Source organism: Sinohyriopsis cumingii, chromosome 1, assembly GCF_028554795.1.
Source record: "Sinohyriopsis cumingii isolate HCF-2022 chromosome 1, ASM2855479v2, whole genome shotgun sequence".
Taxonomy (NCBI): Eukaryota; Metazoa; Mollusca; class Bivalvia; order Unionida; family Unionidae; genus Sinohyriopsis; species Sinohyriopsis cumingii.
The window spans coordinates 33,506,415-33,650,593 of record NC_142961.1 but is presented as its reverse complement, the minus strand read 5'-3'; the positions used below and the strand labels follow the sequence as shown (position 1 = coordinate 33,650,593).

Sequence of the window (144,179 nt, the reverse complement as noted above, 5' to 3'; positions counted from 1 at the left end):
CCCTACAAGGTGGATATCGTTATTTCAGGTTCGAATCATGATCGCGTTAAAAAAAATCCATAATAATTCAGGACACGGGCCAGCTTATGTTGATTGTACACCATATAAAAGTCAGACTTGACGTTGATCGTCAGTGTTAATTACCTATGAGGCACGCAAAATTCTTTGCGGAAATAGTTAGGTCTGAAATAATCTCTAAGCCTTCTAGATGTCGTTGGCACCATAAGGTTTCGGTGGGGTTGTAAATTCATACGCATGCAATTAACACTTACTGAACACACATCAGTTGCCAGCAAGAAAATATGTGCAATAGTTTCTAACAGCAGCGTGCCTCATTTCAGAAAAATACTGTCTGCAGCACAACCTGAGCGAGACTGGTTCCTTATATGTCAAAATATCAAAGTGTTGAATATTAAGTCATTGTAAAGATAGATAAAACATATAGAACATGAACATGGACAGTATCGAGTAGATTATTCATGAAATAGACGATATTTACATCATTGGATATAAACTTCAATCCAAGCTGGATCCGGATCTCATCCAAGAAGAGTTCGAAGATATGCAACAGAGACATAACAGTGACCTTTATAAACTGTCGTCCGAATATAGATTTGTTCAACAGCTGGAGGAACACATGACCGAATGCAACGTAAAGTGCTGCTGCTACTCGCACGCGCGGTCGAAAGTGTCCGAGTCTTATTATACGCGAGTGCAAACACCGGAATAACATGCATCAGCGAACCTGGTAGTTAAAAAAAATTCGCTGGTGGCAAAATTGTTGAAACTGTGCTCGATATGCAATGCGATCATGAAAAACGTGCCACTGACTATTTGGCCAGATAACTTACTTATCTCACCGACCTAAAACGGGGTGCGAATGTGATGACAACATCAACGACGTGACTAAAGAATAATGTTGAACTGATATGCGTTACACACACACGTGTCACAGACGTGCTTTTATTGCTGTATGTCGGTGACGTGTCCTTTACTGCGATGACATATCAGTTATTTAATATGGTTCTTGAATTAGGCATTTTGCGTTTTATAAAAGATACCTCACTGCATAAAGGGGACAAGGCCTATATATCTACTGTGCAATGCATCGGTCTGTCTGCACAGCAGATGTGGATTTACTCTTTGGCTTATTATATATAATTATATACATGTAATTTGTACCGTGAGATTGACCATTGTCTATAACTGAAGGTCGGAGTTTCTCCTACTTCACCGTTTTGTTTTGTAAACAAGAGATTACATAGCTAATATTTTTCTATGATTTTATATTATATTTTAAGATCAATATTGCTTAAAGGTAAAGCTATTTACTTGGATCCGAGGTCAGGATGTTGGAATTCCCCTAGGAAAAACCTTGTTTGCCATGTTCTTTTCTAACGTTTTAGTAATAAGCCTGATATTGCTGAAAACGTAGAATGTTATAGAAATGAACTTTTGACCCCAATCTTTGTCATCATATTGTGACTTAGGATTTTATATAAGGGAGTAGTAAACCTAAATTCTTTATTTCTGTCTTTACCTTTAGTTCTGTCCAGATTTAACTTGCGAGAATTTATTTAAATTATTCATTAGAGTTATAAAGTGCTCATTAAAGCTTTTCGGACTAAATCACTTTTTAGGTTTGAATTCATTCAAGGACATTTTGGATTATATCATTGTGAAACATCAAGAGTGTTATCACACCATCAATAGTCCAGCATACTGACAGATCAGCACATTCAAGATTGGAAGTCATTCGGAAAATCACTGGAATTTGTTCTAATACTCGTTCCTTTTAAACTTGTCATAGAATTTGTAAGACCATCATGGATTTAATACACAATACCGTAAGTTCTTTTGAAATTTTGATGTTGTACTCAGTTTTAAGTTCTTTTCTGTTACCCAGTTCAAGACCATAGAGTCGCAACAGATGTCAATTTGCGAACCAGCTTAATATGAGAACTCATTGTCAAACATTCTGACCAAAATATTGCTGGCAACCTTAATTCTAATTTCTCGGCCTAGATACCGTGGAGTGCATATACCATAAAGCTGAACCCTTGGTGTCCAAAGATTCAGCAGGGGTCGCAAACACATTTACATGTATCTACGCACGGGGACTGCTAAAATCTTCATGGACCTCTTCATAGTAATCGACGGTGCGGACCAACCAGCACTATGGGGATTCACCCGCACTTGATGGTGGTTACTGCCAACGACTACACATAACTACGAGAGACTGCCATCCCTGCCGCATGCGGGAAGATCGTGCACTTACCTGGATGCAGCTATACCAGAAAGTTTTAAAAATCTCTCTCTCTCTCTCTGAGAGTTGATAATTCAAAAGAAAATCAGTAAATTTTCATACTTCATTCATATAATTGTTTTCGCATCATCGTCATGGGAGCTCTTGGGGTAATTACACTATGATTTTCAAAGTTATACTTATCTATATATGCATCTGCGTTTCTGCCTCTCTCTATATATATAAATACAAGACAGTGGGGCATAATTGTCTGGATTTTAAGAAGTTTTTACATCTTTAGAGAGAGCACATGTCGATGGTTTTGACATTTATTTAGCGCAAAATAAACCCAGGCGTTAAAGATCATGAGAACAAACGTTTTGTAACTAATTATTAAAGTAATACATACGTGTCATCATTATCGAAAAGGCCCCCGAACGGTCTTTGATCCCAATCTATTAGTAAATTCAAGAGAGCGTTTTAAATATGCCTGAAATGTAACTTATATATTTGTCTTAAATTAACATTACGGCAATTTAAAACACAAAGACGACGCAATTAATACAAACCATTTACGCATTACACCTGACACAAAGGAAAATTGTCATTCATTTCACAGTTCTTCAAACAACAATGCTTTTGCAGTTCAAGAGGATTTACGTTTTATCGTATTTAGCAGAATATATCGTGCTGCACCAAAATAGTGTTTTATTTCAACGGAATTAAATTAACAGATTTGAAATATTTTTATAAACCCGGGCTACCCGCAAGAAAATTAACATTCTCTTGAAGTTGTTGTTATCCAGATATTTAACGCCATTTTTCAGCGCATGATATGCTGCTATACATGGTGTAGAAAGAACCCAGGTGAACCCAGGTAATAACCACCTGCCAACGAGAAGCTGCTGGCAAGCTTACTTGCATTGGCCGAGCTCATAGTCTCGAACTCGGACAGATGTCAGTCACTGGTAAAGGCGAGCGCTTTGTATCACCAGCCACCCAAGGCCCAAAGTATTATTGTAAGGGATGCGATGAATTTAGGTCTGTCGTTCCTTATTCACCGTTATTCTATTTTCTAAGTAAATGTATGTTCGCATATCCGTCATTTCGTTCGTATGAATAATTTAAGGTCCATAAAATGGAGATTAAGAGTGTGGGGACATAGTCAAAATTTCTCCTGCTTTACTTTTTTGTGGGGAGGGCACCAGACAGATGCCACCCCACCCCCCACCCCATTTTCAAAAAGAATAAAAGTGCTTTTATGTTTATGTGTATCTCCCTCATATGTGTTGTTTTTTCTATTAAAAGAAGAATTTTTATCCAATGTTTTTTCTTCAGTTTAATTTTTTATGGGGTATTTATTTTCTCCCTAGTGTTATCTACAGGGTTGTTCGTCCGAGCCATCTTCACAGCTCTGGTTTTAACTTTCTTGCTAGCTAATGGTTGTGTAAGTTTTATGACAGTTGACTGAAGGTTTGTGGGACCTACAGCGGATGGCCGGCTGTGTGTTTCTTCAGTAATCAGAGGGCCGAGTCGGCTAATCGCTTCAAAGGGATTAAGGTTATGGTGTGACTTTTTCAGCTATTATTGTTTACTAATTAAAGATATGGATATAATTATGAACTATGTGTTTCGGGCTTGTGTTGTTCTTGAAATTGATCTCAGGCATGTACACCTTCTATAGTGACTCTGCAGTATGTTGAAAGTGAAATACCAACAGTCGGCTAGGAAGAGCTAGCCTCCCATAGCAGTAAACACATGGGTTTGGGGCAAGTAGAATATCTCAAACAACGGCTTGGGTGAAAACTATTTTCAATTGCATCAGCCTGTTTAGTACACACTATTGTGCAGAATTGCCATCTAGGAAAAGGCCTTGTGTTTGCACTGTGAGCATCACATGGTGTCAAAAATGACCTTCGGACATGAAAATTGCAGGTATAAATTTGGGGTTTGGGTGCATAAACGTTTCTGGCTATGAACTGCCATTGACTTCTCTGGTCAATTGGATAAGTCTTTTGCTTTGTTTTAATATTGGTATCCAAAAATATGGACCTTTTTGATCTCACTTGTATATTTTTTTAAAAAATGATTTGTTATACTAAGTCGCTGATTGCGGCATTATATTTGTACAGAGAAACTGGCCCTTGTCCCCTTAAACTCTCTGTGTCGCTACGAAGGCCAGATTTCTGCGCTCACTGGTACTGTGAAAGGTTTGTGGCAAGTACCGCGAACATCAAACTAGTCGTTCCTGCCAATCAGAATTAGAGAAAGTTAAAAACCTACAAGTAGGATTATCTAATAGCCAGACAAGGGGACAATGAAACATCTAGCCAGTACCTGGGTGAAATTATTTAGTGGTTTCTGACCTTTTAGCGAAATGGAGGATACAAGAATTATCAAAAAGAATTCTAGGGGAAAAGACCACTTCGAGCGAGAGACTAGTAAAAAAGGGAAAAACGACACACAATGATCAGTCATCTAAAACAATAAGTTTCTTTTTAAAACTATATATTACACCGGTTTCCCGACACAATTCAAACTTTCTTTGTAATTTAAATCAAACTTTTTCAAATCCAAGCAAACATAAATAATATGGAAAAATTTCCAAATAACTAAAGCTATAACTATATGATAAGACAACTTGGGAATAATTTGAAAATGTTTGCCGACTCAACATAGAAATATATATCACACACACAATATAGCAGACACATATATCATACACGAGACTAAGGAGATCTCTGGTAAAGATCACCAAACAAACAAGGGAAGGAATTCCGACACTGGAGATTAAAATCCAGAGTCGGATGAACAACCCTATAGATCACACTAGGCGATATAAATACCCCATCAAAAATTCTAAATTTGAAACTTTTTGATCGAAATTCTATAATAAAATATACAAACATGCATACCTTTTGGGGGATACACAAACATATAACAACAGTTTTAATTATTTTTTTGGTGAAAATTGCGGGGGGGGGGGTAGATCTGTCTGGCCCCCCCCCAAAAAAAAAAGTAAAAAAGGGAAAGATGAATTAAACTGGGAAAGAAATAGAAAGATTCTACAAGTAGAAAATATCTCAGCCACATATTTGTGTTGATTTGTGTAAATAGTTATTTCTTAGATTGTGTCTTATAACTTTTAACAATTTTATTAGGAGATGGAATATATCATATAGTAGAATTATTAGAGAATATTACATAATAGTATATAGTTGAATCTATTAGAATTTCAATTGGGATGGTATTTGCATTTATCAGTATGTAGCATAATTATTGTGTGAAATACACATAATGATTTTTTATGCATATGTATTTACGTTTATCTATGAATCATTCTACTATTAGTAGGACACAGGCAATGTGGACGATTACCGTAACAACGGTAGACTGCTGTGTCGCAATGTAACATTTAGACAAGTGTATGTGCGTGTGTTAAAAACTTCGCTAAGTAATATTATTTGTATGTAGAGCAAGGTGTGTGTGGAATGAGAGACGTTAGAGAGTGAGAGGACAGTCGGTACTAACGATACGGAAAAATGGGGACCAGTCTGGAAATGGGTGAAAGAGTATATATGGGGGTAGTCTCACCAGGATTGGTTAATAATGTAAGTTATGTTTTAGGAAAAAGAATCTTTTGAGAGCTTATCCTAGTTGTAAGTTAAAAAAATTGAGACATTGTTTCATTGATGGGATTTCAGTCCTTTAACAGTCTTAAGTTTGGAACACTCATTACTAAACTTAGCACCCGACTCTTTGGTGCGGAATTTAAAGCATATGTTTACAAGACATACAGGTCCAGAAAATGAAATGCCGCGGCTCATATCCTTCTCTCTAAACAGAGGCTGACATCCAGGTTTCAGCTTTGCTGATAAATAAAGGTTTGATCATGATCACTCAATTTTTTTTAAGTTATTGAATTTTTAATATCATGGTGTTTGGATGAGTCCCGAGAAGGCCTGGTAAAGTGCCGCCATTTGTCTCATGAGAAGTCCGTGAGAGAGTGGTAGATTACGAAACGAGTATAGGAAACCGCATGTACGTCTCTTATATTTTCTACAGGAAGTTTCTAGAGTGCACTCTGAGACGGCACTGAACTCTCAATGAGGGAAGGAGGAAGTACAAGAATAGTACAAGGAGTAGCATATGAAGGGTGCAGAAGAAGAATAGTATAAGGAGCGGCATGTGTTCCGAATCTATCCCAATAAACACAACAAATCAATATATTTACTTTTACCTTTCTTCCACTTTAACATTTTCCCTGTGCATCTGCTTGCTCGCTGTTTCCCACGTGTCCGTCTGTTTATATTCCCGCATTCAGTCCAAAAGCCACAGCTTCGTCCAATTCTATTCGCACATTTACCTACACTACCACACCTCTTTTGCAGTGCAAGTTAGTGAATACGTGCACTTGAGGTGAATACATATAACGACCACATCCCCACAACACACGGACACTACTAACTGCCAACGACTGTTCCCCATCCTTGTTAAACACAGTTTATGGAGCAAAATCCACGTATTGAATAAAATACCATAACTGATTATCGTGCGACAATGCTTCAATGCATATTCTTAAGGATACCATGATATCCATCGTTATAAATGTAGATTTTCTTCCATACATTTTTACATACAATTTCCTACACAGAACATACTCATGCGAAAATTCACTCTCCATTCCAATGTCATTACAAAAGATGAAAATTCAAAATTAATCAGTCAAGCCATTGACTTCTTCCTTCTAATTTTCCGTAGTTTTTGTTCCCCGTGTTCGTTCTTTACCCATGTCAATTTCAGAAAGACCCTCGTATAGCACTGTCAGTTAAAGTGATGCATGTTCAGGCAGTCTTTCAAAAATACTAAAACGAACTTAAGATGGGAATGAAGACATTACTTAAGAAATCCTCTTTATAAACATCCCCACTTGACCTATATATAGGAATGAAGACATTACTTACGAAATCCTTTTTATAAACATCCCCACTTGACCTATATATAGGAATCAAGACTTGACTTACGAAATCCTTTTTATAAACATCCCCACTTGACCTATATATAGGAATCAAGATTTTACTTACGAAATCCTCTTTATAGACATCCCCACTTGACCTATATATAGGAATGAAGACTTTACTTACGAAATCCTCTTTATAGACATCCCCACTTGACCTATGTCGCAATATCATTTCTATAAAACAAAAACATTGAAAATTCCTAAATACTGTAGACATGTTCTCTTACAGAACATAACAAACTCGTAAACAAGGTTAGATCCTGAGCACAAGTTTTAGTAAATATCTTTAAAAAACACAACAAATCTCAGGTAACCAAAACCCTATCCTCAACCACGGAGAAAGCTCAAACAAATATACATAACACCTCCACTTATAAAGAAAAAGAAAGATCTATAAAAAGATTTCTTTTACATATTGTCAAATGCATATATAATACTATAATAATTACAATTACACATGAAGATGTCTTATGAATGAAACAAAACATAAAAATTAAAGCAATTTCAATACGCGTTAAAGTGCATCTGCAATCAAAATTTCTTTTCCCGTGATGTGCATAAAGTCAATGTTGTACTTATGCAGTATCAAACTCTATCCCAAAAATCTCTGACTTTTGTTTTTCATTTTGTTAATGATAGTAAAGCGGTTGTGATCTGAGAATACAATAGTCAGAGAAGGACCTGAACTAACACACTTCAATGTTAATATCAAAGCCAAACATTCTTTGTCAATTGTAAAAAAATGTCTCTGGTGCTTTTTAAATATAAAATTAGCACACTAGATGATCCACACCATTTTTATTTTCTTGAATCAGTACTCCACCAACCGCTACATCACTTACATGAGCCTACATTTTAAACGAATTATTGAAATTTGGAGCTTAAAGAACTAGTGCACTCTTAAGTTTGGCCTTTAACAAATGGAGGAATTTAAACAAAATTTCCGATAATATCCAGCCATACCCCACAATTGCAACAGGGAATTCAGAGATTGCATTTACTTTAAATTCTTCAGGTTTAACATGGGGGCCCTGAGTGGCCGAGTGGTCTAAAGCGCTCTCCGTCACGGATCACTGCCATCTCACCTCTGTCTGTGTGGGTTCGAGTCTCGGGCTCGGCAAATGTGGATATGTGAGAAAGCTTGCCGGTAGCTTCTCGTGGGTCGGTGGTTCTATCCGGGGTTTTCCCGGGTTCTTCCTCCACCATTAATACTGGCCGCCATGTATAGCCTATCTTGTGCTGAAAAATGGCGTTAAACCCTATAACAACAACAACAACAACATCAGGTTTAACTTGACATTTTCAATTATGTCCTAAAAAGTAACATGTACGGCAAAACTCACTTTTTTCTAAATTGTCAGACTTCCATCACGGAATCGATCAAAGAATTTCCAAATGCTTCCAAATGGTCTTTCCAGGTGTCGCTGTAGATGACGACATCATCGATGTATGCATCATAATTATCTAGACCGGTCGTTATAATGTACCAAACGGCATCCCTTGATATTAATCAAATCCATCTGGAGTTGCAAATACCGAAAAATCTTTTATATCCTCACTGTGTGGGAGAGGTAAATTTAAATTGACCGAGTGATTAACTGGGTTATCTTTTCCAAAATACGTCTTTCACATATTCTATGGAAACGTTCTTTCTGTTTCCTCCCTCCATGAGTGTCAAGCCATTTACTTTCTATTCAGTTGTACAAGGACAATATAATTTAGCCTAAAGAATATTTTGAGGCATGGGCAAAAGGGCCAACAATATATTAAAGCTCCTTTCATTCGTATTCTTGTCATACCTTAATTTTATTTTTGACCGAGTAGAATGAAGACAAGTTCTTGCTATTTTGCAAGTATCTGACAACTTATGCTTGAAATCCGAAACGTATTCAGGAAAATGAATCTTGGAATTTTAATTTGATAACTTTCTTTCTTAATAACTTCAACGATCCACGCACAATCATGTCAAAAAACTAGATCCAACGGACTAAAATCCAATGTTTCTTGAACTGATTCACTAACAACAGTAAATGAACACTCTCGAACCAATCTTTTATACATCAAAGCAATATTACCGAATTATATTCGTCACATTTGGATGAAATCTTTTCAAAATTCCCAATTCATACACAACTTGCTGGAAAATTCCAGAAACAACATTTTAGCCTTAATCAGACTGGACACATTTAAGACAGCGATTAAGTGTAATAAAAATATCAAATCATTTACTATTTTAGTTTTGATGTTTCTCAAAGTAATCGCCTCTAGAAATCTTGTGTACGCACACATTATGGTCAACAAGTACTGGTTCCCTGAATTGGTCTTTGGAAAAGGATAGGCATAGTCTACCATAATTCTACTAAATAGATAGTCTTCTGATTGGGTTTTCCTATAATTTGACAAGTGCGATCATATTTATATTACTTAGAAACATCGCTTTTAATTTCCGACCAGTACAAATGATTCAAGATCTTGTGATAAGCCTTACTGACTCCTAAATGACCAGCAAATGGAGTTTCATGGGCTCAATAAGAATTTCCAATCGATATGACATCGGAACAATTTTACACCTCACTGACCACTCGTCTCTAGCGCGTATCGCAAGTTATCTCCATTTTCTTGCAAGAACCAAATTTTTCAAAAATTAATCAAATAGGTCTTGAGTGGCTTCAGTTTCGATAATAACCCTCAGAAACCAACATGACATCCCAGTGTCTTCTTTCTACACGACAATGATTGTCTTTGTCACACTGATTAGAATAGAGAGAATGAGTATCAATTATGAGGACCAAAAGTAACCTCATCAAAAAAAAAAAAAAAAAAAAAAAAAAAACGTTTCAGCGAAAGGAATAATGATTATCAAGTAGGATACAAATCTGGGATTTCAATCTTAATAGGATCAACATTATAATTGAAACAAGGCTGGTCACTTAGAAGTGATTAACCACGACCTTATCTCCAGCTAGACTTATAAAAATGGTATCAAAAGCTGCCTCGCTTGGCGATCAGCATTAAGAGGTTAGTGTTAGGGCTTGTCGGCCTGGTTTCAAGATAACGTGACTGGGTGGGACATCATGATCATGCTACATGTCTGCGGCATGATGTCCCAGTGCTAGACATTACTATAAACTGTCACACTGCAGACATCGTAGCGATATGACTGTAAAATGTTAAAGCTACCTTAAAAATCCAAATCACACACACATATCTCCAGCTAGAGCATTGATTTTTAATAAAGGAATGCCCTCAATAGGTAAAGAATTTACTGCTCCAGCAGTCACAGGTAATGAAACTGGTTGATGACAGATTCACACACTGGAAAGGAACATTAACAAAACAGCACTATACTCCTGGATAAGAACACATTGATTTCTCAAAGGCCAAGAACCTGATAACAAAATGACTATGAGAAGCTCACGTGTCCCTTAATATTTTAATAGAGGTAGGCTTGGCAGAATCACAAGTAAGTGATAAAGAATCTTTCGACATGAAAAGTTCAAAATCATCCATAATAAAATCAAACTTGGGTCTGTTTGACCCAACCAATGTATTCCTTTCAATAAAAGACCATGACATTAAATTCTCTGAAGAACATTTGGAATAGCTCTATTCAATTGCTTATTTTTGAACCTGTAGCAATTAGAAACGACGTGCCTATTTTTAAGTGCATGTTGTAAGAGATAAGGTCTTCTGACCAGCCTTATCAGAAGTCTGATTTCTAAAAGTTGTGCCAGACTGAGATATAGAAGAACACATATGAGCCTGAGATGGTTATTTTACCAAAACAACGTTTGAGAAGAAGACGTTCTGACAATGAAACTTTAGGAATCATGGAATAATCTTCAGCTGTGCGAGCAGCATTTTCCAAACTTTCCACTTTTTGTTCATCAATATAGGTTTTGACATAGTTATGGATGCAGTTCTCCAACACTTCAATAAATGAGTTGTCCGATATTGTCATAATCTTTATTAACCTTTTTTGATGAGCAGCATATATGAAATAGTTGTTCTTTTTCTCTTGAAAATTCGATATGCATTTATCCAGTTTTTATACAGTACCTAAAGCCAAAGGTAAATTTCAAAACAATACCTTAACAAAGTCATAATTAACACTTTGTTGTACCAACAGTTAAGTTTAGACTTCACGTACATCTTGTAATAATAAAATCCCATGCTCTTTTGGCCATTGCAAGCCTTCTGCAATTTTCTCAAAGTGAGTGAAGTATTTATCTACTTCTTGTTGGAAGAGGGGTACAAACATAATATTTCTGGTAACATCAAAACCTGACACTGTGTGTAAAAGGGGGGGGGGACCTTCCTGTCAGTTCTATATCTTTTAGACTATATTAAACCTGAAATTGTGTGTAAAGGGGGGTGTCTGCACGGCAGTGTAATATCTTTGAAACTATATTACATTTCTCTTTGGGGCCCCGAGTGGCCGGGTGGTCTAAAGCGCTCTCCGTTACGGATCACTTCCATCTCACCTCTGTCTGCGTGGGTTCGAGTCTTGGATTCGGCTAACGTGGGTATGTGAGAAAGTTCGCCAGTAGCTTCTCGTGGGTCGGTGGTTCTTCCCGGGGTTTTCCCGGGTTCTTCCTCCACAATTAGTACTGGCCGTCATGCATAGCCTATCGTGTGCTGAAATATGGCATTAAACCCCACAACAATATTTCTCTTTCTTCTCTGTATCTGCATTTGTATTTTTTTCTCTTTTTTTTCTCTCTCTGCCCCACACTTTCCTGTCAAGGCATTTGTTTTCTTCTTTAATTCCATCACTTCTTTCTGTGGTTGAAGTTCTGTTAATTCCAATTCCATCTGGGATTCTTTTTACCTGTACATACTTTAATTTCTTGTCAAAACCAGAGAAATCTTACCAACAAAACCCAAGGCATTATTGTCAAAAACATTTCTTTTCCACCAAATACTAAACCATATTATTCTTTATTTCCTTCTTTGTTAAAGAGGGTTTTATTGCCAAAATATCAATGTCTGGCAAGCTCAATCAAAAAATCTTTATTCAAAGTTTTTTATATCTTTAATTTGCATTGTTTGTTAGTTTTTTTTAAAATATTCATTATATGCTATGGATAAGTTTATTTTATTTAGATTTGACCTTGTCCAAAATCAAATTAATTTTCTACCTGACCCGAATAATTTATTATGGTTTTGTAAACATGTTAATCTCAACTGAGTCCAGAATATTGGAAATTCCCCATGAAATGTCGGTTCTACCCGTTGTTTAACACATTGTGTATTATAATTTTAGCAACAGACCTTCTAATTACACCTTAGATTTTATCTTGTAAACATTTGGAGCCTTCCAGAATGAAATTTTTAATTGGGTAATATCTTCTTTATTTTAACGAAAATGTTAATTGTGACCTGACATCAAACAGAAGGCTACATAATCTTGTTTTTCTAGAAATTATTCACTTGTGCTGCAAGATCTCAGCAGAATCAGTTGTATTATTGTTGTATTTCTTTGGCCGGGAATTTATTTTTTCAAATTATTTAATTCCTGTTATTCTTCTCAAAGTGGTCAAACATAACATTCTTGGTAATAGAGACTTGGATTTATAGTGAAAATTCGAATGAAATATCCTTGGATTGTATTACTGTGATTCAACAAAAGACTGTTGGCAAATCACTATAACGCAGGCCACCACATGCACATCAACATTTCCAGCATTGGATATATTTTGGAATAAAACTAAAGTTTATTCAGAACTTCAAAAAATTGGAATTTGTGTTAGAAATTCTAGGATTATTTGGCGTTTAATTCACAAAACTGAAATTTCTTTTACATTTTTCACTTTGTATCCTATGGAAATAAATTATTTCTTTAATTTTAAGAAACCTGTTGTTTCTCATATTTTTTTATTACTTATTTTAAGATAATAGACTCTAACCCATTCTGATTAGGATCTGAAGCAAAAGTCACTAATTGTTGTTGTTGTTGTAGGGTTTAACGCCATTTTTCAGCACACGATAGGCTATACATGGCGGCCAGTATTAATGGTGGTGGAAGAACCCGGATAATCCCCGGAAAGAACCACCAACCCTCGAGAAGCTACTGGCAAGCTTTCTCACATACCCACATTGGCCGAATCAGAGACTCGAACCTAAGCAGACGGAGGTTGTTGGTTTCACTAAAGATTTCCTGCCTGTGAGAGATTATAATCTTTACCAGGGACAATGAAAATTCCTAAAATTCCTGAACAAAGTAAATTTAAATTTTAAAGACAATTTTTAATATCTCTGAAATGTTTTAAAGATATTCAGATTAAGGAAGAGCCACTAATTTCTGTTCCAACTCTATGGTCTTAAACTATGCAACAACAAAAAAGAGTAAAATTAACAAGGACAGAATGTCCCAAATGAATTCCAATAGTAATGAATGTGCTGATGTAGCAGTAGTTTTTAATGTGCTGATGTACCAATATTCTAGACTGTGTTGATGTAATAAGTCTTGAATATCACGCTATAACATAATGATACAATCCAGAATATCTTTGAATGAGTTCTCAATAATCCCAAAATAAAGTGTTTTAGTCCCAAAAGTCTATCAGCACTTTCTATTTCCAATGAATAATTTGAATAATTCCTCTCAAATTATATCAAGAGTACAAAGTTGATAATTCCACAGACTGAAATTAAGATAAGAATTAAGACTTTCTTTAAAAAAGCTTCTTTATATACATTGTAACTTGACCTATGCCACAATATCATTTTCTCAAAAACTAATAAAAAATTTTCGACAAAATTGACAAGTTCATTTTCATAACATGCAACTCATAAACAAGACTAGGACCATCTTTACCAGCCAAAGTTCCAATGTGTTAACCCTATCAACACCTTGGCAGATCCATTAGATATTTTAATGCTTTGTCCTAGTGACATCTATTGGATTTTATGAGTTGTCTCCCTTAGTAATGCCAACTAACCAGTAGTGTATAACAGTGGGGCATTGTATATTGGTCAAAAATGGTGGAGTCAACTGACTTCAAATGGATGCTTTGTAAGTTTAACATCAAAAGTATGGCCACGAAATTCACATACCTGAAGCACACAAACATCTGCTTGATCCACCATGGTGTAGATAGGATAAACATATCGAAACCTTGGCTTGTGAATATGGGTTAAGGATTGAACTCAATTTTTAGTAAATATCTTAAAAAAACATGACAGAAGTCAGATAGATCAAAATTCAGCACAATATATATACACATTTCAAATACAAATTGAAACCCTCAAGTCAATACGACCTTCCATTCAGCATGAATATCAGCATATTGGATGTCAGATTGGCATAAATTTTATTCAAAACCAACTAGAGATCATTAGAAGTGTTTTAGTGGTATGACTATTAGTTAAATAGTTGTAATAAGATTTTCAAAATGGCTACCACAGCAGCAATTTTGAATGTTGCAGTGGCACCATTTTTAAGACAAAGTAGAATTTGGGATAAATATGCTTATGTTTAGTGCCAGTCCTCCCAGTAGTTTAGGAGGAGCACTGATAAGAAACTTGTTCCAATGGATGCTAGATGTCAGACAAAAGGCCATTGTGTGACGTTTCTACCTGGTGATGATTAGATTATTTACTAAGTTTCAAGGCAAATCCATTAAAAGCTGTGAGACTGTTTGTACCAACAAGTGCTAGATGGAAGAATTGAAGGATTACTGTATACTGCCATGTCTAAAGAGGATAGTGTTTAAAAAAAGACAGTAATACGAGATAATGCAGCAATCTATTACAAAAAAGTTAAAAAGGAAAATATCATTGTAAAAAAATTCAACAGTGCTTGACTAAAGACCAATATGCTCATCTTCATGTGATGGCTGTTAAAAGTTAAATATGGAACAATGAATTCACTACAGAAAATTGCATTATGGATCATGAAAAATTAAACATGAGTGATCTTAGGGTAATTAACTAAAATGACTAACACTACAGCATATAGCCCTATAATTCTTACTGAACCATTGATAACTCACAAAAATAAAATAACTGAATGATGTACAATGTCTTCAATTACAAATGATGCTGTGCAGCACATCAAGTGAATTTTCTAACCTTTCTTTCTTAGTCACAATGAGAAATTAAGTACATGTACATCAAATACCTATTATTCCACAAGGGCCGAGTGGTCTAAAGTACTCACCTTTACCAAACACTGCCATCGCAACTCTATCTCCATGGATTCGAGCCTTGGGCTCGGCCAAGGTGGATATGTGAGAAAGTTTGCCAGTAGCTTCCTGTGAGTCCTTGATTCTTACTGGAGTTTTCCTCGGTTCTTCTTCTACCAATTACATTAGCCACCATCCATAGCACATATTTTTAGCCATACAATGCCGGATTACCAAATAGGCATAGTAGACACTGGCCTAGGGGCCCCACGAATACAAATCAAAATAATATTGATAAAATGTATTAGGAGATAATTTGCGAGGGGGTCCCCAAGATTTTGACTGCCTAAAGGATTAAGGGCCTCCACAGGGTTTAATCCAGCACTGGACCTATATGCAAAAATTTGATTGTTGTAAAATTAGAACAAAATTGACAATGTGAAATAATTGCTTGTCCCTGCTACTTTCCAATCAAATCCAGTTTGATCAATCACTCCATATAGTTCTAACAAAACAAAATCCAAAGAAAAGGAAATCAAATGGTGCAGATAAACTAGATGCAGACAATTCAAACTATGACAGTCCAAGCCCCCTCAAATCCAAACTTCAAAAATTGAAAAACAACTATAATGGCAGGAAAATAAAATCAAGTCATCCATTTATGCATTAAAACTTGCATATCCAAGCATTTCTCAAGTCCACATGATTTTTACTACATTTTGTGTTGACAAAATGTTTGTTGGGAAAGTAAAAAGTTTTAAAATTTATTTTGGGGAGACATTGACCTGAAAATCAATTCAGTTTATGTACAGATGAATACAAATATGTCCATTAAATTTGATTTGTTTGCTTCAAATGGTTGATTAATTGTGCTCACAAGTCTAAAAAATGTTAAAATGTGTGAAAACTAGCAAATTCTTGTTGTGACCAAAAAATCTAGTCAAGTTATCTACTCATAACCATGATAAAGTTTGTAAAATTAAACAGCTGCAAGTCCAACAGTATTTTGATGTTACTCTAAAATGGATTCAAGATGGACCTAAAGATGTACAGTATGGGTGTATGGACTGTCAGTAGCAAAGTAAATTATCATGAGGAGGGCTTTTTTCCACTGTTATAGACTCATTTTGAGCTATTATTTCCATTAAAATAACCATTCCACCCATACAATACAAGAGTAACTAATGCTTGGTTTACTGTGTAATGGTATCAAACACCTAGTGAGCATAGCCTTAGTCAAGGGAGATGAGGCCATCAGTAATTTTGGGATTGGTCCTTCTAGATTAATCTTTTTACTAAATATAAGTGATTCATTGGGAATCAATTGTACCAGGAAAAATCATTTTTACTTGACACACATTATAGTCCACAGAATTCAAGGCAAATATACCCTGTACATATAGAAATTTGTCTCCGTATTTGACCCCAAATATCAAAATAGTCAAAAACTTGGACTAGTTCCATTCACACTTTTAAAAACAAACATTCATTATTGTGTTAACTGGACAAAGGGAATAACACTCACAAAAATCACTGTTGTCATCATCATTATGGTTGTTATGCCTTCCAAAAATCTAAATAAACAGTCAAAATCTGCATGATTAGTTGCACCAAAAGGTTAAACCACAGTCCATTATTACTGTCAAAGCATGCAAAATAACTCTCATAAATATCAACAGAGCCTTAACTGTGGAATTAACTGATCATGTTCATAACAGTGGCTACTACGCCAATAAAATATCAAAATAATCCATCCAACTCAGATACACACTATGAGACCAGCTGCACTTTACAAGAACTATTTGTTGTTTCCTCACCATTGCAGCAGAGGACTAAATAATCTGATGAAATATATCATATCTTGTGATTCTGTTACCATGTGATTTTAGAAAAAAATAAATCAATACCTCAAATCACATTATAATGAAAGACAGCTAAGATTAAAGGCAATAATGTCATGTCTCCAACACTTTTCTGCCTCATTTTCAAATGAAGAATATCATTCCTCATGTAGGCAATTACATGATTGATATAATGTACATCTTAATCAACATAACTGACATGAACAATGAATATTTTTTCTTTTTCAACTTTCAAAGATTCTCAACACCCCACCAATCAGTCCATCCCACCCCCTTCAAATCTGAAAGTGTATCGGAAGAAATAAATAGAGAAAAGACAAACTTTCTAAGAAAATCTCAAACAGATATAGCCATTATTTGTTGGCAATAAAAAGTCATAATAAGTCCTCTGCAATGAGTATCACCTACTCCAAGTAAATGGTGATTCCCAATTGACTCTTTATATCTATTACATATAATATTTTATATAAATTTTGGTTAAAGTGTTGTGAATACATGTACCTTTAATAAGCATTGAACAATAAAGATGCAAAAAAGTGCATAGAACATGTACATTCCTAATACCACCAATGTTATCATGGTATTTGAAACTATAATAAGACGTATATAACCAAGGTTGCCAATACCTAGTAATAATTAAATTGCATCACAGGCTCAAATGATAATGGACACTATGACATCATTCTTTATATATATATATATATATATATATATATATATATATATATATATATATATATATATATATATATATATATATATATTTATATATATATTAGAGATCCTAAAATAGCCATATTTGCCAAACATAATGCATGGATGAGGAATGCGGACACTGGACTTATGTGCCCATAATTATCCCACACACCTGTGTTTAGTTCTGATTCAGTTTAAATACTCTATAGCTACAAAGCACACGACCAAAGAGGCATTAAAGCTTATCTCCTGGACTTGTAATAACCTTATAAATGAAGGACTGCCTCATGTTCTATACTGCATTATAGACATTACAATATTCAGTTCTTCACGCCATAAGCTTTTAACAATGTCAGCACAGGTCATATCTTTAGTCTGGAACAACAAATATATAGCCTAGATCCTAATTATGACAAAACAATTATACTGTCAACAAAAACTAACCTTCATTATCATCAAACATATTGTAGGAACTGATCAAATAAAAGCTTTCTAGTCAAACTTGACTGGAAATGCCTGTCAATTAGGTGTTTTGGTGCAAGTCTCTTTCTTTGCAAAAAATAATTTTCAAAACAGCAGAGAGGTATAAAATACTGTTGTTGGGTCAGCTTCTATAGAATAGTTTTCTGAAAGAAAACATCATTTGTATGGGTTGTTTTCACAGAAGTCATGATTGTGCACACAAATATGCACAATACAACATGTGCACAACTTGCACCATCATTTTGATTCCCTAACAAATCTTTATCAACAGTAGTCATCATGCATACTCAAGATAAAAATCTGATTTAGTTGTCTATTAGGATGTTTAATTCATCAAAATGAAACTTGAAATAAAGAGCCCCTATAGCAAGAAAGACAAAATAAAGCTGGAAGTTCACAGGCTTTTATTGAAAGATGCAATAGCAAAGTTGAACTGCAATCATGTATACTGCTTTCAAATAGAAATGGGGGCCCTGAGTGGCCGAGTGGTCTAAAGCACTCACTGTTACGGATCACTGCCATCTCAACTCTGTCTGCGTGAGTTCGAGTCTCAGGCTCGGCTAACATGGGTATGTGAGAAAGCCTGCCAGTAGCTTCTCGTGGGTCAGTGGTTCTTCCTGGGGTTTTCCAGGGTTCTTCCTCCACCAATTATACGGGCCACTATGTATAGCCTATCTTGTGCTGAAAAATGGTGTTAAACCCTACAACAACAACAAATAGAAATGCAGTTAATTTTGACAATGAGACAACATTGTGATTTTAAAAAAAAGATATTTTGTATGATGTCCCTAAGCTTGTCATCTTGAAAAAAAATATTTCCAGACAATGACCTTTTGAATGTAACATCAGTTACAGAATTAAAATTTCATAACAAGTGTATTATGCTGGAACTTATGTACAAATACTTTTTCACTAAAACAAGGGGCCCCAAGTGGCTGAGTGGTCTAAAGTGCTCACCATTATGGATCACTGCCATCACACCTGTCTGTGTCCGTTTGAGTCTTCGGCTTGGCCAATGTGGGTATGTGAGAAAGCTTGCCAGTAACTTCTTGTGGGTTGGTGGTTCATTCCGGGCCTTTCCCGGGTTCTTCCGCCACCATTTATTCTGGCTGCCATGTATAGCCTATCTTGTGCTGAAAAATGGCATTAAACATTACAACAACAACAAATCATTACAACAAATTCTTGTACCAAAGACAGCTGACAAACCAATTTTAATTAGTGCAGTCAAATATTATATTTGTGGTGGAGGATGATACTGAATGAAAGCGAGAACCATTCAAAGAAGTTTCATCTTCTGTGTCTCAAAATCAACCTTGTGCCTAACGCAAAATGACTGTGTCAAATGTCAAAACTGAGTATTCTTGAACTGCCTTTAGAAATATGAATTATATATTAATGATTGGCTTTTTAACTTGAATGATAGCCTAATGATTGATTCCAGCCCATAAAAATTGAAAATCATTATGTTTCTACTTGTTTGGGTAGCCATTTGTTTATGTGTCTGTTTACTGTTGAATCTGTTTGTGAAAGAATAATACAGCTGGTTGAAATTTCAATGTTTTATTTAAAAAGAAAAGGTGAAAAATAAAAATTTAGTTTCATGCTGTTGGTATAAATGACAGACTGTGATATATTATTATATCCTTATGCATAAAATGAGATGTGCCTTTGTAAATATGTGAGAAGAAAAATGTTGTTAAGTGCCAGTTTGAGTGGCTAGGGAATCAAAAGGCAGATGTGAAAATGCACATGTTTTGTGATGTCACGTGAAAACAACTTTGGAAGGATGATACTAACACTGATGTGACATCTAATCCAGAACTGAAAATGACACAATTTCTGGTAATTAAGTACAATGATGTTTTCCTTTTCGTTAAAACTTTTTTTATATCTCATTGAATGTTTTTATATTCACATATATCTGTCTGCCACATTCATTTTTGGGAAAGAATTTCACATAGGGTAAAACATGAGTTATCTGGACCTATCAGGGTACATAGATTTCATCAACACCATCAGGTATCAAGATGACGAGGCTCTGATAAATAGTAGAAATGTCAATGGCAGTATTTGAATTAAATTGGTACAATAATCATATTGTTCCACTGTATACCAGTATGTACAATTAAGTAAGAAAATATTAATGTTTTGTATACATATTACATGTTTAAGAGCAGAAAAAGTAGAAACAATAAGATTATTAAGGACAAACATTTTGTGTTTTCTTGCGAATACAAGTATTTCAGGGTTCTGATCAAGATAATCTTTACAGATATGGATTATATTTCCACCAGTTCCAGTATGTTATTAACCTTATCACCCATTAAGTCACCATTTATTGCTGATCATCAGCTAATTATGTAGGCTAGGGATACAGACTGTCTTTGATTGGGTGGTTATGAGCCATTTATTGCTGATCATCAGCTAATTATGTAGGCTAGGGATACAGACTGTCTTTGATTGGGTGGTTATGAGCCATTTATTGCTGATCATCAGCTAATTATGTAGGCTAGGGATACAGACTGTCTTTGATTGGGTGGTTATAAGCCATTTATTGCTGATCATCAGCTAATTATGTAGGCTAGGGATACAGACTGTCTTTGATTGGGTGGTTATAAGCCATTTATTGCTGATCATCAGCTAATTATGTAGGCTAGGGATACAGACTGTCTTTGATTGGGTGGTTATGAGCCATTTATTGCTGATCATCAGCTAATTATGTAGGCTAGGGATACAGACTGTCTTTGATTGGGTGGTTATAAGCCATTTATTGCTGATCATCAGCTAATTATGTAGGCTAGGGATACAGACTGTCTTTGATTGGGTGGTTATGAGCCATTTATTGCTGATCATCAGCTAATTATGTAGGCTAGGGATACAGACTGTCTTTGATTGGGTGGTTATGAGCCATTTATTGCTGATCATCAGCTAATTATGTAGGCTAGGGATACAGACTGTCTTTGATTGGGTGGTTATGAGCCATTTATTGCTGATCATCAGCTAATTATGTAGGCTAGGGATACAGACTGTCTTTGATTGGGTGGTTATAAGCCATTTATTGCTGATCATCAGCTAATTATGTAGGCTAGGGATACAGACTGTCTTTGATTGGGTGGTTATGAGCCATTTATTGCTGATCATCAGCTAATTATGTAGGCTAGGGATACAGACTGTCTTTGATTGGGTGGTTATAAGCCATTTATTGCTGATCATCAGCTAATTATGTAGGCTAGGGATACAGACTGTCTTTGATTGGGTGGTTATGAGCCATTTATTGCTGATCATCAGCTAATTATGTAGGCTAGGGATACAGACTGTCTTTGATTGGGTGGTTATGAGCCATTTATTGCTGATCATCAGCTAATTATGTAGGCTAGGGATACAGACTGTCTTTGATTGGGTGGTTATAAGCCATTTATTGCTGATCATCAGCTAATTATGTAGGCTAGGGATACAGACTGTCTTTGATTGGGTGGTTATAAGCCATTTATTGCTGATCATCAGCTAATTATGTAGGCTAGGGATACAGACTGTCTTTGATTGGGTGGTTATGAGCCATTTATTGCTGATCATCAGCTAATTATGTAGGCTAGGGATACAGACTGTCTTTGATTGGGTGGTTATAAGCCATTTATTGCTGATCATCAGCTAATTATGTAGGCTAGGGATACAGACTGTCTTTGATTGGGTGGTTATGAGCCATTTATTGCTGATCATCAGCTAATTATGTAGGCTAGGGATACAGACTGTCTTTGATTGGGTGGTTATAAGCCATTTATTGCTGATCATCAGCTAATTATGTAGGCTAGGGATACAGACTGTCTTTGATTGGGTGGTTATGAGCCATTTATTGCTGATCATCAGCTAATTATGTAGGCTAGGGATACAGACTGTCTTTGATTGGGTGGTTATAAGCCATTTATTGCTGATCATCAGCTAATTATGTAGGCTAGGGATACAGACTGTCTTTGATTGGGTGGTTATAAGCCATTTATTGCTGATCATCAGCTAATTATGTAGGCTAGGGATACAGACTGTCTTTGATTGGGTGGTTATGAGCCATTTATTGCTGATCATCAGCTAATTATGTAGGCTAGGGATACAGACTGTCTTTGATTGGGTGGTTATAAGCCATTTATTGCTGATCATCAGCTAATTATGTAGGCTAGGGATACAGACTGTCTTTGATTGGGTGGTTATGAGCCATTTATTGCTGATCATCAGCTAATTATGTAGGCTAGGGATACAGACTGTCTTTGATTGGGTGGTTATAAGCCATTTATTGCTGATCATCAGCTAATTATGTTGGCTAGGGATACAGACTGTCTTTGACTGGGTGGTTATAAGCCATTTATTGCTGATCATCAGCTAATTATGTAGGCTAGGGATACAGACTGTCTTTGACTGGGTGGTTATAAGCCATTTATTGCTGATCATCAGCTAATTATGTAGGCTAGGGATACAGACTGTCTTTGATTGGGTGGTTATAAGCCATTTATTGCTGATCATCAGCTAATTATGTAGGCTAGGGATACAGACTGTCTTTGATTGGGTGGTTATGAGCCATTTATTGCTGATCATCAGCTAATTATGTAGGCTAGGGATACAGACTGTCTTTGATTGGGTGGTTATGAGCCATTTATTGCTGATCATCAGCTAATTATGTAGGCTAGGGATACAGACTGTCTTTGATTGGGTGGTTATGAGCCATTTATTGCTGATCATCAGCTAATTATGTAGGCTAGGGATACAGACTGTCTTTGATTGGGTGGTTATAAGCCATTTATTGCTGATCATCAGCTAATTATGTAGGCTAGGGATACAGACTGTCTTTGATTGGGTGGTTATGAGTCTTTTATTGCTGATCATCAGCTAATTATGTAGGCTAGGGATACAGACTGTCTTTGATTGGGTGGTTATAAGCCATTTATTGCTGATCATCAGCTAATTATGTAGGCTAGGGATACAGACTGTCTTTGATTGGGTGGTTATAAGCCATTTATTGCTGATCATCAGCTAATTATGTAGGCTAGGGATACAGACTGTCTTTGATTGGGTGGTTATAAGCCATTTATTGCTGATCATCAGCTAATTATGTAGGCTAGGGATACAGACTGTCTTTGATTGGGTGGTTATAAGCCATTTATTGCTGATCATCAGCTAATTATGTAGGCTAGGGATACAGACTGTCTTTGATTGGGTGGTTATAAGCCATTTATTGCTGATCATCAGCTAATTATGTAGGCTAGGGATACAGACTGTCTTTGATTGGGTGGTTATAAGCCATTTATTGCTGATCATCAGCTAATTATGTAGGCTAGGGATACAGACTGTCTTTGATTGGGTGGTTATGAGCCATTTATTGCTGATCATCAGCTAATTATGTAGGCTAGGGATACAGACTGTCTTTGATTGGGTGGTTATAAGCCATTTATTGCTGATCATCAGCTAATTATGTAGGCTAGGGATACAGACTGTCTTTGATTGGGTGGTTATAAGCCATTTATTGCTGATCATCAGCTAATTATGTAGGCTAGGGATACAGACTGTCTTTGATTGGGTGGTTATGAGTCTTTAATTGTGCCTGATTAGCTTAGGAGTTTTGTACATCCATTATTAATGATGCAAGATGAATGTACTTAAGTCTGTTGCTGTGCCATCATCTGCAGACTTTTTTTCAAACCAAGTTTTACTCAAACGTAAATGACTGCTGAGCAAAGACAGTCAAAATTCAAGTCCTATTCATTGTGCGTTTAGCCCAATTTCTGGCTTAGAAGATAGTATATACCATTGTTTTTTTAAAGTAAAAGTACATATAACATTGATTATGGCTTATTGGATAAACACTAGTTTAAAAAAACACTACTAATTAAAAGATCAACAAATTTTACAAATTTAATTTTAATTATGTTTCTACTGTTTCTGTATTACAATGGTTGATGGCCCTAAGAATATTCAGAAATATAAAAAGATGTCAATATAAACCAACACAATTATGAATTATAAAATTTTAGTTTCATAAGAAATTTAATAAATATCTGATAAGCAACAAAGCATCTACATCCACACAATACTAACAAAAAAAAGAGTTACACAGCAACTGTGCATTGTTAACAGCTGATTCAGTGAATGTATGGATTTCAGACATCCAACTATTTTTTTATCCAGATGACCTCACTTTTCTCTCTTATAAAAATAAATTATTCTGTTCAATATATACAGCTCTCCCTCTTATAACACAGTAGTTTTGTTCCAAAGATTGCATAAATGAGAGCTTGTGAGGGAGGAATAAACAAAATGACAGTCAAGCATATAGCAATAACACAAGATTTGGGATTCATGTGTGTTGGGGGGTGGGGGTGTAAAAAACAAACAAAATGCAAGTGAAATGTAATGTAATTATTTTAGTCTATTTAAACTTGAGACATTTGCTTCACTTTTACGGTATAAGTGCATTTCATTTTGTAAAGGAATATTTAAACAAAATAAAATAATAATACTATGCTTCATGTTGTTTTCTTTCAACCGATAATATCCTGTATCTGTTAGACTCATTCAAGTAAAATGGAAGTTTAATCTTTGCTCATGGGGCCAATAGCAGTATCAACTTATTTCAAGAACTGTGTGATAAAGAAGGGCATTATAATTTGGGACAGCTGTAATTATAAATAATTAATTTGCAAAACTGCTTTAAGTACTTTGTATTATTTGAAAATAATATATGAAATTATTTTCAGACAGTAATTTCTATTCCTTGAGGTGCAAACAGTTACCAAAAAATAAATTTAAACCTAGAAAAAATATTTTTGTAACAGTTCTATAGCCAGTAAGATCATTTAAGTGACAAAATGAATAACAAAAAAGGTCATAATAACTACAGAAATGTGCCCATCTGCATCTGGTTTTCCATAAAACAGAAAAACGAAAAAAACCAAAATAAAACCAAATGTAAAATCAATGCAGAGGAAAATTCAGATAGGAAATATTCTAAAATAACACATGCAACTGATAAGACAGTTGAATGATTTTGATTGTAAATACAATTTCTTGTGTTCAACAGTAATACAATGCACAGCTTTCATCATAGCAATTTCAGCTCAGCAAAATTACTTATTGTGCTGGAATGGCAATAGTTTTTGGTAATGTTAAGTAGTAAAAAATTATGAGGTTTTGTTTTGCTAAGTATGTTTTTATTTTTACTGAGCTGTTATGGATACTGACCTTTGAGTCGAACATAATCAAGTTTTACAGCTCAATAAAGCAATGTGCTAAACTCAACAAAGCTCCATAATTATATAAATGGCATTTGCAGCTAAAGTTGTAACCCACACATGGCTTTATTTCTGTAACAAATTTCATAAAAACTTATATCCTACATGGTCATTCATGCATCACACAGGAGCCTACAGTGGCCTAATTCCATTAAGATATTTCTCTGGCCAGAAATCAGATAGGTTCTCAAGAGCGTATCCACATGTCTCCCTTCTGCAGATAGAGCAATTTTTTACATCTCTTGTGCAGATACATAAAATTTTCACATGTCTCTCTTGTGCAGATATGGCAAAATTCATATGTTTGAACTAATTTTCATGCAAATAATGTACAAAATTCATATAAATAAGTGAAATCTTTAGAATTGATGTTATATAGTGGATTCTTTTGCACTTTACATGTTTTTTAACAATGATGTAAATATATGTACAATTCATACAGCTTTAAGGTCTGTTTCATTCTAAGAACATATGATTATAAGCCTATAACCCTACATTTACATTACTATCAAGATCCAAACTCTGTAGTGTCTGAAGTAATCTTTTTGAACTCATAGTTTCCTCGTCCATCTAACATCAGGTAGAACTGAAATGATAAATTAATATTTCTTGTTTAATTTCATTTCAAATAAAGATTTTGCTATGTCTGCCTTGACAAGAACAATGTCACAGTTAGCAAGAGTAAAAACATGTCAGTCATTGTAATGAATCTGATACTTGATTATCATGCAAAAAGGGCATGTGACCATGGAAATTTCTCATCCTTGATTATCATGCAAAAAGGCCATGTAACCATGGAAATTTCTCATCCTTGATTATCATGCAAAAAGGGCATGTAACCATGGAAATTTCTCATCCTTGATTATCATGCAAAAAAGGGCATGTGACCATGGAAATTTCTCATCCTTGATTATCATGCAAAAAGGGCACATGACTATGGAAACTTCTCATCCTTGATTATGATGCAAAAGGGCACATGACTGGAAATTTCTCATCGCTGATTATCAAGTAAAAAGGGCATGTGACCATGGAAATTTCTCATCCTTGATTGTCATGCAAAAAGGGCACATGACCATGGAAATGTCTCATCAGCTTCTGAAATCTCCTCTCATTTATCAATCTGATCCTTGATTATCATGCAAAAAGGGCATGTAACCATGGAAATTTCTCAACAGTTTCTGAAATCCATTCTCATCTATCTATCTCATCCTTGATTATCATGCAAAAAGGGCACATGACCATGGAAATTTCTCATCAGCTTGAGAAGTATCAGTTCTGAAATCCATTCTCATCTATCGATCATTCTTTTGCATTCATTCTGTATTGAATTTGCAGTTTTTTGTTTCACTGGTAAAATTAATCATTTTGGACTCTGTCTATCTGTCAATATTGTCCATATGTATGTATGTATGTGTGTGTGATTTGGATTTTAATGTAGCTTTAACAATTGTTTAGTCATATCGCTACGATGTCTGCAGTGTGGCAGTTTATTGTGATGTCTAGCACTGGGGCATCATGCCGCAGACATATAGCATGATGTCCCACCCAGTCAGATTGTATGTATGTATGTATGTATGGATGTATGTATGTATGGATGCATGCATACATACACTTTGGTATATTGCAAATCTTTGATAACAGGATTCTGGCAAAAAATCAACAAGAGCATAATCAGGGCTGCATGGAGTATGTAACAAAGTCAAGTTACTGTGCTCCTTGAGGAAGTGTCAAGATGGTGGATGTATAAACTGATGCATTTTCATGGAATACATGGTTGCCTTGGGTATCCGTGTGCTGACAGGTGGTTCAGTAGAATTTCACAACTCAAATATATCTAGTGACAATATGCATCAGGAAGAGATACATGGATGAATAGGCTTTTTGCACACAAAAAGTTCTCTTGACAGTCCAATTACATTTGGTGATTTGTGGTCTCTGCTTATTTTCTCTGATTCAAACTTCATTATTTTCTCTTAAGTTGGAATCCATGTCTCAACTCCTGTGACAATCTGATTCAAAACATTTCTCATCACTCTTTTCATATTTTCTAACTAGATGTTTGGCGGTTTCAACTTGAGTCTGTTTTTGACCAGCCGTCAGAAAATGCGGGACCTATCTTCCACAAACAGCTAATGAATTAATGCACAGGATAATATAAGTATCTTCAGCATATTTGTCGTCTGCCTCCTTCACAGCAGCCACTTCCAGCTCGCTAATCGCAGACAATGGTCTTCCAGAGCATGGGCCATCCTCCGTAACTGTTTGAGAGTACCCATAATGCACCTGGATTTTACAGTAAACTTTATGTAGTGGAAGAACTTTTGACCGTAATTGTTTGAGAGTACCCACAATGCACCTGGATTTTACAGTAAACTTTATGTAGTGGAAGAACTTTTGTCCATAACTGTTTGAGAGTACCCACAATGCACCTGGATTTTACAGTAAACTTTATGTAGTGGAAGCTTTTGACCATAACAGTTTGAGAGTACCCACAATGCACCTGGATTTTACAGTAAACTTTATGTAGTGGAAGAACGTTTGCCCATGACAGTTTTAAGTAACTGTCATTTGATGATGTTACATTACATGCATATATCTGGAAGTGTCCAATGTGTATGTGCAGCTGCAAATTATCTTACAGATTGTTATTTTGTCTATCAATCGACATTAAACTTAATGACAGGTTCAAAAAAATAAAAATGTTATAACACAATACTCAGCACTTTTCAAATACCCCTTGTATGTATCTGACTGAGGTAAAACTGAAAAAATTGTGCATGAAAAATATCTCTATTTGCTACACAGTTTATATTTCATTTAAACAGGTTGAATGATTTTAAGCAAAAGCAAAAATTCAGTTTTTCTGAAACTGAGGAAAGACTTATTACCATTCACCTAAGAGTTATACACCATTCCTTTGTTTTAAGTATGCTCGGATAACATGAGAACCTATTTATAACCCAGGGGTAGATGTGGGTCCCATTTGTTTTTTTCAGAAAATACCAAATTAATAATGCCATATTTCCAGAACTTGAATATAATTGTGAACAAAATTGCTAAATAAAACTATTATATATTACTCAGTTTAAAACAGAAAATGGTGTATAGTGAATCTGAAATCAACATCATGAAATCAACATCATGAAATTGACTACTTTTAATGAGAAGTCATAAAATATGTTTAATTTTCTTTATGAAAAAATTCTAGCTTACTGTAAATAACAATATACATAAAAATAATGATCAAAGGAAATGCTCTTACAGGTGCCAACACTTTAATAAATAAATATAAATTAAATAAGTCTGGTCATGCAAAATTTGTATTTTAGTTTTAGCTATTAATTTGTTTTTAGTGTATTCATCATAAATGTGATAGTCTCTCTTGTAATCTGATGTGAAAAGTGTTTATCAACCATCAAAGCAATGCCTGTGAGTGTTTCCATCAGAACCTAATTAGTTCCAATATATTCTGACCTGTGATTTACGAAAGTGTTTTCTGCATTGTTACAATCTATTACAAGTTGACTGGTTTTGTATCATCATGTAAATTATGTCTTTCATATTATATCAAGTCATGGGAATGAATAAAAACCATCAGAAGATATGCAACCCTATATGTGTATTTAAGAGCTAACAGTCAGGGTTGTGTTACAATGTCAACTCATTTACTATCTGTGTGAGAGCTAAGTTAGGGCTGTGTTACAATGTCAACTCATTTCAATCAACCAATCAAACACTGTTTTAAATATTACAGTAAAACTTATAAGAAACCACCCTTTCTGCCAACAAAAAATGGTCTCTCAAGACAGATGGTCTCTCATAACAATGTCAACTCATTTCAATCAACCAATCAAATACTGTTTTAAATATTAAGTAACACTTGTTATGAGAAACCACCCTTTCTGCCAAGAAAAAATGGTCCCTCAAGACAGATGGTCTCTCACAACAGGTTTGTATAAAAAGAACAGTTTCCATGGTCCAGTTTCAGAACATTTTAAAGAAAGATAACCACAATCACTGCACACATATTCTATTTTTTATTAATGGTTATTGCTAAAACATTGTATGCAGTCATCTGAAAACAAAATTATATAGCAATAAAGATATATTTCTATCATTAAACATGAAATCACCTTTACATCTGAAGATCATATGTACATGTATTAGCATATGAAATCATTTCTGATTAACTTCTTTTCCTTTTTAACACCCTAACTTTGTTTTACCAACGTTTAAACTGCTATTTTGCAAGTGGTCTGCTCTTTTTCACTTCTTTCAGTTACAATAACTATTTTCTCCAGCATTAACATTTGTCTCGTTTTAGTTGGAGGTTTTTCCATTGTCATTAAGGTATTAGGTGTCAACATTATGAGTGCTCAGTTGTAATATCTACTGTAAAGACTGTTTTGAGATGGCTATGGGAAAATAATATAAATCTATACATATGCATTGCATATCTAACAATTAATAAAAAAAAACAAAAACAGTTAACTCATCCAGAAACAGAATCATTTACTTAGGGACATAAACTGCTTAATTCAATGAAGTCATACAGGGATTAACTCTATAAACAAAGTGTCCAATGCGGTCACACCAACTTGAAAAGACGACAGCAAGGTGACTGTGATGTAATCCCTGTAGCATCAGGGGGAAAAAAATCCAAAACAACAAACATCACAATCGAATCCCTCAAAAGATTCTCACTTGCTGGTTTAATAGACAAAGACCTTATTCACTCCCAGGCAATACGGATTAATTCTAAAGACAAACAATATACATGACTACTACATTAATTTCGGCACTACGATGACAAATTTGCGACATGTACATTAGCCTGGTTTACGTACTGTACCATCTGTCACTATGAACAAACCAGTTGCCAGAATCCTTTTTTTCTTCTTTTCCTTTATCGTGCATATTTTTTATCAAAACAATCTTTACTATTCAAGCGATCGTTGTACAAATGATTACATAATGGCCAGTGGTGTCTGTCTCTGTTCTTGCGATACGGTTGTTCATACAGCTGGACACTGGGTCCAACTCGAAGCCCACATATCAGTGGTAGCTACGATGGTCCCGCTATGATAAGGCTGGGAACCAGGTTAAGTGCTTGAATACTCTACACGTACTTAAGTCTGGTTTACAGCAGAAAATACTTAACACTATAAGCATACCTAAAAATTTCATATACTGGTAGCCAGCCTCTTTTTCTTTTTCCTTTTTTAGAACATATAAGCGGTCATTGGATTACATAAGGTTGGATGAGTTTATCCCTGTTTTGGCAATGCAGTCGTTCACAGCAGTGTTGAAATGCATATTTTGCCAAGACATCATGGTCAATGGTTGCATTCAGCAGGTGTTCACTCACAACATAGCGTTTACATAGCATTTATGTGCAATGAAATCATAGCAAAAATATTTACAAACAGAACAATAGAAAACCTAGTTTTAATGTTGCTATTAAAGCAACTGATCATTTGCTTTGAAAACAAAAGGAACCTTGTTTTGCTCTGAATCAAAAATAACATTAGAATGTATCCACCACATTCACATGCAAAATGTAGTGATGTAATACACAATGTTTTCTGGTACACATTTGATGTGTCTTAAAACCTGCTGCAGTAATGATTTTAATAATTTTTCAAAGATTTGTTACATCAAAAATTAAGGTAATTTATAAAGAAATGCAAACCTATTCAGTAAAAAAGGCTATTAAGTATTTATTGAGAATTATTCTCAACAATACTATTAAACAACCATTCAACCATTTAACCTGCCTCCACTTTATCTTTTCAATGTAGGTGACCATCTCTTTCAGTAATTCACACCGTTGCTTAAACTGTGATTTATATCAGAGGTTCCCAACTTTTTAAGTATGAGAACCCCTTCCTAATTGAAAATTTTTTTCAGGGACCGTCCCCCTTTACTTTTAGACTTCCTTGGAATAACCCTGTGGCTTCCTGGGGGTGCACGTCCAACAGATTGGGAACCACTTGTCTACATTAGTGGACCCTGTTGAGTGTGAGTTTTATAGGTAAAGGTGTATTTGTATTTTGCATAAAAAAGAAAATCCAAATATTTACCTCATGGTGTTTCCATAGTGATTTCCTATGTGAAACTGTGAAAAGTGTGATCCCAACCTGCAATGAAATGATAAAGAACAATTACTAATTTAGAGAAACCCGTCAATAAAGACCACTCAAGTTATAAAACAATTCTTCTTTTATGGAACTGAAAATGATCATGAAAATGAGAAAGCAGCCCCAAAATAGTGCTGTTTATTAGCAGCTTTCCTTGCAATGAAGGCATTTAGCTACGAAACTGCCTTAAGTGAACCTATGGTGACCCATCATGGAAGTACATACAGGGATCTATCATAACTATGCATGAACCTTCAAAGCTGCTATCATAAATTTCCAGACATTCAACTTGAATAAAAAATGCCATACTGTACTTGTTTTATTCTATCACATTTGATTTTTTTATAGTTTTCCTCTTTTAAAAGTATTTTATAAATGACAAAACAATCAAACTCACACAGTTTTGAGTGAATCTATCAATAAAACTTCATCAAGAGTATTTCAGTAAAAGGTGGAGATTTTGTTCAGAAGTGATTAAAAACTGCATGTTTCTACCACACCCATGATAATTTTCAGGGTAAGCAATTTTAATTTAAATGAAAGTAAAAAAACAAAAACAGATGAAAAGAATCCTCGATTAAGGGACAGTGAACAGATGGACATTAGAAAAAAAACACATTTTGTCACTAATAACTCATTACCCTCTGGTGATTTTTGTCATTTTCACTTGAAATGTGAGTAGGAAACATATTTTGTGTCCAACTTTTGAATACATCCAAATAAATCTGCTTCCAAGAGATTTTTCTTTCGCCTGATGCCTAGTTGTTGCTAGAAACTTCATTTTTGAATGACAATTTTGCTTGTGCATGTGCAGAGGCAAAAAGTTGGAGCTTTTGGGTTCTCTTTTTTTTGCTTATTGGACTAAGCATTTTTTGTTGTGTCCTGATCACTTTTTATTCCAAATCCCCAAGTTATCCTACCTTTTGCAAAGGTTCGCCTGTCTGTCTGCAGTTCAGACTGGTCTGCCTTAGATCTTAGGCCAAAATGCCTAGAATCCAGTCACAAAATCCAATTCAGACAATGGGTCTACCATAATACCCAAAGTCACCAAAGATGGAATGATGTTAGAGACTCAGACTATGCCCTTAGAAACCTTACATAATGCTTGATAATGTTTTATCAAGACAGATTTTAGCAATAAAGCCAATAAAAACTGATCAAAATGAGAAATCATATGACAGTATATTTTATTACCTGTCTGCAATGTTGGTACATAAATCCTTCAACATCAACACTGACAGCACTGGTGCACTCATCTAAGATGGCAAACTGAGGTTTGTGATAAAACAACCGGGCCATCTAAAGGCAAAAGTATACAAAATTATACCAATATCAACAGTATGCAAACAAAGCCTGAAATCTGAAACTGAAATAATATTTTTTATTCTAACATTCAAAAAAAGTTAAAAAGTGATAGACTGGTTTAGCCATGTAAAAACATCAAAAAGCATGAGTCCCGTGAAGGGACTGAAACTCTACTGACTGAAAAGAATTTCCAGAAATCCAGATAAAGTCTTTTCTTCTTTTAAGTCCTGGGTTTTTAAACGATCTCTGATATTTTTGAGTGATAAGATTTTCAAGATGGCCACAAGGTTAACAGCTGGGATGTCAGACTGAAACCATTTTCATTTAGAACCAACTAGACATCATAAGATGTCTTCTGGTGAAAAGCCTTTGTTGCTATGACCATCCATTTAGAAGAACAACAAAAAGATTTTCAAGATGGCTGACATGGTGGCTAAAGTAGATGTCCAAGTAGCAATGTTTTCATTTAGGACCAACTAGCCCTGGAATAAATGTCTGTGAAAAATTTCATGGCAATCCTCTTAATAGTTTAGGAGATGATCAACAGACCAGACCATAAACTCTTCTGGTCAAGTATGAAAACTTATGTTTAAGATAATTTATATCAGATGTCACCAGGGATAAAAAGATGCATGTATTATATGCATGCATGCATGCATGTTTAATATTAAAACTGAAATATCCATAAGTTTAAATGGATCCCAAGACAATTTAAAAAAAAAAATTATGTTCAAAATTGTATATCTCTTATTAACAATTAAAATAATTTAAATCTGTCCATGTCAACAAAAATCTTTTCAGTAAATATACTTACAGCAATTCTCTGTTTCTCTCCACCACTTAAAACATCCATCCAGTCCTTTAAAAAAAATAATTAAGCAAACAATTACTATTAATTATTAAATTTCAATTATCATTTATAACACCTAAAAATGTGTCTGAAACTAAAGTGTCAAAGTATTATAGAAGAACACTATATTGTTCATATATCTGATGGATGAATACATCAACAAATTCCTTTACTAGCTACATTTTATAAAACAACTGTAAGTTATATAGTTCAAAAGTCGTGCTAAAACAAAAAGCAAAAAAAAAGTACAAAAAAGTGGGATTTTGAACAGATGTCAAATTTGAAAATTTTATAAATAAACATTGACAAAATATTAGCTAGTTATATTTCATGATTTGGGATCACAACAAATTATAATATTTTCGGTGATAAATATGAATGAGATTTTTTTAAAGGTTGCTATCTCATTTGGAAACTGATAAATTTGAACAAGATTTTGATTTGAGATCTTTTGAGACTGCAAAATCTGATTGAGGTTTACTTTGATTCATGATCTCATTCTGAGACTGATAAGTGCTAAAATTTTCTTCACTGCTAAAAATTCCTATACAGTGTTGTCTAGTTCAACAAAAGACTGGTCTAGTCTTCCAACCAAACATAAATTATTAACACGCATATAAAAATCTTTTTGTTTTTGTTGCTACTTTCAACAATGGTATTCATACATAGAATATGCCTGCAGAAATGTGCTATAGTTTACAAGCAAAACTGATATTGTATGAACAAAGTCTGTAACCTTTTGTCTGCCATATTATTGCAGTTTATATAAGTAAATATAGTAGCTCCCCCCTCGATGTCCACCATCTTAAACCCTGGGAAACCCCAAGTAAAACATCAGTTGGAACAATGAAAGCACATAACCAAGCCAATGTTGATTAAACAGCTAACCAATGACCAAGCAGAAATATATTCTTGATCAGAACACCACCACAACATTGCCTTGATCATGAAAAAAGCCAGTAACTTTAAACAGGCTTCCACAAAATTGTTCCAATATACTTTCATTTCAAATTATCCATAGCAGTGGCAGCTTTTGACAGTTAAATGATTTGAGTATAGTGTTACAGTTAAATGATTTGAGTAGTGTTGCAGTTAAATGATTTGAGTATTACAGTTAAATGATTTGAGTAGTATTACAGTTAAATGATTTCATTAGTGTTACAGTTAAATGATTTGATTAGTGTTACAGTTAAATGATTTGAGTAGTATTACAGTTAAATGATTTGATTAGTGTTACAGTTAAATGATTTGAGTAGTATTACAGTTAAATGATTTGATTAGTGTTACAGTTAAATGATTTGATTAGTGTTACAGTTAAATGATTTGATTAGTGTTACAGTTAAATGATTTGAGTAGTGTTACAGTTAAATGATTTGAGTATAATGTTACAGTTAAATGATTTGATTAGTGTTACAGTTAAATAATTTGAGTAGTGTTACAGTTAAATGATATGAGTAGTATTACAGTTAAATGATTTGAGTATAGTGTTACAGTTAAATGATTTGAGTAGTGTTACAGTTAAATGATTTGAGTATTACAGTTAAATGATTTGAGTAGTGTTGCAGTTAAATGATTTGTATAGTATTACAGTTAAATGATTTGAGTATAATGTTACAGTTAAATGATTTGATTAGTGTTACAGTTAAATGATTTAAGTAGTGTTACAGTTAAATGATTTGAGTATTACAGTTAAATGATTTGATTAGTGTTACAGTTAAATGATTTAAGTAGTGTTACAGTTAAATGATTTGAGTATAATGTTACAGTTAAATTATTTGATTAGTGTTACAGTTAAATGATTTGAGTAGTGTTACAGTTAAATGATTTGAGTATTACAGTTAAATGATTTGATTAGTGTTACAGTTAAATGATTTGAGTAGTGTTACAGTTAAATGATTTGAGTATAATGTTACAGTTAAATGATTTGATTAGTGTTACAGTTAAATGATTTGAGTAGTGCTACAGTTAAATGATTTGAGTATAGTGTTACAGTTAAATAATTTGAGTATAGTGTTACAGTTAAATGATTTGAGTATTACAGTTAAATGATTTGAGTATAATGTTACAGTTAAATGATTTGATTAGTGTTACAGTTAAATGATTTGAGTAGTGCTACAGTTAAATGATTTGAGTATAGTGTTACAGTTAAATAATTTGAGTATAGTGTTACAGTTAAATGATTTGAGTATAATGTTACAGTTAAATGATTTGAGTAGTGTTACAGTTAAATGATTTGAGTATTACAGTTAAATGATTTGAGTAGTGTTACAGTTAAATGATTTGAGTAGTGTTACAGTTAAATGATTTGAGTATAATGTTACAGTTAAATGATTTGTTTAGTGTTACAGTTAAATGATTTGAGTAGTGTTACAGTTAAATGATTTGAGTATTACAGTTAAATGATTTGATTAGTGTTACAGTTAAATGATTTGATTAGTGTTACAGTTAAATGATTTGATTAGTGTTACAGTTAAATGATTTGAGTAGTGTTACAGTTAAATGATCTGAGTATAATGTTACAGTTAAATGATTTGATTAGTGTTACAGTTAAATAATTTGAGTAGTGTTACAGTTAAATGATTTGAGTAGTATTACAGTTAAATGATTTGAGTAGTGTTACAGTTAAATGATTTGAGTAGTGTTACAGTTAAATGATTTGAGTATTACAGTTAAATGATTTGAGTAGTGTTACAGTTAAATGATTTGAGTATTACAGTTAAATGATTTGAGCAGTGTTGCAGTTAAATGATTTGAGTAGTATTACAGTTAAATGATTTGAGTAGTATTACAGTTAAATGATTTGAGTATAGTGTTACAGTTAAATAATTTGAGTATAGTGTTACAGTTAAATGATTTGAGTATAATGTTACAGTTAAATGATTTGAGTAGTGTTACAGTTAAATGATTTGAGTAGTGTTACAATTAAATGATTTGAGTATAGTGTTACAGTTAAATGATTTGAGTATAGTGTTACAGTTAAATGATTTGTTGTTGTAGGGTTTAATGCCAGTTTTCAGAACACGATAGGCTATACATGGCGGCCAGTATTAATGGTGGAGGAAGAACCCGGGAAAACCCCGGAAAGAACCACTGACCCACGAGAAGCTACTGCCAAGCTTTCTCACATCCCACATTAGCCGAATCTGAGACTCAAACCCACGCAGACAAAGGTGAGATGGCAGTGATCCGTAACAGAGAGCGCTTTAGACCACTCGGCCACTCAGGGCCCCTTAAATGATTTGAGTATAGTGTTACAGTTAAATGATTTGAGTAGTGTTACCGTTAAATGATTTGAGTAGTGTTACAGTTAAATGATTTGAGTATAGTGTTACAGTTAAATGATTTGAGTAGTGTTACAGTTTCCGGGCGGTTCTCAATGCCCATAATTGGTCACCAGAGATATAAGCATGTGTAAAAAACAGCTTACATGTTTACATGCACCATTATTCATGTATTGGTTGAAACAATTCTTTCATATTCATTACAGTGTATGTAAAATTCTATGTAAAAGAAATTATTATCATTTTGGAGTGTTGATAATGTAAAATAAATGGACTGGACAAGGTCTACGAGACACATGATACTTGAATCCATTTTAAATAAATGTACAATTTTCATCTCATTTTTCTCTCAACTCATGAATCTAATTACAAAAGACTTCTGTTGTTATTAGTGTGTATGTGTGTCTTTGTGTGTCTGTTTGTGTGTGTGAGAGAGAGATAGATGTATTTCAGAGTACAATTCTGTGTAGCTGTTAATGAGTGTTGTGTTGGAAACATTATTAAGATGGTTCAAGTCACAGGGGCCAGTAATTTTGCTTAAATTGTAAGCAACCATATGAACCCTATCATTATCAAATTACAATTAAAAAAAAATAATGAACTTGAAAAGATTAGAGCTATAAAAATATTGGACAGTGCAATGCACTGGCAAATCTATATCTAGTTTGGGTCTCTTTTATATTCTAAGAAATTATCCCTTGGGCTGGTCAAAATAAAGTGTTATCTAATTTGACTGCAAGAAACCTTGAGCATGCTAACAAAATGTTTTCATTTCAACTTTTTTTAAAGACTTGTAAATTATGAATATTGAGTGCCCTGTTGGGGCTGCATGTCTAGCACGACTTGCCTTACGATGAATGTCTGTTTAAGGTTTTAATTGTACATAAAACTACAAGCTTTATATAAATAAGTGATGCATGTGACTGCTGAATGAGGAATAATACTACATGTATTTCTGTTCTCTGTATTTCACTGGTTACCTGTAATCTGTGCTTACCTGCCCTGCATAAATAATAATGATATATCCCTTGCTCATGCTGACTTGGTAATGCATTTCTAGTTAAGTAGATTCAGCAGTTGTACCTATTTAATAGTTTGACAAGTTAAACAAAGTACTGGCAGCTTATAAAAGCCTCCAATAAAATGTATTTTTGCATGTCTGTGTGTGTGTGTGTGTGATTATGATTTTTAACATAGCTTTAACAAATTTTCAGTCATTTCGCTAGGATGTCAGCAGTGTGACAGTTTATAGTGATGTCTAGCACTAGGGCATTATGCCACAGACATGTAGCATGATATCCCACCTAGTCACATTATGCTGACACCAAGCCAACCAGTCCTAACACTAACCTCTTAATGCTGAGCTCCGCTGTTAGTACCATTTTTGTAAGTCTTTGGTATGACTCAGCCAGGGATTGAACCCACGACCTCCCACATCCAAGACGGATGCTCTAACTACTAGGCCACTGGAACGGTCTGTATTTTTGCCTAAATATTTTTGCATCATTCAGAAAATGAAACTACTAATGGTTTACATTTGGACTTTGAAAAAAATAACTTGTTTTAAATGCATTAGCTGTATACTGTGGAGCTTGTGACAGTGAATCCTTAGTAAAGATTGCTTGTCAATCAAACTTGATAATCAACCTGTTTAAGGACTGAAACCAAGACTGAAACTGAGTCAACAACTTTCATGTTTATGATAATAAATGAAATCTTTTTTATATCATACTTTTTTGTATTACTTTAATGAAATGACAAAACTAAATGACCAATGGTATATGGTCTTTGGCATGTAATGAGATTTAATTTGTGTGTGGGATTAAAGAGATGACAATAAACATGTCAAATAACCTTTCATTGTATTTATGTTTTTTAATGCACAGAAAAAGCTTAATCCATACAAAGATGAGTGTAAGAGATGTAATTAGGTGGAAAAACAAAAGCATAACGATATCACCAAACAGTAATGATTGACATGTATATGTTACAGGTCAGATGAACTCAAGCTGTCTAGATAATCCTGACAATGTCTGACACAACAAAGTACATGGTACCATTGGATATTGCTTGCAAAATCCATTAGTGCAAGGGAAATTTAGTAATATCCTCAGGCCAGCTGAAAAACATTCACAACAATGACTACACATTCACAGCAATGACTACACATTCACAGCAATGACTACGAATGATCGATTCCTTATCTTGGAGATTCGATTGAGATGGCACAGCTTAGTGTAGGGTCATATTCTCATACGTAAATTTTAGAATCACACTTGGTAACCATGAGAAATATCTAATTGATCCAATCTCATATGTGTCCATGGGAAGTCCAACAACTATCCAGGTATTAACTGCCCTCAGCCAAAAACGCAAACAAGGTTGTAGCACTGAAATCACCGAATGGCTGCAATCAAATATAAGGCTAATTTTGGTAAATGTGCACTGATGCCAATGCAATCTCAAATGTGTGGGATTCCCAGCTGTGATTAGCATTAAAAAAAGACCACATGAAATTCTGGTTTTGTGAATGAGACATTATGCTGTGTTTTCCGACTGCAACAACATGCTGCATTGCATCATTTATTTCACATAAACTCATCATTGGTGTTATATACAACATCGATATATTCAATAAGTACATGCATCAACGCATGAAACATCACCAGGCCATGATGTTATTGGTAAGCTACCACTGACAAATCAATGCAGCCCCATCAGCGACTTCTGGTGTGCTGGTGCCAACACGAACCAATCATTGTTTCCAACTGATCCACAAGGTCACGGTGATTTTACAGTCCACCATGGCCTTCACCTTCCTTTTTATTTCACTTCTTCTCTTAGAAATCTCATAAACTGTGATGAAAATGGCTGCATATGTATCTTTCTTCTTTTTATCATAAGGTGGGTGTGGATCGATGGGTTCAGGGTGCTATATATCTTTGCTACTGTTTTAATGGTATGGATGGGTGTGTAACTGCAGGTCTTTGTTGGACGTGGGGTGTAACTGCATCTCTTGCCACTGTGGGTATAGAAAAAGGCATGGCACATGTCTGTGTTGCTGTATATATGCAAATGATTGTTCTGCAAACTGCGTGTTTATTTGTTCTTGTACTCTTAGAAATATGGGAAAATTCTTTGCATGTGCATGCAGGTCATTGGGCTCAGGAAAGTTTTGACCATGGATGCATAGATAAATCTTCACATGGGGATACAGATGTTTCTCTTCTGCCAGCTTCTCCACAGGCTGGAGAGGACCACATGATGGAACAGGTTAGGGTTTGTGTGGAGGTCATTTCATAAGTCTTGCCTTGTCTAGTGCTGCATACAAACATTGTAGTGGCTTTAGTCAATGTCTCCCAGCTTTAACCGCTTCAAGTATTCTGTAATAACAATCTAACATCAGACCAGTGGCAGATTTTAACCCAGTCATTTCTCTGTATATCCACTTGGTATTTGATGGTTTTGTCAACATATGTTGTCATCAGCATTGACTGGTACATGGGTGGTTGTGGCGGTGGAAGATTTTCAAGTTGCTCTTGGACGTCTTCATGAAGTTCATGTGCGTCTTTTGCAACAGCACCAATGGCCATCTAAAGATTGACTTTCATTTTCATCTACAACCATCCTAAGCTCAATGTTTCCTCAATTATTAAACACAAATATTATTTTCAGCAAATGTGATCAAATCTGCAATGTCATAATCTAGAGTATGGCACAGTAACTGATTACTCATAACAAGTAAGTGAAAAGAATTCATACTTGAACTTAACAGCACTCAGTCTGGTGGAAAAGATTAGGCTGCACCCCTACTATATTAAGTCAATGTGAAAAACTATGCCAATCCAAAGTCTATATGTGTGTGTGTGTGTGTATGTGTGTGTGTGTGTGTGTGTATGTGTGTGTATGTGTGTGTGTATGTGTGTGTGTGTGTGTGGAATAGTAATTCTTCTAGGTCTCAAATATTGATTAGCACTATACAAACAATAATCTGAGTAGTTTTTCACATTGATGGTTATCAATTTGATTATCTTATGTAAAAAGAAAAGAAATGCTTTTAAATGAAGGCTTGCAAGAATACTCTATATGTTGGTCAAGAAACTTCTATTTCTTCCTTGAAAATTTAAATATGAAGAAATATTTTATTTTCTTGATTTTATGTCTTATACAGAGCTGGTACTGCTTCAATGCCATGTAAAAGAGCTACCGTATTTGCCGGCCTATAAGTTGATGCAGAGTATAAGTCGAATCAGCAAATTTGGCCAATTTTCCATCCTTCACCCATATGTAAGTCGATGATGAGAATAAGACGAGGCCAGATGAATACCTCAGATTGTCTTTTTCACTTTGTTCCACACAGCATTGCAAATTTTATCCTATCTGTAACTCAATAACCATTTGGGTCATGATCATTAAATGTAACCAAAAGTACCTAATGTGTTTCACATGAAGTATTTTAAATGTATTATGTACTTTTAGTTACATATAATGACTCTGACCTGAAAATTTGGTGAGTTACAGATAGGATAAAACTGGTGATGTTATGTGGAATTAACCAATAACTTCCGGTTTTATAAATATTAAAAGTATCAGTTTATGCTATTTCAGATTACCAACAATTGGGAAATTGCATCATTAAAGCTAAAATGCTTTCCCAGTCTTTTGGGGAAGAGAGATACAGAAAGAGAGGGATGCATATGTATTCCATTGCATTTTTCTTCTTGCACCTCCTGATCAAAATTAAATATGGTCCGATAAATGAGAGAGATTTCAGCTCTTCAGAGGTTTTTTTGTTGTTGCTTTTTTTACCTTATTGCCCCTGTTTAGCTGAAGCTTTTGTCAAAGAGAGAAAACATTAATAAATGAAACAGTAAATGTAAACTATGAAAATACATACCATACTCCTTAAGGGTTTAATATTCACATTCATACAGACTCCATTTAGGTTATATCCCACTGCAAATGCTGTCTTTGCAAGTATAATGACCTCTTCATTCCAAACAAATATGATTTCTTTCAAAAGTGCATGTACTCTTCCTGTACTTAGGTGGCAATTGTTTTTTTTATCTTTGATCATGCTAGATGTTACTTTAAATTGCTGTCAGTTCCATCGGCAAGTTTAAAAGATGTCACTGGCTGAGAAATTTACACGAGTAACCACTTAGCATTTCCTTTCATTATACGGTATTCCTAATACCCATGGGTAGCCTCATTTCCCTATGGTAGCCTTGCTAATCTGATCTGGTCTGCCAAATCTTGACCTCAAACAGGTGTTAGCTTCGGAAAACCTGAATACAGCTGTAGCATATTTAATTAGCATGTAAATACCACCAAAAAGCCATGTAATTTTTGGATAGTGGATAACTAGAAGGAATTGCTTACTTAGTGGTATTAACTGATAATGGAATATGGTACTGCACTTGTACATAAGTAAGATCAATCAACAGGTAAGTGAACAATACAGATTTACAATCCTGAAGACATCTCTCTTTCTCTGTCTGTCTGTCTCTCAATGGAGCACAAGTTTTATTTGATCATTATGTGCAAGAAAATTATGATGGAATATGTCTTTGTCATGGTTATCATCTTCTAAATTGTCAATTCTAATGCAACATATATAAACATATTTAAACAATGTATGTTACAAACAACATACATTACTAGTGCATACTGTTTTACTGCAATTACATCTGATGTATGTTAATTTGTGTGTGTGTGTGTGTGATTTGGATTTTTAATGCAGCTTTAACAATTTTTCAGTCATATCGCTATGATGTCTACAGTGTGACAGTTTATAGTGATATCTAACACTGAGGCATCATGCCGTAGACATGTAGCATGATGTCCCATTCAGGCACATTATCCTGACACCTGGCCAACCAGTCCTAACACTAACCTCTTAATGCTGAGCGCCAAGCAAGGCAGCTATTAGTACCATTTTTGTAAGTCTTTGGTATTACTCGGCTGGGGATTGAACCAACAACCTGCCGCATCTGAGGCAGAAGCTCTATCCACTAGGTCACTGGAGCCATGTTAATTTGTAATACTGATGATCATGTAATTGTTTAAAATACTCAATGTGGGATCCTATATTAATTCATACATGATTTTTTCTCCAAAATGAAATATTTTTACACATTATTTTTCATACTTTTTGCGAATTATTTTCCATACGAGAAATACGATAAAGCAATTCGGATAACATAAACTCATATACAAGTCAATTTGGAGTATATGATGAAGCTAAGATCTTCTGGTCAAAAAGTATCGTCTTATAGGCTGGCAAATACGGTACTTCATTTTTGTCATATTTGCAAGGGCATCCAGATTTCTTGTTAGATTCAATTCAATTTAATTCTATGAAGATGCCCCTCAACATTCCTATGTCAAAAATGGTTAACATTGGTAATATTCCTTTGCTTGTCACTAGGATTTTTTTTTTGTAAATGGAGAAAAAAATTACTGTCTTATAGGCTGGTAAATATGGTACACTGATTTGTGTATATATATATATATATATATATATATCAACCAGTCTGCCAGCAGTCTTGCCAGTGCCTAGCAATGGCTATACCGAGAACAACACTTATTAAGCTACACTCATAGGTTGTGTGTGTAATACAAAAACAGTGGTTGGTTTGTTTACCACAAAAGCATTAATGCAAGTCATGATAGTGTACATGGACAAGTCTGTACCTGTGTCTGTACTTGTGCATGTACTGTCTGTACTCGTGACAATCCTTGTGCTTGTACTTGTCATGTCATTGGAGTTTGTTACAATCTCAGACTAGTAAGTAGTACGATAATAGCAGTTTGTCTGGTTACTGATCTAGGTTAATTCAACATGGTAACTTTGTTTAGTGGGTTTCATGCATGGCATATGCACATACATGTAATGTGAGGACATAGTCATTGGGGAAGGCTTTGACATAGATCAGTAACAAAAATCCCCAAACTTCTATTATCATACTACTATTTGTCTACTGTTTGCATGATGCATTTCAAAATTAGTTCACTGTATACATGTGAAATGACCACATTCCTCAGGCAAGCTGAAACCAGCTAGAATGTGCAAGTTGTAGGGTTTAATGCCTATTTGTTTCAGCACAAGATAGGCTACACATGGTGGCCAGTATAAATGGTGGAGAAAGAACCCAGGAAAACCCCAGAAAGAACCACCGATCCACAAGAAGCTACTGGCAAGCTTTCTCACATGCCCACACTGGCCGATTCTGAGACTCGAACCCTCGTGTACAGAGGTGATAAGGCAGTGATCTGTAACGGTGAGCACTTTAGACCACTTGGCCACTTGGGGCCCCGCAAATTTGTGCAAAAGCTTTGTCTTTCAAAAGCAAACAGGTTTCACTATTGGATTTACCAGAAAGGCTTGAATTCAAGATTTTGCTGTCAATGATCTGATTCCTTTAACAATTTTCCTTTTCTCGTAAATATTTGAGTTAATGCATACTGGAGCATTTCTGTCATTTATTTCCAAAACAAATAGTCACTGATATCATGAATATAATCCAAAACACTTGTTGCAAATGCATTTAGCAGTAACAAAAAATGATGATGTCTCAAACTCTGTTTGCTGTCTAAAAATGAAGGTAACTTTTAACGGTATTTCAGCTGTGTACACCAACACAGAATTATGCAAGGTTTTTGTATCAACAACTCACCTGCACTGCATCCAAGCCTTCCCTCTCCTGAATGTATTCCAGCTGAACCTTGCAAAGAATTTCTGCCAAATCGGAGTCCTTGACCCCTCTCTTCAACTGTTCCTGTTGGCTGTCAGGATAGATAACCTGGTCTCGCAATGTTCCAACTGTCATGTAGGGCCTCTGTATGGTATATAAAAACACAATGTTTATAATTCTGCAACAGTGAACTTTATTCAAAAGATATGCTGAAAGTAGCATACAAATGTAGACAGTGACATCATCATGACAGCTTTTGGTGGTGCTAAAATGTACAATGATTAAGCATGTAATTCTTTATACTTTTTTAAAATGTTAATGAACAATCTGCATAACTTCATTTGGAGTAAATTTTACATCCAAAATTAAATTATCTGAAAAATATTTAAAATTATCAGCAAAATGCTGTAGTATTGTTTATTTTCATGGATGAATTGATAAATATCATTTTTGAGAATACTTAAATCTGTAGTCCAAGCTTCCACATTTGTATTTAATTTCAATGAAAAACCTCTACAAGTATTCCAAATAAAGAATGAATAAAACTTTGCCGACAACAAATGGTGGTCACTTTAATGGCTAAAACAAAACTACTACTTGTAAGAACATAAGTTAAACACCTGTCAAGAGCAATCATTTAAATTCAACATCAACACAACCAACAACACTAAGCCAATCAGTTATTTTAATGTACATGTGTACGATCTCTTCCAAAAAGACTGTCTAGCTGCATCATCAATTATTTTGACAACCTTGGCTTTAACCCAGTGACTGAAGAATGGTAAAATTCAACTTAGATCCCCATCAGTTCGGATAATGTCATCATTCCTCGTGTTAAGCAAGCTGCCCCTTGCTCAATGGAATCAGCAAGCAGTGTCATCATCTAACATGTTCAGAGCCAATTAAAATGCACAGATTCTAACTAACTGGAGAAAAACAGTGGAATCACTCCTTTGTTTGAACCTGTCTCTTGAATGAACCAACTTTAACCAGCAGACTTCACTTAAAACTTCATCAATTAAGTTGATTCATGCTTAACAAATAATATAATTTTCTAAGCAATAAAATGAAAAAAGAACATAAAGTGTTGTGAATTAAAGTTTGAATTCTTAAAAGTTATATCATAATTCCAAAAGAATAGAGTGTTCTAAATGAATTCAAGGTCCTGAATGTGAAGATGTACCAATATCCTTGAATATGTTGATGTGTCAACAGTCTTGATATATCACAATGTCATTGTTGAGAATGTCTTTGAATGAATTCGCAATAATCACAGAATAATATTTTGGTCCAAAGTCAAGAGCACTTCGTAATACCAATAAATAATCCAAAACAAATGCTTCCTCTCAAATGATATCTAAACATAACATTAAAAGCATCTTTCATACTGATTTTAAAACAAGAACATAGGAAAGAGGAATGAATTCATTGCCACTTCTTCCTCCTGACATACACTGTAGGGTTCTATGTCAAAATATTTTCCTACTTGATCAATGTTGCAATACCCCTCATGTGACATATTTCACAATACATCCCCATGTCACAACGGAACCCACTTGACTTAATCAATCAAAAAAAACTGCCACAAACCTGATAACTGGTTTATTATTAAGGCTGAGTTTAACCTATTTATAGCTCACTGCAATCTACAGTCAAGGACCAAACATTAAAGACACAATATAGATATACATAACAGATCACAACTAATTATGCACAGCTTTGAAGATCATGAACTTGTTTAATTCAATAATTTCAGGTTTGTTGTTGTTGTTGTAGGGTTTAATGCCATTTTTCAGTACACGTTAGGTTATACATGGCGGCCAGTATTAATGGTGGAGGAAGAACCCGGGAAAACCCCCAGAAAGAACCACTGACCTGCGAGAAGCTATTGGCAAGCTTTCTCACATACCCACATTGGCTGAATCCGAGACTCAAACCCACACAGACAGAGGTGAGATGGCAATGATCTGTAATGGACAGCGCTTTAGACCACTGGCCACTCGGGGCCATTTCAGGTTTATTTATCTGACAAACATTTGTGTGTACAAGAAGACTTAATTGACATCATGATAATTCAGTGGATTTGTCCAAAGAATCAGTCAAGTGAAGCAGTAATTAATGTAAATACAAAGTGTTTTATTAGCAATTATACTTCAATCAATAGTTTAGAACTGTGTAGTCATGTTGTTCATTGGGATAAAGCATGCACAGATAAAATTAGACTGCTATCATGAAGATTTAAATTTTTTCAACACCATTTTTATTTGAATCAATTTAAGTATTTAATCTAATTTTCATATAATAGTGACATTTATTACTCTTTTTGTCATTTTTTGAAGCACCTCTCCGGTCTCCTAAGCAGTTAAAATATCCAATTCAGATATGGAAGGTCTACTGTTTGAACCCCGCCGAGTCATACCAAAGACTTGCAAAAATGGCACTGGCAGTTGCCTCACTTGGTGCCCAGCATTAAGAGGTTAGTGTTAGAACTGGTCGGCCTGGTGTCAGGATAATGTGACTGGGTGGGACATGATGCTAAATGTCTGCAGCATGATGCCCCAGTGCTAGACATCACTATAAACTGCCACACTGCTGAAATCGTAGTGATATGACTAAAACAGTGTTAAAGCTATGTTAAAAATCCAAAAACACATATAGATAGATATGTGTACATAGAAACCATATCAAATGCATCATAACGAATTTTTTTAGGCTTAAAATTAAACACCTGCCATATCTGAAGATTTTACTAAGAGAATTTACAGAAAGAATGCTATTTTATCAAGCAGCTGTCTGGATCCCTAAGTTTGAAACACAGTAAAGGAGAGGGGCTTCTTTAATGTATATGGCTAATTTTTCATCGGGTCTACAAATTTGTCCTATTGCTAAACAATGAGATCAACACACATTTGTACCTTATGAAAATCAGTGATACTGTAGCGATTTAGGATACCACAGCACTTAAATGATGACCTCTGACTTCATCATCTGGATGTATGGTTTTAGTGACAGGGTCACCGACATTAAAAAACCTTACAGATTCCCTGACTGATCAGACTATGTATCATAAATAATGTTTGAAAAAGACATGTCATAATGAAACTATGAAACTTTATTCTATGTTCTCCAGCTTTGGAGTAACATTTCTACCTTCACAAGATTGTTTCCATTTTTAAAGAAGCATTATTTCATATGTCGAAAGACAAAGACAAAGATAAGACCTTCCTTTTAACGGATGATATTCTTCAGGGATAACAAGATTTTCAAATTAGCAGCTGTTGTGGATATAATGGATTGGCACCACTTTCTGTCCGAACCTAAAGGACATCATGATAATTCTTCTGGTAATAACTGCATGTTGATATGACTTTCTGTTTTGGATAAGTAATGAGGACTGATATAGTCACCAAAATGAATAACAGACTTCCACCAACATTTCCATTAGGACCCCCACCCACCATGCTGACATGACCATTTATTCAAGAGAAGAAGTGATAACTAAATTTTAAGATGGCCGGTGTGGTGGCCATATTGTGTGTCTGAGTGGTGCCATTTTATTTATAGACATCATAATTAGTCTTCTTGTGAAAACTCCATGGCAATTTGACTTTCCACTCAGAAAAAGTGATAACAAGATTTTCAAGTTGGCTGCTAAGGTGGTCATATTGGATAATGGACACAAGATCAGCACCATTTTAATTTAGAACCAAACAGACACTACAAGAAGTCCTGTTTAATGAAACACCACGTTGATATAACCATTCATTCAAGAGAAGCAGTCATAACAAAGTTTTCAAGATGGACAAAGTGGTGGCCATATTAAACTCCAGATCACCACCATTTGCACTTATGACCAAACAGGCACACTAAGAAGTTTTCTGGTGAAAAACCAATGTAATTCTGACTTTTTGTTCAGAAGTAGTGATAACCTTCCAAAATGGCTACTGTGGCAGCTGTATTTGACATTAGATCAGCACTGTTTTCATTTAGAATATAGTAGGCATTATAAGAAGACTTTTTATAAAACGTCATTAAAACTCAATGCTGATATGACCATGCATTCATGAAGAACAGTGATAACAAGATGTTCAAGAAGGGTACAATAGTGGCCATACTGGGCATCAGATCATGACTATTTTCATTTATGATTAACTAGGCATATTAAAACTTTATGTTGTAAACCCCATGACAATCTGACTTTCTGTTCTGTAAGAGTAGTGATAACAAGATTTTCATGATGGCTGCTTGGTGACCATACTATAAATAAGATTGGCACCATTTTCATTTAAGACCGTGATGACAAAATAAGAAGACTTATTTTGAAAAGCCCATGTCAATAAACAAATTTTCCAGCTGGCTGCTGTTTTGCCCATATTGGATGTCAGGTCAGCACCCTTGTTATTAGGACTAACTAGACATCATTTGAAGTCTTCCTTGTGAAAACTCCATGTCAATCTTTTTGTTCTTCAGAAGTAGTGATAACAAGAGTTTCAAGATGGTTGCTATGGAGCCATATCAGACATCAGAAAAATTTTCATTTAAGATCAACTGTATAACAATGGTGAATATCCCATGTCAATCTTTTTGTTCAATTTTCATTTAAGATCAACTATATAACAATGGTGAATATCCCATGTCAATCTTTTTGTTCAAGAGGAATAGTGACAACAACATTTTCAAGATGGCTGCTGTAGCAGCAATAGTGGATGCCCAGGCAGCAATAGTTCTGTTTATGACCATGTGATATGTGTGTGTCAAGTTATCATGGCAATCCTCCAAGTAATTTAGGAGTAGTAGTGATAAGAAACGTTTGCTAATGGATGGATGTAAGATGATGGACAACAGACCATCCCATAAACTCCTCTGGTCTATGACAAGTAGAGCTAATGACTGTTCAGACAGCAATTTTTTTTTGTCACAGGCATTTGTAAAATGAATGTGCAATATTAGAATACAGTGTATATTATGTGATGTGAAATTAACTATCATTGTAAATTATAAGCATCATTATAATAGAGAAAATAGTTAATAGTAACAAATTCATTTCTGTACATTAAGTGCTTACCTGAGGAATATAGAATAGTTTCCCTTTGTCTGGCTTGGTAAGGGTCCCTCCAAATAAGGGCCATAACTGTAAAGGTATTCAACAGGTCTCAAAAATATTATCATGGTATAAATTTGCCATAAATTAAAAGATTTACATTTGAAAATGTATTTCTATGAAAACAAATCATTTATATATTCACCAAGTCCTTCTTTAAAGAAATTCTTGCCAGTTGGATGGGAAATCTGATGTAAATGATGGTTGCAACTTAAAGGTAAACATATTCAATTTTGTCTCTGCTAAAGAAGTATAAGAATGTTTCTAAATATGCAAACAAGCTTAATTTAGGCCCTAAAAAATACAATGAGCTAAATTTTATCAAGATGTGCTAGATCCATCCCAATAATTGAGATTATGGAAACAGAATACAAAGCATATATTTTAACTAGCCACAGATGATCAAACTGTTATACATATCAAACCCTGAAAAAAACTCTCCCAATCAGATGCAAGATCACCTCATTATTTTCATGGATATTGCTCATTATCCGTGATCTTGAAGCTACAAACCCATATTCCATGTATGATCTACAAGCCCTTATTCCATGTATGATCTACAAGCCCATATTCCATGTATGATCTAAAACCCCTTATTCCATGTATGATCTACAAGCCCATATTCCATTATGATCTACAAGCCCTTATTCCATGTATGATCTACAAGCCCATATTCCATGTATGATCTACAAGTCCTTATTCCATGTATGATCTACAAGCCCATATTCCATGTATGATCTACAAGCCCATATTCCATGTATGATTTACAAACCCTTATTCTATGTATCATCTACAAGCCCATATTCCATGAATGATTTACAAGCCCATATTCCATGTATGATCTAAATACAGAAATGATAAATTCTCTAAACTAATGCTATCACTTTGGTAAAAAAACAAGTGGCACGAGTACACCTGACAATTTTCACCTGATTAACGTTTCTGTAGACTGAGTCAATAAAATTTTTACCTCTCCAAGGATTCTAAATAGTGAACTTTTGCCAGCACCATTGGGTCCACAGACCAACACATTCACACCTGACTGTACCTGAAAAAATATGCAATATGTGAATTCATTACTGACAAACAAATAAACAAACAATGTGACTGAATTCTGAACAAGGGTTCTGCAAAAGGTAAATACACCTACCATCTGTCTTCAGTGGAGTTATAATAAACATGATCTTGGTCTTTTGATTGGCTTCCTTCCATTATCAGAAGTAATGTCCATGTGAAGTCAGGTGATGATATGTCCAATAAAACTAAAGTTATCATGCACAATTACTTATGTGCAGTTCAACTAAAGTTATTATGCAAAACTATTTTTTCTCCTTTAATTTAACTTGATTTCTGACTATCACATTAAAAATGGTCAGACTTCTTTGTACCCTTTTGAAAAGCAAATCTGTTAGGCCTTGTGAAGTTGTGTTCAGCAGAATTGCAATTATGACGCAGAAACCCATTTCTCCTTGTCAAATCATAGTCCGTATAACCTTTGACCTTTAGACCCCAAAGTCAATAAGGTTTACGTATCCTTTCCAGATTTAATTTTGACATAATTTGACTTCATTATCAATGTGAATATTTGAAATTAATCAGCCATATTTTCCTTTAAGTTATTGCATGGAAACAAATTTTGTTTTGGTGGGCAACAATGACCTTTGCCACCAACTTTTAGACCCCAAGCTGATAGGATTCTTCAAATCTATAATTAACAACCCAAGCACAATGTTTTGGAAGGTATGTAAAACAAAATTCATGTTACTGCATGGAAACCAAATGGCAAAAAGAAAGCAGATGGTTAGATTAACAAAGAAATATTGCCATATTGTAATACAATCTGCCAAACAGCGAGAGAACAAGATGATAGACGATATTCATCTTAGTGTCCATATATACCTTCAAGCCAAAAAAAAGAATCTACAAGTTCTTAGGTGCACGTCTTTCAGGTATACATGCAGATTTTGTTCATACTTTCCTGCATAAATGTGTGAGAAATAAAAAGAAAATCATTTAGAGGCTTTTAATGAAACAACTTCAACTCCAAAATAATTTAAAACAAAACAGGGGATACAAAAAATACCCATTTGGCACAAGTAATCAAACCTGAACTACTGTAATCCTGCCTCAACAAGGCAATTTTAAAACTAATCAATCCATTTTATAATGACCAACAGTGTCTAATTTATGTAGTCTGTCACTTTTCTATCACAAAATATCCAGGATATTGACATGCAATAGATGATTCAGAGTACAAAATATCCAGGATATTGACATGCAATAGATGATTCAGAGTACAAAATATCCAGGATATTGACATGCAATGGATGATTCAGAGTACAAAATATCCAGGATATTGACATGCAATAGATGATTCAGAGTGAGACACTGTCCACTAGCCTCTTGGAATGATGGTAGAAGATGGGCATCTAAACCCTTGTGCTCACAATAGTACATAGCATCAACTTGAAGACTGTACCTGCCAGGGACCATCCGATGTAAGCCAAGTGAGGTTCTCATATTTCCTCATATGGGACCTTATATGAACTGTTCATTCCATGGAGCAAAGTTTTGGCCACATTTGAGACAGCAGTATTATTGTAATGGCCTCATCAATGTGCAATATAAGACAATGGTGTCCACTGTCACATTGAGTAAACCCTGTAGGCTGATTTATGATTTTTTGTAAGAATTGAAGCTGATGTTGCAATGATTTCAATGCTTGTTCATGCAGGAGACAAACTCTGTTCAGGGGAACTGTCAGTCTGAAATACAATTCCTGAAAGCACTGAAGCTATGTTTGAAATGATCAGCACTTACATACAGTGGCCACATTGGTCCAGTACTGGGTAGAGACCATGTGATTGCAATATGGAAGCCAATATTATTGTGCTGGGAAGATAACAGGACACTGGATGCCTGTCAACCATCTTTGAGACACAAGAAAAGAGTGTATCATAATATGTTATGGCCATATGTGATCGCCATCAGCTGGCTGCCCTGGGCTATCAATGCTACTGGGCCTAAAGGTACTAACTGGCAAAAGAGTTTCACCGAATGGATGTTTTCTTCTAGTGAAGATCTGTGTACAGATGTGGCGATGGAAAATGTGATATGAAATCATCATAAGCAGTCCCCTCAGGTATTTGAAAGCTAGAATGGGTTCATTATTGGCCATAAGAGATCTCCGTCTGATGGCATGGAGAGGAACTGTGGTGGAATGAATCCCTACTCTGAGATTTTTGTGAATATCGATTCTCAAGAACTGTAGAAAGAATCTTATATTGGATCTGCAGGTTTCCCCCATCAAGAACCCATATTAACTAGATATCTGGCTCAACTGTCCATTGAGGGAGCTGAGTACATTGTAGCACTATAGGAAGACCGAGTTAGTGCTAGTGACAGGGCACTAATGGCAAGATGGCATATGGGATATTGATCAAAGTGGGCCCATAATTCAACATAATAGGCATAATCAGTTTCCTTACTGACCTCATGTGGTCAGATTCAGGTGGCAGAATCTGATAATGACAGAACAGGGCCATTGTATCCTCCATAACCTTGTAAATTCCTCATGTTGGAGAGTGTTATAGGATATGTAATCTATAAAAGTGGTCTCTATTTGCACTGCGCACGATGAGGTGCTTACTGATGACGGTTTTTGCCCATCCCATGGCTGCTGAGTTTCGGAAATGTTTTCCAAGTCAGCTACTCAACCCAACAGCAATAAAAACTGAATCCCAATTGGTCAAAACAGAGCCATCATAGTTGACATGACATCCAGTTCAAAAACGTTATGAGACGGTATGGGATATTTGATCCACATAGCTGGGCCATACATCTGAAGTGCAAGACAGTAATTGAGGTGGCTCATTTTGATTTCAATCTGATAAAAGCAATTGGGTGTTGAGCATATGGTTCTACCATGAAACTTTTATCATGATGTGGTGGTGAGGGAGGAGTTAAAGCTGTCACTGACTGATGGTTTGGACTGCTTCATGGTTGTTAAAACATGGGGAGTGCAATACCCATCAAGAAGCAAGTCATTCCCCTCCATGATATCTGCAAATATACTGAAAAGGTCTTCATCCCTCAAGGTGCACTTCTCTACTCTCCTCTTTAGTACCCCCCCCCCCCAACCAATACAGCCCACAACCCACTAACTTTCAATCTACGATGTGCAAGTCTGACATGTACTGGTAGATTATCAACTGGAGCAACCTCCACATGTAGAGTGGTTGTCAGTCCCATGTTTCCAACATTTACAAAGCTTACACATGGTCTTGCTATGAGTCTAAATCTGTAAGACAGAACAGAGTAGAAAATATATACAGGTGTAGTGCAGCACACATCCTGCTTTATGAACTCGGAAAGTGTACAAGCAAAGTTACATACTTTGACAATTAACATCTAAAATAGCACACATGACTGTGAATATAGGTAGAGTATTGGAGCATCATTATGAATACAATGACATAGCTGCCAACCTTCCAGGCTCATAATTAGTGAAAATAGGGATAAAAAGTCGTGAATTTGGACACGAATTCGTGAATAATACTATGACAATAACTCCATCCACTCTGACTACTCCGACCATCAATACTACACTATATCAAGTTCGCAAAATAAAAATAAAACACTATATATATGCAGAAATATTTATTTATCAAGACATGATACTGTGGCAGACTTGAACTTCCTCAACTGCTTGATCGTAAATTTGTTTTCTAAACAGTTCCGACTTCTTGCCTGCTGGTTGATCTTCGGGACTAAAATTGCTGCCAAATTTTCTGCAGCTAAGGAGGCCTTAAAGTCTGTCTTATTTTTCCTCACTAAAGAAAATACTCTTTTGCTGTCACTGTTGCTGTGAGCAATGCACAGGAGCTGCAGCATTTTTGGTTCTTCCACAGGAAAATTTGGAAGCGATTTTCGAGTCCGGGAACATATGTCAGAACAAATGTTTAGCATGGTCTCCAGCTGATAAAGGTAGATTGTGTTCGACACAAGAAAACTCACAAATAATGCTTAAGCGTTGGTAGCCTGCGGGTCTTCCACCAATGGTTTAAAATATTCCAGAGCTGAAATATGCGAATTCTTAATTTTCCCAACTTCTACGTGTTTTTTGCAACCGACATTCTTCCTCACATCGTCTCTGCGATGGAACACTGAGTGCAAAAAGCATGAATGAATATCAATGTTTAATGGCAGAATGCACAGCCAATTTTTGATATATTTCAAATTAAACTTCACTTTTTGACTAATACATTTCTTTTTCCTTGGCGGTGAAGACATTTTCAATATTTTACATGCGATGCTTAACGGTAACTCGAATCAGTGTTTTGACGCATGCGCGGAGCAAATTTCTGGTTAGGCCCCAGTTTCTCTCAAAAGCATTTATAAAACTACTCTTATACATATAGATTAAAATAGGCTAAAATGCTTGCGACCGGGCCAACTGTACTAATCGTCTGTAGATCTACTAATATCGTGACCAGCGGTACCGGACCGTTTCGGCAACTGCGAATATCATGACTAGCGCTTAACAGGAAATCAGTTATTTTATTAAAGATTTAAAATAACTGAGGATCGGAAAATTCGTGAATTTTTGTCTTACGGCGTGAATTCATGAATCGCTGAAAAAGTCGTGAAATTCACACCAAATTCGTGAGGGTTGGCAGCTATGCAATGATGGAGTATACTTCCCTTTTAAGAGAACACTCCTCCAACTTGCTTTAAGGTAAAAAGCTTCCATAATTTTTGTATGTGGATTGTGAGGCCTCTCTGTCTGTAGTGAGTGTGCTACTTGGCACCAGTGGAAGCAATAACTGAAATATTCACATAATTTGGCATCAATCCCTGTATCATGGAGAATTCACTCAATCTAACTGCCACCTAGGAGGGCTGGATTTGCAAGGCAGTAGTTCAAAGGCATTATGATTGGGTAACATATTTGAAGAAGAAAGTACTAGCTTTAATCCATACAAAGAGGTTAATAATCTGGTTATCATTGCTGCAGTGTGTTCCTTATGTTTCAGGTTTTGTCAAATTTTTTACAGCTGCAGGCTATTTTTACTACCTATAATCATTATGATTACAAAAAGGTGACAGCGAAGAAGCAAAGTAGTTTACAGCAATGGGAAAATGAAATGCACAGGTGGTTTTGCACCAAGATTTATACTTCAAAATTATTTTATATCACATCAATATATATTTATCACATTAATTCTGTGATTTTAAAAATGAAATATATATTTAAAATTTAGTTATGTCTTCATACTTTATATGTAATTTTTTATTCAGATCGGTGATCCCCCTTAAGAAAGGCTATCCCTCTTAAAAGGCCACATCATCGCTGAGAAGAGGTGGCCTTATAGGTGAGGTGACCACTGTAGCAAAGTGGTAATGAAATTGAACAACTTCATATTTTTATTCAAAAGTTTATGAATTGCCAGGGGCCCCCGAGTAGCTGAGTGGTCTAAAGCACTCTCCGTTACGGATCACTGCCATCTCACCTCTGTCTGCTTGGGTTCGAGTCTTGGATGTCGGTATGTGAGAATGCTTCCCAGTAGCTTCTCGTGGGTCGGTGGTTCTTCCCGGAGTTTTCCTGGGTTCTTCCTCCACCATTAATACTGGGCACCTTGTATAGCCTATCGTGTGCTGAAAAATGGTGTTAAACCCTACAACAACAACAACAACAACAACAGAATTGCCATTAAATTTTAAAGTGTAGGTATTCCAGTGATGGGTAAAATGTGAAATGTTATTTTCAACTGCCATCTTTCATTATGAGGATCTATTCTTGGTTCATTGCTGAATATTAGTCTGCCAAAGAACTGACCAGTTTGGGAGGTATCAATACAATTACTTCTGAGTCTCTTTCAAGGTCACATTGGAATGAAATGAGGATGTTCTGACTGATGACAGGATGAGACGAGAAGATGGACATATCAGTAATACTGCATACCCCATTCCACAGATATGCCCCCGAAAAATAATCAATTTTCGATGTTGTATCCTAAATTATGTAAACACGCACAATTCCTACCTTTTCTTTAAAAAGCTTGGACATAATTTTTTCAGGTCAAATACATAACAGCAGGTAAAATGAAAAGGTGACTGGGTTATGAAATATCAATAAGTGAAATAATACATATATTCCAATTTGATTCAAGCTCTAAGGCAAGTCTAATTAGGACATAGACAAATTATTTTTCAAGAATCACTGGCACTAAAACTGTTTCTTGCCAATTATCTTTGAAAACTCTGTACATAATATATACACCTTTTATTGAATTCAAAATTGCAAGTTATTACCTCAAAGTTCATCTCCTTGACAAGAACATCTCCATTAGGTGTGACCAGTGGAACCTTCTCAAACCTGTAGATAAAAGACTCATCTACATTATCATTATAAGCTATCACAATAAACTAATACATCTGTGCGAATTTGAAAAAAAAACACACCTAGTACTTCTATTTATAACCTTATTTTAAAGCAGGACACCAAAACGTTCCTATATGTGTCAATGAAGCAGCGGGGCTGTGATTCATACTTGGTGCTTTATCAGCATACCAGTATTGTCAGAAAATGTTAAGATTTTGCATATATATCCAATAAACAATTCAAATAGTCTTCATATTTGATACCATTGTAGTTGAATTTCACTGTAAATGGCATGTTTACAACAGCATTTACTGTATTTGCCAGCCAATATGTTGATGCTAAGTATGTTGAATGAACAAATTTGGTAAATTTTCCATCCTTCATCCATATATAAGTTAATGCTGAGTATAAGATGAGGCCTGATCAATACCTCGGATTGTCTTTTTCACTTTGTTCACACAGCACTGCGAAGATTATCCTATCTGTCACTCAGTAAGCTTTCTGGTCTGAATCAATTAATGTTAACTCAAAGTACCTAACTTAATTCACACAAAATTTTTAACATGTATTATGTACTTTTAGCTACAAATAATGATGCTGAACTGAAATTTTATTGAGTTACAGACAGGATAAAATTTGCAATGCTGTGTGGAATTAAAGTATAATAACTTCTGGTTTTATAAATATTAAAAGTATCATTGTATGCCATTTTGGGTTACCAGCGATAGGGAAATTGCATCATTAATGCTAAAATGCTTTTTCCACATTTTTGGGGGAAGAGAATTACAGAGAGAGGTGCATATGTATTCCCTCACATTTTTCTTCTTGCACTCATGATCAAAATATGGTCTGATATATAAGAGAGAGAGAGAGACAGAGAGACAAATATTCCAAGTCTTTGTGGGTTTTTTTCTTTCACCTTATTGCACCTGTTTAGCTGAAGCTTTTGTCATGCTATACGTTACTTTAAATTGCTGTCAGTCCTATCAGTAAGTTCAAAGGATGTCACTAGTTGAGAAATTTACATGAGTAACCACCTGGCATTTCCTTTCATTATATGGTACCATATTCATAATGTCCATGGTTAGCCTAATTTCCCTATTGGTAGCCTCACTAATCTGATATGGGCTTCCAAATCTTGTCATCAAACAGGTGTTAGCTAGATTACCATACAATTCTTAATCATCAAGAAATTTCCCTCTCTTTTCCTCGCTCTCATAATGGGGCATAAATTTTATTTGATCTTGTGATGCAGTAAGAAAATTGTGATGGAATATCTGTCTTTGTCTTAGTTATTCATCTTCCAACTTTTCAATTCTAATGCACCCGTATCAAATTTAAACAATGCATATTATAAGCAGCGTATACTCTTATTGCATGCTGCTTTAGCCTTATTTTTCAGCGAGCCATATAAACATATTCTTCCTTAGAAATGTAATCAAATTGTAGTAAACATGTCATGCATTGAGTACTTTATCACTGCATATCCAAATATGGGAATTAACCCAATAACCTTGTGTTATCTGTCATGGTGGTCAAAGTATGGTTTGCGTAAACATACCAATATATTTTAACTTATATCGGCTTAATAACTTTACCATAATAAGCCAAACTTCCTGAAAAACAAAACTTTACTTAGTTGATTTGTGTTCATGTCATCAGTCTTTGAAAAGTTTTATTTGCTCCCTTGCAAGGTATAGGATCACTTCACAGCTTAAAGTATATGGCAGAGACATTCACACTGAAATGGCTCCAATATTCAAAACTGCAAGGTAATTTAATTAACAAAATCAAAATGTTACTGAAGACAGTAGAATGTCATGAAACATTATGACAAAAATGTTAAAAAAGCAAATCATAAAAGTTTGTTCAAACAAATATGACTTCCAGAACTAACAAAATTTAAAAAAGAATAAAACATCATGAGTTAGAGGCCAAGTAGTCAGCATATCGAGGAAATTTTCAATTTTTGTGTGCATTCCATGATCAAGTTACCAATCCTGAAATTTAAACTGATAGACATGGAATAAATTCAAAAATGTAATAAAATAATTAAGCAAATTATTCATGACAGACAAATTTCAAACATTTAGCACAGAGGAAATATTAACATTTGTAGTGTATGTATAAACCAGAATTGAGTCAATAAAACATGTATGCCCTCATGAATATGAATCAACTAAATGGAAAAAAAATCTGATTCAAACAAGGGTCCTAACTCCATCAAACAAGGGTCCTAACTCCATCAAACAAGGGTCCTAACTCCATAACATTTGGTCTGAAAATAGTTCAAATCAATTCTAATCTAGTCTCCTTAATATTAAGCTTTAACCCAAATTTGATTTCAACAAATTTTGTTCTTCTTTTAAATGTTGCTGTCAGCACTGAAACAAAACATAGCTTGGTAATATCTTGCTGGAAAATACTAAAAATCCAAATTAATCTTGGACTTTTTCACATACAACCTCTTACCAATTTTGATTTAAATCAATGAAATTCTTCAAAAGCTACTGAGTGGAAACTGTAAGGTGAAGTTTGAACTCAAACAGGATGCCATAACTCTATAAAATGTGGACTTACATGTTACTGGGAGCACACTGAAGTCCAAAGTTCTAAGCCAAACATGCGCTATCTTTTATGGCAAAGAAGCAAAATTTGACCTTAACCTAGATCTTCTCAACATAAATCCTCATGTCAAATTTGGTTTCAATCCATGAATTCCTTCCAAGTTTTTCAGCATAAACTGAAGTGCAAAGTTCTAAGTCAAACATGCATCATATTTTGATGGAAAGCAGTTAAATCTGAACTTGTAAATTATCATGCCAAATCTGGTTTCAATCCATGAATTCCTTAACATGTTATTTGCAGGAAATTAAATCTACCTTAGATGGGACATGACAGACAGACATGGACGGGATTTTATTCTCCTCCCGATATATGATGGGGGTCAACAGTAACACCGTACCTAATAATATGGTCTTGTATCACAATCTTTCCACTTCCTGGTTTAAACTCCAAATAACTACTGCTGCTCTCTGAAACAATAAAAGTTTTGTTGTAGCCAAACTAATTTATTTTTCTAACTGTTTTAATTTCATTTGATTTGAGAACCATATATATTGGTCAATGAAGACCACCATCTATAAAATAATCCCATTTAAACAATACTATCAAGACTTGTGAAATTTAATAAAAAATTAGATTACAAATATCTGTATTTCTGCATGCATGAAATTTGGACTGTTGTTTCCTCCCTCCTCCCACCCACACATTAGAATCACCACTTACTCATTATTGTTATGTACCGTACAGAATATTATCACCATGCCTACATTGGTGTAACAGAGTTAAGGTCATGATCAAGATTCCCGAGTAGTTATGAAAACAAAATGTTCTGACTCACCCCAACTAGAGTCCAAATCAGGGGTGGACAACACATGCAGCCTGGGACACATTCTGTGTGGCCCATTTCCAAATGTTACTATTAGAATAACACTGGTGATTCATTCTTTATCTGTCAATTATTGCCTTGAGAAATAACCTGTTTAGATCATCATAATGTATTGGTTGTAAACATCTGTGCTAAGTCTTTCTGCTTTGAACCTGACCATTCAAGTTGTGTCTCCATGCTCCTTTGTTCTGCTGTTTTGACTGCACATGGAGATCACTTAGTTTCAACCTTGGTTGATTCTGGTCTGTGCAAGCATTGGAGTTGTGCACCCCTGGTCTAAATCCTGGATCTGCAACCTTCACTGTCATCTACTTAGCCTTGCGAAATAATACCTAATTTGATCATACTGTATTGATTGTTACTGACAACAGGCTATGCGACAGAGATATGCAGGGGCATGCACAGGCATACATGCATGCAAAACAGATATAAGAAACTATTTTCCCATGGTTGTTGGATTGTAGCATTGTCTTTTTAATCTGTTACTTTTTAGCTCTGTTATTACTGAATTAGATATGTTAAGTAAGTCAGGAAACCAAGTTTGGATTTAAATATCTTTCATTGATATCATTTGTCCTATCATAAGACATTAGAAGTACATCCACCACCTTGCAAATCTAGCTCTTGTTTACTAAAAAAACATCTGTTTGGCAATGTGGAAGTCAGGTGAAAGTGGTCTCCCTTTGAGAAGAGAGAATGGCACCAATTCCTGCTAATTTGTCTTTGGAGTGAATATTTATGTCTTTCCAGGGATGAAGCTGTGGTTACGGTTTGGGAAAATATGCCATTATTAAGTTTGAGAAAGTACTGATACAAGTCCCACTAACTTAAACCAAACCCTTTAAGGTGAAAGGACTTTGAGGTAAAAGCTTGAGAATGTCTCTGACTTCCATTGGAGCAAAGGGTCCATGGAAGATATGAGCTTCAAGACATAGGACTCATTCAACAAGGGCATGTTCCTGTTCACGTGATTTTATGGTCTTCACCTGGTACCCTGTTTTGTTCAAGGTTAATTTCTGTGTGTGTGTGTGTTAATCCACAAAATGTATATTTAGCCTAGGCTGACCAGGTTATGATCTCGACAATTTTGTCTGGTTGTAATTATAGAAAACACACACAAAAAACACTGCTGTGTGAAGCCCAAAACTCTATCAAAGCACTGCCGATCCCATTCCCTCTAACATCAGGTTTATTAATACTAACCTACATGTACTTTAGTCAACACTTCTCTGAGTAGCGAAAACCTGACATCCAGAAACAGACATCGGGAAAGATAACTGGATTACTTAATTTACCACATGAATTAAATATTGGTTCTAGACACATATTAATAATACAATGTGGCTCCTTGTGAAGGGTAAATGTTACATTTTTTGCACTAATATGTTGTCCACTGGCCGCGTTAGAGGGGTGGCCTTTCTTGAGGGGTACTTTTGAACACAAACTTGTCGTGTGAAGGGATTCTGGCCGTAAAAAGTGGGTGGCCACTGGTTGAGAAAACATTGCAGTGTTTCCATGCTGAACCATGGTGCCTAAATAAATTTACTATTTACTAGTAAATTTACTAGTAAATAATAGTAATTAACTAGTAAATAGTAATTTACTAATATAGTCACTAAATTTACTTACACCTATGACCTGATGAAGCTTGGTCTCGAGGACAAGTCTGGAGTAAAATCCTAGTGAGTTTACATTGGAAAAGAATCTCTACCACCATTTTAATGGGAAGACTGTTTATTTCTTGAAGCATAATGTTGGCTCTCAGTGGTTCTTTTGGACAGTCTGTAGTGAAGGGAGCCCTTAACATGTGGAAGGGAGATGAATGTGACCTGGAGGCCCTTCAAGACAATTTCCAAGATCAAAAGGTCATCAGGGAAGTTTCTCCCATTCTATGATAAAGTGTTCAAATTTTTTCCACACTATGAAAAAGGCAGCATCAGCATAACATAATTTCCTGCTAGATGGAGGCTGCTGGGGAGAGAAACAGGGTCAAAAGCAATTCTCAACTCCCTATGTCTTACTTTTGGAAACCAAACTGTTGATTGTTTGCTTTCTAGCTCTCAAATTTATCCTAGTTTGTTGTTTGACAGAGATAGTCACCCATACATCCTCAGACCAGCATGAACATGCATCACAAATATGGCCTGAATTGCATCTCAAACTATTTATACATGTAGAGTAATTATTTTTAAGTCAGCCTGAAATATCTGCATGTCACCCATTTAATTCTGCCCATTGTATTCTCATATGCAATAGAAAGAACAAAACAATGGCATACACAGGTAAATTTGCAATGAAACAGATGATAAATATAATAAAAAATGACAATGGAAACTACACTGCATGATCTTAGAGTATCAAATCAATTACCTGACAAAATTAATGACAATGGAAACTACACTGCATGATCTTAGAGTATCAAATCAATTACCTGACAAAATTAATGACAATGGAAACTACACTGCATGATCTTAGAGTATCAAATCAATTACCTGACAAAATTAATAAATAAGACCAAGTAAGGAGTTGAACTGAAAGTACTAAAGAGTCTAGGACAAACAAATAAAATGGTGGCAAACTTAATGTATGATAAAATTCAACAAATCAAGTGCAAAATTCAAACAAGACAAAAAATGCAGAAAATGTCTATTTTAGCCTGGAAGTGCTTGATGTGTTAGGTAGGTAATGTACCCCTAACATATTACGATCGAGTAAATAAAGATGATATTTATTGCGCCAAAATCTGTTGAAATGCAAGTCTCTTTTTCATCCTTTTTAGCTATGATATCAAGAAATTTCTTGTGCAAAACTGCTGAAATGTAATTACACTTACAAAAATTGAACACAAGTATATATACTCAGAATAAAGTTGATCAAATAAAATGTATAAAATATCTTAACTGTGAAGTATCTGCATGAATGTTTGGCATTTATCTATAATTACTTGTATGTCACAAAAAATAATTAGCAAAATTTGTGTGAAAAATTAAGTCAATACTGTAATTTGTTTAGGACACTCATGACTCCGCAGATTTCTCTATTTTAAGAATAACACAGATGAGAAGGTACTGCTCATGTAAATTAAGCCTCAAGAACATTTATTTCTGTAATGCACCCGTAAATGGTGATTCCTCTGATGAAAGTGTACAAGATAAGGGTGCATCTACCTTTGTTTTGTTCCGAGACCATGGTTCTTACATAATGTCCTCTACTGATATCATCTAGAACCTGCAACAGCTCTGTGATTCTGGCTGTAAAACTAAAAATAAAAAGAATCATCAATCCATGACAAGTGATTTGATCCTCTTGCAATGTAAACAGTAAAGAGGTTAAAGCTAATTTAATCTGGAAAAAGACAACTATTGTATTGTTATGTATGTGTTATAAAAAATGACCCTAAAAGAACATATGATTATCTTTAATAAAGTTTCTTTCCAAACAATTGAATCTTCGGAATTAAACATTAGGTACATTTATATGTACAATTAAATTTACCTATTTTACATATATGTCACATTTAAATAATCATATCTCATTTATATAATGTTCCATAAATTATTATATCTATGATATAACACATGTGTGATAACCATGTCAAGATAAAAATGCACAGTAGAAGCATAACATCAATGATACAACACGTGCAATACCATAACATCAATGATACAACACATGTGCAATACCATGTCAAGATACAATGCAGGGTAGAAGTGTAACATCTGTAATGTGTGATACTCTGTCAGGATGACAATACAGGGCAGAAACATAACATCTGTGATACAATACATGTGATATCATGGCAGCATAGCAATGCCAAGTAGAAACATAATTTCTATGATATAACACATGATACCATGTATGCAGGATAGAAGCATAACATCTTAAGCATTACACTTAATGATGTTGTTGTTGTTCTTGTTGTAGGGTCTAAAGCCATTTTTCAGCACAAGATAGGCTACACATGGTGGACATATGGTATAAATGGTGGAGGAATAACCTGGAAAACCCCGGACAGAACAACCGACCCACAAGAAGCTACTAGCAAGCTTTCTCACGTACCCACATTGTCAGAGCCCGAGACTTGAACCTACATAGACAGAGTTGAGATGGCAGTGATCCGCAACGATGAGCGCTTTAGACCACTCGGCCACTCAGGGCCGCTATACTTAATGAACAAGACCTGATCATATAAAATCATTTGATAATATTTCACATGAAATCTTCAAAATAGGCAATCAAATGTGACTGTCTGTAATTTTTCCATTACTGTAAAAGCTTCAATAAGAAAGGTGTGACTGTCTGTAATTTTTCCATTACTGTAAAAGCTTCAATAAGAAAGGTGTGACTGTCTTTTCCATTACTGTAAAAACTTCAATAAGAAAGGTGTGACTGTCTGTAATTTTTCCATTACTGTAAAAACTTCAATAAACAAAGGTGTGGCATTATTATCCTCATTTAAAAAACTAACAAGCTGGCATAATATTGCTCACTTGGTTGATATCTGCCTAAAAGTAAAATACAACAGCACTCTGCCAAGAAATCTGGCTTCCCATTCCATTGATTACACGTCAAGAAATCAACTGTTTCAAGGTTTCTAGAGTTTCTGTATCTTCATCCATATTTGACAGTAGATCAGCATCTTTTGTAAAATATTAAAGGCATTTAATGGCATAATATTTTCTGTCAAATTGGGTTCATTTCTGTGGAGTGCTTTTACAATAAATCTGTTTAAAATCTTTCCTATTTGATGCAATGGCGGCCTAACTGATGACAGATCTATCAATTTATGGTGGCCTAACTGATGACAGATCTGTAAATTTATATCAATTTGAAGGTCCTTTAGTGCAAGAATGCTTTCTATCAAACCTGACCCAATTCTTCTGGGCAATTTATGAAGAAATGTCATTAAAGGCTTCTTTTTTGTTTATAGTAATGGTGGCCATATTTGATAGTGGATCAGCACCATAAGCCTAAAATTGAAAACCCTTCCTGTCAGTGTGCTTTCTGTCAAATTTTGCAAATTTTGTTTCGTCTTTTCAAAGATGTTATTATTTAAAGGTTCCCTATTTTAAGTAACAGCTGCAATATTTGATCAGTATTATTTACATAACTTGAAAGGCCTTTAAGACTAGTGCTTTCCATTAAAATTGATAAAGTTTTAACAGCAGTTTCGATAAGTTATTTTTTTTTAAATTTCACTTTTATTAATGGTATTAATTTCTGATGCTGGATCATCACCATTTAAATAAGGTCTTCATGCCAGTGCTTTCTTTTAAATATGGTCAAATTCTGCTAGAGTATTTTTGAGAAGCTGCTTTTTAATGGGCTTTCTCATTTTTGTAAGGGCATCTATAATTGATTACAGAATAGGAACATCTGTAAAAGCTTGAAAGGCCTTCATGTCAGGGTGCTTTCCTTTAAATTTGGTTAAATTCAGTTGTGTCTTTTCAAAAGAAGTTGCTTAAAGCTTTTATTTCTGTTTTTAAAAACAGCAGCCATATTTAATGCTGGATTTCATAAGGCCTTCATGCTAACAATGGTCCAATGCTTTTTTAGAAGTTGAGAATGGTAAATACTGATTGATGATGTACACTGAAGAATAAATGCTAAATACAGGGCCATGCAATAAGTCATCTTAGCTTTAAAGCAAGGTGAGATAACAAAACACCCTTCTGCATATTTATTCAGCATCCTAATTGGAGGTAAAATACTTTACATATATTTCACTAATTTATAACATCAAGATTTTCCTATTTCTCTGCAAACATTTAAAATTGCACATACACCTCTCATTCAATAACTTGTGAATGATGCGAATCATAAACGTCAACCACAAAATAAATGAGGGTGCATGATAGTAAGCATGGTTTCCAAACTTTTTAAAATAAAAATTCCAGGTTTTTTTCCTGGGTGAAATCAATGTTTTTAAGAATTACTTGAATGTAATAAAAAAAATCATTCTGATTTTGAAAATGTGCATTTTTAAAATCAAAAGCTGTTTATTGTTTGAGACTATCCTTTAATATCTGATGCATGACTACATACTAAAATTAATTTACTGAATAAACAATTTTACTCTGCTTAAATGCAATATTAAATATTAGTATGAAGAAACTTTTTTAGGTATGGGCTGTTTAAATTTTCGACAAAAGCTCTTAAAATTTATATACTGTAGTATAAAAAAGGATTCAATTTTTTTCTTCTCTTCAAGCCCAGTTATGTCTATTTGGTGCCATAACACCTACTTTCAATGTAATTCAAATATGCACTGTATATTTAATACAACCATTGCCAGGACACCCACAGCACTGGATTCTGCATTGAAAATTGCATCAGTAGCCAGTAGATTTCTCAGTACAAGGATAATTCTGCTATATCAATTGGAGATGCCTGGCAGTTCCAGAATTCTTATTTTTAAATATCCCAATTGAATATTAATAAATCTTGCTTACTGGACTTGTTAATTCATTTAATTCAGCCTGGCATTACATTTTAGAGCATTAATAATGATAAATAAGGGTTCAAGCTAGACTCCAATACTAGGGCAAAATTACCTCTCTCTGGTCAGATCAGGGTGAAACTGGCAAAACCAGGGAGAACCAGGTACAAAGTTTTATAAACATTACTTGCAATATTGTGAGATGATTAAAAATACTGATGAATACTATTCAAAGTTTATAAAATTAGTAACAGATTACATATTACTTCACTAAAGTTGATTTATAACATAAAATGACAATCTCAAAAATAGAATACAGTCAGAAATCAGCAACCATTTCTATACCAAAAGACCTATTTGTATATACCAGTGTGATGAGGTATTGGATACAGTGATTATTTTCATTATTAATGGACCTCGTTATGACCACTTTTCAAATTATTTCATGTATCATGTGTGAATTTTCATCACACATGTAATTTCTGGTATTTATGATCATCAAATTATCACCAAAATTGACTACAGAACAAACTTTCTCTACATTTCCAACTTCCTCTTTGTAGGAAAATATACCAAAAGTTAATTGGGAGGTGGGGTGCACAGTGAACTTTGCTTTTTGGGCCTGTTTAGGTGAAATGACAGATTCTAAGATGATTAATTTGCCCCAATCACCCCTAGCATCAACCCTGTAAGATTTTGGATTCTTCAACATATGTACAGTGTTAAAATGCTAATAAGCGAGCAACAAAAAATAAAAGGATGTTCCTCCCTTAATTATAATATTTTAGCTGGATTAGCTGTTTTAATAACTGACAATACATACTAGTAATGATTGCAACACACATTTTACGGTTTTAATTACTTCAATTCAGCACTGCCTGAGCTTTGTTTGCCAAGATAAACTCAGAGTCATTTGGTCTCGCATGAAACACTCAAGGACTCTTTTGACTACTTAACTTCTCACAAACCAAACCACATTTCTTTAAAATCACAATATATTTTTATGCTTTTTTAATTGTATAGTGAATGCAGTTTTAATAGTGAAGAGTATTCTTGTTTGTTCACTTGTGCCTACTTGGTAAATATGCTGCAAAGATCCCTATCCTTTAAAACAGAACACAACTTTAATCTGACTTGAAACAGGGAGCTGTATGATCAAAGGGCACATTTATTTCATTAATACCTGTAAGTAACAAACAAAATTATTATAATACTGCATAAATATATATTATATTAGATGACTAAACAGCTAAATTTGTCTCATGTTAAGAACTTATTTTTTTAAAAAGTATTTTTTATGTTAAGAACACAAAAACAACACCAAGTTTACCATCACTGATATTTAAGAAGGCAAATTCTTTGCAAAAAGAAATTATATAACAAATTCTGAATACACATTCTGTGGTAATAAATAATTTTGTATGGTCAAGCATGAAAATTCTATGGTTATGAGTAATTCTTTATGGTCAAGCATGAAAATTCTATGGTTATGAGTAATTCTTTATGGTCAAGCATGAAAATTCTATGGTTATGAGTAATTCTTTATGGTCAAGCATGAAAATTCTATGGTTATGAGTAATTCTTTATGGCCAAGCATGTAAATTCTATGGTTATGAGTAATTCTTTATGGCCAAGTATGTAAATTCTATGGTTATGAGTAATTCTTTATGGTCAAGCATGAAAATTCTATGGTTATGAGTAATTCTTTATGGTCAAGCATGAAAATTCTATGGTTATGAGTAATTCTTTATGGCCAAGCATGAAAATTCTATGGTTATGAGTAATTCTTTATGGCCAAGCATGTAAATTCTATGGTTATGAGTAATTCTTTATGGCCAAGCATGTAAATTCTATGGTTATGAGTAATTCTTTATGGCCAAGTATGTAAATTCTATGGTAATGAGTTGTTGTTGTTGTTGTGGGGTTTAATGCCATTTTTCAGCACACGATAGGCTATGCATGGCGGCCAGTATTAATGGTGGAGGAAGAACCCAGGAAAACTCCGGGAAGAACCACCGACCCATGAGAAGCTACTGGCAAGCTTTCTCACATACCCACATTGGCTGAATCCTAGACTCGAACCCACACAGACAGAGGTGAGACGGCAGTGATCTGTGATGGAGAGCACTTTAGACCACTCGGCCACTCGGGTTCCCATGGTAATGAGTAATTTTTTAAGGTCACATATGCAAATAATGTGTTTATTAAAAACTCTTTATGGTCAAGTATGTAAATTTCATTGTTAGGAATAATTCTTTAAGGTCAAGTACAAACATACTATGGTTATAAAAATTTCGTTAAGGTAAAATATGTAATTACTATGGTTATAATTAGTTTCTTTTCAGGTTATTAATGTAAATAATGTGCTCATAAATAGTCCATTGTGGTCAAGTAAGTAAATAATATGGTCATGAATAGTTTATTAGGGTCAGGTATGTAAAAATTCTATCATTATGAAAAGCTCTTTAATGTCAAGTGGTAAGAAAGTGGGTGGATTTACCCAGCCAGTCTTGTCATCTCTCGACCTGCCAGAACAATTCTGCCAATTGCTTCTGCCATCCGTACCAGCATCCGACCACTTTTATAGTAATCCTGTGAAGAAAAGATGAAATACATGTAATAACTGTACATGTAACACTCACAATATGTAGTTCAGGAGTTTATTCACCAACTCTGTGCCACTGTGCCATAGCCATCCTGATTAATATATGTCAAGCTGTGGACTATTGGAGGAAGCAAGTTTGTAAGTAAATTATGTTCCTCCGAGAATACTTACCCAATCATATTAACATTGGGATAGGACCTTTTTTCCTGTCTATTTCATGTAAATATAGGACAAAACCTTTTACCCGTTGATGTCCATTACCTCCCCTTGCCACCACCAGGTGTCAACAGTTTTTAAGCTGAGCAAAAACAAATACGAATGCTTGCATGGCTGGGCATTGAGAAGGTTTTTAAGTAATGCTTTCTCTTTCAAATACATTCTCCAGTCACATTAACATTAGGAGAATAGGTAATAGGAGTAGGGAATGTTGATCATCGGACCTCCATCTAGGGTATCCTCTTTGGAAAATATGGCTGGATTCCCCAAGAGAATGAAAACCCTTTCTCCTAATTGATATGCAACACAGCCTAAGGTCACATGGTTGTTATGTCTATTCAGTTAAGTAGATGGGTATCAAAATCTTCTTATGCATAAAATACACTGTCAAATCCAGTGAGGCTAAAAGGCTGTGCTGACTATTAACTGGGTCTGGTGGTCATCTGGGCCCCTAACAGAGTCCCACCTGATCCAGAGTTTCTTTGTATCTGCGAAGCTAAATCAAAGCCAGAAACTTGAGAGGTTGGCTCTGCATGCCAGCCAACCACTTTTACTATCTCTCAGATCAAAACACAGCATTGAAAGCCGAGGCTCACAGAGATGACTCTGATCTCATGAGCTGAAGTCTTCATGAGATGACTCTGATCTTGTGATGTTTCAGAGTATGCTGAGTATACAACCTACCTCAGCCATGAAGACAGGGCTTGAGAGGTGATATCAAGCTTTCCCACTTTCACTGAAAAAACGAGTTGTTGGCACATATGATGACTCACCTCCCTGCATTTCAAATAGCGGCTGAGAGCACAAACAGGGTCTTACATGGCTGCAAATCCCTCTCCTCTAATATTTTTCAGTCATATACATCCATCAGTCACATCAATAAAGCCTGTTTTTATTACGATATCTGGCACCATTTAGTTTAAATTTAGACTGGTTTGCTACTTGTGGTATCAAAATAGTATGAATCTGTGACACATGTGTTTACATTCAAGAAACCCATCTGTTTTCTTGGAACTGTTTCATGTACATACTATAAATAGAAGAAGAAATAAATTTGGCGTAGGTCTAATGATGAACACAGAGGCTCATATTGTTGTTTCCAATTTAATGATCAGTCATATATATACTATATAATAATAAAAAAAATAAGTTGTAAATAGGTTTAGTACATCATTTTCCATTGGCCAATGAGAGAGCAGCATTCCATTCACCGAGTTGTACAGGTGCGATCATGAAAATGTTGATTGTTACCATAGGCAATTGGTCTGGCATTCGTTAAAGATATAATAGTAAGCCAAACTTTGGATAGGCATACAAAGTTGGATGCATGAGCTAAGCATTGGTACCAAATTTATTATACTATGTGGCATATAGCTTGAAACATCAGCACTGATTCTTCAGTATGTTGCATGAGAAAAGAGGAAAGTGTCCACCCTTGTATTATTATATGGTACATGTATATGACAAGTTAAATGTAAGCAACGACACAAGCTTGTATGATGATGAATAAAAATGCACACAACACGAGCCTCGAATGGCAATCATGATTCTGTGTCTCGATCTGAACTTGGAAACTTGTTTCTTAAGGGGAACCTGATTATCCATTAACATAAATGTGACAATAGTTCTATGAATTATCCATTAATATAAATGTGACAATAGTTCTATGAATTATCCATTAACATAAATGTGACAATAGTTCTATGAATTATCCATTAACATAAATGTGACAATAGTTCTATGAATTATCCATTAATATAAATGTGACAATAGTTCTATGAATTATCCATTAACATAAATGTGACAATAGTTCTATGAATTATCCATTAACATAAATGTGACAATAGTTCTATGAAACATTTATTTCATTAATCTTTGAGTCTCTTTCAGTTTAACAAATAACCACAACTGCTTATTCTAAAAGGGTGATATTAAACAATTCCATTTTCATTCACTTAGTCAATGAATAATATATTCTCTGCCTTAAATCTGTACACTGCATTTGTATGTTGACTGCCTTCATGTTTCAAAGTTATTCTCCCGTCCTCATAAAAGTCAGTCGGCATACATATATAGACTGTATCAAGCTAATGAAATAGACAATACATTTTCCTTGGTAAAGAATCAGCAGCTGGGAGAAGTAGACTGTTATACTTTGAAGTTTAACTCTGGGGAAAAGGAGGGTGCTGTTCATTAGGCTATCGATACATTTGCAAATGTACTGAATTGGAGAGAAGAAAAAAAATGCAGTTTTTGTCTGCGAATTTAGCATAGGCAAACTTCCAATTGTCCTGACCAATGGCTACTGTAACAAGCCAAGATAATGCAACAAATTACTTTTTAAAAATCTCTCTACGAAGCCATATTTCTGTCAAGTGATGAGACATTTGTACAAAAGGCATCTGAATATGTGTGCACCAATGGCATGAAGATGTCGCTGGTACTTGCCTTTCTGTGAAGCAAGCCTTGGCATCACCCAGATCACTAATCCAAGCAGACAGATGATCATTAATCTCTTTTATTACATTAGACTGGGGATGTATCCAGAGAAACGGCATTTCTTGATCATCATCAAAGTCTAATAATGCCCTAACCGTATAATTTTATTTGGCTGTAAGGGATGGAGGACATTGTGAAGTTGATAATCTCCTATAGGATCTCTTTGTGGGCTGCAAGAAAACTAAATTCCATCCTTACCATAGATGGATAAGAGTATGACTGGTTTGGAGTCAGTTTGCCATAATCACTTGACATTGATTCTTGGTCATGGTCAGCCTGCATTTCTGGGTATACCATTCTGGGAGGCAAAGATGACCAGTATTAACTGGTACTGGCATCATGAAAGGCAGGCTGGATGGATGAATTTTCAAAGTAAAATCCCCATTGTAAAAAGAATATGTCACTGATGGTGTGGCAGGATGGACTAATCAATCACTATGATAGCCCTAAACTATACACGACTGGACTAGTCTATCAACCTATTCCACAGTTTGAGACAGCTGGTCAGCTGGTATAGTTGGATGGTTGGGACGGCTGGTTTGGCTGACATGGTAAAGACATGCCCAGTTTTGGATCCAATGGATTGTGTAAAGGCCCAATGCATACAGACTTACAGGCTCTAAGGTCATGCTCACTGAGCTGCCTAAAATAGGGGGAACATTCCTCCAAATTGTCGTAATCCTGTCAGAGACAAGGAAGGGAAAAGAGGCAAAATTTGCCCTGAAATTAGTAATTGTGTCGTCCTCCCCATACCAGATGATGCATCCATTCAATAGTTGATGGATGTAACTCTTCTGATAAAGTTTCCTTCATTTCTGTTGATATCTCCATAGTTTCTTGATGTCATAATTTGGGGGGGGGGGTAGCATCCTCACAAAGCTCGCAAGAGATGCTGATTTAAGGTAGAGACCTAACACATCTCCTCCTTGCGAGATCTGGCTCTTCCATCTTTCCCTTTGGTTACTTTTTGTCAAATTCCTTAGACCAAGTCTTAAACATGATGCATGTGGGAGAATCAAGTGCATCTTGTGCAACCCAGGCACATGTCATGGTTGTCTTCACTGGCTTAGAATTTTGTACATTTTGTGCAGTTGGTTGCCATATCAGACTAAAATGACACAAAATTAAGAAAATGGCAAATTCATCCAAAATGCTGGAGAAAATATAAAAGTAATGTATGCCACCTGTAAAGTAATGATTAAGGAACACAATACTTTCAATTCTGGCAGTAGCTGCTAATAAAAATATAAAATTTTGGCTATGATATTAGAAGGTAATTTCGTGCATAATCACATCAGCAAAGCTTAAAAATCTGGCGACATCTGTTTAATTAAAATAAAAACACTTCAATGCAAATTTCCATGACTGTGATCTTAACCCAAGATCAAAGGGACAACAGTGAATGGCAGAGTTAATTGTCTTAATTTCAAATCTAATAAGGGACTTAGGAAAAAAGAGCAAATGAAAAGACTTGAACCAAACTTTCCATTCAAATTATTATGACTGACCTTAACCCTAAGATCAAAGGGGCAAGTCAGCATGTCACCGAATACATTGTCTTAATATCTTAAACAAAACCTCATCATGGGTTTCAAAAAAATATAAGCAAGAGAAATAATATTTTTTTAAAATGCTAGTGCTATGTCTCTGACTTTGGTAAAAGTGAGTGAACATATTGTAGAGTGAATGGTCTTGGCTTCGTAATGATTTATGCCAAGTATCATGAGAAGCTATCAAGGGGTTTAAGAAATGTATGCAAATGAAAACCTTTAATGAAAACCTTGAGATTAATGCTGATGACAATGGTGGTAGTGTCAAAAAGGCGACAGCTATTTTTTCTTCTTACTAGAGTGGGCTAGACAAAAATGTATACTTTGAATTCTTTAACAGTGAATACCTGAACTACTGTTTGATCTGTCACTTTCAAGTCCTTTTATTATTTTTAATATCCATTAATCCATAAAAATGAAAATTAATTTTGGACCTTATTTTTCATCCAAAGTTTTACATTCTTTTTAAGCTTTTGAAAATAATCAACTGAGAATACATCAAAACATAAGTAACAAAAAGTGTTTAATAAAATATTACAGTAATTTAAATGTAAATTAGTTTTAAGTGACTTACCTCAAGTCTCTCACTGTGACTGCTATGTAGATGTCTTGGATGAGCAAGGTTCAAGAATGGCCGACTTACAACAAGATACCCAAACACAGTGGCAATATCTGAAAAAAAATTCTGGAGTAAAGGAGAGTTCCAATTATCCAAACTCATCTTGGTGAGCCAAGGATCAGTGATCCATGAAACAGTATTTACCTCTCAGCTATATGATTAGATAAAGCAATGACCCTTGGCCAACATAGATGATCCGGCCCCAGTTTCACTAAATTTATGAATTTTTTCTCTGAAATTTTTATTTCAAAGCATATTGATTATAAAATGTCTGACAGTATTGAGATTTTTAAAAAAAATTCAAGGTAAGAGTGTGACTGCGTGTGTGATTAAGATTTTTAACGTACCTTTAACAATTTTTCAGTCATATCGCTACGATGTCTGCAGTGTGGCAGTTTATAATGATGTCCACCCAGTGATCCTGACACCAGGCCGACCAGTCCTAACACTAACCTCTTAATGCTGAGCACCAAGCAAGGTAGCTGTTAGCACCATTTTTGTAAGTCTTTGGTATGACTCGGCGGTGGATCAAACCCATGACCTCCTGCTTCCGAGATGGATGCTCTAACCACTAGGCCATCAGAGCGGTCTAGGAGGTAGGAGTATTATTCTTGAAAAAGGAGGTGGGGTATTTCACAAATTTGAGGAATTACGAACATTTTCTTAAAGGAACAAATAATAACATTTCCAGGAGAATACAAAATAGTACAACTGCACTTTAATTATTGATGCCTGTTTCTGTTCAAGGATCAAAAGCATGCACTTTTAAAAATCTTAGTTTATGGATATTCAGTGAAACCAGACCCTGAACCTCAATAGTACCATCTTTTAATGTTTGTTCAGAGCTATAAAATATCCTCATATTTCAAATGTACATAACTAAAGATCTGGCATCAGTTTCACTAGACATCTCAAAATTTCTTCTTCAATTTGACAGATATTAATCTCTTACTGCATAGCAGGAAGCAATGATTTTTTTCAAAGACTATTTAGCAGGCACCAGATATGCAAATACAGTCATAAAATCTTGAATTTCCTAATGGGGTCTTGCATTATCTCTAAGAAAATTATGAGGATTTCCTTAAATTTGACTAATTCCTCAACTCTTTTTTCTCAAGAATAAAAAGGTTTCCCTGCAGTAAAACTTATAACCAATGGGTCATTTATTATCTTTTTCATCCTCTGAGAATAATATTGATAGTTCTTAAACTATCATAATATGTAAAATCTCAATTTAAGGAAATTTTATGAGAACTGAATGAAACTGGCCTTGTTATCTCTAATACAAGCCCTGTAAGCCTAACAACTCAACTTAGACTTAAGAATCCAAAAATACAAAAGACTTTTAAAGTCTTTATACATATCCTGTCTCTCTGAAAATGCACTATAAGCATGATGAAATGGATTGAGCATATCCTGTCAGTCTGTTGTTGTTGTTGTTGTTGTTGTTGTGGGGTTTAACGCCATTTTTCAGCACATGATAGGCTATACATGGCGGCCAGTATTAATGGTGGAGGAAGAACCAGAGGAAACCCCTTGGAAAGAACCACAGACCCACGAGAAGCTACTGGCAAGCTTTCTCACATACTCCAATTGGCTGAATCTGAGACTCGAACTGGTGCAGCCTGTCAGTCTGAAAATGTGCTATAAGCATAATGGAATGGATTGAGCATATCCTGTCTGTCTGAAAATGTGCTGTAAGTGAGATGAAATGGATTGTCTATATCCTGTCAGTCTGAAAATGTGCTATACGCATGATGAAATGGATTGAGTACATCCTGTCTGAACATGCACTATAAGCATAATGAAATGGACTGAGCATATCCTGTCTGTCTAAAAATGTGTTTTAAGCATGATGAAATGGATTGAGCATATCCTGTCTGTCTGAACATGCACTAGAAGCATGATGAAGTGGACTAAGCATATCCTGTCTGTCTGAACATGCAATATAAGCATAACGAAATGGATTGAGCATATCCTGTCTGTCTGATCATGCACTATAAGCATTATGAAATGGATTGATCGTATGTCTGTCTAAAAATGTGCTATAAGCAAGATGAAATGGATTGAGCATGTCCTGTCTGTCTGAACATGCGCTATAAGCATGATGAAATGTACTGCGCATATCCTGTCTGTCTGAAAATGCACAATAAGCATGATGAAATGGACTGAGCATATCCTGCCCATCTGAACATGCACTATATGCATGATGAAATGGACTGAGCATATCCTGTCTGTCTAAAAATGCACTAGAAACATGAAGAAATGGATTGAGCATATCCTGTCTGTCTGAAAATGTGCTATGAGCATGATGAAATGGACTGAGCATATCATGTCTGTCTAAAAATGTGCTATAAGCATGATGAAATGGATTGAGCATATCCTGTCTGTCTGAAAATGTGCTATAAGCATGATGAAATGGACTGAGCATATCCTGCCCATCTGAACATACACTATATGCATAAAGAAATGGATTGAGCATATCCTCAGGATGCCAGAAACAAGAGCACAGACTGGACTTCCAAATTTGGAAAACAGAAAAGCAAGGCTGAAGCAGACTTGGAGAAAGACAATGCTAGAAGACCTAAACTAAATCCAATGGGACTTGCCCTTAAAGCAGTAAAATCAAAAGACAAGAAGAAACAGAACAAACACTGCCCAGTGTTCCAATGGGAACAGGAGGACTTAACTAACAGAAAGGACTGAGCAGGTTACCTCTGTATACATTACGTGTATATAGCAAAATGTGATGGGACCAAGAACCTAACTTTATGAACAGGTAAACTCTGTTGGTGATCATTAACACAGATTTGGAAAACTTACAGCAACAGTCTTACAGACATAGTTAGCAAACCAGCAAGTCAGATCTGTACAGGTGTAAGATAGGCCTACTTATCAAAACAATCATTTATATGTAATTGACCAATCAGAGGTATGTTCACTGCCTCAGCCAGAGCAAATATTACACAGTTCAGTTTATCCTCTTTATATACCATAACTTTGCCTCGAAGTAAATTACGAATCAAATATTTTGAATGTTGAGTTGAAGTTCAAATTTATGTTTAAGATGTTTTGCATCTATACAGTCTGATTCCACAAACCATTCTCATTGCCCCAACCAAGCCTGGATAAAGTAAATAGGGTTTAACTGAACTAGATTTTCTCTGATTCTGGAATTTTTAACATTTATTATGATTACTTACTTTTTTTTCCAAAAGTCTGAGACCAAAGTTCTGAACACACATACTTATTTTTTATTCCAAAAGTCTGATACTTGACTTTTCAACACACTTTAAGATTATGTTTAATTAAGAATGTCTGAAATGGGTTTTTAACACACTTTAAGATTACTTACTTTGAATTCCAACAGAGCTGTCAAATTTCACACAGAAAATATATCCAAAAAAAATATCGTAAATGAATACATAAGCAGTACATGGAAAATTAAAATGTTTATAGAACATTCCCCGAATTCAATGCAATTCCAAGCTACTAAAAAATACATACTGATTTCCTAATGAAAGAAAACAATTTTGCATAACAAGTTAGAAATTAAATTCCCAGACAATGTAGTCTATGCCTGCCCTTTTGAAACTAAATATATTACTTACATTTGGCTACAATATTGTCAATGAAACCCATCTGCAACTTGAAGAAAATGCAGTAGCGCAAGTGGTTTACCTGAAAATAACAGAAGGAATAAAAATATTAAGAAAATGTACATTGTAACTTGTCCATACATGGTTCATACAGAAATTTCAAACTAAAATTTGAGGACTTTTTAGGACCTTATCATCCATTTGTAAGGCCATATTAAACCAATTAATCTTGACTTACGGATGTGTTTCTGCATGTTTTATGGGTGAGTGAAATACTCTTAATCAATTGGTTTTTCATGATTATTAATTTGATAATCTCTTTCCCCATATCTTCTTACTTGGTACCGATATTTCATGTGCTGATATACATTCAGTGAACAAATTGATTGGAGTATTAGATATGGACTCATTTCCTTGTTTTTTATCTTTGTGTTTATTGGGCTCAGAACCACTCACCACATAAACCAGTAGACTAGTTACAAACATTATTAATGCAAACATACAAAATGCCCAAATGCATTGCAACATGATCATTTTAATGCACGATTAATGCAACATTCACTTGTAAATTTCTGTTTGTAATTCTGTTTTGTTTTTATTCGAGTTACATGTCATTCATGTTGTAAATAAAGGTGTACAAGGGCATATTACAGCAATGCAATCTGCAATGTGTCCACAGAGATAGGGGTCAAGTTGACTGACCTGAATGAGATTATATCCTGAATATCATTAACAGTTCTTTCACCACAATATGGGATTATTTTAATGTTCTCCTGGTCTGATATCATACGAAGTTTCTTTTATTTATTACCCCTGATTCTGAGATTGTTTTGAATTTTTTTATTTCATTTTATTTAATTTCCCTGGTGGCATGAAAACTTATCCAGCATGAATTACCTGTAGTATGTTATTTCCATGCATGAAATATCCTGTGTCCCAGTTTGTCAAGAACTATATTAGTTAAGGCCACTTGGGGTCACATATTCAAATGTAACTGAATATTGTACAAAGTCAGATGGTTCAATGTAAGTACAATCTACCATGGTACCACCCAACATATCAACTGAGTAATGTCCTACACACAGTTTAATGAATCCTGTTTTCAAAGTTCAACAAACAAAATAAGTTAATTGATGTACCAGTTTGCGGAATGTGGCTAGAATTATTGTCTGCTCTCTTCTGTTCCCTTGATAGAAGGCAATCTCTTCACTGAAATGAAATGAAAAATTTAATCTAAATCTAAACTGTTCTATGTATCACTGCATACATGGCTTTAATGCCAACATGAGAATATAATTAAAGTAAATGTACTGATGAAATTAATTCAATGGTAGAAAACAGACCAGTTCTCTAGAAGAATCATGTTGTTCCTATAGAATAAACTCAGTGCAACAAAATAATATCCTTGCCTAAAAAGATCTTGTCAATCAAAACTTCAAAGAATTCACTAAAAATAGGCCCTGCTTCAGAACTATTTCTCATAAAACTTTCTGATGCAAAAAGGCAGCTTAAAGGCATTACTCAGATTACTACTACAAATGTCCATTGTATTTAAACATTGGACAAAATGCTTATGCTTGAAAACTCTATCTTAAGAAAACACAAGAGGTCAAGCTGGCTTGAAAACTCTTCAATAAAGAAACACAAGTAGACCAAGTGGGCCTGACATGGCCAATTTGGTTGACATCTGCTAAACAGTCAAATGTGGCTAAGAAATCTAGGTTACTATGACAATCTCTGAAGAAATTTTTTCCAATGCTGTCAATTACATATAAAAAAATTGTTTCAAATTGTTTAATTTTATATCTTCATCCATATTTGATGGCACATAAGTATCATTTGTCCAATATTGAAAGGATATTATGCCAGAATGCTTCTGTCAGAATTGCTCAATCTCCAGTTTAACTGGGCAGTGGTTTTTGAATACTTTGTAACACTAAAACACATAGCCAATCAATAATGAACTGTATGAAGCATCCAGCAAAATATATGTGGGTATTTCCTGTACTACTGATCCTCTTATACGCATGCATTGGATGATACACTGCCACAATTGATGGTGCAAATCTCCTTTTTATATTTCTTCCATTTATCCAAGTGATCAGAAATCATATTTCTCAATTTTTCTTGCCCTCAACTCTAAAAACAAGATCTTAACATGTTAAGGTGTTATTCATATTCACAATAATGCTTGAACATAACCCATTATAGTAAAATCAAGTGCTTTATGCAATATCTTTCAGGAAAAAAAGACAAGATGTAAAATTGATAAATAGTTAAAACAGCCTAAATTTTTCTCATCATTTCCAAAGATACCATGGTGGAATCACAATGATAAATAGGTCTGAAATTCCGTAATGCAGCTTTTGATATAAAGTTGTTGAATATTTTTTTACTTTTTTATTTTACAGCAGCCATACATGAAGATGATCATGATAACTGGCATTAACCTGAATGAGTTCAATGCCAAGATGATATCCTATTTTGTCAAATTTTTATTGAGAATGCTTTCAAAAGTTGTTTAAAGGTCTTTTATGTTTAGTAACAATTGCCATATATTTGGATTGGCATCATTTGTAAAAATCTGAAAGCCCTTCATGCATGCATGTCAATTGTTAAATTTGATCCAATTCTGTTGAATGATTAAAGAGATCTATTTTTCATAATGGTGACTGCATGTTACGGCAGATCATCAGCATTTGCACACACAAAAAATGAAAGCAATTCAAGCCAGGATGCTTTCCATCATATTGTCATGTTAAGTTGAATACTTTTTTAAACCAAATCGCTCAAATGTTTTTCCACTAGCAGTAACAATAGATATATTTGAAGGCAGATATGCATCAATTCTATAAATCTTCCGAAAGCCCTTCATGCAAGGATAGACAATTTGTTGAATTCTTTCCAGTGATTTGAAGGAAGCTGTTTAAAATGATTTTCTTTGGGCTGTATTTAATGGCAGATTGCAATCATTTGTAAATCAAAGTATTGAAAATACTGATGGATTAGTAGGTTAAAGTGATACTAGTTTATATAAAATCAAACAGAGGATCATTACTCCTAAGCTACTGCCATTCTTGGTCATTTTGCTACCCTAAACATACTGCTATAAACAATCTTGATATACTTCTAAATTTTCTTTTCTTTTCATTAAGAAATTACTATAATTCCAATTAAAAATCATCTTCAACTTTTGTTTAAAGTAAAACCATCATTGGAACAAATTCCTGGGGAGATAACTACTATCATACACCTAAATTTTGACTTGCCCCCCCCACCCCTTTGACATAATGAAACTGACATGAAAGGCTGGCAGATCTATACTTTGTTAAATTTTTTTAGTAATATCATAAAGTTTGTCATAATTATCAGTTATACAAGCTAAATTTGGTAAGAGAAATTGGACATGGTGCCATAAGTACTGAGAGACTAAAATATGTCCAAGCTGTAACATAACAGTTGACAATTTCACAAGCAGGCTTATACAGTACCAAAAGAACACAATCCATATAAACTATCACCCAACCTTTACACCAAGTTGATTTTACCTATTTAACTATATAAAAACATGTTCTAAAGATCACGGCCTAATTTTTTATGCACAGTATCTTGATCATAATTGAGGTCACCCAAGATACTGATAATATAGATCAATTTACTGAGTCTTTTGAGAAGCTGGATGAGAAATATAGTCTCTATTTGTTGAGAGGTAAAAACAAGCTCAGCCAATGAGAAGATATCCCATTCTGATCTCACTTATCACGGAACATATAAAAATGATAATATAAGCTTACAGTGGAGGAACCTCTGACTGGAATTTGGTCATTATAGTGGTAACAAAACTGGCCAATCCGATACAAGATTACCTTATTATTATGAAGAGATTTTTCTCCTAATCAAGCTCATCCAAAACATTGATAATTTAAAGTCATTTTAGAAGTTTGATCAAAATCTGATCAGAAATACATCTGCAAGATTGTTGACAAGCTCAGGCAATCAACTACAAACACACATCAAAACTAATACGCATAATTTTTTCCCCACTCATAATCATATTTTACTAAGATTTTGATAACACAGACAAATTAACCAGGTCTGATATAACAAATATGTGATTACAAAAAATAGTTCTTAGAATGGTAACAAGATCTCCTTATCAGCTGCAAGACCATCTTATAATAAGGTATTGGTCATAAAAAAAACGAAACCATCCAAAACCTTGATGATATTAGTCTATTTACCAAGTCTGATTAAACTTGGGTCATACATACAGTATTTCAAGTGGTAAGAAGCTCAGTCAATTATATGCAAGACTGCAATATCCCCTAATTAATATTTGTAGTTCTTACTTGTAATATAAAACCTCGTTTTATCTTAATAATACAATTGGATTAGAATTTTGAATTCCAGTGGTAATAAGCTCAAGCAATCAGATGCCAGACATAATTCATTGTATGCATGGATCTTGCTCATTAATGAAATTATCCAAGAGCAAGATGATATAAGCATATACTCCAAGTCTGTTTGAAGCTGGATCAGAAATATGGCATACAATGAAGTAATAAGCTCAGCCAATCAGATGCAAGATCAGCTCATTAGTAAGTGTGGGTCTCAGTCATTATCTAAATGTGTCCAACATCTTGATAATATAAGATTATATTCCAAGTTTGATCTTGGATCTGAATTTTGGACCTCAGAGTGATAATAAGATGATGCACGATCACCTCATTAGTATCCACAGATCTCACTCATTATCAAATTTTTAAAAAATGATATAAGCTTATATTCCAAGCTTGATGAATATAGGATCAAAAATACAGCCACCATAGTGGTTGCGAGGTTAATGAATTGGATACAAGACCATATCGTTAATATTGATGAATCGTGCACATGATCAAACTCATCCAAGATTTTAAAAAATATAAACTCATATTCCAAATATGACTGAGAACACATCAGAAATACAGCAATCAGAGGGATTACAAACCACTGCTGATGTACAGGCAATGCTTGACAGACTACACATGCTGGACATAGGGTCATTCAACAAGAGCACATGACCTTAAAAACTGAAAGTCCTTTATGCCAAGATACTTTATATCATGTCTGAACAAATTCTGTTCTGCCAATGTGTAAGAATTGTCGAGTTGTAATTGTAATGAACAATTGTGAATGGTTAACACATTAATGATTAAGGACCATATGTTAAACTTGCTTGGTCATACAACCTGGTGAACTGAAAATTGTTCATTCAGACAAAAAAATTCTTTCTAGTTACTTTTACATAAAAGTATTAACTGTAGGTAACTGGACTGAACAAGATATTACCCACTTACCTGTTAGATAAATGTAACAGTTAAATTCTCATTCATATGAAACAAGTTTGCAATTGTAATTACTATTACTTACCTGTTTGTTATAAGCCTGGAGTTTACGTAACGATACTCTCCCTCAAGTTTTTGTTCTATCACAGTCAGTTTACCAACTGGCCTTCTTAACCTGAATATAAATCACAAAGTCAAGTACAAGTGGTTGAGAAACAATAGCTTACTTACTGTTACAACTTTATGATCTTAAACTAAGTAACAGAAAAGAGTGAAAACCAATAAGTTTTGTAAAATTCAACTAATAACTTACTTAGAATACAAAGTGAAAATTTAAAAAGAACTTACAGTATTGTGAATTAATTCCCAAATAGTCCTACAAGTTATATCACAAGTCCAAAAACATAGAGTATGGTGGCGCTCACCAGATAATATGTACTTTTGAGAGAGTGACATATGTAAGGTGAAGTAGTTCGCATTTACAACATGCACAGTGGAGAGAATGTTTGCATACCTCTATGCTAGATTAATGTAATGTGGATGATATTTCTTTTGGATATTGTACTTTTGGAAATTTTACATGATTTAAGCACACTGCTAACTAAAATGACTGCTCCCTTGTGTTAAAAAATCAGTCTGAATTAGTCTAAAGTATACTATACATAGCAGCTATTAAAATAGGGAAAATGAATTTTGCCAGACTAGACAATACCAGCTTCTGAAAGTGCAATGAATGAATTACCAAATATATAAAATGTAAAAAAAGTTATCGGCTCTTTTTTATACAATTTACCTCTGAAGTTCAGGAAGTGAAAATGACCAAGTAGAGCTAGCACTTTTTTGAAAGGTGCACATTTGAAGTAAGGCCAAGCTGTATACTCTATAACCCACAGTACACCCATCAATCATACACCAAAATAAAGGGAATTAAAGGTTCTTTGCATTATACCTAAGATATACAAGGTCTTTTTTAAATAGCCAGTATAACCAGTGAGGAAAGCCGGGGATATTCTTTTTCTTTAAAATCCTAACCCTATGCAAAATGCGAAACTGTATAGCGCCACCTATTCCAAATGAATTTAAGTGGTGTTCCTAAAGAATTCCAATCTTGAAAGTGCTGATGTACCAATGGCCTGGAGTAGTGTTGATGATATAATCCAAAAAGCCCTTACATGAATTCACTATAATTCCAAAAATAGTGATTTAGTCCAAGATGATTAATGAGCCTTTTGCAAATTCTGATAACAAAAAAAAAAATCTTCTCCAAAAATAAATGAACACAACTAAATTTGAGACTACTAAGACTGATGTGTAGATATATAATAAAGAATTTCTGTTTACTTCTCTCTTATATAAAATATGCATACCAGGATGAGTGTCAAATATTCACTTCTAGAACATTCTATGTTGCCAACCATATCAAGTCTATTGCTAAATCTTTATTCAAGAACTTGGCAAACAGCAGGTATACTAGGATTTCCAAAGAGGAAAACCTTGGGAAATCCAATGTCCTGAACTCGAATCCAAGTAAAAATGTTTACCAATAAATAATTATAATCTTTATATACAATCTACAATCACAGACAAAATTTAGCTATGTAATATGTTTTTAAACAAAGACACTAGCTAGGTAGGCCCAAAACTCCTACCCTCAATTATGGATAAAGGTCAAACACACAATACAAATTATATATATATAACAATCATGATGACTTCTTTTCTTAAGAAGGATATAAAACATATGGAGATGCATCCACTCTCCAAATTTCTTGATTCTTGGTATGACAATATGCAAATAACATGCCCAAAACATGTGGCCATACAAAAACCCGGTAAAAGATGAAATAGAGGTCATAATGAACCTCTTCTTGATAGAGATACATATCATCAGCATGAACTATCCTGAAAAATGAACACAAAATTTAACACAGTGAAACATAAAATAGTGCTGATACTTGCCTATTGCTGATAACAACCTATTGCTGATACTGACATAGTGTTGATCCTGACCTATTGCTGATACTGACCTATTGCTAATACTGACATAATGTTGATACTGACCTATTGCTGACACTGACACAGTGTTGATCCTGACATATTGCTGATACTGGCATAGTGTTGATACTGACCTATTGCTGATACTGACATAGTGTCGATACTGACCTATTGTTGACACTGACATAGTGCTGATCCTGACATAGTGCTGATACTGACCTATTGCTAATACTGACATAATGTTGATACTGACCTACTGCTGATACTGACATAGTGTTGATACTGACATAGTGTTGATACTGATATACTGCTGATAGTGACCTATTGCTAATACTGACATAGTGCTGATACTGCCCTATTGCTGATCCTGACCTATTGCTGATACTGACATAGGGTTGATACTGACATAGTGTTGATACTGACCTATTGCTGATACTGACCTACTGCTGATACTGATATAGTGTTAATACTGACATAGTGTTGATACTGACCTAATGTTGATACTGATCTATTGCTGATACTGACATAGTGCTGATCCTGCCCTATTGCTGATAATGACCTATTGCTGATACTGACATAGTGCTGATACTGACCCATTGCTGATACTGACATAGTGTTGATACTGACCTATTGCTGATACTGACATAGTGCTGATCCTGACCTATTGCTGATCCTGACCTATTGCTGATATTGACATAGTGTTGATACTGACATAGTGGTGATACTGACCTATTGTTGATACTGATCTATTGCTGATACTGACATAGTGCTGATACTGACCCATTGCTGATATTGACATAGTGCTGATACTGACCTATTGCTGATACTGACATAGCACTGATACCGACAAAGTGTTGATACTGACCTATTGCTGATACTGACATAGTGTTGATTCTGACCTATTGCTGATACTGACATAGTGTTGATACTGACTTATTGCTGATACTGACAAAGTGTTGATACTGACCTATTGCTGATACTGACATAGTGTTGATACTGACCTATTGCTGATACTGACATAGTGTTGATACTGACCTATTGCTGATACTGACATAGTGCGGATCCTGACCTATTGCTGATCCTGACCTATTGCTGATATTGACATAGTGTTGATACTGACATAGTGGTGATACTGACCTATTGTTGATACTGATCTATTGCTGATACTGACATAGTGCTGATACTGACCCATTGCTGATATTGACATAGTGCTGATACTGACCTATTGCTGATACTGACATAGCACTGATACCGACAAAGTGTTGATACTGACCTATTGCTGATACTGACATAGTGTTGATTCTGACCTATTGCTGATACTGACATAGTGTTGATACTGACCTATTGCTGATACTGACAAAGTGTTGATACTGACCTATTGCTGATACTGACATAGTGTTGATACTGACCTATTGCTGATACTGACATAGTGTTGATACTGACCTATTGCTGATACTGACATAGCACTGATACTGACATATTGCTGATACTGACCTATTGCTGATACTCACCTATCATTGATACTGACCTATTGCTGATACTGACACAGTGTTGATACTGACCTGTTGCTGATAATGACCTATTGCTGATACTGACATAGTGTTGATACTGACCTATTGCTGATACTGACATATTGCTGATACTGACATAGTGCTGATACTGACCTATTGTTGATAATGACATAGTGTTGATACTGACCTATTGCTGATACTGACATAGTGTTGATACTGACCTATTGCTGATACTGACATAGCAATGATACTGACATATTGTTGATACTGACCTATTGCTGATACTGACATAGTGCTGATACTGACCTATTGCTGATACTGACATAGCACTGATACCGACAAAGTGTTGATACTGACCTATTGCTGATACTGACATAGTGTTGATTCTGACCTATTGCTGATACTGACATAGTGTTGATACTGACCTATTGCTGATACTGACAAAGTGTTGATACTGACCTATTGCTGATACTGACATAGTGTTGATACTGACCTATTGCTGATACTGACATAGTGTTGATACTGGCCTATTGCTGATACTGACCTATTGCTGATAATGACATAGTGTTGATACTGACCTATTGCTGATACTGACATAGTGTTGATACTGACCTATTGCTGATACTGACATAGTGTTGATACTGACCTATTGCTGATAATGACATAGTGTTGATACTGACCTATTGCTGATACTGACATAGTGTTGATACTGACCTATTGCTGATACTGACATAGCAATGATACTGACATATTGTTGATACTGACCTATTGTTGATACTGACCTATCATTGATACTGACCTATTGCTGATACTGACATAGTGTTGATACTGGCCTATTGCTGATACTGACATATTGCTGATAATGACATAGTGTTGATACTGACCTATTGCTGATACTGACATATTGCTGATACTGACATAGTGCTGATACTGACCTATTGTTGATAATGACATAGTGTTGATACTGACCTATTGCTGATACTGACGTAGTGTTGATACTGACCTATTGCTGATACTGACAAAGTGTTGATACTGACCTATCGCTGATACTGACATAGTGCTGATACTGACCTATTGTTGATAATGACATAGTGTTGATACTGACCTATTGCTGATATTGACATAGTGCTGATACTGACCTATTGCTGATAATGACAAAGTGTTGATACTGACCTATCGCTGATACTGACAAAGTGTTGATACTGACCTATCGCTGATACTGATATAGTGCTGATACTGACCTATTGCTGATACTGACCTATTATATTATGGGATATGGTTTTGAAAAGGAATAGATATTCCCTCCCACAAATCCAGCGGAAGTCATGAAGCTGTATCTTTATCAAGCTGTCAACAACGTGGAAAGGGAGACCGCTCTGGTGGCATAGTAGTTAGAGCATCCACCATGGATGTGGGAGGTTGCGGGTTCGAACCCCAGCCAAGTCATAACAAAGACTTATGCAAATGGTTATAGCAGATTCCTCACTAGGCACTCAGCATTAAGAGGTCAATGTTAGGACTGGTCGACCTGGTGTCAGAATAATGTGACTGTAAAAAGGCTCAATTCAAGATGGAGGAATCTTTACCCATGGTACAAAAGGTTACCTTTTCAGGGAGGTGTGTGTGTGTGTGATTTTTGATTTGTAACTTGGCTTTAACAATTTTTCAGTCATATCAGTATGATGTCTGCAGTGTGTCAGTTTACAGTGATGTCTAGCACTGGGGCATCATGCTGCAGACATGTGGCATGATGTCCCACCCAGTCACATTATCCTGACACCAGGCCAACCAGTCTTAACACTAATATCTTCATGCTTTGTGCCAAGCAAGGCAGCTGTTAGTACCCTTTTTTCAAGTCCTTGGTATGACTTGGCCAGGGATTGAACCCACGACTTTATGCATCCGAGGCAGATGCTCTAACCACTAGGCCACTGGAGCGGTAGCTTGTGGTCTGCAAGTAATACTTTGAGCTGTGAAATCTACTAAAGGCTGCAACTGAATTGTGCAGCAAGATCACAGGGTGTTCTGTTACTTGGCAATGAGCAATTATCAACCTCTTCACTTGATCAAAGATTAGGGTCAAACATGCACAGAAAGTTGCAGAACTCTACTTGGCACAGAACAAGTACATGTGTTAAATTTATGGCTCAAACAAAAGGATTATCAAGTCCAAAATGATGTAATTGCTGCCTTTACAAGCCAATGTCTTAAGCCACATGCATTGGCAGAAAACATGGGAAATAACTCTTGGGATTTAAATCTAACTTTTGGATAGGAAAACACCAATTAAATCAAAACATTTACTGTATCAATCACAGTGTTTATACAGCAAAAACACAAATACAAGTATTTCAGACTTGCAAGAAAATGAAAGTGACATACCTGCTAGTAAACACACATTTTAAATAATAATAAGTGTGTATGTGATCTGGATTTTTAATGTAGCTTTAACAATTTTTCAGTTATATCGCTATGATGTCTACAGTGTGGCAGCTTATAGTGATGTCTAGCACTAGGGCATCATGATGCAGACATGTAGTATCATGTCCCACCTAGTTATATTATCCTGACACCAGGCAAACCAGTCCTAGCACTAACCTCTTAATTATGAGCACTAAGCAAAGCAGATGTTAGTACCATTTTTATAAGTCTTTGGTATGACTCAGTTGGGGATCGAACCCATAACCTCCCGCATCCATCCAAGGCAGATTCTCTAACCACTAGGCCACCAGAGTGGTCCAAAACAATACTGATGGACACTTAATTCGTTTGGTGGTTAGTATTTAATTCACCCATAATATTTTCAAATTATTAAAATCCTAAAAACCGTCATTACAAGTACTGTGTAATGAACAGATAAACACAGTGCATACCATATACACATTTCTCAATTGGAATAGTGGCATGAAAATGTAAAAATATTTGAATACACAGTATTTCTGTGTACTGCAAACATCTCAAGTTTCATATATTACCCTTAAATTTAGTACAGTTTTTGTATGTTGCTCTTATAAGACAACCACTATACTGCATAAATAAAATTTTCATTAGAAAACAAATCATCGAATTATAAATGAGTATATACGACACACTCATATTCTGCCTGTTTAATTTGTAAAGTACTATTGATGTGCCCGTTTCGTGATAAAGCATGAAGCTTAAAAAGATCCCTCTCTTCAAACATTTTTCAGTCATAACAACCTATGAGTCACATTGATAATGCACTGTTTGCTCAATATCTGGTGCCATTTGTTTTTAATGTATAGACTGGTCTGCTATTAAATATATTTATCAAAATATAATGAATCTGTAAGATAAGCTGCTATAGACAAAATATATTTATTGCTTTTCAGCATCATATTATGTCCATATCTTGTTGTTGTTGTTGTAGGGTTTAATGCCATTTTTGAGCACACGATAGGCTATACATGGCAGCCAGTATTAATGGTGGAGGAAGAACCCAGGAAAACCCAAGAGCCACCGACCCATGAGAAGCTACTGGCAAGCTTTCTCACATACCCACATTAGCCTCGAACCCACGCAGACAGAGGTAAGATGGCAGTGATCCGTAATGGAGTGCTTTAGACCACTCGGCCACTCGGGGCCCCGATGTCCATATGTAATAGTACAGATCTGTCAAGTTCATGAAAGTGAATTAAATCATAATCAATTTAATTGTACCTCATTTTTCATAAATGTTATATATATATATATATATATATATATATATATATATGCACTACAAATGCAACTAGTACTAAAAACAAACCTACCAAGCACATAAGTGAATCTTTACAATTATATAGGGGGTGGGGGCTTCCAACATCAGCTTGGTTCACAGTTGGCTGTGACTTTTAATTCATGGTCTAGCTTGCCCATGAAAATTGGTACTCCACAAATAATAATAAACTATGAGTCAAAGGTCATTAAAGTTTAAGCCAACAAACATTCCACCCTTTCTGTGTAATGATAGGCTTTGTCCATGCACCGTAAAGAGGTCTAGTATTCAACAAGGAAACATCTTCACAACAGTCAGGTATGGCAATTAAAAACATGGATGGAAAATTTGAATTAGCAAACTCGTTATAATGCCTTTCCTTTGTCAACTAGTTCAAGTTCAGTAACTAGCAACACTATGCACAAAGTCTGATGAAGCAATTGAGGCGAATGATATCAAGTTATTATGGTTTTAAAGGCTAATAATGTCAAGTTAATGTGGTTTAAAGGCTAAAGATATCAAGTTTATGTGTTTTTCAAAGGCTAAAGATATCAAGTTAATGTGGTTTTTAAGGCTAATGATAACAAGTAATTATGGTTTTAAAGGCTAATAATGTCAAGTTAATGTGGTTTAAAGGCTAAAGATATCAAGTTTATGTGTTTTTCAAAGGCTAAAGATATCAAGTTAATGTGGTTTTTAAGGCTAATGATAACAAGTTAATGTGGTTTTAAAGGCTAATGATATCAAGTTAATGTGGTTTTAAAGGCTAATAATGTCAAGTTTGTGTCTTTCTAAAGGCTAATGATATCAAGTTAATGTGGTTTTTAAGGCTAATGATATCAAGTTAATGTAGTTTTAAAGGCTAATGATATCAAGTTAATGTGGTTTTAAAGGCTAATGATATCAAGTTAATGTGGTTTTAAAGGCTAATAATGTCAAGCTTGTGTGTTTCTAAAGGCTAATGATATCAAGTTTATGTGTTTTTAAAGGCTAATGATATCAAGTTAATGTGGTTTTGAAGGCTAATGATATCAAGTTAATGTAGTTTTGAAGGCTAATGATATCAAGTTAATGTGGTTTTAAAGGCTAATGATATCAAGTTTATGTGTTTTTAAAGGCTAATGATATCAAGTTAATGTGGTTTTGAAGGCTAATGATATCAAGTTAATGTAGTTTTAAAGGAAAATAATCTCAAGTCCATGTAGTTTCAGATGCTAATAGTATCAAGCTGATATGGTTTCAGTGGCTAATGATATCAAGTTAATTTGTTGTCAGAGGCAAAACATCAAGTTAATATGGCTTCAGATGATAATAATATGAAGTTAATATGGTTTTAGAGGATAATCATAACAAGTTAATATGGTATCATCTCTGTAAAAAAAACCATTTATTTCTTTACAAGAAAGAAAATGAGAGAAGGTGATGTGACACTAACCTTGTTAAGATCAATCCAGATACAGCAAGATAGGCCAACATAATTGCTGGACCCTAAAAAAATAAAAAAACCTATTACAATGTACTGATAAACACTGTGTATGGAACTTGACAGCTAAGAAGAAGAAGTCTTTGCAATATAATTCATAACATGTACAATTTCATCTTCACTAGCCAATGTTCTGATATGATAACTGTATCTACACCTTGGCAGATTGAACAGATATACTGGTGCTTTGTCCTAGCGACATCTATTGGATTTCATGTGTTGTCTCCCTTAGTATGCAATGCCAACTAACCTATAGCATGGTGCATTGTACATCAGCCAGAAGAGTGGAGCAATTAACCTGAAAAGGATACTTTGGAAGTTTAACATCAAAAGTATGACTATGTACCAGAGGGAAGCCATTACAAGTGTATTTAAATGAAAGGACCAGCACTGGAAAATTTTGCTTATTTATCAGTCCATTCAAGTTGTGTGCTCCCCTTGTCTCCATCATGTACGAATAGTGTTCAAATTTAAACAACTTATTTTGATTTGATGTGGTGGCCTGCTACCGCATCCAATGAAATTCACAGAAGTGAAGCATAGAAATATCTGCTCAATGCGCAAAGGTGTTGATAGGGTTACCTCATCGGAAACTCAGCAAGCAAAGATGGGACACTTTGAGAACTACATAGTATTTGCTGAAAGGAATTTCTTTCGTCAAATGACATTATAAACATAAAAGAATTACATTAGTTTATGTACTAGGTTAAGGTGTGATGCTTACTCTTGCTGGCCACTGCTAAACCAACTAAAATGTACAACATATAACAAACAAACAAAATTCTAGTAAATTGTTTTTTCAATAATATTTACACCGATCATAACACCTTAGGAGAAAACTATTACTACCTCAAAAATCCAACCCTCTCTGGCAAAATGTTTAATCTAAAAAGCTACAAGTTACTATGAAACACTTTATTTTTGTGGGATTCAAATTTTGTGGTTTGGGCAAAAATTACATACCCTGAATTCAATTCTGAGATTGACTATATCTGATTCTTTATATAAACATTATTGATGGAAATCCATGGAAAAACTATTTGATTTGCTTCATATAAAAAGGAATGTAAACTGAAACAGGAAATAGAACTTGTGCAGCAAATATAGTCCATAGAGAATAGTTCGATATGGTCTTATGATTTATGATATTGGAGTCTATAAAGAAAGAGCTTGAAAGTCAGAGAAAAGAAATGTTTTGAGGAATTATTATTAGATCCAGAGTAAAATGGATAGAAGAGATGAGAAACCAACCAGATACTTTTGCCATCTAGAAAGTAGAAACTATGTGAATAAAATATTACAAAATTAATTACAGATGAATATGAAATTATTACTAGTCAATTCATGGGGAAGTAAAAGAGTAATCTGTATAATGAGGAAAAAGATGAAAAGGATATAGACTTAGAGGACATTCTCAAAAACCATCAAATTCCTGAGCTTAACCAAGAGCAATCTTTATGATTAGAAGGCAAAGTTACCAAAACATTAGTATTGCATTGTTTAAAAAGTATGAAAAATAACAGAAGCCCAGGATCAGATGGTTTCACAGCTGATTTGTTAAGTCTTTTGGATTGACATTGGGGAATGTGTGTGTGTGTGTGATTTGGATTTTTAACGTAGCTTTAAAAAAAAATCAGTTATATTGGTATAATATCTGCAGTGTGGCAGTTTACAGTGATATCTAGCACTGGGGCATCATGCCACACACATGTAGCATGATGTCCCAACCAGTCCCATTATCCTAACACCAAGCTGACCAGTCCTAACATTAACTTCTTCATGCTTACTGCCTAGCGAGACAGCTGTTCGTACCATTTTTATATGACTTTGGTATGACTCAGCCGGGATTTTAACCTGCGACCTCGAACAATTAATGAGGCATATGAAACCAGATCTTTCTCAACTGTTTTGAGACAACGCATTATATAATTTGCAAAACCAAGGAAGATAAACCTAATCACTCCCTTAGGAACTGGCATCCGATATCTCTACTTAACGATATATACAAATTAGCTTCAGGATATATTGAGAAAAGAATTACGTCAGTAATGAATGAAATAATATATGATGATCAAGTTAGTTTTGTAAAAGAAAGATACACTGGTGATAATATAATGATAGTATATGATATTATGCACATTACTGAAGAGTTACAAATTCTGGCTGTATTACAAATGTATGAATTGAATTTGAAAAGGCATTTGAGTCCATTTTATGGAAATTTATTCATAATGTTCAAACTTTTTTAAAATTTGGACCAGGGCTTCTTTCAAAAGTTTTTCAAGATGTCCAGAGGTTGTCAACAGGGTGATCCAATATCCCCATATCTCTTCTTACTATGTGCAAAAAATATTGTCTATACTATTAAAGAATAATAAAAATGTAAAAGGTATCAAGCTAAAGAAAACAAAACTTTTAATGTCACAGATTGCAGATGCCACTACTTTAATTCTTGATGATTCATCAGAATCCATGGAATCCTCTATTAAAGAATTAAACTTCCAAAACAAAAGCAGTTTGGAAAGGAAGCAAGAAGTACATGCACAGTGCAGAAATATTTCATCACAGGTTAAAGTTTTAGTGGGTGACTGAATATACATCATCAAGCATACAGATTTTGGTGAATTTGGATAAAATAATAAAGTAAATTTTGAAAAGAAGACAAAAATGGTTAAAACTTGTTTAAAACATTGAGAAAAAAGACCCATAATGCCAACTTGTAAATAATGGTTTTGAAAATCTTAATTAATTATTTGTTCATCTCATTACCAAGTCCTCCACAAAATTGTATCAAAGAATTAAATGAATTATTTTTCACCTTTATAAGGAAATCAAAAAAGGACAAAGTTAAAAGAGAGGTCATGATTCAAACTTTTTCTAAAGGTGGCTTGGCAATGACTTTGACAGCTTTAAAGCTAAATATGGTCTCAATACGAATTTCCTTGCCTTTCAAGGTATAAAACTAAGCATAGAGTCCTTATGTAAAAGGTTACAGTTAGATATAAGGACACTGGTCAGACCATTTATCCCTTTCCATTTTTGATACAAATTGTATTTTAAAACAATAAAGGATGCAAAGAATATTACAAATCACTTTTAAAAAAGAGGTGTTAAACATACTAGTGAAAATAAAAGGAAAGAAATTTTCAATTAGAATATGGATATATGGCATGACATAAATGCTAAAGTTTTTAAAATAACATAAAACTCTAAATTACAATGGTTTCAACTTCTTGTTACTCGTATAATTTCACCAAAGAATTCATTTATGTACAAACAAATTGTCCAGTACTGATAAATGTACTTTTTGTAAAAATGCCCTGGAAACAATACTGCACTTGTTTTTGGAATGTAATGTGATATGATGTGTCTGATTGGATTTGGAATAAAGTTAGCATAGATACTGTACCAAGTGCAGAATCACAGAACTTGGTTGAAACAAGATGGAATATAAGAAGAACCTTATTTTTTTTTCTTCTAGCCAAATACTACATCTAAGATTAGATGGGTTGAAAGTTTTTCTTAAAGACCACTATAACCTGGAAAAATAAACTGCAATCAAATCTGAAAAGAAAGAAGCATTTATGTTGATTGGGGAATAGTGGGAACCATTATTCCACCAGTAACTAAAAGAATTGTGTTATAATTCAAATGCATGTTTAACATCATCATGTTAGAGTGTACAGTGTCTTTTGCATTATAATCTAATAGCTAATCAAATATTTCATTGAGTTTGATATGATGGTAAACAGGAACAAAGGACTATAATATCACGAAGTCTATGTCACCTAGATGCTGTATGTCTGAATTTGTCCATCTAAAACAGGATTGTGTACCATATGAATATGTGCACATGTGTGTGTTGTTTTTTCCTACATTTTTTGTTCCTAGATTATGTGAGACTGTAAGGTGACCTTGGGATGGTCCCCCAATCCAATCATCAACCTATTATGGGGAGAATGTAAAAAAAAATATTTTATAAAAATTGGCTATGAAAGGAAGGTGATATTTGCCCTAGAAAAAAGTACATATTCAAGGGTACATAATATCGTGCATCTATCATTTATACCAAAAATCTTGTGCGTCTTTGTAAACATTTATATTAACATTCATGCAATGCATTTATGAGCAAACTGTACTGCAGTTATTAAGCTAAGTTATTCATTGCTAACATCTAGCATAAATACTTTCTTTAAAAAGTTAATATATTTAATACCAGTCCGATAAATCAACTCCCTAAAACTGTGTTGATACTGATAGACAATATGAGGGTTTGATGTGACCTGTTCATTAAAATGTGCAATTTTGCTGCATGCAAATCTTTCTGGAACAAACTTGCGCACACTTTAGACACATATTGGTAATTGGTAACAGCCATATCTAGCGCAAAATTAAAATGGCCACAGGACAGATAGTTGTGCTATTCTACATGGATTTACAAGTCAAAAAACACAGGATCTGCTCTGGAATATAATGTACATGTCACCAAAAGAACCCTTCATAGAATGGTAGCTCCACAGCTGCAAGAAATACTGGTAAGTGTATATAATGTACACTAATGTGCATAGCCAAATTGCCTACAGACTTCTGCAGCTTTTAATGAATAGGTGATATCAGCCCCATAACCAAAGATCAATATCATCATAGGTGTGGGGCTGATTTATTGGCTGAATTTAATAAAAATATTGTAATCTTAAGTAATCAGGTTAGTATGTGTAACAAAAATCCACTATCAAAGCACAAAGTTCTCAACAATTAGGCCTGAACAGTGTCAACGACTGTAAACCTCTTTTGTTTGAAACAATCCTGCCAAAAATGCCTATAGGATCTGCTCGTTGCTGGGTGACCTTGACCTTTGGTCCAAAATTGGTTCCGTAAAATTCAGATGAATGCTGATGTTATTAATGTGTGTATTGTGATGGCTGGTGCTCAAGGAATTGTTTTAAAACATGCAAAATGTAATCTGCAAAGATACAGACAGTGGAGATGAATACTGACATCAATTCTCAGTAGACCTGAAAACATCTACTCTTAAGCTAATTTATACCAAGCGGCTTCTCTGCACACACAACAAATTAGCACTTTGGAATAGGCTTGGACAAGGTGGAAGAAATCTGCTGATTATTTATTTCACAGTCAGTTGATTAAAAAATGGGAATAATATGTGCTCCGGGAAATAATGGACATGGACACTGAGTAAATCTGCATACATTACTTTACATCAGGTAGAGTCATTTAATGGACATGGACACTGAGTAAATCTGCATACATTACTTTACATCAGGAAGAGTCATTTAATGGACATGGACACTGAGTAAATCTGCATACATTACTTTACATCAGGAAGAGTCATTTAATGGACATGGACACTGAGTAAATCTGCATACATTACTTTACATCAAGTAAAGTCATTACAACCTTACACAAGTTTTCACGCTGATGAATTTTTTTCTTCTGTATTAAACTGTAATCATTTCCTGGTCAGTCATGTACTTATCCTAAGTTTTTTTTCCACATTCTCAGCACTAATGATAGCCATGGCTTTAAAACAAAGAAAGAAGCAGGTGGTGCCTTTCCACTGCATATGATGTGTGGCAAGGGTGAATATTGGCTTAGTTGATATTTAGTTGCAACTTTAAATTCGTAGTCTAGCCCATCCATGAAAATTTTTAAATTTTAAAACATTTCACAGTGTCTGCCCACCTTGGTGGCAGTTAGAGTCATCTTCCCTTGATACAGGGACTGGCACCAATACCCATGAATGCTTTAGTTACTATTGGAATAGGAGACACACTCCTTATATAAATAAAACTATGGGAGACTACATTAGGCTAACTTTCTTTGCTACCTCCAAATCCAGCCCTCCTGGAAAGACAGAAAAGCATCTTTTTGTCTATATATTATATAAACAATAGACAAGGGGAAGCAATGCTTACATATTATCTCCCCTCTACCTGTTAGGTGACTCCGTATATCCAGTTTAACCACATCTTTTTACTTGTGTGAGACCTTAAACAATGCTTGCATTGCAAGGAATGGTGGGAGGGATCATTTGTAATGTGCTCAGTGATCATTATAAGAGAAACATAATTTACTACAAAATTTACTTTCACCTACAAATACATTACCTGATCACATGAATTGGGAGAATAAGTAAATAAGGAGGAGGAAATGTTGACCATCCTGCCTCTACCTGTGTCACTCAGGAGGAGCATGCATGCTCTACTAACAGATGAAATTCTCCTAATTTTAGTTTAGTACAATGAGAAACCTTATTTTTCCACAAGTGAGGAGGTCCCTATGGAATTCTGCACTTAACTGTTCTCACCTTTCAAGTTTTTCCCAGGCAAATCCAGTGAAAGTGGTCAATACCACATGGTTACAATGCTGTGCCTACATAAGCAGGGAGTAGTTACTGTAGGTGCAGTTACCATGGGTCTGATTAGGTTCAGTTTTGTCCTCTGCTAGGCCATGTCCCACAGATAAAAACTGGAGAAAGTGGGCTGGGCATGCCATACTACTGACTCCACTATATCCTGAATGGAATATTCGAATGACAGGCTTATGGAAATTGCATATATTTGATGAGCTGAGATTTTCATGATATGTTCCTGAAAGAGGTTAGTATATCCTGGTTTTATAACTCTTTAACCAAGCTGCTTGCACTTTAAATGTTATATCGTACTTTCTTGCCTTGAGAGAAAGAAAATGCATGGTCCGGCCATTGCAGGATATTCTCCCTATGCTTCAAATATTTGAGAATGCATACAGAATCTTGCTGCTTTGCTTAACTAGATGTAAATATCGAGGCAAGGGGGCAAAATAGTTATTTGTTTTTTGTTGGTTCTCATTTCCAGGAGGTTGATGTGAAGTTATCTCTTGACACGTCCGCTTGCCACTGATTATCATAAAGTCTGGTAGCAAGTGTGGTCCCCAAACAGACAGACTGGCATCTCTACAAACTGTGATTTCTGGTTGTGGGTTTCTGAGGGGTATTCCCGCGAGCCAGTTCCTGTCTTGCCACTGAAGAATGAAGTTTTTGATGTGGGTCGGTATCATAATATTCTGATCTAGATGGCCTCTGAAAGGTCATCATTGGGACGGAAGGGTCATTTGTAATGGGAGCATGTAAAGGTAGCCAAAGTTTAACAAAGCTGCTGCTGCACTGAACAGGCTGAGGAGTTGAAGAAACTCCCTCGCCAAGTTAAATGTTTTCTCTGAAATCCTCTTTGATGCATGAACAATGGTTTTGGTGCATTTGGGAATGAGATGTACAAGATTGAGGTGTGTAAGGAATTTCACATTGGGCTGGATAAAATGTTGTGAAGGGCTAAGATCCAACTTATCCAAGTTTATTATGTACCCTAGACTGTGCAAGAAAGGAAGAACATGTTTCAAATCTTGTACCAAAAACAAACTGACTCAATGTTTTTGAAGAAAGTCATCCAAGTACACTGCTATCACTGTGGAGGAGGTCATCCTGAAACTTGAGACTAAACAGTCTAATGTTTTTGGGAAGGCCCAAGGGATTAGGTATAGACCAAAAGGAAAAATGCAGAATTGATATAAAGTGCCCAAATAGGTGAAGCAAAGATATCATCATGATTTAGTATGGACTGGAATGTGAGCATATACACTTGACAGGTCTAAGCTGATCACGCTGTCACATCACCATGAAAGATGGATGGACTTCACTGTCTCCATCTTGAATTTCAGGCCAAAATGAACTGGCTGAGCCTGCCAAGGTCGATCATGGGTTTCAATTTGACAAGGAACTTCATCACCAGAAGCTGTCAAATGACCTAGGAAGGTAATCTAATGGCCACTGTGCCAGGGCATGGATAGTTAGGTTGTTGTTGTTGTAGAGTTTAATGCCATTTTCAGCACACGATAGGCTATATATGTCAGCCAGTATTAATGGTGGAGGAAGAACCCGGGAAAACCCCAGCCCACGAGAAGCTACTGGCGAGCTTTCTCACATAACCACATTGGCTGAATCTGAGACTCGAGCCCACGCAGACAGAGGTGAGATGGAAGTGATCTGTAATGGAGAACGCTTTAGACCATTCGGCCACTCTGGGCCCAAGGGTAGTTAGGTAAGTTTCACTCAGAAACAATGTAGTGATGACTGCCCTAACTTTGTGTATTCCTGAAATGCGTAGCAAAATTCTTTTGATTCTGAAGATCCAGGACAAAAGTGACTAAGCTGATATGTTGTCCTCTTTCATCATTGGGGCCAAGAAGATGTGTGATCTCCCTTGATGCACCAGCTAGGTCATTTTTAAGTACCACTTCAGAGCTTGCATATATTCCTGTAGATGACCCTGAGATGAAGTGTCAAGAGCAGACAGGGATTTCACTAGAAAAGTATGATTTCCCATGAATGGGAGCCTGTTCTTGGCAATGAAAGCAGGGGCCACCACGAGTTAATCATAGATAGCAGTACAGTGTCTTATTCAGCCTGTTGTGCACCCGTGATGGATCCAATTCGGACACAAAGCCAACAGTTTTGAAAGTGAATTCAAAATTTCACAGTAAATTGGACAGAACATGTTTGATGTCCTATTTTCCATGATGACTCAGTGTGGCAGAGATTGTGTAATGGTAGCCTTTTATCATGATTGGTGCTAACTGTTTCTCATCAAAGCTCCAAAGGAAGTATCAATGCAGTCATTTGTGAAATATGTTCACAATTATACCATTGTGCAAAATTTATCCTTTTCCCTCACACACTTCAGTTGGTGGGCTGTCTTGCCCAGCAATTCTCTCCATTACTTGATAAGAAAGCCGTTTGTTTGTGAGAGCTTGTTTAATTTGATCCAGTCATGGTGGTGCAACAACTCTGGATAAGGATGGAACCATAGATGGCAAGGAAAATGACAAACTAGTCCATGAATTTGTCACTGAAGACTCCAGCTTAGAAATTCCTGCAGAAGAAGATAAAGGTCTGGTGACTTCATTCTCCCTTGCTTTCTGAGACAATTCACATCTCATAGTAGATTTCCCTATCACTAATGGAATGCTTTCAATATTGTTTCACCTCAAGGATATTCACAAGCAACAGACAATCCAGAGGTAGCCACTGCCCAATGGCCTACTGGAAAGACAGCCGGAGATATGCACCCCTGCCAATTGATTTCATCAGTACAAACTGATAACTTGAATGTTGTACCTACAAGGGACCACATGACTTAAAACAAGTGAAGCTCTCCCATGTAAAATCAGTTAGGCATCACATATATAATTAAGATGTGGACACTATGGCTGTAGTAGAAATTATACAGCAATATTATACAAGTTTTCAACATCACTCACCAGACCTTTACAAATTTAAATATAGCACTTAAGTGTTTGGCATAGTGATAACACTGAAAAGCACAACATTTTGTCATCGAAGAAAGAAAAAACAGTTTGAGTATACTTTCCTCTGAAGTGAACACTTTTCCAACTTGCATCAAGGTTGAAAACTTCCAAGATACTTTGATATGGATTGTGAGACTTCTTTGTCTGTAGAGTGTGTGCTACTTGTCACAAGTGAAAGTTGTAACTGGAGTATTCTCAGGAGCTGGCACCAATCCCTATCAAAAGGAGATCAGTCTAACTGCCGTTCAAGTGGGCAATTAACTTTTTGCTTTTTAGTTAAAATAGTTTAGCTTAGGAGGTCTGGATTTGTGAGGTAATAGTAGCTCTAAGGTATTATTACTGGGTAATGTATTTAAAGAAGACAATTTAAAACACATTCTTACACCACACTGATTGCAGGTGGTTTGATATTGTGCTTCTGCAATGTTATTTGAATTCAAACAATCGAACTGCACAGATTGCTAGGGTAAAAATACTTTTAAAAGTGTTAACAAAATATAGTTTTCTATGGGCCACCATCTCTCTCAGCACACCGGAAATGCTTTGAATCTTTCAGCTGAAACCTTTTCCTATTCTTCTGCCAAAAGAAGCTGTGTATGATCCCAAAGTAATAAATATCTTGTTGGAAAAGATGCTACAGCCACTGATGTTGCCATAGGCAATGTATTTCTGCATATTATCTTACAGTATACTAACCGCCAGCACAGTTAAGACTAAAGCAGGATAATATTACTAAATTTACCTGTGCACCAATTCCTTCAGTAAGCTTCACTGTGTACAGAATGACATCTAATATTGGCTGAAAAAGAAATTTAGAACAAACTGTCAGCTTCCTATTACTGAGTAATCTATTATAGCAAGAAATATAACAATCTAACCAGCTTTACTAATTTAATTAGGTATATATTGATGGGGTAAGCATCATTTTGCAAACTTTATACCGGATGGAGAGAGTAATAGCCATATCATATCAGACCTAGATGTAATGTACTAACTGCTATCAACTATTAGCCAAGAGTAACAGATAGGTATGCTGTCCTCTGACAGCTGAATGCAACCCCAGACACACACACACTACTTTGGCCCAAGGCCATTTATCAGTGGTACCATCTTCTTTGAATGCAAATACCACATACTGGTATTTATTATAAACTTCTAATGGGGTACTGAAATGTATCTGTGGGAGAAAACTGATACTGCCAAAATGGTGATACCATTTTTGTAACTAATTTCTTACCCATTTAGGAAATATATCAGCCCTAATTTATGTGTTATTCAAACATAATACATTATTTAGACTCCATTCCTTTTTCATTTTATGTGTGTTATTCAAACATAATACATTATTTAGACTCCATTCCTTTTTCAATTTGTATGTGTTATTCAAACTTTTATTATTTAAACTCTTTTCCTTTTTCTTATTCTACTCCTCTATCAGGATGAATAGATCTTAAAATAAGTAAAAACTGTACATGTATGAAAGGAAAAAGAAGATGCCATCAAAGAATTCCTAAAAAATGAACTCAAAACAACAAAAGACAGATTTCAAGTATTAATTTATTTTAAAATATTTTTCAAGATGAATCATACAAACTGTCAGTGAATGAACATAAATGACCTGTTTCTATTATATATTTGGTGTCACTCATAGTAACTCCAAATAACTATAATACTAACACTTTTAACTGGCAACTTTAACCCTTCAAGCACTCATAATCATATCTTAAAACAATGGAGAAACTGATTATTTCCCAGTAAAATGTGATTCTTCAATAATACCCAATCATAATACCTTAGTAAAAGTACTACTACCCTGCAAATCCAGCTCTTCTGATAAAACCTAGTAACCAAATAGCTAAAAATTATCTACCCACCTAGGTGGTATCTAGAGTGATCTTTCTTTGACATTGGGATTGGCACCAAAAAATCCTGTGAATTCATCAGTAACTAATGGAGCAGAAGGCAATTTCTCTATATGGCTGCAACTGCAGGGAGGCCAGGAGGTATTTATGTATTATGACTGGGTTATTATAGAAGAAATATATTTTAATTTAAAAAATTAGATTCTTCTTCAAATAGGTTACCTATTCATAATACCTTAAGAGAACAGGTAAGAGGTGGAATATATGTCCCCTTACACTGGAGAAACCATCTCTGGTCCCCTAAGGTATGTGAGATAACCCAACTCCAGCAGAAGTTGTGATGCCACCATCTTGATGAAGCTGTTGAACAACTTGAAAAGGTAACCTTTGGCACCATTAATAAATGTTCTTCCAGGTCAAAATGAGCCTTTTAGGATGAAAGATATCTGATAAACACTGCAGAAGTGTACATGGATCGCCATTACATGGCATGGATAATTACAGTTAGTAAACAGTTTCTCTGATAAACAATGTTTGTGGCAACTGTAATAACTTCATGAGCTGATATGCAATGTAAACTCATTGGTGTAGGTTTAGTTTGATGTGTGGAACAGATAGCTTACTTTACTCAGGACAAACGTGTCCATGTTGATATAACAACCTTCAGCTGCCAATTCAGTGAGGAGGCTAGACATATATTAGAGTTGAACTAATAAAGCTCTTGAGAGCAGTTCAAATGGTGTCTTGTTCAGACACGTTAATCCACTTAATAAATTCCACTTTGGCAAGGATCCAGTATCACTGGCCAGGTGAAGTCCAAAATGAACAGAAGACAGAATAGGTCTTTGATTTGTCTGATATCCTCTCTTCCATAATAACATAGTGTGCCAGTGATCATGGAATGGTAGGTTTAACTGTGATTGGTGCTGTTTCTCATTGAAGAGCCATAGGAAGTTAGCTACTGCAATATGGATATCTGAATTGGTATAAAATGCACCCGTGCATTTCAATGAAAATATATTCCACTGCCTTTGTATGCCTCTAAGGTGGATGGCAGTCTCACTTGAGCAATTCTCCACCACATGTGAGAAATTATTTCTTATGGGCATATTTTAAAAATATCCAGATAAGCAGGTTCATTAACTCTGGGTTGGGATGAAATACTACCATCATGCTTGCTTAACACGACAGAGAGAATGTTCCTGGTAGCTCTGTTGTGAGACTGATGATGATGATTAAAGATTCTTGACTGATTCTGCTGATTCTTGTATCACCTTTGGAACCCAAGGTGTGGGAGAAGTGTATACATTTGGCCATTCCAATCTGCAGAAAGAGCATGGATTATCCAGGCCTTTGAACCTGGGACTGGTGAGACCAATGTTCTGCAATCCACCGTATCATCTATAGGTCCATCATAGGTTGATCCCATCAAGCATCTACTGAGTGAAAATTGACGGATGAAGAGACATTTCATTTGCATTAGTTCCTGCTTGTGGTCCGCCAATACATTAGCCATCCTAGAATATGTTGAGTGTTAACGTAAACTTGTCATTTTGGAATCCACTTTTGAAAATCCCAAACACGAATACAAAGGTCTGGGGACTTGGTTCCACCCTGCTATTGAGATAAGTCACAAATGTGAAGTTGCTAGACAGAATGTAACCCCATTCCCATGCAGATTCTCCATCCATCAATGAAAAGCTTTCAAAGCAGTTTTCGTCTGAAGAATGTTGATATGTAAATAATGATCTCAGGAGGCCAGACTCCTATGGTGTCCTGAAATGGTGGGTGACTTGGTCTTCAGTTCTCTGTGTTCAAATCCATACCAGTCATGATTGCCATAGGCTGTACTTGCAGAGGTATCCCCAATGCGAGTCCAGAGTGGTTTCCCTGCCTTCAAGATGCAACCTCATATTGTGCAGATTGTGAAAGCTGATCCAGTGGTCAAAGTTAGGCCTCAATTCGGACCACACAGTTATTGTTATGGTAACCAAAATACAAAGCCAAAATCCTTACAGGTAAACCCGTAATCATTAATATCTTTTGTGTAAATATGTTACACACTTATGTCTGTTGGATATAACCAATTTGTGCTAATTCTACAGTACCCCAAACACAACAATATCCTCAGTATCAATCTATGCAAGAAATACATTATTGAAAATACAAATCTCTTCATTTTTTCATATGAAAACAGTCATAAAGTTTAAAAAAATACACAATCTGAAGCATTACATGCATGAGATAAATTTTCATAAGAGCTATATCCTAAATTATCATAAAACTTCTGAACTTCATTTTACCAATGTAGTAAGGCAGCTATTAATTATACTAGCACCGACTGGAACATAAAGTAATTGCAAATCAATGGCTTTTGCCATCAAAAATATGTAATAAAAATAAAATCTGCATTTCATTTAGTAAATATAAGAAAATATTTCACTTGCAACACAGAAGCATTTTGCGTTGTCAATCATGGCTTTGCACGCATGACAATTTAAGGTTTCCTTTTGACATATATCTTGTATCTACTCAAAAAATATATAATCTGTCAATGTTAATGCATGAATTCTTTCAACAAGGATTCAAATGATAAAATAATTGTTGTCATTTATGAGCATCAAATTATAATTTACTGAGAAGTAAATTTCTTTTCAAACTTTCCAACTTCTGTCTGAAGAGAATATTGACACAAAAGTTGAGTTTTTTTTTTTTTTAAATTGATGTAGTGAGCTGAAATAAATGGAGGTGGGGGAATGGCATGAAGTTAAGGCAAGGCAAAGTAAACTTTGCTTTTGGGCATGCTTAGGTGAAATGACAGACATGAAAGCTAATATTTTGCCTAAATCTCACTCTAGTATGGACCCTATTGCATAACTTCTAAACTTAGAAATACATACCATTAGACTTTATGCCATTCTTAACTGCTGCTTATTACAAATTATGTCTTATATCATATTCCATATAATACTGCATGGTTAAATTTGATGTGCATGAATGTATTGAAAACATAAGATGAAACAAAATTTTCTCTGACATAACATGGAAGCATTAGCAATTACGATTTCCAATTCATTCATAATCCAGGATTTCCAATCTGATGGATTACCCCTGAATCAAATAATTAATGAAACAATTTTTTTATATTGTTTATATATCATAAATAAAGTATGGCTATATTAAGTTTAAAAGGAACAATATAGCACTTTATGTTTGCAGTACCAATATTTGACAGTTTTTAAGAAGGAAATATTGAAAATTATTCTGTTCAGCACAATTAATTTATATTGAAAAAAATTTCTAATGACAAATTTTGATAATTTAAATTTTATTAGAGCTTTTGGCAATCTTTCATTTTGGCATAAAGAGAGTTTTACTGGACTACTATGAAATATTATTTGCCATATATTATGTCATGCACTGTACCTTGCTGAGATTGGAGTAGAGCTCAGCCACAGAATCACAGAACTTATCTACATCTTGTGTCAACAGCTGATCTGCATTGGATATTCTATTGTCCAAGTTACTCATTTTGTAGTAGGTAAATCCCCTAAATAAAAATGGAAAAAACATGAAAATGTAATATGATTTTGTTATACTTAAAGATAACATCAAACAAAATCATTTGCTGATAAAATTAGTAATGTGGCCAGTAAGGCAAGAAATCAGGTTCAAAATGAAAGGACTAATGCAAACCTCAATGAGTAACTGGGGCCATGATTCAGTGAATGTTAATATAACCTGACCAATATTTTTCTTCATAAAATCCTCAAATAAAATTTAATTTCAGTCAATAAAATCATTCAAAAGCTAGACCTGAAACAAAGTTCAAAATGTGAGAAGAAACTTTCATGTCAAACACTGTGTGCCCTATATACAATACAGTTGAGGCATACAAACTGTACAAATGGGAAAGCAAAGTTTTAAGTAAATTATGTTTCTTCAAGAATGCTTAACCAATCATATTAATTTAGGAATATCAGCCTCCTACTCCACGAATCCAGCCCTACTAAAAGATGAAAATCATCATATTTCTCTGTCTATATCAGCAGACTTAGGACAACAACTCTTGCCTATTACCTCCCTTTGGTGTTACTAGTTTTTAGCTGAGCAAGATACTAAAGAAGATGCTTGCATACCAGGGTGGTTCAGAGGGCTTTTAACACATTAAACCCTAGCGACGAGTTAACGTGGCAGGAGGTAGTAGCCTACTACCAAGCTCTGTAGTGTCATGGTCATGCATGATACACTAAAGTGGGTGGTATTATAGAAAAGTAGACAGATGTAGCTCTACAATGATACCAAATAATCTGGAATACCTAGTTGCACTATAAAATACAGATAAAAAAATCATTTTTTTGGACCTGATTTTTTTTTTCTACCCAAAATTCACCCAGGGTCGGAATGCGATTTTGTGTCTGGATTTTAGACTTTTTGGTCTCAGATCTAAGGCAAACCAATAAGAACTGCAAATAGAGGAACCTTTGCAAAAAGTAGGATAAGATGGACATTTGGTATAAAGAGTGGTCTCAATACAAAAATAATGGCTCTGTTTAGCAACAAAAAAAAAATAATAAAAAAAATCCAACTTTTACCCTTCTGTTCATGCATGAGCCAAATAGCCAACTAGGCAGTATGTTATTGAAAGATCACCTGGGATTTGGTGTTTTCGAATTTATTCAGAAATAGCTTTCAAAATGTGTTTCCTACTTGATTTTCAGACGAAAATGACAAAAACCTCCTGGGGTTAATGTGTTAAGCAATGTGATTAGGTAAGTATTTTCAGAGAAACATGGGGCCCCGAGTGGCCGAGTGGTCTAAAGCGCTCTCTGTTACGGATCACTGCCATCTCACCTCTGTATGCGTAGGTTCGAGTCTCGGATTTGGCCTATGTGGATATGTGAGAAAGCTTGCCAGTAGCTTCTCGAGGATCAGTGGTTCTTTCCGGGGATTTCCTGGGTTCTTCCTCCACCATTAATACTGGCCGCCACGTATAGCCTATCGTGTGCTGAAAAATGGCGTTAAACCCTACAACAACAACATCAATTAGAGAAACATAATTTACTCAAAAATTTGCTTCCTCCTTCAAATACATTCTCCAATCACATTACATTAGAAGATTAAGTAATAGAAGGTGGGTATGCTGAGCATCCAAACTCTACCTTGGATTTCTTTCTAGGGAAGAATAGCTGGATTCCTCATGTGAATGATAACCCATTCTCCTAATTACATAACCAACACAGCCTGGGGTCACATGGCCAGTGATACTACCATATGGGAAAGATGAATACTGAAATTTTCTTTCCTACAACATTTTACTGTCGAATCCAGTGAAGCTGACTGGTTGTGTTGATTGATCTAGGTGGGTCTGGCAGCCATCAGTTCTGTTGCCACTGGACATACCAGATTCAAAGTCTGTCTCTTTGAGGCTAAATTTCTGAGATGAAGACTCTAGAAGGTTGACTCTGCATGCCATCCAATAGTTTCTATTATATCTTGGATTGAAATGTTACGTTTGAATGCAAGGCTCACAGTGATGGCCCAAAGCTTCTGAGCAGTAATCTTCATCAGGTTGACTCTGATCTGGTGAGACGTCCAAGTACACAAAGCATACAAACCACTTCAGCAAGGGCTTGAGGGGTGATATCATGTGTTCTGGCTCACACCTGAAGGAAGAGGCATTTGCGTAAGCCACGACTTGTCTGTGTGCTTGCCTGTGCAAACAGGATCTCGCATTTTTACAGTTCTCGACCTATATATGGAAGACAGAGAGTGAGTGATAACTGTTTGGTTACCAACAGATGGTAACCTATTTTGGACTACAAAACCTGGTTGTGTCAAGAGAACCACTGAAATTTCCAATCTGAAGAAAGTTTGGGTCGACATAGAGGGCATACTGCTAACTTATCCTACCTGTGGAAGCTCAAGCTATCAGGAATCATGACTGTATGATAGTAGCTTTTGTGAAGTGTGGGCTAAAGGTTCAAATGGATTTGAATAGAGCCATGTTAATACCCAGGATTGGTTCCATTTGGAAACAGAGAGAGGGGTTTGAATCAACTGAGACCAAAAAGAGCTGATAGGTCTATATCATGCCCAAAATCATGTCTGCCATGATGATGGAATGCATCCAATATCATGTGGCAGTAGCCTTTGAAAGAAATTGGGGCCAACCATTGCTCCTCAATGAGCCAGAGAAAAATGTCAGCCAGCTGATGGATTCAGGTATGCAAAGGGACGATCTTGTTGGTATGCCACCAGACCTTGAAAACATGCCACTTTCCCTCGTAAGCCTTCAGAGTAGATGGTATTCTTGCTCTCGAGATTCTCTCCACAATCAAAAGTTTGAATTGTTTGTCTCGCAAGGCTATGCTAATAAGAGCCAAGCATGTAGAAGAGGATGGTCTGGGCAGGGAAGGACCACCCATGATCATGGTTGCTGGAGAAGATTCTATCGGACTGGAATCATCCTGGGCATACCTATCACTAGAATGAATAGATCGGTGACCCAAGACTTGTCCCATCTGAGAGGGGCCATCAGAATCATCATGTCATTCTGACCCTGTAACTTTGGATGATTTTCGGTCTCAGCACCATGGGAAGGGAGGCAAATGACCCCTAACCCTCCCAAATGATTGACAAGTGCATTGACAACCCAAGCTTTTGAGACTGGACCTGGAGAGACTAAGGTGTGTAGCTTGTGATTCCACCTGGCTGAAATGAACTTGATCATCAGACGACCCCCATAATGTACATATCCAAGGGATGACTGATTGACAGAGAAAACATTCCATGTGAAGGACTTTACCTCTCCTGGATAGAGTGTCAGTCGTGACACTGAGCCTGCCAGGAATGTCTGATTTGTATGTTGATATGGAGATTGTCGTACTAATGTAGGACTGCCAAATCAAAAACACAGGTCAGGTGATTTGGTGCCTCACTGTTTGAAGTGAGTTGTCAGACCTAAAGAGAATCATTTTTGCCTCAGAGTCAATCTTTTCAGAAGTGATTGTTGTTGTTGTTGTTGTTGTTGTGGGGTTTAACGCCATTTTTCAGCACGATAGGCTATACATAGCGGCCAGTATTAATGGTGGAGGAAGAACCCAGGAAATCCCCGGAAAGAACCACTGATCCTCGAGAAGCTACTGGCAGGCTTTCTCACATGCCCACATTGGCTGAATCTTAGACTCGAACCGCCGCAGACAGAGGTGAGATGGCAGTGATCCGTAACGAAGAGCGCTTTAGACCACTCGGCCACTCGGGGCCCCTTTTCAGAAGTGAAAGGCCTTGATGACAGCCTTCAATTCTAAGATGTTGATGTGCAGAGATCATTCCTCTGTTGCCCACATGTCGCGGACAGTAATAAAGGTCAGAAACAGGTGGGCACCCAAACCATCCACACTGGCATCAGTACCTACTACTATTTCCACTTGGGGCTTCTCTAGTTGAATTCCCATGGTCAGCCAACCTGGGATGCAACACTGATGCATACATGATCAAATCTTGGGCATGATCATGACAGTCTGATCAAGGGGACTCGAAAAGGCATGCCAATGTGCTTGCCATGTCTGAATAAAAATGACAGCCAAGCAGGATCAAGTCTGCTGCCACACTGAATGAACCGAGGAAATGCATTAACTCTATTGCTAAAATCCAAGTCATGTTGAATAGAGACTCGATGAGCTGGACAATGCTGATTATGTGAAGGCATCTGTCACCTACGTCTGTAGCTTCCTACTCATCAAGATCTACCAATTCTTTAGAGTAGCTGTAGGGGGTGGAGGACATTCTGAAGTGGCCAGCACCTTATAAATGTCTTTGATGACAGCTAAAAGCTACACCTCAGTCCATTCCATGACTGGGTCTGAGTAAGATGTAAAGGATGGTGGATTTGAAGGAGTTCCATCCCACTCACTGTGCATTGAGGCCCAACTGGGTCTAACTGCAGATCTGGAGAAGACTTACCAGGTGATATGAAGACTCAATTTCATCCATATGAAAATGTCACTAGCTCCCCCTTGTGGACAAGTGGTGAACATATTCGAAAGTTCAGCACTGCCAAACTGCAGACTCATTTACCTGGCGATTAGTCAGCCTGGATGCTGGCAGTACAGAAGATGGTCTGGAAATCACCGGTACCTGCCACTCCAACTTCCAAGGGCCTGACTGGACAGATAGATAGATTTCTCACTGAAATCTCCATCAAAGAAAGGGCATTTGACCAACTGATGGACAAGCTAAAGTTCCAGTGCAAGTACTTCAGTTTTGATACCTTTTACAACCAGATGAAGAACTGACATAAAATGATTAGTTCGACCTTGTTTGGCAATCAAATGCATAAATGGACCACCTGTGTATAGGACAAGGTTCCACATATGTCACTTTACACAGACACAGATAAATACAAATGTACTATAATAATAAGACAATCTACTTGCACATCACTTCAGAACGAGTCCTTTCAGTTGTCTTTATACACAGGCCTGACTGTAATGTAAAACAGGATATGCTAAATCGCACTGCAGGCTATATCTGAGATTGGAAGTTTGTAAATGATCTATGCTGTAAACTATTACAAACACATATTGTAAATTCAGACCTTTTTCAGGGTCTCAGTTCTCATGGTTTCCTGTTGCTTCCACAAAACAAACCAACTGTAATGGTCTTTAAATCTGTGGTTTCTACCAATCACTAAATATATTAAAACTGGTACCCCAAGAAAAATAGCAAATTCATAGTAACAGATGAAGATAATTATGTATTAGATGAACAAATGAACAATGCGCATTATCAAAACGATTAATATATATATATATATATATATATATATAGAGAGAGAGAGAGAGAGAGAGAGTATCTACTTCATAAATCTGTCCATAGCAGCCATGGGGTATAACACCTTATAATGAAGTACTTTATACATATACATGTTTTATTACATAAGAAAATGTCATAAGGCAGGCTAATAAAGTGAGAGAGAACTGCGATTCTAATAACTTACCTCAGATATTTATCATAAAGATGATGTGAAAGTCTTGTTCGGAACCTCAATTTAAGTTCACTTAATCCATACTAAAATAGAAAAAAATATTGATAAGCAATTTTTAAAAATTCTTTTACATCAAACCTTGATGTCTCTAATAGCAAAACATACTAAGTATGTCACTATCAAGAGTGAGGTCAGTAACAAAGTTAACTCAAATCTGCATTTGAAAAATAACACCAGATAAATAAATAAATTTTAAGATTATGTTTTTAGAACATACTACGTAGATTTCCTTTTATAACTTGTCTTAAACATTCATAAATCACTAAATTTTCACGTACTGATGTTTAATGCTTGCGATGCTGCTAAACTGAATCCATGCCAGGTAATCAAGTAGCCCTAAAACATTACCATATGCCAGATAATCAAGTAGCCCTGAAACATTACCACAAGCATGAATATGTCTCTAAGCGTGTGTTGAGTCACTTTTATTTAGCAACATTCACCTGTTGTCCTCAACAGATTTTTTAGTGATGGGAATGAAGCTACAGAAAGAGAATCCATAGAGCCAAAGACCCTGTCAGTAATCTGACTCCATCCAACAGGGGATTCATGGATAATATGACTGTTACAACCTAAACAAATACTCAGGCATGATGGATTCTAGCAGCCCTAGATGATACAGTGACATGGGCCAGAATGAGGTTTAAATCAAAGTAGTTGAGGTGCTTGGTTGTATAGAACTGGTATGTTACATACCAGTTTAAACTGAAGATACAATGAATCCACGCCAATTAGTACAATTACCATAGCTAAGTACATGGCTACTTATTTAAGGTCGCTTACATCAATGCAAACCACTGCATTATTAATGCAATTATTTTTCAAAGCAGTATTTCTGAGACTTTATGATCATAATTTAGAGACATTAATAAAGCATAATGCAGTGGTGCCCATGATTAAAAACAAAGTACTTCATTCATTACAAGTTAAAATCTTCAATAAACATTTGGTGACACCACGATGTAAAGAAAGTAACTAAACGCATACAAAGAACAATACACTATTTTCATTGTTGTCATACTGGTACAAAATTTGCAGGAATTGTAAATATCGTTTTAATGCAATAATGAATAAACTGACACTTGTAAACCAGAGCAAAATTGGGAAAAGTTCCTGTTACTACTGGTACAACACTGTGCTAATGCTCAATGCTTCACATCATCTGATGAAATTATTTAAAAAAATATTTATTGATTTTCTTTATAAAAAATTATATTAATTTATAACAGTTCCATCTAATGATTCATAATGATAGTCCCATAACAAACCAGAAGTTATTTTTTCTCTTCTTTAAATAATGTTATCATAAATAAAATATGCTAATCAATCAGTCAGATAAAATGTGTAAAGCATCCCTACATCAAAAAATGTCTCAACTTCTACAGTCCAGAAAAAAATTTATTTTTGAAAATAATTAAAAGTGTTACAACTCATAATGTACCAAGACACAGAAACAGAACAATTTATAAATGGCCTATTATGTAATAGCATAATTTATAAATGGCCTAGTATGTAATGGCATAATAGATAATGATATAATTTATAAATGGTCTAGAACATACTGGCATAATTTATAAATGACCTAGTATGCAATGGCATAATTTATAAATGGCCTAGTATGTAATGGCATAATTTATAAATGGCCTAGAATGTAATGGCATAATTTATAAATGGCATAGTATGCAATGGCATAATTTATAGATGGCATGGTATGTAATGGCATAATAAATAAGTGGCAAAATATATAAATGTAGGCAATCATTGGAGAAATATTTAATTTCCTTTGTTTTGTTCAGTCACTTTAATTGTAAACTTTTTACAAACGGTTTTCTCTGCTAAAGACTAAGTAAATCAACTTGCTCATAAATTATGTTTTGCTTTGTATATTTCTTTTCTATAAAATTCCAAAATAAAAGCCTAAGAAACCATTGCCTCTTGTCAATGACAAACTGCCCCAGCACATGTAGATAATCTCTCATGAATGTTATCCCGATTCTTACCTTCAGCATGTTGTTCACCACAGATATCTGCAATAACACAATGAACACAACATTAAAAATGGAATGACAGAGGAAATTGTGCATACTAATGAAATGATTACAGTTAGTTTGTACTCATTTTCCCATAGCATCCAAGTCTGTGACAGGAGTGTAGCAACAATGCTTGTACATTCAACATACATGTACTCTGTAGTAAAGCTTAAAATATTTCCTGATCTTATAATATGTAAGCTTGATTACATTTGAATTATTTAACACAAAATTTGTTTTCTTCTCAAAAGTTTATTACCATTGAAATTACACAGACATTAAATAATAAATGAACACACAGTAGGTCAAATTACTGAGAAATCATAAAAGCATAATGTTCTTTACTTTAGTATCTGCATAATTCATTGATGATAAAAGTCTTCAAGCATTGGTTAATAGCTTTAGAATCTCCAGGGTTCGACACTAACTTTTTTAAGCAGGAAGCCTGCTTGAAAACTGGTGATCCTTCTGACAGACAGAAGGTCCTTCTATACTGAGAGAAAAAAAAGTGTAATACATATAATAAAATAAAACACATATAAAAGGTTGTTATTTTATTATAGTTTGCATTAAATTAATCAACAATTTATATGCTTTCTTTTGTAATGCTCCCAAATCTTGTGCTTGGTATTTATCACCATCATTATCATCGTAATCCAGGGATCGTCCTGGGCTTCGCCAATGTCACAAATTGCGATTTTTTTTCCTTACTGGCGACAACAATATCCCATCTGGCGATTTTTTTGGCGACAGACTTTTTGGTTATTTAATTTGTACATACAATCATGGATTTGGACTGGATAAATTAAAAGGGAGAATGAAAGGAAGCCACAAACTTGACTAAGCAATGCATTGGAATCAATCTGTTACACAAACGATCCTTTGTTCGTATTGACAACCCCATCTTTACAGTGCATTGTTACATCATAATCTGGGGGCCCCGAGTGGCCGAGTGGTCTAAAGCGCTCTTCGTTACGGATCACTGCCATCTCACCTCTGTCTGCGGCGGTTCGAGTCTAAGATTCAGCCAATGTGGGTATGTGAGAAAGCTTGCCAGTAGCTTCTCGTGGGTCGGTGGTTCTTTCCGGGGTTTTCCCGGGTTCTTCCTCCACCATTAATACTGGCCGCCATGTATAGCCTATCGTGTGCTGACAAATGGTGTTAAACCCCACAACAACAACAACAACATCATAATCTGCCTATGCTGACATCTGGGCTGAGTACTGTATGCTTTGTTACAGTCAATCATGATACCGAACTATACCTACAACTCACCGACTTCTGAAGACGCGAATAGAACAGATACAGTTAATTAAATGGCTAATCCTTCTGTTATTTTTTTTTTTTTTTTTACATATGCCAATACAATAGTTTTGTTGAACCTTCATAGAAAACTGATAACCTTTGATGTAGTGACTACTGCATATACATACAAAGCAAATGGAAAAAATCTCAATCACAATTATATGTCGCCAGTGCAGCATTTTACTCATTGATCTTTTCCTTTTGCCATCAATCCCGTGTTACGGCTGCAGAGACTTAAACTCCGCAACAAAAAATAGAAAAAAACAACAGTTTTGCATAATTAATAATAATTATTTATTTCTCAAAATACAGGAGTGAAAGAATACCTAAATTGGGTGTGAATTTATGCTTATATATACGGTCCAATATTGCCAGGTGTTGACTCGTGTAAGTTTCATTCGTGGGAATGGAGATCCTATTTTGTTGTCGAGAAAATTTATACAGCATTCAGTGATCATTCTTGGGATTTAGGAAGCAATTCACTACAAGCTTTGTGAAGTTAGCCATAAGGGGGTGGGGGCTGCTGAGAGACTACTGGTGTCACCTGTCAGCACTGTAGACTGTAAATGTGGATTCAGTAAGATGAACCTCATAAAAACTGACATCAGAAATAAACTCTGCATCTCATCTCTTGAGAATTTAATGAGAATCAGCATGTACAGATGTGAAAAATTACACTTTGAAACTGCATTCAACAAGTGGGCAGCCCTAAAATCGCGACGGATCTTCATGTAACACTTTGTAACATTTTGTTAATGCTTGTTGTAATTAGAGTATTAACTAACCCATCTTTTGTAATTTTCATTGCCTGTTACATTAATAGACTAAATTAACACTTGAAAAAAATGTACACTACTTGTTCTGGCGACACTTTTTGAAAATTGGCGACAAAATATTGAGGTTGGCGATTTTTTTGGCGACAGCTTTTTAAAAGCCAGGACCATCCCTGGTAATCAGCAACATCAACATCACTTATGCAATGTCCGTTCCCACTGCAACAATATTTTCATACATTCATCACCATCTCTCTCTCTGACATAAGGCCCACTATAACACAACTGCTGGTTTCACTGCCTTGAGTACATTCTTTATACCAATAAAATTTAACAAAATTAAATAAATAAACTAGAATGGACCTAACATTAAACTGATGGTTTATAAGTTTACAACAAATAAACTGCATGAATATAAATTTACATGCTCGCTTAAGAGTTTATAATAAATGTAATGGTTTAAATTTCTGGATCAATAGTTTAAATTTCTGTTTTAATAGTTTAAATTCAATAGTATAAAATTAAAGTTAATAGCATTTACGTTGCACTCAAAAGATGAATAAATTTCTGCCTCTTTGGAAGATGTATTGGTGGAGCCTTCACTAATAATTTGATAAAAACTGACTGGAGGAAATGGTATGGATCCTGTTCTGGCTTACTAGTATTGACAATGATAAATTTCCAACAGCATTTGTCCATCAGGTAGGTACTGCCTACTTACAAAGCATTTGCATTGTCCAACTCTCATAATTGAACATAGTATATGGGCGACAACGTTTCGTGACCAAATCATCTGTGATCGTCCTGGGCTTTGCAAATTTTGCAAATAGGAATTTTTTTCCTTACTGGCGACAAAATATACCTTCTGCAATTTTTGGCAACAACCTTTTTGGCTGTTTAATTTGTACATACAGTCATGGATTTGGAGTGGAGACATTCAAAGGGACCACGAAAGAAAGAAACAAACTTGGATAGAAAATGCACTGAAATCTATCTACTGCATAAACAAATCCTTTGTTCATATTGACAAATCCAGCTTTACAGTGCATTGTTACATCATAATCCACTTATGTTGACATCTGGCCTGAGTACTGCATGCCGTAATACACTCAGTCATTCTACCGGACTACACCTACAACTGACCGACCTCCGAAGACACGAATAGAAACAGTACAATTAATTGAATGATGGCTAATCCTTCTGTTGCTTTTTAAATGTACCAATAAAATAGTTTTGCTGAAACTTCAGAGAAAACTGATTATTTCTGAATTACTGACTACTGTGTATAAAAACAAATCAAATGGAAAAAATCACAATCAGAATTATATACTGTCAACGGTGCAACTTTATCATGGGTAAACGAAAGTTTACCGTTGCGCATTCATCGTCTCAACCTAAGAGTAAGTTAACAAAATTAACAGCATTTGGATTTAGTGCAAATTTATCAGACAACAAAGTCCCTGAACCTGATGTTACTCCTGACAGTCCCACATCATCTACAAGTAGTGATGGTTGTAATGCTTTAAGTGCAATACCACAACGTGTCGAACAGGTCAAAAGTCCCAAAAGATTTCTTGACAGCTGGAAACTTGTGCATCAGTGGCTGCAATATGATACAAGGTTAAAGCAGATATTCTGTGACATATGTATCAAAACACAAGTCGTCAATTCATTTATAACTGGCTGTGATATTCTGAAGAAGGAGTTTGTCACTAAACATGAATCCAGGCGGGGTAATTTTGCTCAATATTGATCTTTTACTTTTGCCATCAATCCTGTCTTACAACTCCAGGGACTTAAACTACACAACAAGAAATAGCAAAACAAAACGTTTTGCATAACTGAAAATAATTCATTGCTCAAAATACAGGAGTGAAGGAATTAAATTAATTGACAGCATGGTGAATGAATTCCTATGTCCTAAAAGTCCTTTCAATTCCAATAGTTCCAAGAAATCTGAATACATTCCAACGAAAAATGCCCCTTCTGTGTTCCCGATCTTATCATAAGCAGAACACACTGAATGCATGATTAGTTCTCTTTTTTGTGTGGTTTAGCCATGGAAATTCCTGCATCCAGGTATCTTTGAATGTTCATTCTCTCTTGGTTTTATCAGACACATGTATTTCGAGTTTCTCATCTTTTTGGGCAGCAGAGAGACATTATCAAAAAATCTCCACACTTTCAAACATGCAAAAACACAACAAAAAGTCAATCCCATACACACCTGTTTCTCATAAGATTATCAAAGTAATCACCCAAGTGTCAATTACGGCAAATGCCAAAATGAAAATGGTAATTTGGTAATTAGCATAAGCATGAGCTTTGTTTTCTTTCAATTTTCGCTATACTGGACATGTTCATAATTAAAAAAAAGATTTATACAATCATAAAACATGGTATAGATATATTTTTAATATCCACAATTTAAAATAGCAGGCAAAATGGGCCACCTGGCATTAGAAAAATGGTGATCATTCTGAAAATCAGGTGGCCTCAGGCCTGTGTTAGTGTCGAACCCAGAACTCTAATTTCTGTTTAAGTCTTGTGCTATGACAATCTGTTGACTTTACTATAATGCCTTGTACATCAGGTCTCAATTTTATTTTATTTTATATTTGTTAAATTTTTATGAAATATTTATTAATGGTAAGGATTATATATATTTTCTTGTATGTCCGTTTTTCCATCACTGCATGAACAAAAAGAAATAATATGAAACGTTTGTTTCTGCACACAACTTCTAGTGTTTCATTAACACATGCTCTAGACCAAAATGAGGTTACTGTGTGTGACTTTCAAGATATGGCATACTCAAATAAAGGAACTTTTCATAGAATTAAACAAATCTGTGCAAACAGAAAATATTAGAAAATGCTTTAGATTTTACAAAACTTGATGCAGTAACTTACAACTGGCATGGCATAAATGAATTTGAAGAGATATTTCTTGAATAGTTCTTTGTCTCGACCAATAATTGCACTGAAAGGAAAGAAAGAATTTAATGTAATTGCTAGTTTGGTTGATGAGAATGCATTCGCACAGGGGTTGGCAACCTAGGGCACATCAAGAGGTTCTGTGTGGCATGTGAAGGGCAGCTAAAAATCTCAATTTGAACAGTGTTACTCTCTTACTGGTGGCACGCGCTCATTCACTTTGAAATTAATCTGTAAAAAAAGTGGCATGCTATGTAAAATAGGTTGCCGACCCCTGCCTTAGCACCTGTGCCAACCTTTGACCAGTTGAATTGGATGCTCTTCCTTAGCGGTGATGTCAATGATATTACAAAACCTTACAGGATTCCCATATTGTTCTGATCTGAATGTTTCTATTAATGCAAAATTAGTAACATAACATATACCACCAAAATCCTCCATAAATCTTTTATAATGATTTCACACCATGTTTGCAATGTGAAGTTATAATTTCTCATTTTGTTACAACATAGTAGTTTCATAGTAGCTTGATAAAATGGCAAATCAGGCTTTGTTCACAACACCAGCCACGTGAGTATCCATACAGTATACCCCATACAGTGCCGAGGATCTCACCAGAGTATCAATACGCCACCTCTGAGATACATCTTGTTCTGGATGTACTGCAAACGTACTGTAGTATCAGAAATTTTAGTGGGGTACCATATTTCATAGTTTTTGTTGTTGCCCTGAACTATGAACTTAAAGATCCAACAAAAATAAGCTATGTGGGATGATGACCCATCTCCATTTTGTGTTTCATTCCTAGATAATAATAAAACTACTAGCATTTGATAAATCAACGTCAATACTGTGATCTGGTAATAAAATGTAAGCTTCCTCACGTGTTTGCTTTATTTTAACCTTTTGAAACAAGAAATTTCTGCTCACTGACTTAAATCAGTTTGTGAGACAAGTAAGGATAGAGAGAAACAAGAAAAAGCATAAGGTATTCAAACACTAGCAATACTGAAAATGAAAGGAGAGAAAAAACTACCAGTATATGTAAACTTATTCAAATTAATCCTTCACCCAAGCACAACTGTTCTTGATAAATTTAAATTTAAAGCACTTTTCATTTTATTCATGTATTTTTAATCCAAAAGAAGAAATAGGGTGTAAAATACTGCAACTTTTGCTTCAAGCACTATTATTAATTGAAACACTTTGTATGTACACTAATTACAGCAGAGTATTAAAGCTCACAGGATTTTTTTAAGATGTTGTATCAATAAAGTCTCACTCAAATTTCCAAATTGCAGATTCAAACAAGTTCAGCTCTCTAAAAACCACTACAAATTAGGTTCCATCTTTTACTCATTGTCATTTGAGCTGCAATTATCCATTCTGCATGAATTGGGTAGACTAATGAGGTTGCTAGGTTCACTAATACAACGCAATGATCATCACCAGCAACAACTTCCTTTTCAGTGATGTCCTGCATGACCTATTTAGCATACCAGTTGTGGAAGTGTGGTTTTAATTCTTCTTTGTCCTCTTTATTTATTGTCGTATCAAGTGTTGAAGTTGGTCTGAACATAAGGTAGGCAGAAACAAAGAAGTGATTTCACTGTCTTTCAATTAAGTTAACATCTTTGCACTTTAGTGGCATAGTCTTACTTTGATCTTCAGCATTCAGACAAAAACACAGTGGTGGTATTGTTTTACTGTTGCTGGCTGCATTGGCTTCTGTTAATGTTATTCTCTGAGATGAAAACACAGTGTAAGTGATTGATGTCGGCAGGTGTTTTATTTGTGCTAACTAAGGTGGTGGTATTGTTTTACTGTTGTTGGCTGCAGTGGCTTCCATTAATGTTATTCACTGAGATGAAAACAGTGTAAGTGATTGATGTTGATAGGTGTTTTATTTGTGCCAGTTGAGGTGGTGGTATTCTTTTACTGTTGCTGGCTGGATCAGCTTAATCCATTAATGTTATTCACTGAGATGAAAAAAACAGTGTAAGCATTGAACTTATGTCTTAATGTCTTTGCTTTGTACCCATACATGTGGTAGTATTGTTTTAAACATTCAAGTGACTGCCATTTGTGTTAGCAATTTTATTCTTTTTATTTTATGGGTATCCGTAGAGGTTAAACTACTAATTATATACCTACTCACATGCAAACTTTGAGAGCAAAACCACAAATTTAAGTACACATGAAAATGTTGCTTTTTAAAATACAAAACCATGAAAATTGAGCCACACAAAAATAGATGATACTACATCAAAGTGTTTGTGTGTGTGATTTGAATTTCAAAGTAGCTTTAACAATTTTTCAGTCATATCACTACAATGTCTGCAGTGTGGCAGTTTTTATTGATGTCTATCATTGGGGCATCATGCTGCAGACATGTAGCATGATGTCCCACCCAGTCACAATATCCTGACACCAGTCCGACCAGTCCTAACACTAACCAATTAATGCTTAGCACCAAGTGAGGCAGCTATCAGTACCATTTTTACGTTTTTGGTATGACTCGGTATAGACCTTTGTGTCAATGCCAAGCATCAAGGTCAAGGGTCAAAGGCTAGTATTAACTCATTAAATTCAGGTGTCATACTAATTTTAAATGATCATAAGTAAATATGCTCAATACATAGATCACAGCTTAAGTGAGGGCACAAGTTACTCTGAAATTTAAGGGATGTAGATTGACAGTGAGAAAAGACAGGGGGTTGTTTAAATGGTTAAATCATTATTTCATAATTACAATGAGAATAACTATCAATAAAAAATTGTTTTTCTAATGAAGTTATTTCCTTTTCTTTGTAAATTACATGTACTTTTATTTGAAATACTGTTAAAAACATAATACTACATGAGTTTCCAATACTCATCAGGTGTGTACCAATGCAAATTTGGATGCATTCTAATATTGTTGTTGTTTATTTTTTTTTAAAAGATGAATACTTACTTTGAAAAATAACAAAGTTGTAATATGTGGTGTTTTAGAATTTTCACTCTTCTATCATTGATTACATTGCAAGTAACTGTAAAGTTTCTGTGCATCACTGAGCAAACTTCTGGAACCTTTAAGTTCACTATGAACTTTAATTAGCTCTCATTTTTCCATAATGAACCCTATCGGTTATACTAAACACTAAGTACAGCACATCTGGTTCCACTATATCCCTGATCACTTTTGTTTATGATTAGGATAAACCAGAGAGCAATGACACTTACTTTAATCAAATTACAAAATATTGAATTCAGTGTTTGACTGGTCAACTGAAATGAGTGGACTGGACACACAACAGTGACCCTAATTCTTAATCAGCTAGGATTTGCATGCCATTTCACTTTCTTTATATAATCTAACCCCTTTACTTAACTTGACACAAAAGACATAAGTAATGTGATAATACAAAACATGTCTACTTTTAATTGATTGTAACAATGCAACAAACACTTCTGTAAGTCTTAGATCAATGCAGCCTGTATTTAACTAGCTTCTCACAGAAATGTTTACAGACATCATTCTGATGACTGGCTGGCACCTTTTATGCATAAACAGAACAGGTCACATCACAATTATGATGATTACACTGAAACCAAATTAAAAGATAAAACATAAATACAAGTTTCAATTTACAAAATGTATTTAATTGGCATTTATTTCTTGCAGTGTTGCCATAAGCAGGAATTACCATCACTTCCACTGTATAAAATGTTACTGACAGCATAGTGAGAAAACTTGTTTAAAAAAAGATAATTTAACAAAATGCATTATTTTCTTTTGAAAGTTTAGGATGTTCATTTCAAAATTTCTGCTGTAATTTTCTATTGATTTCTGCACTGTTTTAGCAATTACATAGAAGCTGTCAAACCAATTAAATGTGAAATAATCACTCCGAGTCAACTTATTTCCTCTCAGAAGCAAATTATGAGTTGTGTCCCTAACACAGTTCAACCTACCTTGCAAGGCAAATTCAACTAGTATGAACTTAATATAGAAAGTGAATGTTAATAAAAACATAATTTACTGGGGTTATGTTTGGTGAAGATGGACAGAAGGGGGTGATGATTGGGGAAAAAGTCACCTACTTCCATAAAATTTTGCTTCAACATGCCAGGAAAGCAAGGCTGACTCTGCCTTGCAGGAATAGGTGACTAATCCCCTAACTGAACCCATTGATATTCTGCCCAAAGTGGTGAAATTGTAAAAGTCTGAAGTGACAAAACATATGCTTATAGATACAAAACAAACCTGCTTAAAATCAAATGTTTGTGATAATTTTGTGGGTGTTACAATGATAAAAACTATGAAGCATGTGAAGCCAAAATGATTCAACCAAAACCTGTTTGCTATACCATTAAAGAAATTCTGAGACTAAAAATTAAAATATAAACAATTCCTATCTCAGACCAGGAAAAAAACTGCTTAACAACTTCATAAATTGCATTGACTGTAACATCAAAAACAGGTAAATGTTCCTGAAATTAGGTGACTAATGTTCCGTGAAGGTAAATCATCTCCTTCCATCCCATTTTCAGGTGAAATTCTGGATAAATTCATTAACCTCTCTACAGTTATCAGTCTCATAATTTCTTTATCAATGCAATATTTCATTCTGGGGTCAAATAACTTAATTTGCACAAAATACCCCCACCCCCCAATGTGACCAATGAAAACTAGAGAAGTAAAGTTTTTACCTTTCAATGGAGGTGCCATTTGAAATCATCCAGACATCTGCATACGTTCTTGCAATAAGGGATAAAGCAACAACCACCAAATACCATGTCTGAAATTTCAACATACAAGAAATCTGTTAGTGACAGAAAACAGCAACAGAAAAGTTAAAATACTGTCAATGCCATGTTCTACAGGTTTATCAGATCCCACTCCCACCACAATCTGGCCGGGGCCCAGAGTGGCCTAAAGTGCTCTCCGTTATGGATCACTGCCATCTCACCTCTGTCTGCATGGGTTCGAGTCTCAGATACAGCCAATGTGGGTATGTGAGAAAGCTTGCCAGTAGCTTCTCGAGGGTCGGTGGTTCTTTCAGGGGTTTTCCCGGCTTCTTCCTCCACCATTAATACTGGCCACCATGTATAGCCTATTGCGTGCTGAAAAATGGCGTTAAACCCTACAACAACAATCTGGCCAGGCACATTCAATCAGGGCAGGAATGCATATTCCAAAGTAATTATGAATTTCAACACAGTGACTAAATGCCAACATGTACTTTTCATTCTGTTTAGAAATTAGCACCCTCCACCAGTAGTAAAAATAGTCTCACATCTCGCAAATTAAAGAAGTTTACTTGGTGATGTCACTTAAATAACTTGTATCTACTACATGTGCAGTTAACTACCAGTTTTCTAAGTACCAACCAAATTTTTGTAGTTATAGGGTGACCTACTTGACTGTTTCATTAGCCATTTCAAATATTAGGTTGCCAAGCCCAAAAACTTTGTTCTTCACAGAAATTGAGAACAGAAATCAGTTGAGCTGGGAATTAATGGTAGAAGATGACAATAAGATTTGTGCTTTGTAACACAAATGCCTCAACTACAAACCAAAGGTGCATTTCCCCAAAAACTTACAAAATCATGAAAAAGTCATAAAAACTGCCATAATGGCATTAAAATACAACCAAAGCATCTACATATACATATAAACAATGAATACAAAAGTAATAACCTTAATTTTGCTCAACGTTTTCCTAAACAAACATCCACAAAGTTATAAAATGTGCACCAAACTGGTGTTTCCTTTTGCTGGTGTCAACGGCATAGCTATAAAATGAATGGCTATACGGACCATCTAAGAATGCCAGTAATATGTCACAGTTAAGCGTGTGCTTAGCTTGGCACAGCCATGAAGGCAGCAAAGGAAAAAAGATAAACTCTCACATTATGCAAATGTATTAACTTAAGAAATGCATGTTTGTGATATGCAAAAGTTAAAAGACATTGAGGATTTTGAGGGACTATGCGATCCATGTAAACTCAAATCATTTGTCCTATTTACTTGTGTTTAATTATTGTTAAGCATACTTCTTGCATTGTGTTATTTTCTGCAAGCCTTTTGGCATTTAGTTCCTAACCATCATTTGGTTTTTGTTTTTTATTACATGTACAAAGTTAATTGCTATTATTTATTACATAACATTCTGAAGCAATGTCATTAAATAACAATGAGATTGATGAATATAGACCACTAGTATCATTCTGATATATGGAAGATTTTAACTGCTGCGTGTGCATTATTTTCTTGTTAAAATCAGTCTTATACTGAAAGTGAATCTGTCAGGGAGAAACAATGGCAGACATGTATCAGTCTTGGAAGTACCACTCTGTTTTCATAAACATTTGGTAAAATATATTAAGGAAAATATTCAATTCAAAGAGTCTAAATATTATGTTGCTGAAGTTTCAGCAACAAAATACAATTATGTAGGTCGCAAACATATGGGACAATACTTTGTTGTAGAATTCAAGAAGTGCTGTGAGGTCAAAGTTTTTTCACTCATTTTTGTGAAATACGTTGAAAAAAGGAGTGAGACAAATACTATTAAACCAATGCCTGATGTTACTACATGTACACAGACAATTAATAAAACCCTAAATTTTCAATCCTATCAATGTACACTTGTAATGAACCTAGAATGATTACATTAAGATTGCCCCTATTTCTAAATATTGATGTACTCACATGCTGGCTGTTTCGATTCATTTGGAAAAGAAGGTTTTAGTTCTTTTAGTTCATTGATACGCCGACTTCAATGCTTCAGTGTGTTATATATGAATGGTCACAACAATGTTTTATTGGCAACAAAAAATTGAGACAAACAATATAGTATGAAGACACATGTGCATTTGCTCTCAATTACATTTTACAGGGGCCATTTCAAACAAATTTAGACAATTTTTCAACTGCCTTTTTAAAGTGAAATTTCATAAAGAGAAAACAAAATTCTTGTTTAATGGTGGTTAACTAAGCATTTTTAAAACCTGGCAATTACAATACTGTATCTAGTTGCTCCTATCAGTTAAAATTCATTACAATGTATAGCTTCTCATTACAATGTATAGCTTCTACAATGCTCTTAAGCCATATGGTCAAAATACACTGCATATGAATATGACAATTTTTGTCAAATATGGCATAAGCCTATGGTCTTTCTGCCAACCAGACTAGGAGACCCCAAACATGACCATGCCAAATGACATCACGGTGATAATTGCTGTTTCATGCCATGGAAATGGGAGCTAAGTGCCTTTCCCAATGACACACTAAGGCAGCAAACACAGGCTGACCTAAGCAGGTACTGAACCTGCAACCTTTCATTTATGAATCTGACACTCTACCAACTCAGCTACCATGGCTCCCCTTGTAAAAAACTGAAAAGTTGCTGTAATGTCCTGAAAATAAAATAACATCATCTACATACATATACAAATATGCCTAACAGATTTCACTGCCTACCTCAAGTCCAAAAGTTTATAAAAGTGCCACAAAACAAAGAACTTTCAGCAGTACTCATCTTCTTCAAACCTCATACCACCCATTAAAATTAACTATTTGAAGTTTCCTAAACCAACCCTCAATATATATAATTTTCTTGTATTTGTTTCCATATCAACATTTTCTACAGATTTATACCATTAAGCTTAGGATGACTACATTAAATAATCTGTATTTGTTCTCATCGATGGAACACTACTATTACAACCCAAATGACGTATTGCTTATTTACTGTAGAAGGAATTCATCATATACAAGATTTATATCCACTGAAACTCTTCTTGCAAAAGAAATACTACATTAAAAACAGATTGCTATCAATATTTTCATTTTATTGCCATAAAAGAGATCATATCCTACAAAAACAACATTCATGTCAGCATTTGAGTTAGAACCCTTGATTAACCTAAAATAAATGATCCAATCAGCTTGTATCACAATCATTTACATTTGTTTATCATCTTTGGTTTGATTGATTGATTGATTGATTGATTATTTTTTAACGGCACATCAGCACTTTTAGGCTATTTAGCGCCAAACAAAGTGTTACTTGTATAATCTTTTAAAACTTATAAAAGGTCCTATATCGACCAGCGATATAAAAGAACAAATGGTTGAAATTAAAAACAGTAAGATGGTAACGGTGCAAAATAAAGCTTCCCGATCAACGGGAGATGTAAAAAAGATGAATAGGTATTAAAATGGGACGGTACATATATTGCATAAAACTGCATAAGGTGATAGCATAAAAGTCAGAGTTTAGAGTAAATATTTACGGCTTTCAAGAACTCGATAATACGAGTGATGTTTATATTATCAAAAAGTTCTTTCATGTCATGCACAACGTAATAACGATTGCGCGTAGGTTGTAAGTCAAAACACTCTATCATAAAGTGCTTGACAGTGAATGGTTCATTGCAAGAAATGCACTCTGGTGGGTCTTCACCTTTTAGTATGTGGGTGTGGGTGATATAAGTATGACCAATTCGGATTCTTGCAATGACTACCTCCTCCCTAAGAATGGTTCTGTAGGAAGGAGTCCATTCTCCTAGAGTTGGTTTGATTGCATGAAGTTTGTTATTTACAGCATCATTCCATGATGCCTGCCACTTCTGATGTAAGAACTTTCTGATACAAAGTTTAAAATCAGTATATGGTATTTTAAAATCAGATGGTTCTTGAGAAAGGGCCATTTTAGCAGCGCGATCTGCTTTTTCGTTACCTTTAATACCAATGTGGCTAGGTAACCAACAGTATATTATATTGTGGGAGACACTCAGCTCGGTATTTTTTACGAGTATGTTTTTCAATAATGGGTTCTCCAGTTTTCTATTGTGTAGTGACTGGAGTACTGATAGCGAGTCGGAGAAGATGATACTGTTTAAAATACGGTTCTTTTCTATATGTTGCAGAGCAAGGTCTATTGCTCTGATTTCGGCTGTAAAAATTGATGCTCCATTTGGTAAGCGAACTTGCGTTGTGTGATTTCCACAAACAAAGGCTGCAGTAGCCTTTTCCTCATCCTTTAATCCATCAGTGTAAATTCTGGTGTAGTTTTTAAATTCGGTGAGGAGTTCATGGTAAGAGTTGTGGAAGATAGAAGGGTTTGTTTAGGATTTTTTTCCATCGTGTAGCGTAAAACGTACTTTTGGTTGTTTAATTAGCCAAGGTGGTGTTTCGGAGATGGATGTTTTCTGAATTTTTGAAAGATCTATATTTGTAGTGTCAAGGCTGGATGATATTCTAATGCCAAAGGAAGGTATGGCGTTTGGTTTATTTTCGTATAAAGTTTTGTATTTGGGTTGAAAAACAGCCGAAAAAGCAGGATTCAGAGGGTTTGATTTTAATTTGAGAGCATACTGTGCGGAAAGCATTTCTCTACGATGCGATAACGGTGGTTCATTCGCCTCAGCTAGAAGGCTTTCACACGGGGATGTTTTAAATGCTCCCAGAGCCAGTCTTATTCCCTGATAATGAATTGGATCAAGCATTTTAAGATACGATTTTCTGGCTGAACCATACACAACGCAACCATAGTCTAGTTTGGAGCGAATAAACATTCTATATAAATTCAGGATGACTTTTCTATCAGCACCCCAGTCAGTGTGCGCTACTACTTTAAGTAGGTCAAGTGCTTTTAAGCATTTGTCTTTCAAGTTTTTTAGGTGTGGAATAAAAGTCAGTTTTCTGTCAAAGATAATACCCAAAAATTTTGTTTCCTCAACAACTGGAATAGGTGTTCCATCCAGCGTGAGTTTATCTTTGGTTTGAAGAAAAGTGGAACACAATTCAAGAAATTCTATGCTACTATTAAGTACATAATTTTTCAAACAAGTATGTATGAATGATAAATTAGAGCAGCAGAAACTGTTTCATATTTCCTTTTTTGCATTTGATTCATTGAATTCTTAGAAACATTAATGAATGGTCTGAAAAGACCATTTGCTGTTGATGAAGAGTGTGCTGACGATAGAAAGGGTAGTAAATGTTACAGGGAATCCAGTCATCATCTAAACTTAAGTGGGATGCAGCATTTTAGGAAACCAGGTTGAAATTAAATAGAAAATGGGTGTACAAATGCATTCACTAGCTTGTACATAGATGGATGGTTTGACATTTGCTATCAGTGTAGTTTCACCTAAACAGAAGAGAACAAAAAGAAAATTGAGGTTCAAATAAACAGAGAATTAAGTTTGTTTCTCACCTCTTGAGTCAGCCATCCTGGAATTAGGATCTTGAGAATTCTGATCATACGTCTGGATGGAAAATAAATGTATGCAATCAAATTCACATCTAAAACAAAATCATAAACAAGGGAGTTATACTAACAAAGCTCCAGCAGCGAAATTTCTCACGCATGGCCTGCACAAATTTCTTAGGTCCAAATTTTAGAATGTTTCAAGCAGTTGTTGTAAATTCTTCAAGGGTTGCTTAAATTAACTTACCAAATTTTACTGAATTTATGTTCGAGTAAACAATTTAACAGTCTGGCTTTAGAAAAGGGGATTATACCAAAAAGGAATCCAAAAAACATAATGTGTGATAAAGCAAATTTTTCAGAAAATTATGTTTCTCCTAGAATACTGACCTGACAGCATTAATGTTAGGAATATAAGCACTATTACCTACCCAATCGGGGCCCCGAGTGGCCAAGTGGTCTAAAGCGCTCTTCGTTACGGATCACTGCCATCTCACCTCTATCTGCGGCGGTTCGAGTCTAAGATTCAGCCAATGTGGGCATGTGAGAAAGCTTGCCAGTAGCTTCTCGTGGGTCGGTGGTTCTTTCCGGGGTTTTCCGGGTTCTTCCTCCACCATTAATACTGGCCGCTATGTATAGCCTATCGTGCTGAAAAATGGCGTTAAACCCCACAACAACAACAACAACCTACCCAATCCAGCTTTCCCTAAGACAAAAATTAGTCTTTCCTGCCTATATTATATAGATAATGGGCAATATCTCTTTACCATTACCTCACTTTGCCACCTATAGGTGGCACTAGTTTTAAACTGAGTGGAACATCATGTAACAGGATGTTCACAGAGTGGTGAGGATGTGAGGATAAAGTGACCATAAAGTAAAGTGATAGGGTAAGTATTCTTGGAGAAAAAATTTCATTGAAAAATTTGCTTTCTCCTTCAAATATGTTTCCCTATCACATTAACATTAGGAGAAGTTAACAAGCAGGGATCACGCTACCAGGCGGAGTGGGCAACTAAGTCGCCTAAAAATGAAAACTTCGTCTTCTTCTGTTAGGAAAGGGACAGCGACTTAAACAATGATTTTTTATATGTACATATTTGCGTGACCATAACCTTTCAGATGCTCCCTCGCCGTAGCCGATTATTTCCGGTGCTATGATTTCGGCCTAGCTCAAGGCAAAATGTATGCATCAAGCCATCAAATAGCTGGTGTTAATTTCAATTGTGCCAAAGAACAAACTCTGGCTCATTTACATGCATTATGTTTTGATAGTTGTTTGACCATTAACCCTTTCCTGACCACTCCAGTGGCCAAGTGGTCAGAGTATCAGCTTTGGATGCGGGAGGTCGTGGGTTCAACCTTGGCCAAGTCACACCAAAGACTAAAAAAATGGTACTAACAGCTGCCTCACTAGCACTCAGCATTAATAGGTTAGTGTTAGAACTGGTCGGCCTGGTCTCAGGATAATGTGACTGGGTGGGACATCATGCTACATGTTCTGCGGCATGATGCCCCAGTGCTAGAATCACTATAAACTGTGACACTGTAGACATCATTGCGATATGACTGAAAGTCTTTTAAAGCTACGTTAAAAATCCAAATCACACACACACACACACCCTTTCCCAAGCAAGTTATAGCAGATATGTGTTGTATATGTCATTGGTTATAGCAACTGTCACTGGCTGATTTCCACAAGTCATCATTTGATAAAATAACATACAAATTTGTTTTGAAACTTAGACAATAGTATGTAAATAGCAATTTGTGTCATAAGAATAGAATAGGTGATCTGAAGAATTTAACTGCTGCGTGTGCATTATTTTCTTCATAAAATCATTTTGAAATCATAAGTGAACATGCTGGGGAGAATTAATGGTGGACATTGCCATGTCTGGAAGTACCATTCAATTAGACTGTCTGTTTTTGTAAACATCTGGGCAAATATATTAAGGAAAATATTCAATTCATAGAAAGCAAAGTCTAAATATTAATTTATTGAAGACTTGGCATAAAAACGCAATTATGTAGGTCCCAAATGTATGGGACAATGCTTTGGTGTGGAATTTGAGAAGCAATGTAAGGTCAAAGCTGTTTTTCACTCATTTTTGTGAAAATACAGGGGAAAAAACCAGTGAAGCAAATACTATTTAACCAATGCCTTATGTTACCACATGTACATAGACACTGGTAGCTGACTTTCAGCAGGAAAAAACAAGTATTTGGAATTGCCTGGATGAATGATCTAACAGAAGGTTTATCTGCAATTTCCTGGATTTTTCCAAACTGTGGGGGAAAACTGAAATTGACAGGCCTAGACCCTGAATGCCAGTGTAGAAGAGCTTGGGAGACAAACATTATGAGTTTGGCAATACCCCATAAAAAACTGTTGCCTGAATGCTAGTCTCACTTAGCTCCATGGTGGGATCCAAGTATTAATCATCACCAGAATTAACTGTCCCCCCAGTCAATGAGTGGGTCACCATGAATGGGTCATGAGCAATATTATAAATAATACATTCCAAGGGAGGCATAAATGAGGAATGGTCATCGTCTCTAAGCATGATACAGTACTGTCCACGAGGGTACGCCATGAATAAATGGTTAACTGTGTCCACAGTATGTAGTAAACAAATTAATATTGATGGCTTGTAAAAATAAAAAACAGCCAGGACAGGTATCAGACATAAGGATGGCAGTCTAGATAACTATACTGCCAGAGTAATGGCAATGTTAGATTGATGGATCCCCAGCAATGTAAACATTCCAGGGCTCTACTTGATGATGCAGAGGATGATATGTAATGGAAGCTATATAGTCAATGAATGGTATGGACTGAGAGCTGGATGGTACATGAGAAGACATCAAAACTGAGGTGTTGCTAGACCGTACGGATTGAGAGCCGGATGTCTGGATAGCACTGCTGGCAACTGAGACAACATTAAAACTGAGGTGTTATTAGAGAGTATAGATAAGGATCCAAATGACTGAAAGGTTGGCAGCTGAAATGGCATCAAAACTGAGATGCAGCTAGATGGTATAGATCAAGAGCCGGATGGCTGGACTAAAAGGTTGGCAGCTGAGATGGCATCAAAACTGAGATGCGGCTAGATGGTATGGATCAAGAGCCGGATGGCTGGACTAAAAGGTTGGCAGTTGAGATGGCATCAAAACTGAGATGCGGCTAGATGGTATGGATCAAGAGCCAGATGGCTGGACTGAAAGGTTGGCAGCTGAGATGGCATCAAAACTGTGATGCAGCTAGATGGTATGGATCAAGAGCTGGATGGCTGGATGCTATAGTAGGCAGCTGACACAGCATCAAAATTTGGGTGCAGGTAGATTCAAGTCACATCTTAACCCCAAAGCACTCAGACTTATCGGCCAAAAGACTGTGCTTAGATATGTACAAGGACTTACATTACTTGAGCTGCCTACGATCTGGTGGAAACTCACCCAAAGTGTCAAAATTTTTTACTATAATATATAAATGAAGGACAGGGAAAAAGTGGCCAGAATAAATCAGTTCTATTGTTTGTTGCAATTGTAACTCCAGAGATGGTGTACATGGCGAAGCTTCCTCCTTTCCACCAGATGTTATGGGGTCATAGCTGACGATGTGCCCATTGTTCATTCAAGACACAACACATGAGATTTCTCACTAGCTCTGAATTATCTCATTTAGAATACTTAGTTCTCATGGTTGATTCTGAAATTACAAAGAAAGAAAAATCCAACAGAAATGCATAGTCTGCATTACGAATGCCAGAGACACTTGTTAATACCAAGTGTGATGAACAGACAGTGTGTATAAACACAAACTTCGATATTTTCTATTACAATGTAGCCAAATAGAGCCATGCAGTTGGAGAAGAACCCAAACTAATACCACATAGGTGAAAAAAATTCACATAATTATAGTCAAAATTGGAAAAAAAATAATGTATACAACCTGTAGAATAATCATCAATACATCTGAATATAACAAAATCATTAATGGAGGGAATAAAAAATAGCACAAACTTTTTTATGGATTTCAGGAGGTGAAGTGTATGATGTTGTCAGTTAATGAGTGAAAGCTTAAAATTGGTGCCATCTGTAGGTATCATGGAGGTAATAACCAAGAGTTATTGCCCTTTGTCTGTATAATTTAGACTGAAAAGATTAATATTCATATAAGGAAGGGCAGGATTTGTGAGGTTGTAGGGCTTAATGTGATCAGTGGAAAGTATTCTAAAGAATAAATGATTATTAAAACAATATTTAAATCTCAGTTTTCACCCAAAATAATTAAATAGGAAAACATAACACTTAATATTAATAAGTTAAATATTAGCAAAATTTAACGGGTTACTAAAGTGCTGTCAAAGCACATTTATAATGCTTCGTGAGGCTTTTTCCACTTTTCCTAATTCTCAAAGGTTTTTCAAGACTAGTCCATCCAAGGGGTTTTCAAGACTAGTCCATCCAAGGGGTTTTCAAGACTAATACATCCAAGGGTTTTCAAGACTAGTCCATCCAAGGGGTTTTCAAGACTAGTACATCCAAGGTTTTTTTTTAAGACTAGTCCATCCAAGGGGTTTTCAAGACTAATACATCCAAGGGGTTTTCAAGACTAGTACATCTAAGGTTTTTTTTTAAGACTAGTCCATCCAAGGGGTTTTCAAGACTAATACATCCAAGAGGTTTTCAAGACTAGTCCATCCAAGGGGTTTTCAAGACTAATACATCCAAGGGGTTTTCAAGATATGTGCAAACCATGCTATTTCTATCAAGCTGGAGCAAAGTGAAAAAACCTGGCTATATGTACAAAATCCAGTACTAACAACATAACGCGATAGGCTTATCTGCAATTAGGAGAGTTATTTAAAATTAACATATCAAACATAAAAAAACCTGCTAAAATGTTGGCCACAATCAAAATATATTATCTGTCACTTTAATCCAAATCTCTCATTTCATGGACTTGTTATTCCTTTAAATTTTTGTCCTGGATTTTCTAAACTTGTTCAAATGAGAAGCATTCGTGTGTCCTACAAATAAAAATATATCAACTGACTGCATTCTTTCAGATACTTACCTACAGAAAACAGCATCAACGGCTGCTCTATCTTTCTTTTCCACTTTCTGTCAAATCAAGATAAAATGTAAATGACTAAATAAATGTAAAATTTCATGGTGATAGAATTAATGTGTAATTTAATTTCAGAAAATTAGCAAAGAATGTCATCATAAATTTTTACTACTAATTATGACAGGCAGGTAATTTCAAAGAAACAAATATGAAAATTTGAACCCACCAATACATACTATGAAGGTATGATGGTGAGGTAGGTCAAAATTATCTAGCTCCACTGCAGTTCAATCACTTTGCACTAGGACTTAAATTAGGCAGTAATTTAAACCACAATCAACCTAATTTTATTAGTGTACCATTACTTTTATATGACACGTTTTAAGTAAACCCCTACTATTAGCAATGGCTAGGTGCTCAGCATTAAGAGGTTAGTGTTAGGACTGGTCAGCCTGGTGTCAGGATAATGTGAATGGGTGGGACATCATGCTACATGTCTGTGGCATGATGCCCCAGTACTAGATATCACTATAAACTGCCACACTGCAGACATCGTATGACTGACAGTTTGTACAAGCTACATTAAAAATCCAATCACATGCACACACCATTAGCAATGAATGCTATGAACTCAATCATTGTGAGTAAAGTTTATTAACTTTTATTTCAAAGCATTATTTTCTAAGAAATCTGTACCCACCTCATGTATAACAACTTTGATTTCTGGTTCTGAGCTCCTGTAAAGATAAAACAATACTGATCAACTAGTCTAAAAATCAAGGTTGTAACAAGATGTAAGCATATTTAAACAGACAGGGAAAATAAAAGACATGGAAAATGACTGCTCTGATTATCTGGTATGGACAGTCTCTGTAGAGCGATACACTTTCTATGAAAACCCTGGTTCTTATCAAGGAACAAGACAAAATGGAAGCAATGTCATTGTAGCCTTAAATGAAATATGGATATATCAAAACTACAAATCTACCCTATAGTTGCCAATGGATCAACAAGGCTACCAGTGGTTCATCTCTCCTCTAACAAAACTTGAGACAGAATTGTTTTCTGTCGTATAATGTTCATCTAATAAGACACTATACAAAAAGCTGGTGGCTTATTCTTTAGATTATTACACTTCAAAAGTTTAAAGGACATTTAGCATACAATTCTGCACTTCTTTTGTTTAGAATAATTAAGGACACTTCGATCTGTAATAGTGTGTGTGCTGTGTCACAAACACAAGCGAAAATGTTTAAAACACCCCCCCCATCCTGCCATCACCACCTCGCATGAGTGCTTGACATACTTGACTGCACCATTCAGAGATATAAGATCACTTTAGTACCCTGCTTCTGAAGGAGGTAGGGGCACTACTATCAGTGTTAATCATTTGCCAGTGCCCAGTACCCTAAAGCATAATACTGTACTATGATATTTAAATTAGTGTTTCCCATAGGAGTATGACTGAGAGTCTAACAAAACCCTTTGTATCAGAACTGGAGGTCAAATTATGTCCAACAAAAAGTGTGCATCATATTTTTCAGGATGTGCATCTTTGATGCACAAATGTGATTGGGAAATGCTGTAAATATTCCGTCTCCATTCAATGTTGTATAACTGGATTTTTCATGCATATCATCAATTTCCATTTGGCCCTTTTTGAAGACAACCTCCAGTCAAAATCTACCTTTAAATCAAACCATCAACTTGTCTTTTGATGTCTACCTGTAAATGAGTCCCTGTTTGTTGACAGGTAAACATACTAGCCATTTGCTGGGAGATGGGGGGGGGGCTTCTTCACAATAAAGGAGACGACCTTTCAAAGAGTTAATTAAGGGCTTCTTCACAATAAAGGGGACTACCTTTCAAAGAGTTAATTTAAGGGCTTCTTCACAATAAAGGGGACTACCTTTCAAAGAGTTAATTAGGGGCTTCTTCACAATAAAGGAGACTAACTTTCAAAGAGTTAATGGGGTGTGTACTGATTTGTATCCAAACATTGGTTACATAAATAGAGTTCATGTACTAACTATTACATAAATAAACAGAGCTCATGTACTGACACCACATCATCATGTGGCACCCTTTCTTTCATCAGGGTGAACTAGGTTCCATAGATAAATAAAGATTTCATTGACAATAATTGTTTTTTTTAACAACATGTCTGTTCCTTGCTCTTGACGGACTTTAATTTTAATAATATTAGACAGGATTTGGCAGTCATTTAATTTGCCGCCAATTACTTTTTATTCAAGGGAGAAGCAGACAGATTTTAAAACTTAAACTGATGATTGGATAATTCTCAGCTAATATAAGTTTTATTTATTGGAACTTTCCTTTAAAAAAAAATTTGTGACACCAGTAAGATGAGCGCAACTGCAGAGTTTACAGAACCAAATCTACCTTACCATAACACACCAGCCAATCTGAGTCAATGCAGTTTGTTAAGACCAATCAGTAGAAAAAGCAGACCTTGAACTGTAGGTTCATTATGTGATGGCAGATTAGGGTCTATGTGGTTCGCAGTTCGATTCTACATTCAAATGGGTATATAAGGTATAAATTATGTGGTATATAACGTATCATTTATAAACAATGCAACAAGCTTCTGGACAATTTTAAATGCTTTGCATTTACCAAATTATGATGAAAATGATTTTTTGTTGCCTAAATATTATTTTATTGTGAATGACAAATATGTTAAATATTTCATACAATAACCTCAAACACAATCATACGTCTGACTTCATGTCTCATCAGATTAATTTTCATTTCCACTGAGGAAAAAACAGATGTTACAGTTAAATATATTCTTATACTTATGCACATAGCCCCATAAGCCATTGACTTGTAAAGGCATCACTCACTGTGTTTTCATTTTAAAACCTGTTCAGTGCCAAGAAGAGTTCTACAACTTCATATAATTGTTTGCCTTTAATTCCTTGATTCGTAAAGGAATTATCCTCTCTTATGCCATGTTACAACCATCCAATCTAGCTGTCAGTTTGATACTTGATCAGTGCCGAGTAACAGAGGGTGTTATTCGAACTTCATGTGATCTTCCTGCATAAATGACACTCGTTCATTTGAAGCCTTTAAGAGATTTCATAGACTGAATGATGAATGTGTTACTCAGAGCCCAAGCTTAGTATGTACATCAGCACCCATAAATGACAATGAGGCAGAATCAAAATGGAATCAGACAATGACTGGACCACAATTTATAATGACTACCAGTAGATAAAGATGGAGGATTTCAGAACCTTACGAATTGTGATGAATTCTTGGACTTTGTACCAGATGATATTTGACAATGACATTTATAGGATATTGTGAATCACAAAAATGTGGATTTAACATTATTTCCAGGACATGTGGAATTTACATATTAGAGGATATTGTGAATCACAAAAATGTGGATTTAACATTAGTTCCAGAACATGTGGAATTTACATATTAGAGGATATTGTGAATCACAAAAATGTGGATTTAACATTATTTCCAGGACATGTGGAATTTACATATTAGAGGATATTGTGAATCGGATCATTCTGAACTACAATTTCTATACCAGTATCAGAGGTCTCAACAGCATTTTACAACTAGAGGTCCAGGACTCCTAGTTTTGTAAAAATGGCAGTCCCACCTACCTTCTATAAGCATACTGGGCATACATGAAGTGGCTAAATGTCCAGAGATGAACCAGAGGTTGTCAACGTGTTTAATTTTCTAAATTCATTACACCAATGAGATATATATCTTGTTTGCCAATTAAAGTTAGACTGACTTTTGTCAATTCAAGGAAAGGCTTTATTCAAAACACTAAGCCAGGCATCACACACTGCTCCATGTGAACTATCAGTTCTAGCAACTTTAGTACTCATCTGAATCTCATTACAGTCTTCAGCAATTTCCCCTTTAACTTGATATCCCTGTGGCCAATATAAGACAAGACAACAGTCCACACCCCTCGGTAGTTCCAACCCTGCTAGTTTATCCTAAATGCATCTGCTAATTTCCAACTTAAGCCAGTCATAATCAAGAATAATTCAATTTTCAAAACAGTTTGACACACTTTCTTCAGTATGTGACACATTGGAGAAAATGCAATAATTGTTCAGCAATTTTGACGTCTGGACAAGTAATGTTCTAATATATACATGTTTATATACACTGCATCACATAATGAATAATAAAATTATAATATAAATCTTCTTAATACGAAATTTGAACATGATCAAAAAACATGTACAAGAAATGAGAGCATTTAAAGATATCAACTTATTAGCAATCAAACAGTTGATGTGCGGCATATATGGTTTTGAAAACCATTTTGACAATAGTGAGCTGATTCAAACATATTAATAGTAGATATAGGATTATACACTGGATCGCAGAAATACCATGCGACAATAAGTTCAATATAGCTAACAGCTGTACCTAATATAGTTCCATCTGATAACTAAGCATTATTCCGGCTTATAAATGTGCCTTTTTCTGTTGTATCAGCAATTACAAAAATCGAGTTCAGCATCGTCAATGATTAATCTGTGCAATGTCTTTTATGATCACATAAATTACAGATTATTTTTCTGCCGAAAACCTTTGCAATTTTACTTTCATAATCAATTTAATCGGGATTATGCTCAGAGATTATGTCAAGAATAGTTTTCTCAGCGTCGTCAGGGGTTTTTGGTAACCAGACTTGTTTCTGTGTATGATGTATGATACAATATTATTGCATCATTGAGCTTCAATGATTTTAAAATTTCAGCATCAATTATATATCGTAATAGCACTATTGGAACCCAACATTTTTCTGAAAAATGACAACCAAAAACAAGCATAAACAATCGGATGGAGATTTTCCACAAACGAAAACAATCCAATACATGCAAATCTAGTTAAATCAAAATCTGGTAAATGTCCATTTATTGCAACTCTGATCATTTTGTGTTGGCTGTCCAAATCTCTTAAATAAAATTATTCAGAACACTCTCCGATTCCAACAAAACTTCGAGGATAACATGCAACCATATCAATGCAGATAACATCCCTGTAATCAAATTTAGAATTCCACAATCACCCATTTTTGCTTGACAGAATCACAAACAGGCAGATATTTTTTAAATGCATCTAGTCACTGTCGAGCTAGTCTAGTTGTGCAGGATTCCATCTTTAGCATTATTATTGATATAAAAATGATTTAATTAAGCCATCTGACCACTATGTTTTTTTTCACACACATGGTGTGACAAACAAGGTAAATATATTTGTCACGCACACACAAAATAACCCGGTTAGAAGTCTCAGTGACACTTGTATTTTTTCACCTTCTGTAGGAAGCTTTATTTCAGTCTAAAATTTTGGTATGTTCACCCTCTCTGTTGTTGTTGTTGTAGGGTTTAATGCCATTTTTCAGCACATGATAGGCTATACATGGCAGCCAGTATTAATGGTGGAGGAAGAACCCAGGAAAACCCCGTAAAGAACCACCGACCCACGAGAAGCTACTGGCAAGTTTTCTCACCTAAACACATTAGCAGAATATGAGACATGAACCCACACAGACATAGGTGAGATGGCAGTGATCCGTAACGGACAGTGCTTTAGACCACTCGGCGCCCCTCACCCTCTCTGTAAAGGTCTCAGTTTAGCGTTATTGATGCTTGTATTTTCATTTTCGGGGAAGCTTAATTTTTAAAAATGGACTGCTCCTTAGAATGGTCTGTTCACCCTCTATGCTGCCTAACAGCTCTAAATAGTGTGTGTTTCTTTGTTCTCTTTTTATTTTATATCTCTGTGGTTGGAATAATTATTTCAATTATTAATTTTTGCATTAAACAATAATATAAAGCTGTCATAAAAGGAAAACTGTGTATTTGTTGTGATGTAAATTCCAAAATAAATATGAAAATGGTTTGACATGCCATTTTTGCATGTATCTTTGTATTCAGATCATTAAAATAATTGTCAGTGCATAATTCTTGATAGTTATACTTACAATGTACAGCTATTTAAATTGCTGATTTTCACAAAGTTCATACATCCTGGAATTATTAATAAACAATTACTAATATGTATTTATTATAATAGATTAAACATTAAACTGATGTATTAGACACTATTAATAGTAAATGTTATTTTCTTTCAAGAATGTCATAAATTTCACTATTTCCAGCTATGGTATATATATGATATTGCGTTTCGGTGTTTTCATTGTGTTCTGGCGTTTCTATGCACTGGTTAGATCCTCCCACATCCCTTGATTCATGGACGAATACTCCTAATTTTCTTTGTAATGAATAACTGTGTTCCACTCAGGTGTGGGAGGTCGTAGGTTCGATCCCCAGCCAAGTCATACCAAAGACTTGCAAAAATGGTACTAACAGCTGCTTCGCATGGCACTCAGCATTAAGAGGTTAGTGTTAGGACTGGTCGGCCTGGTGTCAGGATAATGTGACTGGGTGGGACATCATGCTACATGTTCTGCAGCATGATGCCCCAGTGCTTGACATCACTAAAAATAAAAACTGCCTCACTGCAGACATCGTAGCGATATGACTGAAAAATTGTTAAAGCCATGTTAAAAATCCAAATCACACACACACACAACTGCATTCCAACTAAAGTGCAGACGGAATTAAATAATCATCATTCATTAATAAGAGATAGCCAGAATCGGTCAATTCATGCTTAGAATTTTTAATTCTTTAAACCCATAAAATTATGCACAATATTTGCGGTCATTGCCTATCATCAAACACCCCCACCCTAAAATGACTTTGTACATAGTTCAGAAAAGCAAGTAGTCCGAGTTTTCTCTGACCCATGTCACCCCATTTTTTATATTTGGATAATTATGTTGAAGTGTAGGGTCAGAGTCCATTCCCTATCGAAAAGTGTCGGCATGGGGATGCCGTTTACTAGCTGGACAAGCAAAACTTGAATGACCCTTCATCGAGATATACCTATATAAAATCGATAGGAATATGATTTATTTTCTCAGAAATTGTGAGCATAGCATTCGCCATGTCTTTAATCCGCTGACAGACCTGACGAAAGTATGTGGTTGCTGAAATTTGACCTGGATCTGGCCATTTGCATCCCGAGTCACATGATTACACAAATCTCGCAACCAGCATGTCAATGACATCAGAGGTGTAGTCACGCGACTTTTCCATAGGGAATGGGCTCTGACCCTACACCCCAACATAAATATCCAAATATTTAAAAATGTGATTGTCAAGGGTTAGAGGAAGCTCGAACTATAAAGCAAGCAACATAACCAAATTCGAAAATCTATTCAGTTATTTAAAATCAAAATATTTCACCTCAGTTTGTTTTTCGTTGCGTTTCTGTATACAAAGTAGGCCACAACAGCGATTCCTGTGGCTGCTGCCGAATGTCGCATCGTTACTTTGCTTAGCACCCCCATCTTTAGTCTTGCAATGCAAGGTTCAAAAGCAACTTCCGGGTCATTTTGTAGAATGCGGTCGCTCTAATAAGAAGCTCTACACTCTATTCCGTATAGTCATGCGGTTGCAACATCTGCGGTCTGTCATCCGAGTATCAGCAGCACCAGCTACAGAGACAAGTTTTATAAAATTAAAATTATTTTCTACAGTCAGTTGTTTTTTTATTTGTATTATCACTTGTTTGCAGTACCAAATAGTTGTATTCGGCACTCAGGGGACAAACGATAATTAACGTAGCCCGTGGGTTAACATGCCGGAGGACACTTGGTGGACAAAAGGGAAACACTAAGTTAAAATTGTCCATAGCTTAAATATTACGTTGTTTTTTTGTTTTCGGGTTAAAAGTTTATGGTGATAATTTTTTATGTAGTTTTGTTTTAGTTGTTTATCATTTTTATATATTTTCTTTTTTAATTTTTTTTTATTGTTGTTGTTTTTTGGGGTGATGGGTTGGGGTGTTTTGTTTTGTTTTTTTTTTTTTAAATTTGTTTTTGTTTTGGGTTTATTTTGTTGTTATTGAGTGTGTTGTTGTTGTTTGTTTTTTGTGTGTTTTTTTTAAACACTATTTAACAAAAAAAAAAAACATTTTTATGTATGATTTATACCAAAATAATATATAAGGAGATTCTGTAGATAGCTCAAAGCTTGTTCAAAATTGTCTCCCCTATTGCAGAGAAATTCTAACAATCAATAATTGTCTACCGGCTTAAAGTAGATAAATCAAATACAAAAATAAAATTATACTTTATCAGTTCTAGTATATATAATTATTTCAAAGATCATTTAGTAGTATAATAAGGTTGGTATGTATGCACTTAGGTGGCTGTGACATGTTTGTTCGTTTGAAAATCGTTTTGATAACTTTATGTAGGTTTGCACTGCCATAAAGATTTTGGTATTAATTTTGTCAGAACACAAACTAATTCCTCTTTTATCATTACTTTAATGAGAGCCTTGGTTCTATGTAGAGAAGCCACTTCTCCTCTCACTCGGCTTAAAGTATACCACTGGGCCTCGACTTGCTCCAGCAGTTGTTTTAAGTTCACCACAGCATCTGCTACTTCCTGTAACCTTTCAATTTGCTAAGTTCACTTGCTGTTATTCGTCTCTGATTGACAATTAATGCTATGACTATTCTTTCTTTCTTTCTTTGCTTTACTTTACTTACAGTCGTATACGCCTAATGGGCACTCGCGACTAGTTCTCACCATTGGTAAGATAATTAACTGATCGTGAGGAAAGGAGAGATAGCCTTGTCTCTCACGCGTTGATGCACATAGAGTGTGCATTTTAGTTATGCCGTACTTTCGTGCAATAAAGCCCCAGGCGACAATATTAGTTTTAAAATGAGTGGGAATCGAATCACGTACTCGTTGGATACAGTCCGTAACGTAATAAGACGCTCGGAGGGATTAACACGCCCTCGAGACGTCAATTTCAATTTCAAAACGCTCATCGGAGATGCTAAAATTTGAATGTATCACTAAAGCATTAAATTGAAAAAAATTTCAGCCTTACTCTCCAAGTAATTAAGTTTCTATCGGATGCTAGTGATATTTTAATGAAGCAAAGAAATTTAATAAACATCGTTAAGTCCTGGATTTGTTTCAAAGAGTAAG

The 144,179-nt window shown here is 35.2% G+C and overlaps 1 protein-coding gene across 1 annotated transcript; it reads right to left on the bottom strand.

Moving 5' to 3' along the window:
- Positions 1 to 24,122: 24,122 nt before the first annotated feature.
- LOC149806676 (ATP-binding cassette sub-family D member 3-like) lies at positions 24,123 to 142,577 on the bottom strand. Its single transcript, XM_089956392.1, has 26 exons — positions 142,417 to 142,577; positions 135,783 to 135,819; positions 135,089 to 135,135; positions 130,012 to 130,063; positions 124,490 to 124,578; positions 119,771 to 119,840; positions 114,751 to 114,777; positions 112,703 to 112,773; positions 107,128 to 107,251; positions 102,582 to 102,638; positions 92,429 to 92,481; positions 83,855 to 83,944; positions 79,585 to 79,654; positions 78,458 to 78,527; positions 74,802 to 74,899; positions 69,858 to 69,949; positions 64,086 to 64,177; positions 60,433 to 60,502; positions 57,398 to 57,461; positions 51,054 to 51,131; positions 50,048 to 50,113; positions 44,965 to 45,126; positions 33,969 to 34,013; positions 33,044 to 33,148; positions 31,793 to 31,849; positions 24,123 to 26,295 (listed from the first exon to the last, which is right to left on the bottom strand). Exons 1-26 carry the CDS (start codon positions 142,518 to 142,520, stop codon positions 26,218 to 26,220), a joined length of 1,968 nt encoding a protein of 655 aa, XP_089812518.1. The 5' UTR covers positions 142,521 to 142,577; the 3' UTR covers positions 24,123 to 26,217.
- Between the last annotated feature and the right edge of the window lie 1,602 nt (positions 142,578 to 144,179).

What these genes read in the sequence shown, in the direction of transcription:
- LOC149806676 (XM_089956392.1), bottom strand. Translation starts at nt 142,520, where the DNA reads ATGGGGGTGCTAAGCAAAGTAACGATGCGACATTCGGCAGCAGCCACA. An exon ending in TCATTTATGCCATGCCAGTT is followed by an intron (nt 114,778 to 119,770) that starts GTAAGTTACTGC and finishes GTGTTATTGCAG; the next exon opens with ATATCTGTGGTGAACAACAT. An exon ending in GAGATGACAAGACTGGCTGG is followed by an intron (nt 64,178 to 69,857) that starts GTAAATCCACCC and finishes TTTTATTTTTAG; the next exon opens with TTTTACAGCCAGAATCACAG.